General features: G+C 40.8%; 1 protein-coding gene and 1 long non-coding RNA gene across 2 annotated transcripts in view; one reads left to right on the top strand and one right to left on the bottom strand.

Annotated features, from left to right (window-relative positions):
• Nucleotides 1-24,334: 24,334 nt before the first annotated feature.
• Nucleotides 24,335-84,513, bottom strand: CYGB (cytoglobin). The gene is made up of 4 exons (XM_014071881.2): nt 84,241-84,513; nt 59,091-59,322; nt 53,947-54,078; nt 24,335-26,721 (listed from the first exon to the last, which is right to left on the bottom strand). The coding sequence occupies exons 1-4, from the start codon at nt 84,381-84,383 to the stop codon at nt 26,647-26,649; spliced, it is 582 nt and encodes a 193-aa protein (XP_013927356.1). The 5' UTR covers nt 84,384-84,513; the 3' UTR covers nt 24,335-26,646.
• A 41,514-nt stretch (nt 84,514-126,027) lies between these two features.
• Nucleotides 126,028-144,179, top strand: part of LOC148048155 (uncharacterized) — an 18,299-nt gene continuing 147 nt past the window's right edge. The window contains exons 1-4 of the long non-coding RNA XR_015696003.1: nt 126,028-126,312; nt 140,203-140,250; nt 140,610-140,727; nt 144,065-144,179. The exon at nt 144,065-144,179 is cut by the window's right edge and continues 147 nt beyond it. This is a non-coding gene — a long non-coding RNA (uncharacterized LOC148048155). The remainder of the gene's footprint in view (nt 126,313-140,202; nt 140,251-140,609; nt 140,728-144,064) is intronic.

Raw genomic sequence — 144,179 nt, 5'->3', positions numbered from 1 at the left:
TCACAAAACAAAAATGTCAAATTAATGTACCAAAAGTTGAATTCCTAGGGTACATGATCGATGGGTCTGGGATCCACCCAACCTCACAAAAAATTAAAGCCATTAAGGAAGCCCCCACACCTCGCAATCAGATCAAACTGCAGGCGTTCCTAGGGCTCCTTAATTTCTACAGTCTTTCTCAAACAGAAAGCCACCATTGATGAGCCATTACATCGCCTCCTAGCCAAGAATGTGGAATGGTCCTGGGGCAAAACCGAAGCCGCCGCAATCGCCGCTGTAAAAAAACTTTTGTCAGCCGATTTGTTCCTAGTACAATACAGCCAGACCCTGCCTTTGGTGTTGACCTGTGATGCCTCCCCCTTCGGTGTTGGCGCTGTCCTCAGTCATTGCATGCCCAATGGAACTGAAGCCCGCATTGCATTTTTCAGCAGGATATTATCCGCTGCAGAGCGGAATTACAGCCAACTGGACTGTGAGGCTTTGGCTCCAGTAGCCGGAGTAAAGCAATTCCACGAATATCTCTACGGCTGGGATTTCGAACTGATCACAGACCACAAGCCATTGTTGGGGTTGCTGGCTGGGGATCACCCCACCCTGGTATCATTATCCTCCCAAATGACCAGGTGGACAATTTTTCTAGCAGCCTATTCCTACCGACTCATCCACCGACTGGGCACCACTTTAGGGCACGTGGATGCCTTGAGCCGCTGCCCACTGCCCGAAGTCCTTGCCAACCCCACCCCTGAGACATTGGTCCTCCTCATTGACTGCCTGGAAACTGGACCCATCTCATCTAGTGACATTGCACGCCACTCTGCAAAGGACCCCATAATAAAAGAAATTTTGAACTGGGTGTGGAGGGGGTGGCCCAAGAGGCCGAATTCAAAACGTATTTTTCCAAATGGGATGAACTGTTGGTTATGAATGGATATTTGCTGTGGGGGGACTGGGTAATCATTCCCAACCAATTGCGCATTGCAGTCCTTGAAGCATTACATGTAGGGCATCCTGGGATTGTTAGAATGAAGTCTCTAGCAAGGAGTTATGTCTGCTGGCCTAACATGGATAGGGAGATAAATGAATGGGTGGCTACATGGATGCCATGTCAGGAGTCCAGACCGGCTCCCCCGGAAGCACCCGCCAAGGAGTGGGAGCACCCACAAGCACCATAGTCCAGAATACACATTGACTTCGCTGGACCAGTTCATGGCCAAACATTCTTCATAGTTGTGGATGCTTATTCAAAATGGTTAGAAGTAGTCCTGATGAATTCCACTACAGCGGAATCAGTCATCAAGGTACTATGGAGACTATTGACATCCGGTGCTCCACATCACCTTTTATACTTTATTTGGTATTTAGGCTACCCCCCACCCCCTGCGCATACACCCATCACCTCATGATCCAGAGTGAAAACCCGGCAATCAGTCATGGTTTGTTCTCAGTCAGTTCTCCTGTCAGCCTCTGCTTTGCTGCTGCTTCAGCTGTCATTGAAACGGGAAGGGGGGGCATGGTATCTGGGAGGGGAATCATTATGTGCTGGAGGAAGTTTCTAGACACTGTTCTGACCACCTTACTGTGCATGTGGAAGAAGGGAGTTTCCCGCCAAGGCCAACAGTCTAGCATTCCATCCTGATGAGGATTTTTGAAGTTATCTCCCACCTGACAGTTGGGTGCATTATAATTGGACTATGAACAGGGGTGCCAAGGGGAGGGGATTGAATTGTGCTTGATATTATCCACTTTCGCGCCTAATTAACCAGACTCAGCTTTGCTTTGCAACTGTTCATTTATAATTAGTAAAAGTACACTTGATTTCAATTCAAATGGAGTCGAATGATTTCTTTCCTGATTACTGAATGAAGTCAATGCTGACATTAAGCTGAGTCTCCTTTCGCACCCATCCCAGAGCTAAAAACTACCGAGGGGGGGGGTGCCCTCACAAGAAGAAAAGAAATGTTTTTGCATGTAAGTGACCAGGAGGAAGTAGAGGGGGCAGTGGCGGAACCATCTTTAACAGAAAGGCTGGCCGAACTAAGAGTGGAAGAACCAGCTGTACGTCCCAGATGGACTTGGGGTGTGGGACAGAAGAGGAGCCTGAGGAATTGGATGCTGGAGTTACAAGAAGGAGGCCAAAGAAAAAATCAGAAACTGATTGGAGTGGCACTGGAGAAGAAGATTACAAGATTTCCCATGCCATGAGACTCCTCGAAGAGGCATGGACTGAACGCCGAAGCCGAGAGAGAGCAGTGGAAAGGGAGCCCACAGAGGAGTTTGAACAAAGGTACTCAATGCATAGTTTAAGGGAGAGTGAAGGGGCCGAGGGGGGTTGTGCGCAAGAAAACCCAGAACCAGCCTCCCCCCTGCAGCTAGAGTCATTCAAAGAGCAGGGGGGGGGCAGGCGACGCCCTCCCTTAACCATAAAATATGATGGAGATCCCAAGAGTCTTGGGTTGTTTATAATTCAGGTCTGGAATTATATAGAAATCTATGGACCTGATTTAGAGACAGATGAAATGAAAGTGAGAATGGTTTTGATGGCCTTAGAGAAGAAAGCGGCCACATGGATGGTCGGCCTACATAAATGCAATTCCCCTCTCCTGAGGAATTTAGATGAATTTATGGCAGCCATGAGGAGGAGGTTCGATGACCCTTTGACCGAAAGACGAGGCCGCCTGAAATTTACAGGTCTGAAGCAGGGAAAAAAACTGTGCCGGATTATGTCCAGGAGTTTCAAGAGTTGTCTGCTTATATGAGGGGGTGGTCGGAAGAAGCTTTGCTGGATCAGTTTGCTGAGGGATTGAATAAAGAAGTGTACCGACAATGTATAAACAGCCTTCCCCATCGATTAGCAGTTTGGTATGAAAACGCTGCAGATGTAGAGTTGTATTTAGCCAGGCTTCAGTGCACGAAAGAGGGAGATGTCGAGGAATCCCCCCCATAGCAGTCCAAAGACACCCCCCCCTGCCCCAGGAGTGAGCGAAGGGGAGGGTTTGCTGGCAAAACCAAGCCTTTCACTTGCTTCCGCTGTGGGAAGGCTATCGTGCTGTGAATTGCCGCGTCAAATTGGCTCAGCCTGCCCCATCCCCCCTTCCCATTTCACCAATGTCAATGTCAGCATTGACTTCATTCAGTAATCAGGAAAGAAACCACTCGACTCCATTTGAATTGAAATCAAGTGTACTTTTACTAATTATAAATGAACAGTTGCAAAGCAAAGCTGAGTCTGGTTAATTAGGCACGAAAGTGGATAATATCAAGCACAATTCAATCCCCTCCCCTTGGCACCCCTGTTCATAGTCCAATTATAATGCACCCAACTGTCAGGTGGAGATAACTTCAAAAATCCTCATCAGGATGGAATGCTGGACAGTTGGCCTTGGCGGGAAACTCCCTTCTTCCACATGCGCAGTAAGGTGGTCAGAACAGTGTCTAGAAACTTCCTCCAGCACATAATGATTCCCCTCCCAGATACCATGCCCCCCCTTCCCATTTCAATGACAGCCGAAGCAGCAGCAAAGCAGAGGCTGGCATCTCCATTATGGAGAGTTCTCAGCTGGATTGCTTGTGAAGGAGGGAGATCCCCAGCTGGTAAGCACGATTCCTGGCAGCTCCCACAGCTTCCTCTGCCTGAATGGCAGCTCCCAGCCTGTGGGCTCGCTGGAGCTGACATAAGGTTTCCTACCTAAGCAGGGGGTTGGACTAGAAGACCTCCAAGGACCCTTCCAACTCTGCTATTCTATTCTATTCTATTCTATTCTATTCTATTCTATTCTATTCTATTCTATTCTATTCTATTCTATTCTATTCTATATACCACAGGTACACCTACTTTGTAATTGGGGTTTTGTCCTTTAGTGTATGAATGATATAAGCTGCTCTTTTGCTGCTTGAATCTTTGTTTGGGGGGAAAAATACACCAGAATGACAAGCATAAACTGTTTGACTTTCTTAGCTCCACTTGACAAGCAAACCTTGGCTATATGTTCTTCTGGCCCATGGTGACAGCTCTCCAGGGACTTGGGCAGAGAGGCATCTTTTTCATCACTGCTCAGCTGAACATGCTAAGGACTTAACTAGAGACTTTCTGGATGCAAACCAAGTTTTAGGGTCTGTTTTCCCCTTATCTCCAAGTTAAATGTTGTGAAGGCAGCAGGCAGGAGGAAGGCAACCCCTTCTTTGGGCTGAACCACAGAGTTTTCTTTACAATTCCCCCGCCCCTCCACCCCCAGCATTTAACCTTTATATCTTTTTCTCTGCCAACACCAGATGAGTTCAAGGGAAGAGCATCCCTCGGTCATTTGTCTTCCTATAGTATACAGTACATAGTACACAGTAAGGAAGCATTTCTGCTTACAATTGGCTGACCAATGGTATATTTTTGTTTTATTGCTTTCCCAAAGCATAAACACATGCCAGGCATTTTGGGAGTGCAGGATTTCATCAAACGGGGTGGCAGCCCAGCCAGAGTAAGAAGCCCATTTCCCCTGGCACCATTCTTCTGGATTGTGGTTTAGGATTTTTATTCCCACATAAATGTCATCGTGGTGAAACATTACAGCTATAAATAGGGCTCTCTGGTCTGATCCCAGAAAGCAGCCTGAAGCTCCGTAGGGACTGCAAAAGTTAAGAGACCTGTTCTGCAAGATCAGGGCTGCACTGAGAAGTGGAGAAAAAGTTGCCCAGGAGGAGCACAACAGACGGCTGTTTGTTTTTTAAAAAAAAGCTCCACCACTCTTTCTGATAAATGGAAAAAGCACATCCCCCATGGCGTTAAAAGGGGGATGGCATGAAATAGCTTTGAAGCCTTGAGAGTTTTTAGAATTGTTCCAGTGGGATGGACCAGGCAGAGATGACCAAAAGCAGGAAGAGCAATTAGAGAATTCACACTCGTTGATTTTAAACAGAAAAGGAAAAGAGATACCATGTCAAAGAAAGCCTGACAGTTCTCTTGCAGAGGGTGGCTGAGCAGCCTGCCCTCTTCTAAGTCGAAAGCCTCTCTGGATTTTAGAAAGCAGATTGATTTTCCAGACAGACCTTTCGCTCCTGTCACAATATATTACAACATTTGAAAAGGAGATGTCTATCCGGAAACATATGCAGGAAGGCTTGTTTGTTGTCTCTTGATAGCTTGTTCTGCAAAGTCATATTAGAGATTTTGATACTTGGCAGCAAAGAAAGACAAGAACAACAATGTGAATGTTCCTTAAATTGATATCATGGAGACTAATCTACCATATAAATTGTGAAATGGCTCCAGGAATGGATTTTGCATCTCAGGTTATGTGCACGCAGTACATGCTGGCTAGGAATCAAGTATCTTCGAGCTTGGAAGAGTTACTTCTTATAAATAATGTGTCGATTCCTAGTCAGCTCAATGTTATGACCCACAAAGCAGTGGTGAAATTCAATTTTTTTTACTATCGGTTCTGTGAGCGTGGCTTGGTGGGCATGGCAGTGGAAGGATACTGCAAAATCTCCATTCCCACCCCACTCTTGGGCCAGCCTGTGGTGGCGTTTGCCAATTCTCGGAACTCCTCAAAAGTTCTGCTACTGGTTTTCCAGAACCTGTGAGAACCTGCTGGATTTCACCCCTGCCACAAAGTGATGGAGTTTATGGATCAAAGATCAAACTTCTGCTGTGTCTGAATTATACAAAGGAGCATTTGATGATGGAGATGATGATATTGGAGATGCTTGTAGAATTAGAGCAGGGCTGTCAAACTCCCAGGCCGCAGGCTGGATGCGTCGTGCAATGGCCATGCCCATGCTTGGTTTAGCAAAGGGGAAAAAAGTCCCAATACATCACGTGATGCCGCCATGATGATGTGAGTTTGACATCCCATAACTAGATGGTTTGTCTCTTGGGGAAGGGAAGGCCTACTATCTGGTTATTCAGAAGGCCTTTTCAGGAGGTACACAACGTTTCAACACTGCCCCGTCCCCTACTTGCCTCTTTGTAAATGGCTTTTGCATTCAAAAGTTTTGGATTATACATTAATGTTGCCAGAATTTTTTTTAAAGCTCGAGAGGAGGGGAAAAGAAAAGAAAGAGGAATAGAACCAGTATTAAAAGAAGTCTGGTTTCCTGGAAAAAAATTGATGTTTATTGAAATCTTACATGGACAGAAAGGCAATATGTACTACTTTTTAAAAAATAAATGCAGTTGAAAAGCAGGGAACCTGTAAGGTCTACAGAGATGGTATTCAGCAGGTTCTGAACAGTTCTGGAGAACCGGTAGTGGAAATTTTGAATAGTTCAGAGAACCAGTAAATATCACTTTTGACTGGTCCCGCCCCCATCTACTCTCTGCCTCCTGAGTCCCAGCTGATTGGGAGGAAATGGGATTTTGCAGTAACCTTCCCCTAGAGTGGGGAGGGAATGCAGATTTTACATCTTTCCCCTGCCACACCCACCAAGTCATACCACCAAGCCATGCCACATCCACCAAGCCATGCACGCAGAACTGGTAGTAAACATTTTTAAATCCCACTCTGCATACTCTACTCTGAAATTTGAAAGGGTTTTTTATAACCATCTGGTCCACCTTCTCTACTTTTGAGGAAGAAATACTCCAAGGGGAAGACTCAACCTCGGTGACAAGCCTTTCCCTTATCCTAGGGCCCTCAGATGAGCTGGATTACAAACCAGTTATTCCCTACCAGCAGGCCCATGGAGAACATCTGCTTGGACAGACTATGCTTAAGTAACAAAGAGGAGATGACGGCTTTCTTTTATTCACAAGTGAGACTGCTGTGAAAATCACCTTTCAGGATCAAAGAAAAGGGAATCACTTTGAACATGTTCCTCATCTCTGTCTGGAATGTTCAGATGTTAACTCAGCTTTGGTGCACAGCCAAACCCTCAGCTGTGTTTATCATTGTAGATTACAATAGTATTTACAGTCAGCACAGTAGTGAGCTAAGTACTCATCCAATTACCGGAAACTCTTCATAGAGAGAGTAGAACAAAACCAGTGGGCAGAGAAATGGTTACAGGAGCAAGGAGGATGTATAAGGCTTCCTACTCCAGGCAGAGATAGTTTACGATTAATATTAGGGGAGGGGGAGAAACAGCAGGCAAACACCTTGACAAAAATTCAAGTACAACCCAGAAAAAGGCAATGTAGCCAGCAAGGGCCATCTAAAGAAGCATCTCTAGTTATCCGGGATCTAAGGATTCCGGAATGGGACTGTTCTCCTCGTGCCCTTCGCCACCTCTTGTTTGCCCCCAGGGTTCCACCCCCAGCCATTGACCTTTACCATTTTGCCTCCACTGAAAAGATCCTAGCTGTTCGCCCTGGGCAATGGGACCCAGCCTCCTCAGTCCCAGAACCTTCCTCATGGGCCATTAGGTAAAATACTGCTCACCCCGGACTTTTGGGCTCAGGAGACAGTTGGCCGCCAGCCAGTCAGAGGAAGGGAAGGGAGAAAGAGAGAGGAAGGGAGGGAGAAAGTGTTCTGTGTCAAGTTTCCTCTCTGGGGTTTGTTTCCCCACCCAGTCACCTTGGTCCAAGCTAGAAAACCATTTGCATCCCCCCCCCCTGAAATGTGCGTATTATTACCAGCTTCCAGAAGGTTCCAATGTCTGTTAGAAATCTGATGGCTTTGCTTGCAAGATTAAGATCTGGGAAGGGGAAAAATATTGGTTTCCCCCAAAGGATGGCCTTTCTTTGCTCAATGTGTCAGTTCAGGGATCAAATGAAGCCATATCTTAGAAACAAGATATGGCCCCTCATATTCTGAAATTTTGAGATGAGGGTCTGGGGATGAGGTGCTAGTCCCTGGCTAAATAGGGAGGAGTTTGTTGGTAGGAGTGGAGCCTAGTGGCAGTGAACAAAAGAAGGTGTGGTTGAAAATGGAATCTGATCATCTTGTGCCTTCCTAAAGAGGCTGGTTCTACTTTGATTTATATTTGACACATTCCTAAATCATCAATGTATCATTTGTGTGTGATTGCTTTTTTCTTGCCAGCAAAAGCAAGTCAGCCATTGCATTAGAAAGGATGCATCAGTTCTGCACTGGTCCATTTTCATTGCTCTCACTATTTCATAATGTTGTTCTTCTCTACCACATAACATTACAAGACCAGTTGCAAATCCCAGATCTTTCCTGGCTAATCATCACTGAAAAAAGAGAATGGAAGAGGTGATTAGATAGACAGACAGACAGACAGACAGACAGACAGACAGATAGGGTGGGGGATCTGTGCCTCTTCCCATCATTTGTATGAGTGACGAGCTTAACCAGAAAGTGTCCACATGACAGGGTCATTGAGTCACCTCCCCTCTTCTGGCTGTCTTGATTCCTCTGGACCGAGGCTCTTCCTGCCAGAAGCAGGCTGCAAGGCAAAAGAGGCAGGAAGCAGGGAAGATACACAACCATTAGGTAAATGAATTGTACGACAGGCATGAGTTCCTTTGCTAGTTCATTTCCCTTGCTGCCTTTCCTCAAAGGAGAAATCTAATTTCGGTTGACAGATAGTTGTAGATAATCATTGTAATCAAAGGTGGAAATGGAACTAGTCAGGGGCACACAGAGCCCACTCCTTTAGATTCAGAGTGGCATGTAGAAAGAGGGAAGTTTAAAATTGTTTTATTGCTAGAATATACCCCAAAGAAAGAAAAACTACTGTAAAACATCGTATATACATGTACCTGCTCATACATGTGTGTGTGCAGATAAATAAAACCCCAAATTAAAAAATAAAGATACAAAAGAAAATCCCAATGAACCAAAACTTATATACCATAGGTCTGCAAAGTGATTTCAATTTTAGAACCATGAGTTAATCCTTGCCCACCCAAGAATTAATTGATCACCATTTTTACTGTGCCCAAAGAATGCCAACTAAAGGCAAGAGCATGAACACCTTTCTTTACTTCGGAATGTTACGCCTGGCATGGTAATTTCTTTCTCCCAATGCAAAATTATTATTTCATTTCGAAGAGCCAAGGTGGCGCAGTGGTTAAATCAGAGGTGGGTTCCTACCAGTTCGCACCAGTTCGGTAGAACCGGTTCGTCAAATCTACCGAACCGGTTAGAAGGGGTTCCACCAGTGGACCCGGAAAGCAGGCCACACCTACAGAAGAGGTTCCAAAAATTTTTGAAACCCACCACACACACACACACACACACACACACACACACACACACACTGACTCACACAGAGAGAGAAAGAGAAAGGAAGAAAGAAAGAAATAAAAAAAGGAAAAAAGAAAGAAAAAGAGAGAGAGATGAAAGAAAAAAAGGAAAAAGGGACAGAGAAACAAAAGGAAGGAAAGAGAGAGAGAGAGAGAGAGAAAACACATGGCCAGCAAGCCACTCCCACCAGGTCACATGGCTGGCAAGCCACTCCTACAAAGGAGGCCACACCTACAGAGTAGGTTCGAATTTTTTTTTAAACCCACCACTGGGTTAAATGCAGCACTGCAGGCTACTTCAGCTGACTGCAGTTCTGCAGTTTGGCTGTTCAAATCTCACCGGCTCAGGGTTGACTCAGCCTTCCATCCTTCCGTGGGTAAAATGAGGACCTGGATTGTTGTTGGGGGCAATATGCTGACTCTGTAAACCACTTAGAGAGGGCTGAAAGCCCTATGAAGCGGTATATAAGTCTAACTGCTATTGCTATTGCTATTTCCACCCCATGTTTGTGGTTTGAAATGGTTGATATATCCATATAGAGAATCTCCATAGACATTTAGCTATGCATTTTGGGATGACACCCTTTGAATGGTGTGGGAGTATGAATAGATTTCCAGAAAAATTGCAGACTACAGGAACCATTTGTGCTTCAATTTGAAATGCAGACAACACAGACTCAACCTCCACAACCTGCACCTGTTTCAACAGTGAAGGGACACGGGGCATAAAACTTCCTGCAGCAACCATAGCTCCACAACACAGCCCTTTCAGCAGTTCCAAGAAGGCTCCACACCCATTTCCACTACTCAGGAGACACAGATAAACCTTCAAGTGGCCTCAATAATGGATTCAGGAGCTGATATCGCAATGGTATGACGTGTGATCTCGGAGCTCCAAGATCTCAGTCAACTTTTTTTGCCCTGGATGGTCCTTTTGGACCTAAACCATCCTGAAGAGACGGTGGCAGGGAAGAGTACATCTTGTTGATCTCAGGGACATCACAAAGTCCCTGATTGATCCAAGAGAATCTTTTCTTGCTAGCGGCAAAAGCGCAGCCAAAAGCTGCTGAAGTTGGGACAGCTCCGCAATGGGAGGAAAGCGGGAAGAGAAAGTATGTCCATCTGGTGAGGAAATGTTATTGTTATAAAAGAGACTGCCCCCCCAAATCAAAGCTAAATTAAACTTGCAAAGAAAAGAAAATAAGCGGCGAAATTAAGCTATATTGGACAGTGTGTTATCCTTTTTTTTTTAATGGATGGAAGTTTTGCAAATATTTCCTACTTTCTAAAGTGAAAGTATTGATTTTTCTTCTTCTATTCTTTTTTTACCTATGGATTAAATCTTTTTCTTTATTTTTTATAATATTGGTTTGGATGGGTTTTTTCTTTTTATTTTGCTCCATTTAAGAATTTTGTTTCTTTTAAGCCTGAAATAAAAGAAGATATAAAAGAAATATAAAGGGTAGTAATATCAGAGGGAAAAGAAGTTGCACTGCCACTTGGAGGTTGGAGGTTGAGTCCTAGAAATACTGCTTTCTCTTTTTTCTCTTTGATCATTTTGACCTTGCACTCGAAAGGCTTCAGCTTGTTTACAGAAGATATAAGGAGAAGGGCATGGGTTGTTTATGCAGGTGCTCTTCGGATGCTTCCATGGCAGCTGGAGAGAAGTGAAAACAAAACTTTGTTTTGAAACTAGAGTGGCAATGTTTACCAGTAAACATACTAGGAGAATGGCAGAGCACCAAAAAGAAACCATAACATTACAAATTCAAAAATTATGAGAAACAACAGAGAGAATTGAGAAGAGATTGGAAAATATGGATTGTAATGCAGTGAAATTCGATGGAAGAGTTGAAGATATCCAGCAAATGGAAAAAGTGGAGGTCAGAGTCCTAAAAACCCAGGGGAGAAATGAACAAAGAGGCAAGATAATTGTGGATACTGATGGTGAACTGAGTGTGGTTGGAGATGGAAAGAGTGGAACATGGAAAGGGAAGATAGATGGAAAGGAGCTCTACCCCAGATTTCAAGGTATAGAAGAAGAAAAGAGAGAAGAATTGATGGATTCAAGGAGAGAAACTTGGACAAAAGCACTACTGATAACCAAAGATAAGCTGATTAAAGAGGCTGATGGAAGGTCTCGAGATTTTACAAGATATGTAAAAAGCAACAAGCTGTGAAGAGAAGTCCACACAAATTTGATTAAGGAAATAACCAGAAGACTAATTCCACAAATGGCAAAAGACATAAGACTGAACTATTACTGGAAAGACATAGGTTGAGCTATGAAAACTAATAACAAAATATTAGTTACATTTAGTTAAAATTAGACATTATGTTAAAAAATGAAGTGATAATGGATATAGTTAGATAAATAATTGATAATGATAACAATGTACACATATGTATTGGTTTGATAAAAGGAAAGTTGGTATAAATTCTAAATGGTGATCATGAAAGGAAGTTTAGAAACTCTGTTATGTATGAAAGCTTATAATAATTTAAAAAAAGAGTAAGTTAAATGTAGTGAAACTAAGACCAAAAAAAATGAAATGATGATGGATATTGTTAAATAAATGATTGATAGTGATAATAATGTAATATTTGTATTGACATGATAAAAGGGAAATTGGATATAAATTGTAAACAGTGATTAAGAAAGGAGGTTTAGAAACTTTGTTATTAAACATAATTAATTTTTATTTAGAAAGTGTTATAAAGATGTAATGTTGCTGGATGATATTGAAAATAGATAATGGAATGCCATCATGTGTTTCTGCTTTAAATTTTGGAATATCTTATATAAAGGGACGTGAAAACAATTATAGTCATATGAAGATTGCAGTATGATGATAGTAATATTTATAAATATATTTGATTTAAAATATGTACCTTGATATGCATTGTAGGTGATGACTGTGGAAGGGATGCACAATGCTCTTTGTAACCAACTGACACACTTTTTACAATTTGTAATGGACAATATTTTTGTGATGTTTGTTGTGTTTTGTCTGTTTGTTTTTATTCATCTATCTATCTATCTATCTATCTATCTATCTATCTATCTATCTATCTATCTATCTATCTATCTCCTATGAGCGCCGGTGCCGGCAGTGAATTGGAGAGACTCTGCTCTCCAGAGCTGCTGGGCACGAAAGACGCCGACGCCCCGCCGCTTGAAGACTCCGTGGCCCAGCTGTTCGGGAATCTTCATTGAAACTGTCACTGCGAGCTCTGTGGCCACCTGAAGACACTGCGGCCGAATTGAGAACGCCACGGTCTGGACGCTGAGAATGCTGGATGCTGAGAACGCCAGATGCTGAGAACGCCGAGGCCGCCTGTGAGCGCCGGATGCTGAGAACGCTGAATGCTGAGAATGCCGAGGCCACTGAGAACAAGTCTGCCTCAGAGCTCCACGGCTTGAGATCGCCGCGGCCGCCAGGAACTGTATGATCTACCAGTCAGAGAACGTCGAAGCCGCTGTGAACAGGGCCGCTTGAGATGTCTGGAGGAGCCTACGGGGGGGGGGGGGAGCCCCGACCCTACTGTGTCTGCCACCGATAGCCGCGGTCTCAGCTGTTGGAGGTCCATCTTGGGGGGGGCTGACCCCTGTTTTGTTGCCTGACTGTCTCAATCGCTGCTGTGCTGTTGTGGGGTTAGGACTAGGGTCAGGGTTAGGGCTAGGGTTAGGGCTAGTTTAGGGTTAGGTCAGGGTTAGGGTTAGGGTTAGGATTAGGGCCAGGGTTAGGATTGGGATAAGGGTTAGGGTTAGGGTAAGGGTTAGGGCAAGGGTTAGGGTCAAGGTTAGGGCTTGTTAGGGTTAGGGTTAGGTTTAGGGTTAGGGCAAGGGTTAGGGTTACTAGCCCGATGGTCTGCTGGCTTGCTGATGCCGCCTGAGAACGTTGCGGCTCAGTTGCTGAGAGGGGTTCCCCCACCTCTCTCCTCCCCTCTCCTCCCCCCTCCCCCTTCCATCGTGGACGCAGTCCTTTGAATTGATCTGACTGCTAGGGAGAGGTTGCGCTCTGACCATTGTAATCCCGGCTGTTTGTTGACCATGATCGGCCTCTCGGTTTCTGCTCTTATAACTGTTGCCATCTACGGCTTTCTTGCCTCCCGCCCATCCCTGCCCCTGCCTTCGTCCTCCGGACCATCATTGCAGAGTGAGCCAGGACTTCTGTTTCTATCTCCGCCCCCCCTGGGACCCCTGCCTGTGCTCTGGCTTATTTCTGCATGTCCATCCCGGCAGAAAGAGAGGGCAGGGGGCGAAGAGGACGTGTGCAGGGAATTTGCTTCGTACCTCCCTTCAATTGTTATTAACGTACCACCTGTTTCAGACTCTTGGACCTCGTTCCCTCTGTTGGAGAAGATCGGAACATTAGCCTTCCCTTCCAGACTAGGACGATCTTGTACGAACTCAATTTTGCACTATTGCGCAATTTTTAAAATTGGTATGGTGAGTTTATGTGGCATGAGTGTGACTGAATGAATGTGCCCACTTTTATTAACCTATTATTGCTGTACTTTGTGTTTTTAACTGTCACGTGGGGATTGCTTGGGAGTATGGATGTGTATGTCTGAGTGGGCTGGGACTACAACCTGGTGCCTCCTGCACTGAGTGCTATTGCAGAAGTGTTGGGGGGGGCAGGCCCAATCCCAGCCTTAGAATGCTTAAGTTAAATGGCCTACCGAAGAATGCGGTAGCTATGGGGGCGGGTGTGGGGACTACGGACACGGGAGTGGGCCGGAACATTACGGTCATGATGGGGAGGGGCAGGTATGGCGGGAACTTTAGGGCTAGCCATTACCGGGGAAGGAGGGTCCGCTACGTCACAGCGATCCCCCCTTCCGGCCCTATTAGTTCCACTCCAAGGCCAGATGGCGTGAGTAGTCAGGGCCCTGGTCTCAGGCTGCTGTTGCTAAATGCCAGGTCTGTGGTTCACAAGGCTCCCCTCGTCCGGGACCTAATATTAGATGAGGGGGCAGACCTGGCATGTATTACTGAAACCTGGCTGGGCCCAGAGGGAGGAGTCCCCCTCACTGAAATGTGCCCAGAGGGTTTTCAGGTGCTTCATCAGCCACGACCCCAGAGAAAGGGGTGGGGGAGTGACTGTCATCATCCGAGGGTCTCTAGTTCCTCGTAGGATCCCTGCTCCGGAGCTTGTCGGGTGTGAGTCCTTGCTGGTGAAGTTGGACCTTGGGGGTCAAGTGGGCTTGTTGCTAACGTACCTTCCGCCCAACAGCGTTGCAACAGGCCTCCCCTCGCTCCTCGAGTCTGTCGCCGAGCTGGCGGTTGAGTTCCCCAGGCTTATGATACTGGGGGATTTCAACCTGCCTTCGCTCGGTGATCACTCTGATGGGGCACAGGAGTTCATGGCTTCCATGGCAGCCATGGAATTGACCCAAGTAATTCGGGGCTCGACTCACTCAGCGGGTCATACACTTGACCTCGTATTCCTCTCGGAGCAATGGAGATGGGATCTAGATTTGAGGGGTATTGAGATCTTGCCCTTGTCATGGTCTGATCACTTCCTACTGAGGCTCGACTTTCGGAGACCAATTCCCCACTGTAGGGAGGAGGAACGGACTAGGTGGTTCCACCCCAGGCGCCTGATGGACCCTATGGGATTTCAGACGGCGCTTGGTGTAATACCTGACGCTCTTGTCCACAGTCCAGTGGAGACCTTGGTTGCTGCTTGGAATTCAGCGGTGGTGGGGGCTCTAAATCGGATTGCGCCTTTACGGCCTCTCCGAGGTAGCGGATCCCAGAGGGCTCCTTGGTTTACGGAGGAACTCCAGGAGATGAAGCGCCAAAAGAGACGCCGCTGGAGGGCCAGTAACTCTGAGTCAGACTGAGCACTGATGAGAGACTATGTAAGAGCCTATCTTCTGGCAATACCGGCGGCAAAATGTGTGCATTTTGCCGCTCTTATTGCATCCGCTGAATCGCGCCCAGCCGCCTTGTTTAGAATAACCTTCTCCCTCTTGAAGGGGAGGGATGCGGATGACCCTTTACAAGGTAGAGCTGAGGAGTTTGTTCAGTTTCTAGCGGATAAAGTCACTCAGATTCGGACAAACCTGGACTCCAATTGCTCAGAGCCAGCCAAGGTACCGGGGGAAGGTCTTGAGCGAAATTTATGGATTGAGTTTCAACTTGTCACGCCTGAGGAAGTGGACAAGGCCATGGGAGTGGTGAGTGACTCCACTTGTATACTGGACCTGTGCCCCTTCTGGCTGGTCGCGAACAGCAGGGAGGTGACACGCGGCTGGATCCGGACGATAGTTAACACCTCTCTCCGGGAGGGAACCTTCCCACTCCTTCTAAGGCTGCGGTGGTGAGACCCCTCCTGAAGAAGCCATCTTTGGATCCAGCCATCTTGAGCAACTACCGTCCAGTTTCCAACCTCCCCTTTGTTGGGAAGGTTGTTGAGAAAGTGGTGGCCTTTCAACTCTGGCGGTCCTTGGATGAAACCGATTATCTGGATTCCTTTCAGTCTGGATTCAGGCCTGGCTACAGCACAGAAACTGCTTTGATCACGCTGATCGATGATCTCTGGAGAGCCAGGGATAGAGGCCATGCCTTTATCCTGGTGCTCTTTGACCTCTCAGCGGCCTTCGATACTATCGACCATCGTATCCTTCTGCGGCGATTGCGGGAGGTGGGAGTGGGAGGCACTGTTATTTGGTGGTTCTCCTCCTACCTCTTGGACAGGTCGCAGTCGGTGTTGGTTGGAGGGCAGAGATCGTCCCCCAGGTCCCTCAATTATGGGGTGCCGCAGGGTTCGGTCCTGTCCCCCCTCCTATTTAATATCTACATGAAGCCGCTGAGTGAGATCATACTTCGGCACGGGATAAAATACCACCAATACGCGGATGATACTCAGCTGTATCTGTCCACCCCGTGCCAACTCAGTGAAGCGGTTGAAGTGATGTCTTAGTGCCTGGAGGCTGTCAGGGTCTGGATGGGAGTGACCAAGCTTGCACTCAATCCCGACAAGACTGAGTGGCTATTGATGCTCCCTCCCAAAGATTGGCCATGTACTCCATCTCTCAGGCTGGGGGGTGAAATTATACGCCCCTCAGAAAGGGTTCGCAATTTGGGAGTCCTCCTGGACCCACAGCTGACTTTAGAACATCATTTGTCAGCTGTGACCAGGGGGGCATTTGCCCAGGTTCACCTGGTGCACCAATTGCGACCCTACCTGGATAGGGAGGCTCTTCGAATAGTCTCTCACGCCCTTGTGACCTCAAGACTGGACTACTGTAACGCGCTCTACATGGGGCTGCCCTTGAAGAGTATTCAGAGACTTCAGCTTGTCCAGAATGCAGCCACGCGAGCAATTGTGGGTGCACCTCGGTACACCCACGTTACACCTATCCTCCGCGAGGTGCGCTGGCTGCCTATTGGGCTCCGGACATGCTTCAAAGTGCTAGTCGTTACTTTTAAAGCCCTACATGGTATCGGACCTGGGTACTTGAGAGACCGCCTCCTGCCAATTACCTCCCTACGACTGATCAGATCCCACAGATTAGGCCTCCTCCGAATTCCATCTGCCAGCCAGTGCCGACTGGCAAATCCCCAGAGGAGGGCCTTCTCTTTGGCTGCTCCAGCCCTCTGGAACGATCTCCCTGTGGAGATCCGGACCCTCACCACCCTCCAGGCTTTCCGCAAAGCCACGAAGACCTGGTTGTTCCGGCAGGCCTGGGGCTGATGAATTTCCAGCCCCATTTGAAATGTGGTGACTGCTGTTGTTTTTACTTTGTTTGTCTTCCATCCTATTTGTATCCCCTTCCTCTTTGGTTGTTAGCCACCCCAAGTCCCTCGGGAGTTGGGTGGCATACAAATTAAATAAACATTCCAAACATTCCAAAATAATGCAAATGACCAGCTGTCTGGAAGGGATATAAATCCTTCCACTCCCCACTGCCAGTCTGAGCTCAAGAGGCTTCTTGGATGAGAAGTGAAACATCTTCAAAGAAAAAATAATAGGGGGCAGGAGAACTGGACCTTAGCTATTGCTGCCCTAGCACAAAGAGAGACGAATGACTGAAAATAATTCATGATTACCATGTAACTGGCAAACCATACTTAGGAATTTACTATAGAATCAGTAGTTATGAACCAGAGATATGCTAGAACACACGAACACACACACACACACACACACACACACACACACACACACACACACGGGATAGATAGATAGATAGATAGATAGATAGATAGATAGATAGATAGATAGATAGATGATAGATAGATAGATAGATAGATAGACAGACAGACAGACAGACAGACAGACAGACAGATAGTGTTACCTTGATGAAAGGCAACATGATTTTAACAATATGGCTTTCCTACCCCCACCCCACCCTATCCCTAGCTTCCCACCACTTCCTTCAGCATTTTTATCCTTTAGGTCAGTGATGGCTAACCTTTTTGCCATCATGTGCCAAAAGCAGGAGGAGCGTGGGGGTTTGTGCACACATGTGTCCACATCCATAATTCTATGCACTCACTCCTTGCACATGTGCGTGCAACACCCGCCCCACACTCCCCCTGCTTTTGGCACATGATGGCATGGTGGATCCATTTTTCACCCTCCCCAGGCTTTCTAGGAGCCAGAAACTTTCTAGGAGCCTGGGGAGGGCGAAAACAGCCTCCCTCCTCCGGAGGCCGAAAACGGCCCATTTGCCAACTTCCTGTCGGACCAGAAGTCCCATTTTTCGCTCTCCCCAGGCTCCACAGCCTTTTTAGGAGCCTGGGGAGGGTGAAAATGGTCTTCCCCAACCCCCTGGGGGCCAAAAACAACCTGTTTCCTGACTTCTGGTGGGCCCAGAAGTCCCAAAAATCAGCTGAGCTGAGCTCGCATGCCCACCGATATGGCTCTGCATGCCACCTATGGCACTCATGTCACAGGTTCACCATCACGGCTTTAGGTAGTCAATTATAGCTGGCTAACTTTGGGTGGGGGGCGGCAAATAATGTAAATGTTGAAAGGAAAGAGGGATATCTGGGACTTTGCAGAAAGCCTAACAGTGACGTGCGGTGAGGTTTATACCTGGTGAGGCTCAGCTGGGCATCCTTTTGCGAAGCAGCGAAGCAGGGCAGCGGTCAGCCTCGGCGGGGGGGGGGAATTTGCATCGCGGGAGCAGCCAAGCGCCCGGGTCTGCAGCAAAGGCGCTTGATAGCTCCCGCGATGCAAAGTGCCCCGCCACCCCCGATGCCGCCGCCCACCCACTGCCCCGGCCTGCGGCTGCTGCTTCTCCAAGCTCCGCCGCTGGAAGTTCCAGATCGCCTCTGGGGGAAGGCTGGGTGAGAAGCGGAGCAAAGCTTCTCCGCGGCCTCCCGGCACTACGCAGAGGCTCTCACAGGAGCGCGTGCCAGCGGCCGGCGGCCCGGAGTGGCCCCGGCTGCGAGACAAGGCAGCGCTTAAAGTAGCCGCTGCCGCTTGTCTCGCAGCCGGGGCCGCAACGAGCCACCGGCCGCTGGCATGCGCTCCTGCGAGAGCCTCTGCGCAGCGCTGGGAGGCCGCGGAGAAGCTTCGCTCCACTTCTCACCCAGCCTTCCCCCAGAGGCAATCCGGGACTTCCAGTGGCGGAGCCTGGAGAAGCAGGCCGGGGCAGCGGGCAGGTGGGCACTTTGCATCGCGGGAGCCGCCAAGCGCCCAGGTCTGCAGCAAAGAGCGAACCTCCTCCTTCTCCCCCACTCCTCTCTCCTCTGAAGCACACCCTCCGAAATAACCCGCCCAACGTAAGCGTGCTCAAGAAGACATGATTCGCTGCTTCCAGATCAGGAGGCGGGAGAATTAGTGCCTCTTTTGCATCTGAACTTTTTTGCCTTTTAACTCTTTCTTAACTTTTCGAAGGCGAAAAATTCCTTATGGAAAGGAGGCCCCGAGTTCTCTCGCCTCCTGCTTTGGTTAACACTAAGCAGACACCAAGCCACTGTGACCTGGAATCTGGTAGCAACTATCTTGGCTTTATTTATTTTTTTAAAAAAATTAAATTTCTTTCTTTTTCCTGAGGAGACTGGTGAGGCTCTGCCTCCCTTGCCTCTAGTGACTGCACGTCCCTGAAGCCTAATGAGGAAAAGTAACTGTCAAGATATTTCTCTCTTTCTGCTCCTTTAGATTGCTGGGCAGAGTGTATAGGTTATTAGAAAGTGAGGAGTTTCAGACTTCCTTATGTTAAAACAACCATAGTCAGGCAGCTGTGATTGCATTCAGGCAGCTGAACAGCCTAGAGTGAGGACTAGATGTTTGCCATTTTCAACAATCTGCTTCCCAGGGAAAGTATTATGTTTTATGTACAGTATATTACTTCTTTGTAGTCCAGGAAGAAGCAGGGCATTGTGCAGGAGTTCTCTTGCCTCTGTTGTCTTTCGTAGCTTCAGATAGCCTTGTAGTCAAACACCTGATGGCTTTTCCAGTCTGCAAAATGTCTGGGCCAATTCATCTTCTAAAACTTTTGACTCTTTCCAATTTTCAAATGTTTCTCCAGGCTAAGAGCTCATATGTGCAGCTCCCAGTGTAGACATTACTGAGCAGTCAATCACTTAAGCTTCAGCAGATATACTAAAACTTCCAATGGTTCCAGAGCATTTTGTGGATCAGAAAAAGTTTACTTTCTATCTGTAAGCTGCATCTACCCCTCGTGCAACCAGATGCTTGCTTTAATGTGGGAGTCTGTCAGTCAAGTCCCATGTCAATTGTGTGGCCAGGGTTCAACAGTGGTTAAGTTGTGGGACTTGTTATTGAGAAGTTCCTTTCAAATATCCCTGCCCATAAATTTCCCTGGGGACTTTGGGAGTCCCTCTCTCAACCCAGCCTTATGATGGTGATAAAATTAAGGGAGAATCACTACATATAGTTAGTCCTCAACTTACAATCCCAATTGAACCCCAAATTTTTGTTGCTAAGTGAGACTTGTTCAGTGAGTTTTGCTCCATTTTACAACCTTTCTTGCTATACTTGTTAAGTCAATCACTGCAGTTGTTAAGTTCACAGTTGTTAAGTGAATCTGACTTCTGACTTTGCTAGTCAGAAGGTACCAAAGCTGATCACATGATCCAGTGGTGGGCTCCGGATCCCATTCCAACTGGTACGGTTGGAATGGACCCAGTGGTGTCCACATGGACACGCCAGCGAGCGCATGAATCTTAGCACCTCCGCAAGCCTCCACAACGCTTCAGCTGCTCAGCGGAGCATCACCAGGCACTGTATGCACCGTGAGCTGAAGATTTTAAAAAATGATAAGGAGCTCGGGTGGGCGGGTGGGCTCTCTGGAGCACCGGAACAGTATCCGGTGCTCCGGGCAGGCTCTGGTACGCCCATACCGGAGCGTACCGCCTACTATCCACCATTGACATGATCCCAGAATGCTGCAACCATCATAAAATATGAGTCAGTTGCCAAGTGCATGAATTTTGATCGTCAGACCATGGGGATGCTGCGATGGTCATGTGAAAAATTGTCATAAGTCACTTTTTCAGTTTTGTGATAACTTCAAATAGTCACTAAATGAACTGTTGTAAGTCGAGGACTACCTGTACATTGCCTTGAGCATTGAAAGGATGAGTGGAATTTAAATGTATTCTGTGAATGCTTGAATCACTCAGGTGCTTTACACCAATGGTCCATTTCTCCAGATTGTAGGCCCATTGAGCTCAAGGTCTCTATGTCATAGCAATAGCAATAGCACTTAGACTTATATACTGCTTCCCAGTGCTTTACAGCCTTCTTAAGCGGTTTTACAAAGTCAGCATATTTCCCCCCAACAATCTGGGTCCTCATTTTACCCAGCTTGGAAGGATGGAAGGCTGAGTCAGCCTGGAGCCTGGTGAGATTTGAACTGCCAAATTACAGGCAGCCTGCAGTCTGCAGAAGTAGCCTGCAGTACTGCACTCTAAGCATTGCGCTGCCGCTGTTCATCATACCAGTTCTATAGTACATACCAGTTATTTCTTCTGACAGTGTTAATAATGAAAGGTACTGCATATTGGCAATGATGTTTTTGTTTAATTCTTTTGCAACTTTAATAAGAATATTAAACAACAGAGATACTGAACAGCAAAAAGGGAATGGACAGGAAGTGAAACAGATTCCTGTGGGAATATTTTGACTAGCATGTTAGCTTGTCAGCTTTTGACTCATTTAACCAAAGATTACTCTATTTATTTTTGGTAATATAATTACCTCAGAAGAAAGAAATGGCAATCTAGTTTTGCATTATTGTCAAGGAATTAACATAGATGAGTGTCCAGGAATTCACTGGGTGTTGATTTTGATTTTTAAAAAATCTTTTTGGATGGTGACCTCACTGATATTAAAGTATTAAAATAAGATTTCATAGGAAGTGTTGAAGGAACAGGTTTGCGATTCAAGTCTTAATAGTGACTTAAGCGTTACATCCATTTGCAAAGTAGAAAGGAAAGTGGCAAGGATCTATTTAATGCCACATCTATCTTCTTCCCTTGCTTGTTTATCCAGGATAAAAGGAAAGGATAGAAAAAATATCACAATGCAGCTTCTTTAGCAGAGCTAGCACAATTTTAAATTTGTATCTCATTTGGTGACCTTTACTGATTGCAGCTCTGTGGCATCAATATTGTACTTTTTCCCAGTCAGACATCATCTAGAAGTGTTGGACTACAATCAGGGGTCCCCAAACTTGGCAACTTTAAGACTTGTGGACTTCAACTCCCAGAATTCTCCAGCCAGCATAACTTTAAGACTTGTAGACTTCAACTCCCAGAATTCTCCAGTCAGCTATGCTGGCTGGAGAATTCTGGGAGTTGAAGTTCACAAGTCTTAAAGTTGCCAAATTTGAAGACCGCTGGACTACATCATCCCATGGCCCATGAAAGCTGTAATCCAACCTATTTGGAGGGCTTTACATTGGAGAACACAAAATATTGTGTGACTCAAAAACCCATGCTATATAGCTTAATATTATTTCTCTCTATCTTTGTTACTCTTGGAAGAGGCAGTATATTCCTCCTCAGGAACAGAACAATGCTCATCCCTTGCCTTCAGTGAGAATGGAGATACCATTATGACATCAACAGAGAAGGTTTGTGAAAGTGTCATGAGCTAAATAAAAAAGGCAAAACATACTTAAAGGTATTTCTACATGTAGACTTCAATAGCCATGGCTTTTCTTCCCACCAAATAATACTAATTTCTATTAATAATAGTTGAGGAATTCATGATATTTTTTATTTATTTTGCACTTTATGCCAGTCCTCCTGCTCTAAGCCTGGAATCCTGGGAAATGTAGTTTTATAAGGATACTAAGCATTCTAAAACAAACATTGTCCATTCTGTCCAAAACAATACCTCCCAAATTCCTTGTGGTGAGCGAGTCAATTCATCCATATAGATATATTCCAGACTAAAAACATATAATCTTTGGATGGCTGCTGGCAAAACTAATTATTGTTTGAAGATACAAAAATCACAGCAGGCAATTTGCTGATGCAAAGTGGGCCGGGCCTTAGAAAACTGCTTTGCAGGTTTTTATATCGATAAATGGTACCACAAATCTTAGGGCCTTTGTGTTCCAACAAAGTCCAAAGGGCTGCAAAAGCAATTATTTCAGTAGATACACACGACATCTGCAGCCTTAGACTTCCTGTGTTTGCTCCAAATTGCCTGTGCTTTGTTATTTGCATTAGCTGGATGAAATCTGTCATATAGGACTAGGCTGGTGCTTCCCAAATCTGAATAACTTTCCCCACTTCGGGCACATGAAACCATTACCCATCACAGCAGGGTACATTGACTTAAAGATTGCCATGCATAACGTATCTGAAACTCTCCCAAAGTTTTCTTATTAAGATGAAAATCGATGAAATTACCCATGGCAATTTGTTGCTGAAGTGACCTAAAGATCTTTCAGTGACATTTTTATGATAACAAGTAGTCCTCGAATTATGGCCATTTGTTCAATCACTGTTCAAAGTTATGATGGTGCTGAAGGAAGAGGACTTATGTCTGGTTCTCAGAGTTCAATGACACTTTTTAATAAAGGGTTTTGGATTATGAAGGAAATGTTTTGGAGAATGACTTTGAGAGAGGAAGGGAAGAGATGCTGCCTAAGCAATGATTAGATAAAAAGAAGAGCCTGCAACCGCTTAGGGGGAAAGAAAGCAAGTTAAAAAGAATCTGTCCTAATGAATCAGACTGTTAAAAGTGACAGGGAGATTTGTACTTTCAGACTTACAAATTTTTGTTAATGTAGCCTTACAATAAAATAGAATGAGCATGTCTGGTTGTGTTTCCTGTCTGGTTTACTTGGGAGGACTGACCCTGAGCTAGACTAACAGAGTCCATCGCAACCTGCCATCCACGTATCATAAGCTAGAAATGGGCTGACCTTCCCTTTACTCTCCTTTTCTTGGCATAAGAGATTTAAACATGCACTAATGGGTGCATAACCCTTCCTAGGTACAACATGTATTGCTATGGTAAAAGCAGGATGGGCCTGTAGAAAAACACACATGGTGTGTCAACTTGCATTCATTTAACATCTGTTTTTAATGCCCTTAAAGTGGAATATACATTTGCTACCAAAAGCATGTTTGTGGAAATGAAGATACGTTTTGTAGGAGTTTAGCATATAAAGGAAATCAGAGTTCTATGTAAGTACACAAGGGAAAAGTTAGGACAATTTAAAATCTGAATCTATATGTTTATATTGAGGATTAGAATATCTATAAATCTGAGATTGATTTGATGTAGAATTAACAATAGTAACATATTAATGAATCAATCAATCTTGGGCAGGCCAAAGGGAGACAGTGTGTTGCTCTCCGAAAGTATAGGACTTTGATTCTTATGAGCCCCAAGTAGCATAGTCAATGGCAAGGACATGGTGAGATGTAATCTAAAACACTCAGAAGGCTCCATATTGCCAATCTTTGGGTTAACCTGCCCTGCCGTAGATGATTTTCTTTTACATGGAGACAACACAAAATGGTAACACTTATAACAAGGAACCGATGTATAAAGATTAAACAAAATCACAAGACAATATATTGGCAGCATACAGAAGTCATACAAATAATACAGAGGAAAATTACAACAGGATTCAGCCAGTACGTTGGGTAATAAACAAGAGGATTTAGTACGATAAGGAGGAAAACGTTCACAAATCATAGCACCAGAAGCCCATTTTATAAAATACACTATTAAATTATATGTATTAATATTTATTATTTTATACAGTGCCGTATTCTTGTGCATGGCTGTTTAACAGATAATCCCCATAACAAACAGCTTTTTGCTCCCAATGAGCCGACAATTCAAAGTTTGGAAGAATTGGGAATGAACTGAATGAGAGTCAGTAAAGAGCTATAAGTATTGTCACATACAGGTTCCCTCCAGCTGTGCTAAACAACAACTCTGATCACCTCTGCCAGCATAGCCAAGGGGAATTGTAACCCAGCACATTGGTAGGGCCCTGGCTGGCCAAGGCTATTCTACTCTTACTTTGCCTTTGACCTGCACAAGCTCTTGAGTTTTTCAGCTCGTTTTACATTTCCATCACCAGCTTGCTATAGGCAAGGTTATGTCGTGGTTTTTTTGCTTTTCTTTTGCATTCTTGCGCGGCTGTCCCTTTTTCATTTATAATAAAATTACTTTACTCAAAATTGTCTGTGTTTGTGTGTGTGTGTTTGTGTGTGTTTGTGTGTGTGTATATATATATATACACACACACAAACACATAAACACAAAGTTTTGACTAAAGTAATTTAGTGTGTATGCAATATAACAGTAAAGATTTACCCACCATCGTGTGTGTGTGTGTGTGTGTGTGTGTGTGTGTGTGTTTGAGAGAGAATGAGAGAACGAATTAGAGGGGGGGAGAAATTGTTATGGATTGAAACAATATATAGCTGCAAATCTTTAAGGATGGATGTATTGCTTCAAGGATAAATTAATGTATACGTATTTTCCTTTCAAAAATGTCATCCTACTTTGAAAATTAATTTCAAAATACTTTTAGATTGTGACATGGGATCATGGTTTTACTGTAATAACTGTCATAATTTAGGTCATATTTTTTGAAGAATGGTGGTGGTGAAATCTAGTAGTAGTAGTAGTAGTGTCCATGGTGTGACTTTTAGCAGGAAAAAATGTATATATATAAACATTAGAACTGTCAAATTTTGTAACCAGTCTAGATTCGTGCATCTTTAATGGCAGATTGGCTGATTCCTTATTTCCATGTCATGAAGGATTCCCTTCTGATTTTTGCAGATTTGTTCTCTATTGAACAGCCAAGTCAGCCAACAGCTCAGATTTTTCCCTTCTATTTAGGTGGCAGTGCTACTTGCTGGAGTTGATTGGTGGTCATAGGAACACAAAAATCCTAGCAGAAATCCTTTAGAATATAATAATGGGAATTGGAAGGAAAGTGATTAAAAAACGATGGTTACCTCAAACCTATCTGGGCAGTATTACCAACTCCACAGTAGTAACAAAGAATGTACTCCCACATCCACTTATTGTAAGTAGCCCAATAAGACCTCAGAAAGCCAACATATATAGGACTGCATGAACTGATTCAACTCAACTCACACAGAGAATATCTTAAGCATCAGGAAACAGCTAGAAATTAATATATTGATTTGTTCTTTTAATACATCATATTTTTTTTGGTTTCAGGTGCTTTAGGTATTCAAGCTTTGGCTAAATCTTCTACAATCTCAAGACTTCTAAAGTTAGTTTTGTAACAGGGGAAAGAAACATTGTAATGGAATACAAAACTAAGAACAAAACAGTGAGGACTGCAAACACAATTCATATTATTCCAGAGAAACTCCAGTCCAGAGGAATTAGCAGTAGAGAAAAGCGTAAAATGACAAGACAAGACTAAGCCTCGTCCCACGGTGCATATTTTGAAATCTAGACTAAATGTATTGAGATCAAATGTCCTTTTAAGGACATGGTCTGAATGTATCATGCGGATATGAGATCCTGCAAGCACTTATGCACACATCAATAGTGTTTTGTTTTTTGGGGAGTGAGGGAAAGCAAGGACATGGACTTATCAGTGATATACGGGCACAAAAGTACTTGCAGAATTCAAATACTGGAACTTGTACATTCTCACCTTACTACAAAAGATGGAAACGTATCAATTCAGTGCCATTTGATGAAAAGTCCTCTTCAAGACAGACAAAAATGGTAAGTCTCCAGAGTTATCAATGTGGGTGAATCATAACAGTCATGATCTATATAATATATTTTTTCCCTCTGGGGAAATTCAATACATTCCCTCCCCCCCCATCACAGTGTACATGATTTTAATTTGCCTGGCTAACTTCAGGGAGAGTGTTTATGGACACCTGGTTTTTCTATAGCTTAGCCGGCTTTAGCTATAGAAATTATAAAGCATTTCCACTGACTAATATGTACACGGGATAATTAAAGGAGACAGATGTAGTTCTCTTGGGTGCTATCCTATTCCGGTGCCAGTTTAGTCTTCTGAGAGACAGCATTTCAGGTCTGTGGGAGGGGTTCTGCCACTTTGCTGCTGCTCCAGCTGCTGCTGCCACCGTTGTCACCTGGGGGTTCCTAGAAGGGAAAGGGAAAAGGGAGGAAAACAAAACCAAAGGAAGCTTAGGTTAATCACTTCTGGGATTTTGGACAGCTCAGAGGATTGTGCTAAATGTCTGCAATGATTACAATGATCTCATGATGTCCCTCTGAGGGAACTCACATTCTACCATGTTTGATGGGCCCTATTCCTAGCCAGATGTGTATAGCAGAGGGGGGTTCCTACCAGTTCAGACCAGTTCAGCTGAATGGGTTGTAACTTGGCAGCCTGGGGCGCTGGAACTGGTAGCGATCCAGGCCTGCCACCCCCCCGAACCAGTTCTCCTACGGCGGCGCCATCTTGATTTTTGGTTCTGCAAATGCACAGATCAAATTTCATTGCAGAAATGTATTTTCCCCCTTTTTAATGTTTTGCGCATACACAGACAATTTTTGATGCAAATGTGCACGTGAACAGGCAGTAATGCCAGCAGCAACCCACCCCTGATGTAGAGGATTGTAGCTTTTTTTTCTGACATTCACAAATTGCTGTGTGAATCATCTATTCCTGAAAATGAATATCAACAGCACAAAAAGAAGTTTTTACTAGGGTTTCTGCTTTTCTTTTCTTCCAAGAGTTTGAATTCACCTTCCAATTCTGCCAAAAAGAGCTTCATTACTGGAAACATTGATCTCACCCAGATTTTTAAAGACGAATTTCAACATAATATGTTTATCACACTTTTTTAGCCAAGCAGCTCCAGAGGGTATAAAGCCTCTTCCATCGCCCTTTCATCTTCATGGAATTTTCCCCCAAAACCTTTTCTGGTAATAGAACTCGTTACTTCAAATTTTTTGGGGGGAAACTCCTGCTGTCTGGCTCTCAAACACAACAAAGGGAGAAGTCATCATGACCCCAAGTAACTCCTAGGGTTTGGAGCAGTGGTGGGTTCCAGATCCCATTGCAACCGTTATGGTGCAATGGGGCCAGGCGGCCACCACATGAACGCGCACAGTGCATGCACACACATGTGCAGCGTGCACTCACACGTGCAATGCGCACATGTGTACTTATTGCCTGCGACACTCCAGCTGCTCGGCAGAGCATCATGCAGGTGCCGTACTCTCTGTGAGCGTCTGCGGAAGCCCCAAAAACGTCAAATACCAGTAAGGAGTGTGGGTGGGTGGATGGGCCCTCCGGAGCATCATACTGGAACGGTACCTGGTGCTCCCGGCAGGCACCGGTACGCCCATATCGGGGTGTACCGGTCATAATCCACTACTGGTTTGGAGGCTTTTTAATGTTAGCTAACCAGCCCTGCCCCTGTCTATTTTAAAAAATGGCTATGAATTCTCCTGATTGCTGGCTGGAGTTTGAAAAACGAAGTATCTTTTTGGTTGCTGAAAGAAGGATCTGAGAGATAAGAGTTAACGCCATCTATGGTAGCTGGAAGGCAGAGCTTAAGTTTCTCATATCCCAATGAGAAATCCTCTCACTTTCAGATAAGTGCACTGACTTTAGCTCAATGCACTCCAAATTCCTTTTTAATTGAATAATTCATTGCAACATACAAAAAAACCAAAACCAGTGGAAGGAAATGGAAGTGCAATAGATAACATTTAGCAAACACAGTCAGTAGTTAGTATCATGGGATAAACTACAGCAATATTCCCACACTGGAACAGTAGTTGTTACTGTACCTTCTATACCTGTTTATCTTACAATGTTTAATAAATATATGTGGCTCTACCCTACAATTATGGTGGGATTCCTTCTATTAGAGCTGTTGAGATGGGCTGTGCTGCTGGAGAGAAGCTCTTCCTGGCCAAAGCAACGCAGCCTGTGGGTGATAGATGATGTAAACTGCTGTTTTGTAGAATAGGGGTCCCCAAGCCCCAGGTAGCATCCTACTACCGGGCCTTGAGCTGTTTGGAACTGGGCTGCAGAAGTGGCGGGCAAGTGCTCATGTATGCATCTCCACTTGCACGAGCAACGGCAAAGTGTGCGCACGTGCTCTCCATTTGAATGACCGCCAAGTGGAGCTTGCCCACCACTCCCGTGGAACCACCCCCACTATTCCCCTCACCGGAATTTGAAAGTTGGAAAGGTTGGGGAACTTTGTTGTAGGAGACATATAGGCCATTGGCTTTTCACCCTTCTACAGCAAGTTCGAGATATATTCCCAGCACGTCACATATCTAGCTTGTGCCTAGTTTATTCCTCGCTGATGGGAAAGTCAGAATGCTTCCTTCATCCTTAGCTGATTTTCTTTGTATTTGATGTTGGGGAATGGCGGGAAACTTTCTGTTGGTTTTTGTGTGAATTCCAGAACGTATCTTCTTCACCCAACTATCTTTGTAATTCTTCTGCCAAATGCAGGTCATCTGCTGACCTGTGAATGACAGCATAAAATTGAGGAATATTTTTTTTTGGTTCTTTTGTCTTGCCTAGTAGTAGTGTATTGGTTTGGGCAGGCTGGGAACCATTAGTTGTTTCTCTAATGGCTTCCTACCTGAAAAAGTTTGGGCGGCTATAATTGGAATGGGACCTTCAGTCCAAAATGTTTGGATTGCTATCATTGGAATGGGACCTTCAGGCCGCTACCCTTGGCTCCATCTCTTTCTCCTCCAGGCTTCTGGCTCCGCCCATTTACCTCTAGTTTTCCTCCTCAGTTGGCCCTCCCCTAGCCATTCACTATTGTTGGGCTGAAGGAGAAAAGCTGATCTTCTCACGTAGTTACTCTCCTTCAGGAATCCTTCAGGATTCTACGCAATATTGGCCATGTTTTATACTAGGGCTGTGTCAATAGACTCTCCTCTTAGTTCATTTCCTGAAATGGGCTTAATGGTGGACTGCCTCCCAGTGCTGTCCCATCTCTGGAAATCATGGATCTAGCTGCAAATTGTAAGCCGTCCATAGAAATATCTTTCAGGAGCTATTTGCTGATGTTGTCTGAGGCATCTGGTTAATGTGTGAAATTGCCCCGTGTTACATCCAGGACTAGGAAAGAATCTAGGCAGATGATTCCCAGGATATATATCTTTTGGTTCATCCCCAAAGCAGAAGTCCTGCTGCCAGAAAAAAAACAGCCCTAGAAATGGAAGGAGGAAATGGTGTTTATTTGTTTAATGTCAGATTTCCCACCACTGGGGTCTGAGTTCTCCCTCCCTCTGCAGATGAAAACTCAAAATATCCTATATCATCTGAGATTTATAGCTCTAATCAAAATGACACTGAATAATTCAGTTGCCTTCTGTAGCTGTTGATTAAATCTTCTCATACTATACTTATAAAATGGCATGATTAGCTTGGCTGAATGGTAAGGACAACCTTAATAAAACGGTTAAATATCTGAAGGGCAATATCTTATGAAAACAAACAAGAACCCTCCCTTTTGAGTAGGGAAGCATTGTGTGGCCAGGGAAAGAGAAAGGCTGAGGAATTAGCCGAGTCCATTAAAATGGCAGTTTGGCAATTATTTTATACTTAAAGGCTCTGGGGTACCCTGAGGGCTGTTGGCAGGATTTTTGCATGAAGACAGAAACGGAAATTTTCCATATTCTATCCCTCTGTGAAATGTGAAGATTGATGCTGTGTAATTTCTGGTCATTAACCAGCTTCCCATGTGTGGAGAACAGAACAGGAAATAAATGGCAAAAGACGAATTCTCTTTATGCCTCCCTTTTTATCTTGTGTTGGGGTTTTCTTTTTTTGGTTAGGGTTGAAACCTGCCCTGGAAATTCCCCCCGCCAAAAAAAATATTAATATATATCTGGATCCCACATACTCCACCTCAGTCTTTACCACCTAATACTTAATCTTTTTCTTGCCAAACACTGAGGGAATTAATTTTGGTCCTGATAGAATTTATATTAAACACTCCTCAAATAAAGAGCCAAGGTGGCGCAGTGGTTAAATGCAGCACTGCAGGCTACTGCTAGATCAGCAGGTCAGCGGTTCAAATCTCACCGGCTCAGGGTTGACTCAGCCTTCCATCCTTCCGAGGTGGGTAAAATGAGGACCCAGATTGTTGGGGGCAATATGCTGACTCTCTGTAAACTGCTTAGAGAGGCCTGAAAGGCCTATGAAGCGGTATATAAGTCCACTGCTATAAATAAACCAAATTGTTTTGAACAAGTGTTGAAGAAACAATGAAGTCAGTTCTTGCTCCAGAATCACAGCAGGAAATTTCCTTCTTTCCTTCATTCTTTCCTTCCAGAATTTAAAAGAAAATCTAAGTCATTAGATGAAAGTAACTGAGCTTGACTATAGCAATAGCAATAGCAATAGCAGTTAGACTTATATACCGCTTCATAGGGCTTTCAGCCCTCTCTAAGCGGTTTACAAAGTCAGCATATCACCCCCACAATCTGGGTCCTCATTTTACCCACCTCGGAAGGATGGAAGGCTGAGTCAACCCTGAGCCGGTGAGATTTGAACCGCTGAATTGCAGATAGCAGTCAGCTGAAGTGGCCTGCAGTACTGCACTCTACCCACTGCGCCACCTCAGCTCTATTAAAACCAAGACCATTTTAGGGGTGTTCATTGCATTAAACTATCTAATTCTGAATTGGATTGTGTGGGAATCATATTATTTGGAAAGGATTTGGTGCTTTCCAATAAGAGTACAGATAGTCATCCTCACAATATGACAATTTGCTGAGAGACCACTTTAAGTTACAAGTCACTGAACAAATAATATTTATGCCAGTCCCCAAATTTATGACCAGTACAGTGCCTCCAGTGTCCTGTGAGCAAAATTTTGGCTTTTGGCAGCTCACTTGCACTTATGACTATAGGAGCACTTCAACTTCCCCCCTCCATCTCAGCCCTTTTGGCTGTCGTGCACAGCAGCACTTTGGATGATGTTCTGGAGCTGATGTAGATACCTGGGGACTTCAGCAATCTCAGCCAGATGCCACCAGCCCAGGCAGCTATTTCAGCCAAGAAGTGCCACCTGATACTCCATAGTGCAAAGCCCCACCCACTCTGCCATCCTGCGCTCTGCAGAACCTGTTTCACCCAACTAATCTTCACTGTTTTCTTTCCACTGCTAATAAGTAGTATCTGGCCTGACCCTTTGTGAAGCAGTGGGCTGGCTGTGCCAAGCCTTCTTCCCAAGTTCACTTGGACTATTCCCCAAATAACAGCATGTGCTGTTCTCCAAATATCATGCACTGTTCTTGTGATGCTTTGGAAAGCCTCAGAAGTTCTCTGAAGGCTTTCTGAAGCATTATGGGAATGGCATACGCCATTTGTAGAATGATGTGTGTTATTTGGAGAATAGTGTGAGCACCCTCAGGAAGAAATGGCCAGCAGATGTTGCACAGAAAGGCTTGAGGAGTGCAGGACAGCTGAGTTGACTGGGATGGCTGGCCACAGCATGGGGCTTGAGGTGGCACTGCTTGGTGATACTGAGACTAAAATAGAGCTCAGATGATGGTGGTAGCCAGCTGAAACTGCTGTCTGTTCTGGGATAGGAGATGACCAAGCTGAGTCTGAGGGAGGGGTCAAACCCATCATTGACCCACGATGGTGCAGGGGTTAGAATGCAGTACTGCAGGCTACTTCTGCTGACTGCCAGCTGCCTACAATTTGGCAGATCGAATCTCATTCAGCTCAAGGTTGACTCGGCCTTCCATCCTCCCGAGGTGGGTAAAATGAGGACCCAGATTGTTGGGAGCAATATGCTTACTCTGTAAATTGCTTAGATAAGGCAGTAAAAGCACTGTGAAGCAGTATATAAGTCTAAGTGCTATTGCTAATGCTATCAGTCATGAGTACCTTCACACCCACAAGAGATCTAAGCCCAGCTCACCTTTAATTCCTCTGACCTTTAACTACCACCTATTTGCTTGGGCTGTTCAGATTCCTGTAGAGACCTTAAGCTTGCAATAAATCTTTATACCCATTTGGATTGCCCGGATCTCCTGATTTCCCTGGTGCTTGACACCTGGGCCTCTACCCCAGTGCTGCCACCACAAAGGAGTGCCACTGGGCAGAGTGGTCAAAAGAGAAAAGACAAAGGTAGGAGGGTGTGGAAAGATGAAGAAGAGGTAAAGGAGGCAGTCTCTTATTTTACCAAGGATCGGGGCTGAAAGGGACTAAGCCAAGAAGGCATAACATCTGGTGGGATTTGGTTAATGACAGTAACAGGCACTGTCAAGATTGCTGTCACTGAGCAATGCAGTCCCATGACAACATGCTTTATGACTGCATCACTTAGTGGTAGCATTTCTGGTCCTCATTGCTGTTGGAATTTGAGGACTATGTTTTATTGATTAAGACCAGCAGGGCTCTATAGAGGTGCTTTTCTTCAATAATGACTTGAGCAAAGCATTCCTTCATCAAAGTAGAAGGATTTTTTTCTAAAACAGCTGTTCTGCTTCATCTGGCAGCAGGATCTTCTGCATATGGGCCAGCTCTGTACAGTGACTGCTGTTCATGAGGCAGATGAGACCATCAAGGCAAATTTCCCCACCTCAACTCTCTTTTGAAGTACTGTATTTTTAGACTATAAGGCGCACTCCCCCCCCCCACAAAAAAGTGGGTGAAATGTCTGTGCGTCTTATAGACTGAATACGACCCTGTTTTTGGCCTCCTGAACCCCCCGCATGTCCCATTTTTGCCAAAAATGGGACACATGAAGGGTTTGGGAGGCCTGCAGAGTGCTCCTTGGAGGCCATGGAAAAAAGAAAAAAAAAACTAATTTTTTTCTTGTTTTTCTTTTCGAAATCTAGATGTGTCTTATACTCTAGTGCGTCTTATAGTCCAAAAAATATGGTAGTACTCTGAAATAGGCAACAATTAATTTCACAATGGATTTGTCATTTTCTCATTTTCAAAATGAGAAGTGTGAAAGCAGTTAGTAAGTAGGATGTACTGTGTTTAAAAAAGTTATATTAGGTCTGTAAAGATAAAGATCATGGTAAGTCACATCAGCATTGATAAAAGAAGGGGTCTCAAACTCCGTAGGGCCACAACTTCATAAAATTTCACACAGAATTGACCTTTCTCATCAGAATTCAAGAATCTGCTCGAAATAATACAAGCTATCTAAAATTAAATATAGAGTCTTGAGAAATGCAGTGGGTTTGGAATGTGAGACTGACAGCCCTTTAATATAAAGTATATTCCCTCTGAGCTGACAGACATTTCATCATAATAGAAGGTTATATATTCAATCCCGGTTCTCCACTTAATGAGGAGGTTAAGCTTGCAGTTCCTGTTGAACATAGAGGGTGAAAGTACGAATGCTTACAGACATTTTTTTTTCTTATTTAACCTCAAATTTTAGTATTATTGATATGGTGTATAATCAAGCAATCTTAAAGATTTTTTCCACTTGCAGTCCAAAATTCACAGTTCATACTTCTGCTAAGAACTGGGATAATATAGTGCAATTTTCAACCATGTGTCTTACTGAACTAAGCTAGGCACTTCAAGCTCTGTTTTTTTAAAAAAGAAATTAATAAAAGTCAAACTCCAGTATTTGAAATTGTTTGTAGATGAGATGGGTGGCAAATTAATTAATTAATTAAATAAATAATAAAATTTGAGTACAATTAAAGTTGAAGCCAAAATCTCACCTTTTCTTATTGTTCGCAAAAACAAAATAAAACTAAACATGATTAATTTGCATTGCTTTTTGAAAAAATAAAAATTAATAACCAAACCTCCAAATCTGCAAGACTAGTATCAGGAGACAGTCTACAAGAAGGCTGCCTTGGAATCTCATGTGGGAGGCTGTGCCAAAGGACTAGAGCAGCCATTATGCATTAGATGCATTTCCAGGTCCCATCGGGTGACAACATTTAAGGGAGGAGACCTGGATTGTACCCATTCTAATTAATCTGGTAGGATGGGCAAATACCCTCATGGCCCACAAATAGCCATACAAACTGGAGTTTTTGAAGACAATTAGGACTGCAATGCCTGCTTTAAACTTCACCTACACTGAGGGCATTTTTCTTATCTGGCCTGAGATTCAGGTAATAGTCTTTCATTCATTTATTCACCACAGCCATGTATTGGTTAAACTCTTTTACTGCTTCAGCTGGATGGGACGAAGGGTATAATAGAACTGTGATAACAGAACTGTGATTATCATCAATATTCTAACGGCATTGCTTTCTTTCTTTTCCAATTATCTCTTTCAACAATTTCATGCTGACATTAAATAGCAGAGTTAAATAAAGTAGAACTCCTGTGGGTTTTGCATTCAGAGGGAGATAGCTATTCACCCTGGACAGCAGCAAATAAGTAGCCTGTCTTTTTAAAAAGATCATTGGATAAATAAACTAGTCCAAGGCAGGGATTGTGGGAGTTTGTCTGGAGGGACAACAATGCCCACTCCTAATTCAAAGTGATAGTTGTGCAATGTGATTGTCCATGCCTATCCTAACAAGCCTCCCTTGCTGGCATTTCCACAAATTTCCTAAAAATGTTTTCTTTTTCTTTCTGTTGCAGGACATTAAAAAAAAAGTATATCTCAAAGAGGAAGAAAGATACAAGACTTGAGGTACTATACTCTGAACTTGACTAATTCACAATTTGCTGTGAATCAGTAAACGCTAGTGTTGGCCATTGAGAGCAATTCACTGGATATACAGTAGATGGGATCGTCTCTCAGCGCTTCTGTTAGAGAACAATCTTTGCCAACAAAGGGAAGTAACGTTCTGCCTACCCATTGGCACAGACAGAGCCTCCCCAAGGAGAGCAGTTTATAAAATTGGAGTAAACCAATTTAAAAAGCTCCCCAGTATGTTTGAGTCGGAGATTTAAACATAACACTGTATTTTGGGGGGTATAAGATGCACCTTCCCCCCCAAAAAAGCTTGAAAATGTTGCTGCATTTTATACACCGAATGCAGCCATTTTTGGCCTCCCGGAGCCCGCATGCCATTTTTGCGAAAAATGGGATGCCTTTCCTCAGCCCTCAGCAGCCCTTTGCAGGCTTCAGCAGGGCTGAGGCAAGGCAAAAATGCCCCAGTTTTTCACAAAAATGGAAGCTTTTTTGCCTTCCCTCAGCCCCCAGCAGCACTCTGCAGGCTTCAGCAGGGCTGGGGCAAGGCGAAAACGGGGACATTTTTGCCTTGCCACAGCCCTGCTGAAGCCTGCAGAGTGCTGCTGGGGGCTGAGGGAAGGCAAAAACTTTTTTGTTTACTTAGCTCTTTGAAATCTTGGTACATCTTATACACCGGTGTGTCTTATAGTCCAAAAAATACAGTAAGCGTCACACACGGCCTATTCGTACATTAGGTGGGAGAATTTTCATTAGCTGTAAGAGTATCTCATTCATAAAACAACATAGTTGTTAGAAAGGCGGTCCAGTTGCCTTTTGGAAAAGCAGCTTTGGGACAACCATGACCTGGATGGTTGAGAATCTCTTTCAGCAAAGGGAGTTTGCTGAGCAAATAGGAAACGGAGGAAAGTAGCTGCAGCCATTTCTGGGCAGCCTGTCTTTCCCTGAAACCCCCCTACTAAATTCTTTGCCTCCAGATGTTCAGACCAGCTTTGCAAAATCTTTGCAGGACTTCTTGAAGGAAGGGAAGAGCTAGGAGAGTTCCAAAAGGAAATAGATAGTCTTTCTTACAGAAAGAGCCATTTCCTTCTGGCGTATGGTTTGGCTCATAACATCCACTTTATCTCCTCCAGCCTGCCACTTTCTGTCCTTGGCAAAAAGTTTTGGCACCTAAGTAAAGCCAGCTAAATGAATATGCATGCATTGTTACGTGCCTGCTTGTCTAATCACAGAATTTGGGTTTGCGGGTCAGATAGAAACATTTATTTTTAGCATCATATTCTAAGAACAAGCCTGAGGCAGGGAAACACAAAATTCTCAAGGATGCTGAAACCCCTCTCTAAAGGCAATCCATCTTGGCTTTTACTTTTTTGTTTGCCTTTGCTCTTACACAACTGTGTACATTACCAAAATCAAACAAAGTCATGAGGCATGCCTGCAGGCTGGTTAAAAAGCAGGGGAAAGATAATCAAGGAAGGATTTCTGGCATATAAGAAGCCGACTGAAGCATTCAAACATTCCTGCAGCTGTGCTGTGTGTGACTCAAATATCATTAGATCTCATGTCCAACACGCAAGGACAAAGTATATGTAGGAGGTGGTGGATGTATATGTGCCTCAAATCTCCTACAAGTGACTTTGTCTTTAGACCTTCAGAGCAAATGGCAGTTGGGATTTTACCAGATTGAGCTTCTCTGAGAGTTCAACTGAACCAAATTAGAAGCCCTCATCCTGAAACCTGAAAATTCCTTTTAGAATCTGGTAACTGCATAACAATCCATAGAGGATCTGCTTATGGGAGCAAGTTGGCTAAAGATTGCAGTCACATACCTAGGATTGGTTTAGTTCTTGCACATTCAGGTGAATGCTTGAATAGATGTTTGGTCTACCACTCTTTTTCCTGCATTTGCCTGAAAGGAAGCTGGGATTTTTTTTTAAAGGTTACTTAAATTAAGTGACAGCAGGAGGCTTCCTAAAGTAAGTTAAGTTTCTTAGCTTCCTCATTACTGCTGTGTTGGAGTTCCTGACTTCCAGTGACAAATGGGTAATAGATCTCAGAAACGTTGGCTGAGCCACCAGAGCCAGCAGCTGCAGGATTACTGGAAGACAAGTTGTTTACCCTTTGCAAATATACAAAAACTGGAAATGAAGAATTAATGATCTGTTATTACAAATCAGATCTAACTAGAAGAGGATATTTGAAAAGAATACATCAATTCTGAAAAGGACAACAAGCAGAATCAGAAATAACAGAGCAGAGGCTAGAACATTTAACTATGACACGAAATAAAGTATTCGTAGATGTAGAATTGGAAGAACCGTAAAAGTCTATCCAAGGGAATGAAATAGAAGCCTTCCCAGAAGTATTTCAGAGTATATTGGCAAACTACAGGGGAGGGGGTATAGGAAATGACCAGGCTGACCCTGAGACCAGACTCAAATGCGTTGTCAGTTTGGTTTGGTGTCTCTACATCTCAAAAGAGTCCTAAATCCAATCCCCCCTTTGTAGTCTGTTGATTCTTATCTGCCATCAATTTCACTCGACTGTTAGTAGATCAGATTCTTGTGTATAGCATGGAATAAACTCACAGTGCTTTTGAATTCTATCCTGGCTCCTGGTTTCTTGTGCCTGACCGTGTGTGTGTGTGTGTGTGTGTGTGTGTCTGTGTGTGTATGGGTGGTTATGGCATATCAGCAAAGCTACTGAATAATTTTCATTCCCAAACCAAGTACTCTGTCCTCTGCCTTCTCAGAAAGAACAAAACCTTGTAACTAAAGAAAGAGAAGGGAAATTCAAACAGAGAATGACTGGACAACTAGAACAGCCCAAAAACAATGTAACAAGATTGCCTTTATTGAAGCTTGTTCCAAAGAAACAGCTAGCACAAATAATAATACTAATGCTAATACTGTAATATCAAATAAAAGCACCAGCTCACAGCAAGAAACAAACCATCTAACGTGGAACATGAGTTTAACTCTGACTGGATATCTTTGATGCAAAATCAACAAACAAAAGCAAGCAGTGGACCACCAAAAAAGATGATTAGGTTAGAAAATAAGAGCAGCATGCTAAGATAACTTACAACAGTTTATTTAGTGACCATTCAAAGTTACAATGGCACTGAAAAAAGTGACTTATGATCATTTTTCACACTTAACAACCATTGCTACATCCCCATGATCATGGGATCAAAATTCAGATGCTTGGCAACTGATTCATAGTTATGACCGTTGCTATGTCCCAAGGTCATGTGATCACCTTTTGCAACCTTTCAACAAGCAAAATCAATGGGGAAGCCAGAGTCACATAACAACCATGTGACTAGCTTATCAGCTGTGGCAAGAAAGGTTGTAAAATGGGGCAAAACTCACTTAACGAATGTCTTGCTTGCCAACAGAAATTTTGGGCTCAATTGTTGTTGTAAATTGACAACTACCTGTACAGTTGTCAAAAGATCCTGATGTATCAGAGTGTTCATTGTTCTATGAGCGAGGAAGTTTTTGGGATAATATCCCACTTTAATAGAATAACATGCCTCTGAAAACCAATTCCCAAGTTCCATTATGATGCACTATTGGTTGATTTGAAATAGGAAGATTTGGCTTCATTGGTACCTGGGTGGGAATGAGGGATCAAAACAGCTAAGACAGAGGATGCAACATCACAATCCAAGACCTGGCCCTTTTGTGCAAAAGGAACATGGATTGTAATGTCATGTCTGCAGTGTTAAGTGAATCAGTGCAATTGTTAAGTTAGCAACACGATTGTTAAGTGAATTGGGCTTTCCCATTGAGTTTGCTCGGCAGAAGGTCGTAAAAGGTGATCACATGACTCCTGGACACTACAACAATCATAAATACATACCAAATGCCAAGCATCTGAATGCTGGTCACATGCCTATGGGGATGCTGCAATGGTTTTAAGTGTGAAAAATGGTCATGTGACTTTTTCCAGTACTGTTGTAACTTTGAATGGCCACTAAACAAATGGCTGTATGTCAAGGACTAAAGGTAAAGGTTGCCCTTGCACATATGTGCTAGTCATCCCCAACTCTGGGGCAGTGCTCATCTCCATTTCAAAGCTGAAGAGCCAGCGCTGCCCGAAGATGTCTCCATGGTCATGTGGCTGGCATGACTAAACACTGAACACTATTACCTTCCACTAAAGGTGCTTCCTATTTTTCTACTTGTATTTTTTGCATGCTTTTGAACTGCTAGGTTGGCAGAATCTGGGACAAGTAACAGGAGCTCACTCCATTATGTGGGACTAGGGATTCAAACCACCAAACTGGTGACCTTTCTGATCGACAAGCTCAGCATCTTAGCCACTGAGCCACTGCATCCCTTTTACGTCAAGGACTACCTCTATTTAATTTATATTCCACCCATCTCCTGATAAGGCGACTCTGGGCAGCTGATGAGATGATAACCACATTGTAGTATGTGGTATGAATTGACTTTTAGTTACGTACATGTAGCAACAATATTTAAAAATCAAATCCTAGGTTCCCCGGAGTCTTTTAGTCTCATTCAAGCAAAAAATCCTGCCCCGGGCCATTTGTGAAAACATTTGAGGTTAATGTTTTTAAACTGCAGAAGGATGTGGTGAAAATCCACATGATTACTTCTCCAAAAGACATTCACTGTATGGAAATGCTGATTCCTTGCCTTTTACAGATCTGCATAAAGTAAGGTTTAACTGGGCAATTACTAATGCTACATAACACACACACACACACACACGGTTCATTCAAGTTGTTTTTGTTGACTCATTCCCTTGTTTTGACTATAGATTTTGTTAGTGAGTTTGCAGAAGAGACGCTTAGAGACACATGGGACAGGAGAATGAAACAAGGGATCACTTTTGAGTTACTTTTAGCCACTGAATTCCCTCCATTTCTGAAAAAAAAAAGGAAAGAGAATTTGCTGTTGATGAGTTTCATTAAAGAAAAGAAATGGTTTGAAAATTTAGCAAAAATGTTATGTAAGTGGTCTTCATCTTAGTGGTATATTTTGGTATATTAAAAGTGAAAATATGGCAGCAGGTTATTTTTCATCATTTCAGGCTTCTTACGAAGGAAGAGTAGAGTGGGATAATCTGGAATTGTCAAGATGGCATCCAGGAAGCTAAATCTCAGAATGAGTTGAGGTTAGCAATCAATGCTAAAAAAAATAAAAGTGCCTTCCTTAAATACATTCCCTAAATATAGAAAAAAAAGGAAAAGAAAATAATCAGTATATCAGCCAATGGCAAAATGTTAGCAGGCAACAAACAAATAAACAAACAAATAAACAAACAAACAAAACAAGACATTGCTACAACAACTCTTACTTCAGTTTAGACTTTAGTTCAGCACAAAAGTATACATTTGAAGTGGAAATTGTGAGGAGCATGATAAAAAAATAGGATTGAATCTTGGGATAAATAGATTATATGGTCAGTTTAAATTTACAGGACGAGATAAATTGCCTACTAGGGCACTGGAAAAAAAACACCTAGCTGATAGTTTAGATCAAGGGTAGTCAACCCTTTTATACCTACCGCCCACTTTTGTATCTCTGTTAGTAGTAAAATTTTCTAACCACCCACCGGTTCCTCAGTAATGGTGATTTATAAAGTAGGGAAGTAACTTTACTTTATAAAATTTGTAAAGCAGAGTTACAGCAAAGTCCTACCACCCACCATGAAAGCTGGAACGCCCACTAGTGGGCGGTATGGACCAGGTTGACTACCACTGGTTTAGATGACTCTGTATGTATTGTCCTTGACAACTCCTGAAGAACTGATCAAGTATCTGTACTAAATTTCTAGGGGGGGAAAATTATTTTCTCCCCCACCCCACCCCAAGAGCTGAAAAAGGGAAAACATACAAAACCCAGCTTGACACCAGGACCTGGAAAGTTCTATAGTAAACCTTAAACAAATTAATTGCAACCACATAGAAAGCAATGCAATAATAACCACAAATCATAGAACAAACTTCATTGGACTAACAATATCTGGATGGCATACATATTGAGTGCTTGGATTCAAAAGTGCATGAATTAATACTTCCTCGAGTATCAAACCATAATTGATAGACTACAAATAATATATTTGTGGTTGCTAAAGAAGGGAAATTCTTTAGCTTTGAGAAAGGAGACTCAAGTGATAGCGCTCTTTAAGTAACTTCCATGTTACGTAGAAGTTTCAGAACTGTTCTCTTCCATTTGGCAGTGCAGGACATAAAATAATGGATTTAAGCTAAAGGATGGCACATTGTACTAGATTTTTTTTTCTAACAGTATGAGCAGTTTGGTACTGAAACTAATTAACCTGAGAAGTGGTGGGTTTCTTTTCACTGAGATACTTTAATATGGATTTTTGTTCTGATCAGAGTTTTAAGCCGAAATGGCCTCTCACTTTTATGATTCTATGGTTTTCACTTCAAGTTAAGTCTAAGCCTAGGCTTTCATCATTGCAATACTTCATGCATACATAGTACATTAAGCATCTAACTCTCATCTCTGGCTCTCTAATTACAATGCTCTCTCTAATGGTGTTGTCTATCAGTCACTTGCCACTAGATTCTTTGGTCTTAGATGTAGATGTCCATGCCACTGTCACACAAGTGCTTTCCAGATTCCTTCAGTTTAAATTTGCCAAAGCATATCCTGCTATTTGACTTACAGTCTGAGGAGTCACTCATTGGTTCAGCCATATGGATGCTGAGTTTTTGCTGGGAGAAGAAGCCAACAGGAAATCAGTTCCTTTTTCAAGGAGTTTACACATAGCAGTGCTTCAGCAAAGCAAGAAAAAGTGTGTTTGTATAACGAAATAGGGAATATCGTTGGACTGCAAATCAGTTTAACTGTATATGAAACTTTGCCAAATAACCGTATTTCAATCAGCTGCCCTGCTTCTGCTTGGTTGTGGGAGTTTTATTTTAGTTTTGTAGGATCCAGAGATTCTACTATAAAAGAAGAGACATGTTTACTCCAGCAAAAATATCTCTGTTTGACAGTGGGAGAGAATTGAGTTAGAGAATGGAGGCGCAATGGTTAGAGTACAGCATTTCAGGCAAGATGCAAATAATGCTGACATTGTAAACCAACCAAAGAGTGCTGTAATGCGCTATGGGGTGGTGTTTAAGCCTAAATGCTATTGCTATTGTGAACAGCATTAGAACTAAGTTGCATAAATTAGTATGATATAACAAGTAGTCAAAGAGAGGGGGTAGGAACTATGACACCTATGCTTGAAGCAGATGACCTTTGACTGACTGGGATCATGAAATCAATGGTCAGCAAGGGTAGGAATTTCCAGAGTTGTTACTGTCTGCCTCTAAATGCTATAAATTTACTTTTATGTTTATATTTGATATACTTAGCTTTCAAAACAATAATGTGCATACTAATGTTGACCTAGATATTGTTATTGTTGCCATTCAATTTATATAGTTGTCCATTTGATGTACTGTATGTGTCTTTTGATGGTACATCTGCACATAACTAGAAAACCTACTATCTGAATCCATGTCTTTTATTCCAAAGCATTTTGACAATGAATCACAGATGAAAATAACTTTCCCCTCTCTCTCTGTCCCCCCCTCTGTCCCTCCCTCCCTCCTTCCCCCCTTCTCTCTTCTCTCCCCCGTGTTTTCTGTGCTCTCTCAAATTAATATTGAACTTTTTCACTGTTCTCTCCTGAAAATCTTGGATAAACTTCAGGATATGGTATTTAACATGTTATATACTATAAACTGTTTAATAATACTGAAATGATAACGTAGGAGGAAAGGTTTTATCAAGTTCTATTTTTATAATAGTATACCATATCTCTAATTCTGAATCCCTATTTAACAGATAAATCAACTTCCTGTAAGATCTGTTACCCATGGCAGAATGTCAGCAATATATTCCCTAAATAAAAACAGTATAAAATCAAGAGTTTGGGAGATTTTCTTTAAAAATTATTGATTATTTGTAACCCTTTCTTATTTATTCATAACTACAAAATATATTACATTATATACAATAGAATCCCAGTAGTACCAGTACTCTATTGAGAAAATGTCCCAACAGAATAATTTTATTTTTGGCTTAAGAAGGTTTGTACAAACAGAACATTTCAAGGAAAAACAATTTTCAGTGGGTTGCTTAAATACAGCTGTAGCACCTGTTCAGCAATGACAGTACTGACTGAAAATTGATCTGGAAGCAGCTTTGCAATTAGGGAATTCATACTGAGTGATCGATGTATCAGTCAGCTCTGCATATCAACAAGGAAAAACTATCATTAGAACCTGCTTTGTCAATGTCAATGTTCTAGAACAGGGGGGTCAAACTCGATTTCATTGAGGGCCACCTCAGGATTGTGTTTGATCTGAGGGGGCCAGGGTGGAGGGGCCAGGGTGGGCATGGTCAACATCACTCCTGTCGGGGGCACCTGTGGTGGCCCGAGCACTCTGCCAGTGAAAACAGGCTCTTGAGCTCCATTTTCAGCTGCCACAACCTCTTGTAACCCTCTGCCAGTGAAAACAGAGCTTGGGGTTGGTGAGGTGCGTGCAGCCCTTGCAAGCTCCATTTTCCCTGGCAGAGGCAAAAGGGGCCAATCATTTGTTGTTTCCAGGGCAGCCCCGCAGGCCAGATCTAAGTACCCCATGGGCCGGATCTGGCCGCGGGGCCTTGAGTTTGACACCCCTGCTCTAGAACCAAGATCACAAGCTGTTTGGTTTAAGAACTCACATAGAGGCCAGAGCAAATATATTAAAACAATAATACCTGCTAGTGCTCATCAATAATTAAATGTGACGCTTTGTGTATCAGAAAAGTTTTTGAACTATCTTCACACTAAGACTTACATAGAGCACACAACCACCTCATCAGAATATTACTACTAAGTATCTTAAGTTCAAAGCACAGTGAACATACTGATGGAACTTATGAAATGTTTTAGGCCATAGTTCCTTCTTGTAAATCAAAGAGCAAAAGTTGAAAATTATTATTTTGGCAGCTTGTTTTGGAAGTTGAGTATCTCAAATATAAACGTAATAATTTTATAGCATTTAGAGGCATTGTCCCAATGAACAATATACGCCCAAAATCATTATTTTGTTCATTGTCTGTATTGCAACTTGAGAATGAAGACAGAGGCTCGGTAACACTGTAACCACTTTAATGTAACAGTAACTTGTAACAAAGTAACTCTAGTAGACCGGGCTGGACGCACGGCAAAGATAATTGTAACAAGGAGTAGACCGGGTAGTCTGTAATAAGAGGCAGCGAAGCCGTTCCGAGTAGACCGGGTTGTTCGGCTGCTCTGTGGTAGATCGGGTGGCGGTTGGACAGAGTCTGCCTTTTATATTCCTGCAGACTCGTGCCTGACAGCTCGGCAACTGACAGGCGCGTCTGATTGGCTAAGACGCGCCTGGCTGCTACCGAACTGTCATTCGTAAGAGCGAGGACTACCTTTGGCTATACAACAGTCTGGCCCAATGATCAAGGGCGTACTTTAGCCTTACAGCCAACTGTTATCCATTCTTATCTTGAACTTGCATTTATAGATCCTCCCTTAATTCATCATCAGCTACAAATATTTCTTTAGGGAATTCTTTACTAGAAATGGATCAGACCGAAATGGATGAAGAAGCTTGCAGGATGGCTTCTATGGGGAAAGGCCACAATCTGCCACCATCACTTTTACAGTCCTTCCTTCCAATATAGGAGTACAGCTTTTACAAAATAGTATTGTAATAGGAGCTGAGGTGGCGCAGTAGTTAGGGTGCAGTACTGCAGGCCACTTCAGCTGAGTGTTATCTGCAGTTCAGCGGTTCTAATCTCACCGGCTCAAGGTTGACTCAGCCTTCCATCCTTCTGAGGTGGGTAAAATGAGGACCCAGATTGTTGTTGGGGGCAATATGCTGACTCTGTAAACCGCTTAGAGAGGGCTGAAAACCCTATGAAGTGGTATATAAGTCTAACTGCTATTGCTATTGCTATAGTATGTTAATGTAGCAGTTCTTAGGACAGACCAGAAAAAGATCAGTGTGGGTTTGATTGAAAGCCACACTGCCCTTTTTACTTTCCCACCCAGGTGGTGAGTTATGGCACTCAGGCAAGTTCCTCCAAACCAGATTGAATGCCAGGCAAAAATGGATCAAAACAGCCACCTTCAAGGCTCTGCATTGTTCTAAATTTTTAAAGGCTAACACAACAAATGTGAAACTGGCAGAATACAACTAGAATCTAAAATTATTGTTTTGTTCTGTACTGTTTTATTTTATTGAGGAAATTTATATGCTGCTCACATCCTTTACACTTTTTAATATGCACTGGAGCATGTGATGGGAATTTCGCCTACCTGTGCAAGAATGATTTATTTAAGTGATATTCAGGCCTCATGAAAGTATCTTTGGGGACTGGGTCTGCAAATATCCAGAGTAGCTCTATCAGATAATCATATCTATAAACTGACGGGATGAAGGGTGAAGGGATAAATTAAAGCAAAGGTGGTATTCAGCAGGTTCTGACCAGTTCCGAAGAACTGGTAGCGGAAATTTTGAGTAGTTCAGAGAATCAGCAAATACCACCTCTGACTGGCCCCACCCCATCTATTCTCTGCCTCCCGAGTCCCAGCTGATCGGGAGCAAATGTGGATATTGCACTAACCTTCCCTTAGAGTGGGGAGGGAATGGAGATTATACAGTATCTTTCACATGCCATGCTCACCAAGCCATGCCATACCCACCAAGCCACGCCCACAGAACTGGCAGTAAAAAAATTGAATCCCACCACTGAGTTAAAGGCTTCCCCTTCTGATGGACAGCTTTCCTTAATGAACTTCACTGAAATTGGTGTCTTGTAAGACCTTCAGTCATTTCAAGTTGTTGTTTCTAATGCATATCCTAGATATCTCTACATGGAAGCTTGCCCTTTACTTGATAATCACTGGATGAGTTGAACGCCAGTTCTCTGTCCCACCACAAACAAGGGTGTTCCCTGACCTCTAGAGTGCTATAATTTTCTTGAGGAACATCAGCCGATGGGTTCTCAAACAATCCAACTCAGCAGAGTAAACATGGTATGATGCAATCTATGACATATCTACTGGGCACAGAGAAAACAGAATAGATAAATGAACTCTGGTTTCCAAGAATTTTCATTTTGAAATATTTGTTGCTTCTGAGGTCAAGAGAAAGGGAGGAAAGACTTGGAATGTAGATAGGAGATCTGGTGAAACATGCTGCAGCTGACTCAAAATATATTTACAGAATCACCAACCAAAGTTACATTTCAGTCTTACTTCCTTTTTCTCTTCCTTTTTAATTTCCTATTCGGCAGATTTAAATTTGAGTTATATATCTTCTCTATATTAAAAGAAAGACAGATTTTTTAAAAATATAATGAACTATAAACATATTTCTGAACATGCATATCATCTTTCTGGGTGGTAATTTTTCAGGTTGATAATACCAATTGCTGCATGCAACTGAATAATGTTTAGTAAACATTATTTCTGCAAAATAACAGTAGCAATAAACAAGTATACCAAATATTTTAATAATATGCTTTTTGAAGATATGGATTTATTACCGTGTTTCCCCCCAAATAAGACAGGATCTTATTTTCTTTTAACCCCCGAAATATGTACTTGGCTTTATTTTCAGAGAGGTCTTATTATTTTTGAGGAGCAGAGGAAGCAGCGAGCGTGGTCACCTCATGGCTGCTGCTGTCTTGCAATATTTTTGGGGAGGGCTTTTTTTAGGGAAGGGCTTATTTTAGCACATGCGCTGAAAAGCCCGATTGGGCTTATTATCCAGGTAGGTCTTATTTTGGGGGAAACAGGGTATATCTCCCAGCCAGAAACAAAATAGTCCAAAATGTTGATTGTATATTAATTTGATAAGTGTTTTCCTAATGATTTCTTTTAGTTTTGTTGCTAAGGTATCTAAGGCTGATGTCAATCTTGCTAATCTGAAAAGATATTTCTTCCCTGTCACCTTTATAGCCCAAGAAACTAGAGAACAGCCCTTCTTTGCTACACCTAAATTTCTTTTATGAGCTAAGCTGCTTCTTGTCTGACTAGTCCCTTGGTTGTGACTCTTCCTCCTGCCTCCCAAGGTCATTCCCACATATCATTTCACCTTGTCATCTCTGGCTTTGTGAGCATCACACAACATGGGCCAGAAAGCTAGTGATAAAAGCTGTTTTGGTATGGTGGGAGATTCAAGCCACTTCCCGATGTCAACTCAGTTATTTGAGAACTACTTAAACATGATTATCTTTTGTGTGGCTGAGAGCATGTCTGAATGATCCAATTACATGGTCCTACATAAGTGGCATTCTCTTTCTGTGGAAATGCTAATTTCATGGGGAAAACATGAAGAATCAGTTCCCTAGTACATAGCTGGAGGATTTAAATACAATTCCTTCCATGGAATAACTACTTGGGGACAGATGGCTGAGACAACATCAAAAAGTTGCCTGAATGAAATATTCTTGAATTTTGGAACCCTACTGAAATTCCCCAGAGCTCTTTTGAAAACAAATATGAGTCAGTTGCCAAACATCTGAATTTTGATTACATGACTAGGGGGATGCTACAACAATCATAAGTTTGAAAAACGGTCATGTCACTTTCAGTGCAATTGTCACTTCAAACGTTCACTAAATGAAATGTTGGAAGCCAAGGACTACCTGTTTTTAACATCTTGAGACTGTAGAAATGACAACACTAATGTTTGAATGACTCAGCTAAATGACCCCTAAACCGTATAATAAATTGATCTAATACTCTCAGTCTTGAATACATCAATTTCAGTTTTTGCTCCCCTACAAAGATTCTCCCCTATTATCTCATTTATACAACAAACAAGAGGTGAAAATATTTTGTACTTTCTTACTGATCAGCTGGATGATGAGCAATGACAGACCTGTGGGATTCTTTCTGTGATTATTTCACCAAGGGTGTGTTAGGAAAGTGGGTTTTGCTACTAGATCAAACTCCTGGCCGCTAGACTGGATGCGTCACATGCTGGCCACACCCATGCCGGGTTTAGTGAAGGGGGGGGGGAAGTCCTGATATGTCACGTGACATTGCTGTGACATGTGAGTTTGACACTTCTGCACTAGGTAATTTATGATATCCTGTCTAGACCCAGAGATGGAGGTTTTCTTTAACTTGGGAAAACAAGAGTCTCCTTAAAGAGGGTGGTTTTCAGTTATTCTGCATGTTGTATAAAACTGAGATTAGGTAAAAGGTAAAGGTTCCCCTGCACTGGCTCTAGGGCGATGCTCATCTCCATTTCAAAGCTGAAGAGCCAGCACTCTCCGAAGATGTCTCCATGGTCATGTGGTCAGCATGACTAAATACCGAAAGTGCACGGAGCACTGTTACCTTCCCATCAAAGGTGGTCCCTATTTTTCTACTTGCATTTTTTACATGCTTTCGAACTGTTAGGTTGGCAGAAGCTGGGACAAGTAACGGGAGCTCACTTCGTTATGGGGCACTAGGGATTCGAACCGCTGAACTGCCGACCTTCTGATCAACAAGCTCAGCGTCTTAGCCACTGAGCCACGGCATCCCTTAAATTGAGGTTACTGCTCAGGAAAAAGAAGAAAAGGAGGAGAGGAAGAGGAGAATGACAGGCTGCCTATTAACATGCAACTGGGAGTCCAGATCCACTCTCTTAAATAATTTCTTGATAGTATATTCTGAACATGTGCTGAAATCAAAATTTCAGGCAAATCCACATTTTAATGGCTTAATTGTCATGTGGTCGGGTGTCACTTATTTCAGAATGTCTACTGATATGAAATCTCATTACTGCAGCATTTAAAATTGCCAAAGAAACGTGGTCCTATGCATGCAAATTGCATGGTATTAAGGATTCCCAAGTCAAGGTTTTAATACTGACAAGAGGGAAGTTCAAAAGTAATATTAGAATGTATACTCTTTCATAGAAAGAATAGTGGAAGCTTGAAACCAACTTCCAGCTGAGATAGAGGGTTAATCATCAGTCATTGAGTCATGCTTGGGACAAATACATGTTGATTATCTGACAAAAAAATAAAAAAATAATATATAGAAATAATAATTAAAATTAATTAATTAATTAAAAAGAAAACAACCCCTCCCCCCAAACTTAAAGGGCAGACTCAATGGGTCATTAAGTCATTTTCTGCCATCAGTTTTCTATGTTTCTAATTCTAATATAGTTTACTTAGGCTGACTGTATTGACTTGATTCAATTCCATGTGTGTGTTTGCAGCCTTTCCTACTTCTTTTCTATATCACCTTCTTCAAATAAATTCTTTTTTAAAAATATATTTAGAGTTTTGGCTTCATTGGTCTAATAAGAGATAATCTTACCCACATGCAAAGTTGCACAGCTATCAGTTGCATTTCAGAATGGACACAACGGTGTGCCAAGTATTGTAATTCTAGGTTTGGGGTAAGAAAAATTCAAAGGTATTCTCTCTCCGCCCCCACAGTTTCTCTGTAGGTGGGCTGAAGGGAGACATCTGATTTAAAAAAGCTAAGAACTCCCCAGCTGAACACAGTCAAGGAGAATCAGGACGTTCACCCTGACTGCCGTCATCTTGTCAGAAGTATTTTTCACTGGAGAATCCTTGTGACAAAAAGAAAATGTATGTGTGTGTGTGTGAGAACTGCTGGAGGAAGGTTTGCATTATTTTCCATCCTAATCCGTGAGAGCTCCCATCTGAATTCTGAGTCAGGTTTTTTTTTTTTTTTTGCTCATGCTCTTTTCCTGAACATAATCCTCAGCTTCTTCTGATATTTTAAAGCATACGGCCATTCAATTTCCATGCCTTTCTTCACGATCAGTCATTTTAATTTAAAAATAAACAGAGAAATGTAATTTTTTTTTTAATTGGTCTGATGGCACACACAAATACATTGAAGGCAACCTTCTGTCTCTTCTTGCTTGAACTGGGAGAGGCGAAATATAAATTGAAAAACAGTCTTGATAATTACTGTTTGAAATCAGTGTGTGTGAGAGTGTCTGTGTCTGTGTGTGTGTATGTGTGTGTGTGTAAATGCATGTTCAGTGGTGTTAGGAATTTCTGACTGTCTGATTCAAAGGGTAGTATATAGTTCCATTTATTTTAGACATACATTTCATTCTACCCTGAAGTAAACACCCAATTTTAATTGAAAATTCTTCAGCTGGCAAAAATATTTTATGAACTTAGCCTGGACTTTTAATGTGTTTATCATACTAAGAATACAAAGTTCTTCCCCCTGCCAACCTTTATCTCTCAAACTGAGGAATGTTGTATTAACCCACCCTATGTTATATAAATTGCTTCTTTCATTTTCTCATAGCAAAAGCTGCAGCTTGTCCCAACCATCCTAATGTTACCTGGAATATTGGATTTCATTATTAGCATTTTAAGAGTCTAGGCATCTTTTTTAACTTCAAGAAAACATAATTTTTTTTCTCCTTAGCTAAGGCCATTTCTTTTGGTATGGGAGAACTTCTCTTTTCAGCACTAACGAATAGGGAGCATATTCTGAAAATCCCTGAATACACTTGCAAGTCTTAAGAAAGATGCAAACCCAGTTGGGAAAGAGTAAAACAATTATAGTATACATTTGCCAGGTGTAGAATGTTATCTAGAATTGATGTTTTCTATTGTTCAACTCTCACATGTCTTTATTGCTTGATTACTTACTTTCTGATGTATCACATATACCAAATATATGTATCATTTGTTTCTGTACCTTATAAAAAGAATGCCCTTTGCTTTGAATTATTAGGTAATTTATATTTTTGGGTAGACAGAGAAGCCCCTTTGCAAGGGTAAAAAGTGTATCTCTCCAATTCCACATCTGTTAAGTATTAAGCCCCATTTTATGACCTTTCTTACCACAGTTGCTAAGTGAGTCACTGCAGTTGTTAAATTACCGTATTTTTCAGAGTATAAGATGCACTGGAGTATAAGATGCACCGGAGTATAAGATGCACCAAGGTTTTGAAGAAGAGGCAAATTTTTTTTAAAAAGGTTTTGCATTCTGCAAATCTCCCCAAAATGGCCCATTTTTCAGAAAAATGTGCCCCCTTTTTTCAAATATAAAGGGCATGAATAGCCCTTAGGAGGCTTGTAGAGTGCTTCGGGGGGGGGGGCAAAAATAAGCAAAATAATGGCCATTTTTCATGAAAATGGGCCCATTTTGTGCCAAAAAAGGGACATGGATAGCCTTTAGGAGGCTTATAGAGTGCTCCTGGGGGCTGGGGGGGGGGCAAAATTGAGCAAAAAAACCCGGGCCTTTTCTTGCTCATTTCTGCCCTCCCCAGCCCCCAGGAGCTCTCTGAAAGCCTCCTACAAGCTATGCACAGCCATTTTTGTGAAGGGGGTGGGGTTTCGGGAGGCCCAAAATGCTGTATTCAATGTATAAGACACACCCAGATTTTCAGTCACTTTTTTGAGGGGAAAAGGTGTGTCTTATACTCCAAAAAACAGTACTAACACAGTTGTTAAGTGAATCCAGTTTTCCCATGACTTTGCCTGTCAGAAAGTTATAAAAGATGATCGCATAACCCCTGGACACTGCAACAGTCATAAATATGAGTCATTTCCCAGGGGTATGAATTTTGATCATGTGACCATGAGGATGATGGTCATCAGTGTGAAAAACGGGCATAGGTCATTTTTTTCAGTGCTGTTGTAACTTTGAACGGTCACTAAATGAACTGTTGTAAGTCGAAGGCTACCTATATCATTCTCAATAGGGTAAAACTATTACATCTCTTCATTTTTATGTCAGGCTGGAGATGAGTAAAACAGAATCCAAATGGACAAACTATCAATAGTATTGAGTGAAAGAGTCCTTCCTTCCAATTCTTAGTACCCGTGTTTCCCCAAAAATAAGACCAGGTCTTATATTAATTGTTGTTCCTAAAGACACATTTTCCAGTTAGATATTATACTAAATGCATCTGTCTGGCTGACAATCTTAACTGGGTTATTTTTGGGGGAGGGGGTTAGGGCTTATATTATGAGCAGCTTGAAAAATCATACTGGGGCCTATTTTCCAGTTGGGTCTTATTTTTGGAGAAACATGGTAGAATGGAAAAGATGCAGCTGAGCTGAAATCTTGCAGCCAAGTACCCCCATATGTGCTACCTTTTGAAATCCAATCTGAAGCACTAGCCACCTTAGTTAGCAGTGATCCTTCCAAGCAGGGGACAGTCTACCTGTACATATAGATAGCAAATTATATCCAGTTAAACCAGATTTTTCAGGAAGAGTCAAACATCACTCCATCATTATATCTTCCTTGTTTCCCTTCCAGTTACTGCTTTCCATATGTGCCACTTTAAAGACTGAAGTGCCTACCATGTGCTGATTCATTGTGGAGGCAGCACTGCCTTTGGGAGGCCATCCAAAACCTTGGCAGATTCCTTTCTGCAGCAGCCTAGCTGACTAATTCTTTGTTCTGTCTAACCCAGTATGAATCAATACTGGAAGGGGAATCCCAGTGCACTCATCTAATATCTCTGAAAATAGGCCAAAACTGACATGCTTTGCCACCTAAGTAGATCACTGAGGTGAATCACAGCTTTCAAAAACTGTAAACGAATCAGCATCCGTGAAGGAATAAAAATATAACTGAGTTTGGAGAGAGATGAAGTGGGATGATTCAGTGGGCAGAAATCACCTGATTTCTTATTATTTATAATCTGGGGGGATTTAATTTTGAGCTAGGGATTGCTCTAAGAAAGATATTCTTAGATATTGCTCTAAACTATTTTATAATTCCACTAAGTATGAATTGAATTTCCTGGGCTGTAGAAATACTGCAGACGAGTCGTGTGCATGGTAGTGAAAATTGCCAGCCTGATAAGACATCATGCCCATCCATCAGTGGAAGATTTGTAGAATTACACTTTTTTCTTGATGGGTTGAGAATTAAATACCTCTATTAACATCAAGCTGAAATAACTATATCTGAAATAAATTCATTCTGAAAGCTATTACCATAAACTAATAGCTTTTAGAATGGTAACTGGCTTCTGCTGAAGCAAATAAAGACTCTTGCAATACTTTAAAAGAAAATATTTATTGCATCATTTGTGGATCATTGTCCACTCTACCTGATGAAAAGGACTCAGATCCACAAAGGCTTATACAATTACCAATTACTGTTAAAGATGCTACAAGATTCTTAACAAGATCCATATAGCATGTCTTCACACATCCTAGCACCACATTATTAGCAAACCTGGTAATTCTAAAAGTCACCACTGAATGCATTTCATCTTCTTTATGCTGGCTTTCCATTCCAACATGATTACTAATGCTAATACAGTACAGCAGGGGGTCCCCAATGCCCAGGCCATGCTCACAGCGGGCCATGGAAGCAGTGTGCGTGCGAGTGCATGAAGCCCCATTTGTGTGAGCGGCAGGTGCACATTCCTGCTGCTGGCACAAATGGAGCTGCATGTGTTCACCCACCACTCATACGGAGCCATCCCCTCCTCCCCCTGCCCGTCCGCAAAGCCAAAAAGATTGGGGATTGCTGCAGTACAGACAATTGCCTATCGCTCTAAAAGGCCAAGCACTGGACTTCTTCTTAAATACCTACAGAGCTATGTCTATGAGCCTATTGCAAGTAGAGTGAAGGGGTGAAGGGTCATGAGAATCAGGGTGAAATTGTGCAGGAATCCCAAGCCTGCCCTGCCACATTACACTCCCATTATTGAGTTTGGAAAGTGCATCCAGCCCACCTCCTTGTATGCAGCCGTCACATGAGTGTAGATGAGGCTCCTCATCTTGGCCCAGGCTCTCTGAACCTCTGGAACACTGAACTCATTGGTGTATTGCTCTGTAAGCACTTCCAGCAGGACGCCAGTCAGAATCTGGGAGAAGAACGAAGATGAAAAGTTAGGAGAACAGAATTTCTCAGTCTCTTCCGAAGTTTCAAAACAAGGCATGACCATTAGCACCCCCTTTTAAAACTGCTATCACTTCGGCTGTTTGCTGTCATAATGGGACTTTATTCGTAGTTGCTGTACAATACCCAGTAGATGAAGGTGATTAATGATGACATAAAAGCAGCCTTCCTTAATATTGGGCTTCCCTGGGATTATAGACTATAGCTCTTTCATTCCTTGGCAGGATGTTTTGGTCTAAAGGGTGTACCTAAATAATTTTAGGCTTTGGATATAAGGGTCTTAATTTCCTGATCTTTCCTAATCATCTTAGATGACTAGGTTATTTCAATTCAGGGGCATGAAACTAGTCGTTCTCCTTTACTTCATAGCCATTTTATGTTTCACAATTGCTTGTCCTTGATGCTCTGAGCATGTGTAGTAAGACTATGCACCCTTTGAAAATGACACTTCAGACATTCAAGCTTGAGCACAGCACATTTCTGCTATTCAATAAGGCAGACTGATTAAAACACACACACACACACACACACACACACACACACAGATAAATATGATAAAAAAGTTGCAACTCTTTTATGAGTTACTCATTTTAATTATTCCGTGCTTATAATGTGAAAAAATAATCATTTAGGCATATTAAAGTTGGGCTTGTTTATTATTTTCCTCATCATCTGACTGGTCCTTTGTGACCATTTCAGCAGCCTGTGGGACTCTGAATTTCATCCCCAAGGCTGCACCACAGCTAGCATTGAGGGAACTGTAAAGCAGACTACTTGAATGGTAACATAATTCCAAAATCAAATTAACAGAACAAAATCTGGGATAAAATTAGATGATCAAATACTTAATAAAAGCAAGGGAATTAGAAAAGTGTTTACTTGATATTAGAAAAACATCACTCTATGTGCTAAGAGAATTCCGCAAGTAGGAGCCCCAAAAGCTATCCTCAACACATAATGTTATTAAGAAAACAACCCCTTTAGTCATAAAGAGTCATGGGACAACTCATCTAGAAGCAGATTCCCCCCCCCCACCAGTAGCTACCTGAAGATTAAGTATTTGCATTCAAACTGGACAGAGACTGCAAACTGCACAAGTGATGGGTGTTCCAATTACTAGTTCTAATTAGTACTTTAGCAGCTGCATTTTGTGCTAACCCCTTGAACTGAAACATGATTTGGCAAGTGCTTCAGACTTCATGTGAGTGCAGTATTTCATCTTACTTTGCTATCTATGAAAACAGCTTTTCTCGGGCTTCTTCACAAGCTTAAGAAAAAACGCCTTTCTTTAACGAATCAAAAGGAATCTGACTCCTAAGCAATGGGCTCATAAAGAAGCCTGAAAAAAACAACGGGTGTGTTTAAATAAACGGCAGAGAAGTGTTGCATACACACTGTGTCTAAAGCAATTCTGAATTGCTGTCAAAATATGCACAACCTGCCACCTGCTACTTCTGGTTTGTCTTCAGAGATAGTTCACTTGTGGTTCACTACAGCAATCCTGGTTGAAGATTCCTATTGCATGAATAACTCTAACCAAAGTATTTCTATCCAGGAGAGGCTGCAAGTCATTCCCCAGTTTGCTATAGATTACATGTAATAGAACCTCAGCATAAAAGAGATGAAAAAAAAATATTTGAGAACATTCATACCATAGCTTACAGCTGATGCCGCCAGCTTCATGTTTGTGTCTGAAAGTCTAATTAGGAATTTCAAACATCACAGTCATAAAAAGGCATCAATCTTGTCAGAATAGTGGGCAGATCTGATATTTTAAAACTATATTCTTTATTCATTGCAAAAGGTCGAGAACTGTTTCATCTTTTTTCAGTTTACCTTTTAACTTTTTTCTGGATAGGGACACACTTTAGAAAAACAAACAAACCAAAATCTGGACTTTAGCCACCACCTCAGTGCTAAAAAAGTAACCAGTAACAGTTTTAAAATGAAAAGAAAATGCTTTGTGCCATGCCAGCTAAGCTTATTGGTTTGGTTTGGTTTTTTTAAAAAAATCACCACAGGTAATTCCCAGGTTAAGGGAATCGATCAACTATTGTTTCCAAACGAGGCCCAAAACTACAAATCTTGCAGCACCACGGCAGTTCTTTGCTCTTGCCGACCAAAATGGACCCGGGGGCTGGATTCGGAGGCTCCATTTTGGTGTGCAATGGGCTGGGGGATGCCTGCAGAGGGCCAAATGGAGGCTCTGAAAGCTGGATCTGGCCCCTGGAGGCTCCATTTTGGCCTGCAACCAGGCCGAGGGAGGCTCACGGAGGGGCAAACAGAACTGCAGAGGGGTGCATGAGGCTGGAGAGAAGACTGCTTGCTAGATCTTCACAAGGTAATTGACTCAGTGCAGCAGGTTGGGGGAGAAGGTATTTGGGGAGCATGAGGTATTTCAGTGGGTCAGGGAGGCATTGGGTGGTCTTAGGCAGGTGACTTGTTCCATCAGTGGGCCCCTCATGGCCTTCCCCACCCTGAAATACCTCATCTGTACTTAACGAGTCTTGCATTTGATTAGCAAATGCGTGGTTGCAAGGAAGGAGTGATCGGATTCAAGGTACGAGATTCACTCCCATGAATCCTTGGGCTATGAATGGAATGGGCAGGCTGCATTACACTCAAGGACTCAAGGACTACCTGTATAACAGTTTATATACTTTAAATCAACAGGGCAGATCAGAACAGGCTACTTTATATTTGATTGTCATCTGATATTCTGGAATGTGTTCTGCCAATCTTCTTTCTGTCTGTTCTACACTGTGACTGCTGTAATCTTTAGTGTCTAAACTGGGAAACTGTAGATATTTTAGATCAAGCCAAATCCAAAAAAATGCTAGGGGATTCCTGCAAAGTTGGCATTCTGACAAATCAGCCATCAGCAGACACATAGAGATAAGACCTGTTTATACACCGCTTTTAAAAAGATACAACCAAAAGTCAAGGAAAGGAAGAAATAGCCTCAGAGCACCCAATATCTAGGATTAGTAGGAAGCAGCACCAGATGAACATGAATGAAACAATACCAAAATCAAGGCACCATTAAAGAAGAAACCATACCACAACCAAGCTGCTAAACGTATATAAAAAACCAACAACATTGCACTAATGTTAGCGAAATAATAGAATGTCTGAAGAAAAGCAACCAAGCTCAGTGTATGCATGTATTCTTTTGGGGCCAAATTACCATTAGGACAATGCATTTACAAGGGTTTGTGCCCAACATTTAATGTTTTTGGTCATTAGGTACATATCATGCATTTCTCTATGATAAATCAATATCAAACCTTTTCAATACTGAACTTCCTAAAAAAAAGTATGGTATGTGAATCATAATGATTAACAAAATATTACCTGTCCTGCAATATAGTTACAATTTTTAGAATTCTTAGTGGAACTGGAGAACCATTTCAGTCAAGTCAGGTTCTTGGTATGGTTACGTCTGATTCAAGGGGAAATGTTATGTGCAGCGGCTTTTAATGTGTCTTGACAGATTGTAGGACAACATTTTTATTTGAATTACCTCTCTTATCACCAGATCCTACTGCAGTGTAACTTATTACCCATTGTGATTCTCCATCAAGTGTACAGGCAAATTCAAAACACTGAAATAATTTTTGCAATACTAATTAGCCTATTTCAGTTCTTCATAATTATTGAAGGGCATGGGGTTTAAGTAGGAAGCTGTATAAACTATCAACTATCAAAATTATGATGTATCCAAATTTGTGGGTAATTCATTTGGTACTCTTTGCTCTGTAGTGCACCTTCTCTCTGTTTTGAGCACACTTTGAACTACATTCATTTTTATTTATGAGAACTAGTGAGTGACATAAATTTTTTGTCTATACTGAAGGACAATCATGGTATCATCCATCGGTCATCAACTAGAATCAGTCATCAACTAGAACCAATGAGAGATCTAGAGTTCAAAATCAATAGAAACAGAACTGCAGTAAGGTGAAGTTACTCCAAGTGCTCTATTTACAACGAAGTCAATAGCTTAGATCATGGATATCAAACTTGCTGTGTCACATTGCAGTCATGTGACGTTTCACAATGTTTTTCCCATTCGTGGAGCTGGGGTAGGTGTAGCCTGTGCATGCATCTCGCCAGTTTGACACCCCTGTCTTAGATCAAAGAGCACGAACAAATAAGGGCTCATTGGCTTGAGATTCTTTAGCAGAAAGAATATAGTTCCCTAGAACTGACAGAGGAAATCAATCCTGGAAAAAGACACAAAATAATAATCTCTAGAGAGCAGCATATATAACTGCAGTATTTTCCATTAAAGTAAAAGTCCTCTGAAGGATGGAAAGACACTCTAGTCTTCTCAATCTAAAAATGACAATCTGAGTAACCTTTCAAATAGCCCTAACCCACTATTTCTTAAAAAAAAAATGTTTTTGGAAAACAGCAATTAATTCAAGTCTGAATTTGCTGCCTCCCTGAAGAGTGAATAATGGAAAAAATGTATATGTATTTGTTGGTCTTTGCCCTTTCTTTATAAGTACTCTTAGGTTATTGCAAACAAACTCAACTCAATCCTCATGCTAAAATAAATAGGAATGATTGTAATCAGAAGATTTTAATATACACATTTAATTGTTCATTGGGTCTTACAAGTAAACAGAATACTGATGATCACACAACAAAATGATGTGTAAATTCTGTTATAAGAATTAGATCAGGAGTGTCAAACTGGTGGCCCACGGGCTGGATGCGTCGTGCACAGGCCACGCCCACCCCAGCTCCGTGAATGGGAAAAACACCACGTAATGGCAAAGTGGTGCCTCAGGTTTGACACCCATGAGTTAGATGGAGATTCTACATCACTTTAATATTTTGAGATAAAATTTATCTCAATAAATTGGGAATTGCAAGGACCTACTAGCCAGTCAATATTACTGTTTTATGTCAACTTTGTTTGGTTTGGGATTTTCTTATCAATGTTCAAGGACATGATTTTGCCCTTACCTTAAAGTAGACAGGGTCAACTTTGTGCTTGACAGCATGTGCCTTGCCCACCAGAGCTAGCACAGAGGAGACCTTTTCCGAATCGTATATGTTCTCCACCACACTATTAATAGCCCCCATGACCCTCCTGGCATGTTTACGCAGCTGCAGGCTCCTTTCCATCTCTAATGGATCTTCCATGTGCTTGAATTGGCTGAAGTACTGCTTGGCAGATGGGAAGTTGACAAAAAATCTGTACAATACCAAAAAGAGAAGAGTGCCGAATTAGTTTGGAAAACAATATGTCACAATGTGTTTTGGGGTGGGTGGGGAGGAGAGAGTAGTGGATGTGAAATCTTTGAAATAAGGATTTCAAGAGGGAGACCCGGACACCGTTTTTCATGACATCATTAGGGCAGCTTCTACCACAATGTTAGTTTTCAGATGAATTGTAATCATGCCAGCAGAAAAGTCCATTGTTTTAAAAGAATTTTGGGGAAGCTGTTTAGCTTCATTGAGCTATTTAGCTATTTAGCCCTGGTTCGAATCTCAGAATGGTATGGCTAGCTAATGAGAGCTAAATCACTTGAAATAGATCTATATTAGTCTCTATATTATTTCATTGTTGGTAAAACATAAAATTAACACAAATATTGGGGGTTTATGTACTAATTGCATTCATATTCTGCTTCCCCCACCCAAGAAACTCAAACTGTTGGGTGGGAGACATTTTTATCCTTCCCAACAATTCTGGAGAGAGAGGATAAGGACTACAGTTACCTGGAGTACTTCATTGCTGAAATTTTGGGAAAAGATTAGCATGATGTGAATGAATCAGAATTTCAGTCAAGCTCTCCCCTCTTACTCGCAAATGCATCTTGTCCTCAGAAAGGTTCAAAAGCCTTGAACTATGTGGCATAGAATGGCAGCCTGAGGTATATTTGCCATGGCTTTGAGAGTTGCTTCCTGATGCTTGCACAGTTTGCTCTTCAAGCAAATTCCTAGTTGGCCAATTTCACTCCAGAGACAGGTGGGGGGGAAACAAAATGACCTGGCTGTTTTTGATCCTGACTGTTTCCTCCACCCACACACCATCACAGTGCAGTTGACTCTTTTGGTTCCACTTGATTAGGTTGTTCCCACTTGGCCGGTCTCACACAAGAGGTTGTCAGGGAAGCCGTGTGAAGAAGCAAAAGGAATAACCGTATCTCTTGCTGCCTTCCCTTAGACATCTGGGATTCATCAGCCTGCCTAAAATAAGTTCTGAAGTGTGAAGAGTGCGTGGAAAGCAACAGGATGGGAAAGATGAGAGACAGAGGGCGGGGGGGGGGCAGGGAAGGGGAGGATTAAGTGCTTTATTTTGCCTTTTAAATATTCTTCCATTTTCTTTCTGATCCAGTCCAAATGCCTGTCTCTCCAGTCGATTTTGATAGAAGGAAGGTTGCTTCCCTCAAGGAGAAGAAGCAACTTGGAATTAAGGAGAAACTTCCTGACAGTGAGGTCACTTAACCAGTGGAACAGTTTGCCTTCAGAAGTTGTGGGTGCTTCATTACTAGAGGCTTTCAAGAGACTGGACAGTCACTCGTCTGAAATGGTATAGACCTACAGGGTGTCCTGCTTGAGCAGAGAGTTGGACTAGAAGACCTCCAAGGTCACTTCCAGCTCTATTCTGATTGAAATGTATGCCAAGGCTGCTTGGCACACTAAGTCTCACTTAGTTTCTCTGCAAAAGTCTCAGGTACAGGCCTGTCCAATGCTTATTTCTGCCAGCAACAATAGATTCTGCCTAATATTTTTTTTCCCAGGGTCAAAAAGCAGCTATCTGATAGATGGTCCCAAAGCAGCCTGCCCATTTCTGGAAAAAGAGGTAGCCAAGCAAGTGAGACAAAGTGGATGCCAGATTGATATCTTAGTAGAATAACTGTTGTGTTACAAAAGAGGAAAGAAGGCAGATCAGGAGTCAAAGCCAAAGGATTGTTGCTAATATCTTAATTAGGATGAGCCAAAAATGGCAGAAAAAAATATGAAATCTTTGGAAAAGCTTTACAAGCAAGATGTTGTAAAAAGCAAGCTGCTTAGATTAATTTATTTCTCACTAGAGATACAGAATTCAGCTGGGTTAAGAAATTGCAAAAGTAACTTTGCAACCTATCCTTGCATTTCTGACCTTTGCAGATCTGTAAAGCAAAGGAAAGCTGCACAGGGCCATCTTAACAGCATTATGGGCTTCATTTGTTCCTTGTCTGGTGCCTTATTGGCTGGTGTTAATTTTTTTTACAAACAAGGCAGAGGGCACAGTGAAAGAAGCTGAGAACCGAGTCAAATGACCCCTAATTTGACTTAGCATTGTTTTATAGAATGTTGTCCCTCCCTCCCAAAAGTACCCATATTGTTTAGAGTATAAGACGCACCAAGATTTTGAAGAGGTAAATTTAAAAAAAAAAGGTTTTGCACTCTGCAGACCTCCCAAACGCTCTGCACGCCTCATTTTTTGTGAAAAACAGGGCATACATAGCCTTTAGGAGGTCTGCAAAGTGCTCCTGGGGGCTGGCGGGAGTCAAAAATGAGGAAAAAACAGCCCATTTTTCACTCTTTTTTTGCCCTCCCCAGCTCCCAGGAGCACTGAAGGCTACGCTCATCCATTTTTGTGAAGGGGTCATGGTTTTGGGAGGCCAAAAATGCTGTATTCAGTGTATAAGATGCACCCAGATTTTCACTCTCTTTTAGGGGGGGAAAGGTGCATCTTATACGCCATAAAATATGGTAATATAAAACTAAATAAGTTATGTGGAGCTATTGCTATCTGCTTTTTAAATCAGAAAGAAAGGAGCTCAGCACATATTGATTGTGAGGAATGCATACAGATACATAAAAGTGCATAAACTTGGGAGTTGCAACAACATTTTGCAGTTCTGTATTGAACAATTTAGATTCTAATGCTCCATTACGTTTTTCCTGTCCCACCTCCAGCCCATTTCTTCAGTGGCCTTGCCTCCTATCCTGTCCACTAGGGCTACTTTTCACTCTCCATCCTCCTTAAAATATTTTTGAGGTTTTCACTTTTAAGAGGCCTTTCTTCTAATGCATTTATATTTCTGCAAAGAAAGAGGTATGCTTTCTGACATTCCCTCCTAAGTATGAAGTGTGGTATTTTGACTATACAAGCAAGTGCACCCAAAGCCTGGCTGTCTGAATTAAGGTCTGACAAAGCCCCTTCAAAATACATTCTGCAGGTGTGATTTATTAATCTGCTCCATGTTTTGCTTCCCATGGATTTCAGCTATGTTTGCTACAAACCTCCAAGAATCATTACAAATGAGTGGTAACGGAATACATGCAATTGATTAATTAACCCTCAGCCTTTGAATAATAGCTGGGAGTGAGGATCAAACTGTAACTATCTTTCAGCTTGGCTTACACATGGATTTCGCCATGGGGGAAAAAATGATTACATCAAGATGGGAAAAAAACAATTGTGTGAATTCAAAGCTTGGCAATAAAAACAACAAATATTATTGTATGTTACCAGAAAGCTTTGTATACCTAACACATGCTATTGCTCAACATGGACAAATAAAATTGATAAAAGGCAGCTGTCAAAGTATGAATTCTATGGAACTGCTTATCTTATGAATTCCTTTTAAGTATCTTCTGTTGTCTTTTGAGACAGACGGCTGATAAATGTGTACAAGATGTCATTTGAAAAAGGTCTCTTTTCCCTTGGCCTTTTGAGGACACACGTTTTGTTTCTGAGATTATAATCCTATAATTAAAGAGTGCAATTCTATGGTAAATGGATGGGTCTATGACAATTGGCCATGGCCAACTCGCCACAGCAATCTACACACAGCCAACTTGCCACAGTCAACTTGGTGCAGCCAACTCACCATGGGACAACTCACTGTGGCACAAGAGTTACACCAATATCAAAGAAATGTTGGGAAAGGATCATTAGAGAAAGGATGCAAACGGAGGGACAGAATGAATTGTGAATGACAAAAATTAAAATAATTTTCAAATTTATTTTAAATAATAAAATTGAATTGTTAAATTGTCCCTTGGTTAGTTGGCCACAGTGAGTTGGCTGTGGCAAGCTGTCCCAATCCGCTCCTGAAGGATATCTCAGGGCTGATAGAAATTTTGATAGTTGCTTCTCTGACAATGAAGAATTCTGACCCTAGTGACAGAATTCTGGCACAGTTTTAGAGAAATCTATTTTAGTAGCCAATGTGACCTCCTGCAATCTGTTCTTTTGAAGCTCTCTAACATCAAAAAGAGGCAAAAGGAGATGACCGTGGTCAATGATCAGGTCTTCAGACTTATTGCCTAAATATTAAATGCAACTTCTCTCTCATTCCTGGCCAGCTGCTAACAAGATGTTTTTTTTAAAAAAAATATTAACTCGAAATATTTTTATATTCTTTGAAAGATGAACAGTTTTTCCACTGTCTTACAGAATAAAGAATAATAATAACAATAATAAATATTTTTTAAAATGATGTTAGCTAATGATAAAGAGATATTTCATTTGTTCATTACTTATTTACAGTACTCTCTTATTCCTTATCTATTGCTTTTGTACCAATAAGGCATTCAAGGCTGTAAAATAAATGAAACCAATTCTATCGGATTTCTTTGTTAAATGTAGTTCACAGAAAAAATATTCCTTATCTCCTTTTTGGTCCTATTGGCAATGATTAATGTTTCCTTAAAAGTTAAAGGCCTTCCTGAATCAAAAATATGAGTGGGCTCAAAATTGGAGAGTACTTCTAAATCCAATTTGCTTCTTAAGAACTGTGAGTGGGGCAAACAAAATATTATTCTGTTCATGAATTTTGTTAATTTGTTTCAGGATCCAAGTTATTATTATTTGGATGTATCTATTGGGAAATCCAGACTAAAAAAAAAATAGAACCCAAGATAAGAACTGTGCTGTTGGAGCAGGATGTATTGCTAAAGAAAGATATCATAAATTTATGGGTTGTTGTGTCCTCCCTTAACAGCAGAATTTGAGAAATGGTTGTATTCAAAGGAAAGATTTCTAGGAAGGCTGAGAATATGTTTTCAGTTTGTATGTTTTTGAAATATGAAATCTCTTCAGTATGCTGGAAAAGTGATCTATATATTTATTATCCTTGTAATCTTTCCAATATTACTTATGAAATATATTTGCCATGTGAGATTCGTGGTTCTCTCTGAGCTCGGTGGTCTTCATGCAGACATTTCATTATCAAACTAGTTAACATAATCAGGATTAGGAGGGAGTGGGGTTTTGTCTTATTTTTGTATACTGGTAGTTTGCCCTTTCAGTGTTGGTGGGTGTGTTCTTGGTGGTTCATTAATACGTTTGCCAATCTGATAAAATAATTTAGAATGGAACCTAGTAAATCTGGAGTTTGGAGCAAATGGAGCAAATTTTAATCCATGAACACCTTAAAACAAGAATCTTTAACCACAAATAAGAGCCAAAGGCACATCTGTATCAGTGGTGGGATTCATTTTTTTTACTACCGGTTCTGTGGGCGTGGCTTGGTGGGTGTGGCAGGGGTAGGATACTGTAAAATCCCCATTTCCTTCCGATCAGCTGGGACTCAGGAGGCAGATAATAGAAGGGGGTGGGGCCAGTCAGAGGTGGTATTTACCAGTTCTCCGAACTACTCAAAATTTCTGCTACAGGTTCTCCAGAACTGGTCAGAACCTGATGAATAACCACCTCTGGTTTATATGGATATTATACTAAAGCCATTGTGTATAAAATTAAGCCCTTTGTAGTATCCTCATTCTCTCTGTGTACGTGTATGTTGTTGATGGTCCTTCAAGTCAATTATCATTCCTGATGCCTACATGGACAAATCTCCTTTTGACAACATTTTTAGAAATAATTTGCCAATACTTTATTCCGAGGCCAGAGGGAAAAAATAACCACTGGTTCAAAACCCAGGTAGCTTCTTGCCACAGGGAACACTTATTTTGACACAATGACATCAAGATAAATGGGATAATAAGAATCAATAAAATTACATTGTTTTGAAGTAGTTGAGAAAACCTTATTTCAAATGAGGAAAGAGTTGTTTTTCATTTGTTTGTTTGTTTGTTAATAAAGAAGGGTCCCTGTTTCCACAGTTATGTCAATTAAGAGGGAACAGGAGAATTTTCCTATGAGGGCAATATATTATCCACAACTATTCTGCCGTGGTCGAACCTTATGCAATTGTTGGCTTTTATAATGAAAATAAAATAATTTTTCTCATAAATGACTAATGGCCTGAGAACAACACACGGCTCCAACTATTCAGTAACTGTGATGCTTAGTATTTTATTTAAATGTACACAGTGGATACCGTCCAGCATAATAACAAATAAATTTCTCAGAAAATACACATGCCACTTAGTTTGCATTAATGGAACGCTGCTGGATCGTGTCTGTTCTTTAAATAAATAATGTAAAACTCCACAATTACAGAATTGTAGAACAGCTACTATTTTTATTACCAGCAACAGTTCTAACTTCTGATCAGGAAAATAAGTAAAGGAAGCTTCAGGGACGATATAACTTGACAGGAGCTATTTGAAATTTAATCATTTAATCATGCCCTTTTATACATGCGTGTGACATCATGATACATTATAAAAATGTGGAACCTGCATTGCATTGATGTGAAGCTTTATCATCTGCCTCCCCTCCGCACCTGCCCCACAGATGTCACTATACTCCAATGAAGCAGAAATGATGGATGATAATATAAGTTGTAGCACAACATGTGGCTTTTCATTTTGGAGTTCTTTCCCATTTTCCACTGCCTCATTGACTAGTTGGCTGATTTTTAATTCTATCTGTGACAGAAAAGTTTGGTTGGAAGGCAAGTAAAAATTCTCAGTCTCTAGAGTGATATAAAGGAGGAAAACAGTTAATATGTTTAGATCTGATGCTCATTTTCTAAGCCATAGTTTAATTTGATAGTCTGGACTGGATCATACTCCCTAACATGATGCAACAAGTATACCAAAAATGGGGAAATGTTGGTTTTCTAATGTTTGATTATCAGAACTGTAATGATATGGTTTCCAGTAATGAGTAACTGATAAATAAATCACAGTGAAACTTCTTAGTTAGGTGTCTGAACAAACCAAAGATTAACATTGCATTGTAAGTGACAGTAGAAATCCAGCTGACTAGGCAACCGATTGTAAATACTGTGGTTACTATTACTGCCCCAGAAAAAGACATCTTAGGTCCTTTGGGTTAAATCTCTAGCCAATTTTGTGGAGCAATAGACTAATATTGAGAAAACCCATTGATTTTTGGAAGCTAGTGAAAGCTAAACACATAGCATCTCTTGTTTTGCCATGTAATCTGTTGACAAGATCTATAGCTCTGTTATCTTGCTGACAAATGACAATACATATTACTCTTATTTGATCTACTAGACCAGTGTTTTTCAACCACTGTGCCGTGGCACACTAGTGTGCTGTGACATAGTGTAAGGTGTGCCGTGGGAGAATTACTTTATATATAGTCAATATAGGCACAGAGTTAATTTTTTTTAACATTTTCTAATGGTGGTGTGCCTCGTGATTTTTTTCATGAAAAAAGTGTGCCTTTGCACAAAAAAGGTTGAAAAACACTGTACTAGACACACAGAAGAAAATGCTATAAATTCTCTCTTTCCTTTCATTGCTTCCTCCTCCTCCTCCTCCTCCTCCTCCTCCTCCTCCTCCTCCTCCTCCTCCTCCTCCTCCTCCTCCTCCTCCTCTCCTCCTTCTCCTCCCTACATTCTTATGCCAGTCTCCAAATGGTAGAGAAAACATGGACAATCTAGCAACAGAAAGACTGCTGTTCCATTTTTGTCAGAGCACTAAGCCCTTGTTCTTGACCTTATGTAGGCAACCGCTTTTCCTTTCCGTAATTCTGTTATCTTGATTTTAGCAGCCCTGCTTTGATTGATCAAAAGCTTTCAGGGATATTCACCTCAAAGAATAGAAGCACTGCTGTGCTTTGAAGTAATTACCAATCTTACAGAATCTTGTCCTCAATGGTCCTTTAACTATCATAGGCAATCTATTCCATGAAACCCAGGTAATGGCCATCAGATTCACTCTATCTTCATTATTTCTGTGGCTATGGCCAGAAATTGAAATAGCCCTTGTTTCATAAATCTGACTTTTCATTCTGTGGTTCCCTAAACCACCTCTTCAGCTTCCATAGAAGTATTTCAGAGGTGGGTTCCTACCGGTTTGGATGAATAGGTAGTAACATGGCAGCCTGGGTTCCTGAAACCGGCAGCGACCCAGGCTTCCCATGCCCCTGAACCATTTCTTTTGGTGGCACCATAGGCACCGGCATATTGTTTTTGGTTTCTCCGCATGTGCAGAAGCATTTTTTAGTATTGCGCATGCGCTCATGAGCACAGCTTTCCCTGAGCGAACCGGCAGTAGCAGCAACCTGAACCCACCCCTGATGTGTATAGTGTGAGATACATCATACCTTTATTCTAGGCCAGGAAACAATATGGAAATAGTATAATTTGTTTGATTATTGCATCTTTCCTCCAACATCCCTCATTTTATCTTTATCTCAACCATCATGTGATTTCTTCTTCTGTGCCTTCCAGTCATTGTTGATTCCTGGCAATTGCCTGGATAAGTCCCTGCAGTTTTCTTGGCAAGGTTTTTCAGAAGTGGTTTGCCATTGCCTTCTTCCTAAGGCTGAGAGAAAGTTACTGGCCAAGGTCACCCCGCTGGCTTTGTGCCTAAGGCAAGATGTGAATTCATAGTCTCTCAGTTTCTAGCCTGGTGTCTTAACCACTACATCGAAGTTGCTCTTCATGTGAATTTGGTTGAATGAAAATAAAGTGACTTGCCCCAAAGTACTCAGTGAGAACTACTGCCAAGTGAGATCTCTCTATTAGCATATTAATAGCATAACCATTATACAGTACTGCGTTATAGGACTTCCAAGATATTGTAAAGACAATAAAATGAATAAGATAAGATATAGTGCATAGATTTCACCCAAGGATACAAATTAAACATTCAAAAAGAATTTCAGTTTTCCTTCTGCTCTTTGCCCCCTAGCACCAATTCCTTTATGTAAGCATTTGGCTTCTGAACATATCTCTCACCACATGTTTACTGAATACAAATCAGCTTTGATCTGTGAAAAACTGATCTAAAGCCAGTCTGGGATTTGGCAACGTTAGACTGGTTGAGAGGCCATACTGATGGTTAGATATTTGCATCTTTAAAGTATTAGTTCATTCCTTTCCTGATCATTTAACTTGTTTTCTAAAGGCTTTCTGCACAGTTATGGCAAAGAAAAGCCTCATGCTAAATATGAAATTAAGCCAAAGAGACAGAGAGAGAGAGAGAGAGAGAAGAAATAGAAGCTTATCATATTCCAACATTACTGGAACTGCCTGGTATTTAAACACACAGCGCTTACATAATCTAAAACTACTAGGTTCAAAATATTTAACCTTCTATGAAACAATTACTCTATATGTTGCTTCTTAGTTATCAATACATAAAATTATCTGCCACGCTGACTGGATAATAATTCTTCCATCATTACTCATTGAAGAGTTACATTTTAGGCTGTGGTTTATGGTAATCAGAATCTATGCCACATCAATTAACAGAGAAATGAGATCCTTTCTTACAACTAAAAGACTGTAGAGATTCTTAGTCATCCAGGTCATGTTTGCCCCAAAGGTGCTTTTTCAGGAGGCAACTGTACTTTTTTGTTTTCTCTTTGAAGATGTTTCACTTCTCATCCAAGAAGCTTCTTCAGCTCTGACAACTCTGACATTCCCCATTATCCGGTCAGAGCTGAAGAAGCTTCTTGGATGAGAAGCAAAATGTCTTCAAAAAAACTCCAAGAATGTCCAGTTGACTCCTGAAAAAGAATCTTTGGGACTTTCTTACAACTGTTTTTTTAAGAAACTAAAATCAATCCAGAATAATAGAAATGCTAACCCTCATAATCTGCTGAGTAACAGCGTTATGAGCTGGAAGAGAAATTTCTACTAGCAGAGAAAATCTGTTGCACTGGGCCAGGGGTTCCCAAACCTGGCAACTTTAAGACTTGTGGACTTCGACTCCCAGAATCCCATAGCCGGCTAGAGAATTCTGGGAGTTGAAGTCCACAAGTCTCAAAGTTGCCAAGTTTGAAGACCTACTAGGCTAATGTCTTCACTGAAGCACCAGTTGTACATGTGAAAAACTCCACTAGAATTAATTTTGCTACTACTTGCATTCCCACCAGTGGGCTCAAAACTGAGAGGGACTAGCTTTGAATCCACTGGTTTCAAAAGCTTGTCAGTTCCCCCAAGAGGTCATAGGATGTGATCATTGGTGAGTCAGTCTAAACGGAATGGGACAACTTGCCATAGACAATTTGCCACGGAGAACTTGCCATGGGCTGGCATATTGAATTCTTCTGGTTTTCAATATGAGTGCTTTGTTTATTGGTTTGTTTGTTTGTTTCAATCATTAGAAAAATAAGAGAAAATGTGCCTCGTATGCTACCTCATTTGATAAATTGGCAGGATTTTGGAAGTAGCAGACGATCCACTGCTTAATTTCCACATAGTGGGGAATGTTCTTAACACTACTGGAAATTACGGTAAGTTCCATTTATATCAGGGGGAGAACCTAACCATGAGTAATATCCTGATGATTTTAATTCGACTAAAATCTGACTTAGTCTGCCTTCAAGTCAGCTGCATATGCTTGCCTTAAAAATATTTACACTAAGACAATAACAAGGTCAAGAACTGGCTATTCTCCGGGATTGGGCAGCCTATAAATCTAATAAATTGAATTGAAAATTGAATTGAATATTTCTCATTAGGTAAACGAGCACTTCCTAATACTAAATTTCCTGCAATAGTTAAAAGCAAACAGCTTTGTTGCTATTTTTAATGACAAATTCTAATCAAACATCAATTATGGAAGTTAGCAATCCCTTGCTTCCCATATCAGTGAGAACCTTGTCAGTGACAGCAATCTTTGAACACATTGCCAAATATGAGGCTGGCCTGTTTTGTTACTTGATTGTTAAATCAAGCATTTCCCCATGGGAGGAGATATTCTGTTTCTCATGAAGCTTTCTCCTACAAAAGGAAGTTATCATTTATTCAGATCTTGCTCATTTTCCCAGAAATGCTATTTATTCTTTGCTAATATATCTATCCATATATCTATTAAACGAGCCCCTTGCTTTTCTACTGAGCTCAGGCTAATTAATAACACATTTGAAGGCTAGATACCAGAAAAATACCCCCCCCCCCGGCCCTATCTAATGCTCCAGTATAGCAGAAGCTCACCCACACCCAGTTGGATTGCGCAGGATTTGGGTGGCACAGCATATTTGGAATATGAACCTCAGAAGTATTAGGGTATGTTTGGGGGTTTTATTCCCCCCCTCCAGAAAAAACTAGGGAGGATTTATCATTTGTAGTCCAATTTACTTTGAAAGGTTATGTAGGCTATAAGGGAAATGCTGCTTGGTTGCTTTTGGCTTCCAGCCTGAAGTTTTCAAAGTAAAATAAAATTTGAGTGTCTTTCTGGATACCTAGTCAAATCCCACACTAGCACTGCACAAGGATTGTGCTTTCAGATTATCTATATTTTCCATATTATTTCAGGAATATTGTTCAGGAGGTCGTGTAATCAGTAGGGACTTATTAGGGGAAAATAGGCAAATTTTACTTAGTCACAAAGCTGAGAAAATAGAACTGCAGTTCTATTTAATCTGCATACAGGTTGCTTATCAACTCGTTGATGGAAGTCCTCCATGCAAGACAATAATGATTCTGGTTAATGCCTAGACTAGCAGTTTCCACTTAGAGTCTTTGAGTTTAATCTACTCTTTTCTCCAGAGTGTTCTTCATGAAGGAGTAGATTCGATGGCAAAACCTGTCTCTCTTTCCTAGAACAATTAAACACGATGTCTCGGATGCCACCATATTTGAAACATCTCTTACTGGAAGAGACAAAAATGAGGACTATCTAGTTTACTTGGTGGAAGAAAATGCATGAAGAGGTAGATCAAATAGGGCATTTATCTCCTTCACATACCTATAATTATTTCTTTCCCCACTGGTCATTTGGGATATTTAAAAAAATTCAGTAAAAACAACAATAAAATATTAGATTATATTAAAGGGTTAATTATATGTTGTGATAAGAATGCAGAACATTTGCCACAGGCATCCTCTGAGGCAGTTGGGGAGTATAAAGGAATGTAGAACTGATCTCAAGGAAGGAAGAAGCAAGTTTAAAATCTCAATGGAGAGATACAGTCTTTGCAGTCTGAGCATAATAATTAAAGGTTATTAAGACCATCCTTCCTAGAAAGAGAGCTCCATACTTAAGATGCTGTTATTAAAAAAAATAGTTTTTCAAACTATGTTTCTAGATCATGGGAGATGTAAACTATGTTTCTAGATCATGGGAGATGTCATTTGCAAGCTACAAGCCTGTGAATATGGTAAGAGGTATTTTATTTTTCAGATGTCCTGGCCCAGGGGTGTCAAACTCACATTGTCACGGCAGCATCACGTGACATATCAGGACTTTCCCCCTGCCCTTTTGCTAGACTGGGTGTGGGTGTGGCCAGCACATGACGCATCTAGCCCGCAGGGCGTGAGTTTGACAGTCCTGTTGTGATCTATGGGCATCTGCACAGAAGACAAGAGGAGGCAAATGACATTATGCACATATGATATGGATTATGTAATTGAGGCAAACTCTATAACTTAGATTGTGTGATGGCATCACGATGATGTGATGTCATTTTGTTTTGGACATGGACACAAACCATTTGGAGCTCTAAACAGAAGACCCATGATGAATTAGAAAGTTGATCGGAAACTGATTCAATATCAGTACTACCAGTATGTGGCCTATAAAGGATATTGTCAAATAAAAGTTATTTTCTCTATCCAATTTTCCTTATAAATCTTTCACCAAATTGACCTCAGCTATTCTCATTACAAAATCAAGGTCTGAAAGCAGATTGGAAAGGATCCAAATAATCAGCTTCATTCAAGAAATCTGATAGATGCCACTGCCCATTGGAGCACTTTATTTAGAAAAGGAAGCTTGAAAATTGAATAATAATTATCAAGGGTCTTACAGCTGTTCTCTTTAGAAGAGTTATAAAATAAGCATTCTTCGAGGAAGCGTTCATAGTTTCTAACACCCAGTTAGTCAATTCCCCTCTGGCAGTTTTTCAAGACCAGAATGGAAATGGGTTTAAAGATCAGGCGATTGGTCTTCACCCTTCAAACTATTTGTTCCTGTATTTGGACGGAGCAAATTAAAACACACCCATCAAAGCTGTTCAACAGGCTGCCTTGATAGTTTGATTTTCCTACTGAAGTCAAAGTACAAAAGTATTTTGCAAGCTTGTTACAACATGTAAGAAATTCTTCCTCGCTATATTGCAGGATGAAACTGTGCTTATATAACAAAGGCAGGGATGACCCCAATGGCAATATTTCTTAACCATGGCGACTTGAAGAGATGTGGACTTCAACCACCAGAATTACAGCCAGCCATGCTGGTTGGGGAATTCTGGGAGGTAAAGTCCACACCTCTTCAAGTCACCAAGGTTAAGAAATGCTGCCCTATGGAATAGGTCTTATTAAATTTGCTTAGATTCAGCTTTCTGTTTTTCCTGACATTTTGTAGCCATATGCCTGAGCTGTGTACCAAGCAGAGGATTTAAGGAGGGACTGTGAGCTACCTGGGTCACCTCCCACCCCCTCAATCAATAAACAGGATTGCCAGATCTTGTGTGTTGAGAATCGGCTGCAAATTAGTCCCTGAAATTACTCCACTTATACATTCCCCACTTCTGTAAATGTTACTAGATAATATTCTCTCCATGGCAGCGGGATATTTGGATCTTTATCCAGAATAGCAAAAACCTCTTTATCCATATGCCCTGCTCTACATATAAGTCCTAAAATGAACCGAGACAAGCCTATGGTTGCCATGGGAGCCATACATTGCTGAGCTGCTTCTGTTAAGGAATGCTGAAATTCCCTGACATGAGCAAAATCCTTTGATACTCTAAAAAGTTTCTTAAACATGACCAGAATGAGCCATCTTTTTTGTATTTGAGCATCCACAAATAAACGACAGCTTAAGTCTTAGCAGTACAGTTCACATAGCCTTGCAATTGGGTTTTCAGTGAATGGGTGGCACTTATTCAAACTTTTCCATTTCTCATTCTAAGTTTCAAATCTTCTCAAGGAGCTCTTTTCAGCACTGAACTGCTATTGCAGTAATAGGACATAAACCAGGTTTGGAATGAGGGTACCAATGATTTTCCTGCTGCATCAATATAAATCTATCTCCTTTGAAATTTAAACTACTTGCTTGACATGCCTGGTCCAACAAAGGACAAACACTTGTTTCCTCTCTGATTTCAAATAGTAAAAGTTTTCCTGGGGATGACAACATTCAAATTGCACTGAACTAGCCCCAGGATTGTCAGCCCCAGATGGAAGAATTCCTTCCATCCTCATGGGGCTGACGTTCCCTTAAATGGATTAAGATGATTCTCATCAATTCTCCCACATACTTTGAAGACAGTCTTCTGTTCTCTCTTAATTACTCAAGAGCTCTGTAGTAACATGGGGGGGGGGGAAATAATGCAAGTGTCTGCAAAGAGAAAAGGAGAGGGGGGGAGGGAGAGAGGGAGAGGGAGGGAGGGAGAGAAATTGGCAAAGATCTCCCCTCCTTTTCCACCAACAGGAATGTGGAGTGTGAAGTTGTTTTTCAGGGGGAAGGGATGGAAGCAGGATCTAATTCATTACCACTTTGTTCAACATAGTTGTATTTTCTCTGCGGCATGGTAACATCTAATAATCATTCCTGAGAGCTGCATCCTTACTGGGTTAATGTATTTGCAACCAGGTATAGAGCAGCAAATTAAAAAATGGGGCGAGAATGGGGAATACTGGACTCCAACCATGAAGCATGTGGGAGAATTGCAGCTGATCAAATATCTTAGCTAGTATAGTCTATTCGCCAGAGGGATAGTTTCTATTTTTGAATGCTTGTCCCTATTCTGCCCTTATATTTTGATAGGTTGAGACATTGTTATTGTGATTTGCCAGCATTGCCATTTTTCCTATTTCCATTCCTTCCCCAGATGCATCCCCAGAAATAAAATCTCTTAGTAGATGCATATGTAGATAAAACTATCTGCTTGAAGACCAAGTTGTTGTGCAGTAGACAGCCTGCTTTTCTACAAACCTACACCTACTGAGAATATTTTGAACTAGAAGTAACAACTATTTTTAGTATATCTTTCCCAAAGAAATTGTGATGGTTTTTTTTTCAATAAAGGAGAATAATCAGGAGTTTGCAATAATTGCATATAACATCTGACTGGGAAGAACTTTCAAAGATATGTAAAAAATAGGAGTGCTGAAATCCAGGTTGGACTTCAAGCTGGATAGATGTCTAAGGCTTCTTTCAACAGAATGAACCAGAGGATCTCTAAGAGTTCAAGGTTGCCTTTTCATCTTCAAAAACATACATATGCTTCTCTGAATAAGAGGGTTCATGGAACAGAAGTCAATTGAAACAGATCCTAAATAACTATTGAATAATACTATTCAAAAGTGAAGCATTTGACTGAGAGAAGGTTCCTTATAAATCTCCAATTCATTATCTCCATTGATTTTTATTCATATTATATTATCATGCTATTCTATCTATTCTCATCAAAGCTGCCCCATCTCTCTTTTAAACTAGTGGGAGTCTAAATGTGAAATAGTGTAGCTTTCCATGTGATTTTGTGAGTGTGGCATAGAAAAGTCCAAAATCTTGATTTCAGAAATGCCTGCTATCTGAATCATAATTTTTCAACAATCTGAGATTGGAATGCTGTTTTAGATTCTTCTAAAAGGCACCCAATGTTTCTTTTGACATTCACCCAAGAGGTGTCTTTTTCTTCCTAGTTTCTGTTACAAGAACTGGACTGTTATGTTCAGGCTCCATTTTCTGGAAAAGGAAGTGGGCCTGACAAACAGAATCTTGATCGGCTGTACCCAATGTAGGATTTGGACAGTGAGCTTCTTGTCAGGTCATTTTTGGTTCTCAGAAATATGAAGTGATTTAGTAATAGAGACAAAAATATTCCCAAAAATTGTAGGAATGAGGTTTCTTGATCATTTAGAGAAGCAAATTCTGCAAAGGCAGGCTAGATGCAATTTGGAGTGCTTTCCTCTCACTATGCCTCCCAATAGTTTCTTCAAATGACCTAGTTCTCCAGGATGGAGTGATGATCTATTATCCAGCTGTGAAATACAGGGAGCGGGCCAGCTGCGTAAGAGCTGTGATCACAGGTACTGTTAGTTTTAAACCACAACTGCTGTAAGATGAGGGTGTGGAGACATTTGCTAGAGTAGCTTCAAAGTGCTACTCGGCAAAGGGAGTGATAAAAGGGTCTTTCTAATTAAAATGCCTTTGTGTGCTTTTCTCTTTCCTCCTAATGTTTCTCTATCATCATCCCACAAGGCTGTTCTTATCAAATTGTAATACTGTTATATTATTTCATATTAATGTGCAAAGTAGCTATTTATGCTAATTCAGCTCACTGGAAAGAGGGTGAGATAGATAAATACATGGTGCATGTAGTTAATGGTAGGTTATGAGTATAATGGTAGATTATGAGAGTATCATGAACAGCCAAGCAAACCAACACATTATTGAACAAATCAACTCAGAGTTCTCACTTGAAGCACAAATGACCAAGCTCAATTTATCCTACTTCAGACACATTATGTAAGGACCTAGCTCTCTGGAGAAGGCTATAATGCACGGGTGTCAAATTCATGGTGTCATGTTGCCGTCAAGTGACATATCATGACATTTTTCCCCTTCATGTAGCTGGAGTGGGCATGGCCTGTGTGTGATGCATCCAGCCCACAGGATGGGTTGGGATGGGTTGAGTTGGCCCCATTTTGACACCCCGGCTACAATGCTATGAAAGATAGAAGGAGAGCGAAGAAGACAATCAGTAGCAAGGTAGATGAAGTCATAGTAGTAATGGGTACACCATTGGAAGAGCTAATATGTCTATGTAGTTGCTTTGACACTGATACAGAAAAAGTGACATTGGCTTGATGGCACATAATTAATCAAATGAACAAAAAAGAGCCCAAACTGTTCAGACCCAAAGGTCAATCTGCTCTGCCATTTTTTTCCAATAGGGGACAGCCAACTGCTTGTAGAAAGAGAAAGGAAAGAGAAGGAGAAGTAACAAAGAACAGGTTACCAGGTTTACAGCCATCTCCCAATATCTGATGTTTAAAAATATCCTATACATGAATGCAGGCCTTCCATTTAACTCTATGCTTTGTTAATTTACCTCATGATTCATATATTACATTAAGTCATATTGAGTTTGGTTCTGATGTGTAAATTTAAATTATTCTGGTTCAAATAAATAACAGGCAAACAAACTATGACTTAGTGTGTTGTATGAACTCTTTCATAGGTATGTAGTTTAAGTCTGGGAGTGAATGTAAAATTAAGGTATGGTTAGGCTGAAATCCAAAACTAAAGCAAAAGAAAATTAGAGAAGGTACACTCAAGATTTTAAAGGTCACTAAGAGAAACTATACTTTTTCTTCTTCTGCAAAGTGTGTTCTTTCATACATTTAATATTTCCATATGTTTCATCATGCTTTCTACCAATTTAGCTGGGAACAGAGATTTGTTTGATAGATCTATAGTGTCCTGGATATAATCCTAATTTACTTCTTTTTGCAATTATTAATGTAATATTGTCCTTCCTTCTAATTCTTTACCATATGGTTATACCTTAACAGTATGGAAACCATCCAGTTTAATTTTCAGAAGATAATGTGGAGCTATAACTCTTTTATTTGGCCAGAACAACTCTCTCTCTCTCTCTCTCTCTCTCTCTCTCTCTCTCTCTCTCTCTCTCTCTCTCTCTCTCTCTCTCTCTCCTCCCTCCCTCCCTCTCTCCCCCCTCCCTCTCTCTCTTTCATACACACACAGTGTGCTAATGTTTTACTTCTGTTAATAAAATCCTTATTAGGAAAGTCTCTGAATCCAAAGGAGGTTCAAAGTCTACTACTATTCATGAAGACGACAGCAAAAGTCCATTTGTACAACAACAGCAGCAGGAATGAAACACCTGGCAAGATTTTTAGAATCAATACAACTCAAGGCCTCTTTCTGTGATGTCATCATGGTGCCAGATCCTATAATCTACATTATGGGTGTCAAACTCGATCGCGTCACATGACGTATTGTGATGTATCGTGATGTTTTGTGCCTTTGCGGAGCCGCAGCAGGCATGGCCTGCACATGACACATCTGTATAAGGTCTCCTGCTTGAGCAGGGGATTGGACTAGAAGGCCTCCAAGCAACCTTTACCAGCTTGCCTTTCTTGTAGAAAATTCACTGGTACTCTGTCGCTATGCTGAAGTTTCTATCTGTATCTCAGTTCTTATTGCAAGATGTTTGTACACCCAATTAAAACACTAACATCTCACTAATGCTGTCTTTTATATAGCATGAAGCAGTCTTCCACATCCAGCTATCTGTATTAGACTTCAGTAACAAGAATTCTTATGACTGATAGAAGTCCAACTTCAGCATATCTTGAAGGCACCAGCTTAGGAGAAGCTCATAGATAAATCACTGGGTTCAAGCACTGCAATATTCATTTGAAAGCAATTTGAATACAAAGATAAGGTGATTTATACTTGGGATATACTGATCAACAGCTCAGTGCATTTTTGGAAACTATGGTAATCTCTCTGCTGAGCTGGCTCCTATCCTTGGTGTTCTTCCTGCTTTGATGTAATTGCTTCTATATTCACTGTAGCCCAAAGACATTATTACAATATTTGTAACAGAAGATAATCACTGAATTTTCAGTTTGAGAAATATCATTCTTATTTTTTTAAAAATGTTTTTAACGTTATATGTAAAAACAAGGATACATAACATCCAATTCTTTGGAAAAGTTCAACAAAAACTGGCTCTCTCTGATTTTCAAAAGAAAGATTGGCAGGCAAATTCTTGTTACTGAATTTATTCCAAAGTATTTATACTGCTGAAGAAAACCAAGAGCCAAAACCCATTCTTTGAAATTAGTTTTCATTCCCCATCTCTCCTGACTGCTAGAACTACAAGATAAACAAACTGCATTGAATTTAATTAAACAAGCAATTCCTAAGCTAGTTTAGCCATCTAAAGCCCATTAGAAAGGTAGTTAGATATATCTAGTCTAGAGCTCCCATGAACACAAGTAGAAAAATTACAGTTAAAGTTTTTCAGTTTTTTTATTCATTACATCTTCTCTCAAGCTATTAGTAATATGTTCTGGAGATGATTGTTTAAAGACAGATATTTTTTTCTTTAACTATCCAACAATTATTTAAAAGTTACTTGAAAGAGCAACAATTTTTCACATATTTTCATTATCTGACTGCAGAGTTTTAAACAAATAATTGCAAGCTACATAGTCACTGAAGTATGGAATAAAGTTTGGAGTTTACCTCAGAACAATTAACCTTATATCTTCTTTCAAAACATTACTTTATTAAGATGATCTGGTCTGAAATATACTTAATATTCTTGTGAAAGAGACATGAAGAAAGGAAAACATGAAGATTGCTAAACAGCTAAATACAGTGTTACCTCGGTACTCATTAATTGGTTCAGGGAGCCATGATGAGTACCAAAATTGATGAGTACCAAACAAAATTTCCCCATACGGAATAATGTGGTGAGTCACAAGGCAGTTGACACCAACAAGTTATAGCTTGTGTGTCAAGTACCAAACAAACGATGAGTACTGGGACAAAAGTTTCATGTCAAAATGCATTGAGTACCAAATTCTATTAGTTTCAAAGCAGTTGAATACCAAGGTACCACTTAGTTGCCATGTCCAGTACCACCTCAACATATTGGATGAACACATTCTTTGGTAAAGACAATCTTTAAAAAAAACCTCTTATAAGTATTAATGCAGAAGCAATTAATACTGTGTCTGCCCTCCTTCCCTCAAGGTTTCTTCTCTGTTCAGCATAGCAAAACTATCTATTTGCCCACATGATGTCGCTTTCTCTTCCCCCACCCTCTTCATTACATAGATGAACTTGGATTGTTAACTATCCACTATATATTGCTTTTTTCATACTTTATTTTCAGTTATTATTGTGTATATTTCCACATAATATATATTCATTGTGGACCATTATATTATTCTGAAAAGGCCAACTGCAAAAACCTCTTATTATTGATGAAATGGTTGTTGTGAGAAGCATACATTTTAATTCCTTGGGATTTTATTCTTCAGCTATTGTTGACTCTTATTTCGAACAAACGTATTTGGAATTGGGATTAGCTAAACTTCTGTTTGAATAAAGATAAGGTTTTTTATTCACAGTAGCATTTCTGTAGCAGCCTTCAGACCATTGCAAAACCTTGTCCTGTTTTCTTTTCACAACAAGCCTGTGAGGTAAACCTAATGATAAAACAAATTGTGGTTCAAATTGTGGCTGAGCAGGAAATTGAATGAAAGGCCAAAATATTGATCTTATTTTGTCATGTTTCTCCTACACCCCCCCTCCCCCCCAAAAAAACCCCGGTAGCAGAATATTCTTCTGAATACTTTATACTTCCTTCAATACTGAAGTCTGGTTAGCAACTGTTTTCTTGTTGGCACAAAGAGCCAGCGATAGCGTGGCTAACTTTCAAAATTATTTTTAGTATGTTTGCATGTGTGCGTTTGTGTGTGAGGTAAAGGTAAAGATACCATTGAGCTGCTTGACGTGTGTGTGTGTGTGTGTGTGTGTGTGTGTGTGTGAAGATTTATTTTAAAAAATGTCAAATTTGTATTTCAGAAATCTAAACGAAGGGCAGCTTATTCAGATTCAGTGTTTCTTCTTTCCCTCCCACCTTTGCCTGCTTATCTGTCATGCTTAGATCTGGTGGGCAAAATCCAAACAGCATTTATCTTTCCAGGCTACTCTGGAGCCCTGCTTAGAAATTAATTTCAGCATGGCTTGCAGGCTGTAAGAAACAGGGTAATCTCTGGTGTTTTTCTATGTACTGGCTTCTTTGCTACTCCTGGAGTGATTCTATCATTTTCCCTCCTGCCCGCCCTTGACATCCTTCACTGAGTAATGACTTTGCAGTCACTGTGTACATGCACAGAATGAATTCAGGGCCAGTTCTTCATAACTGTGCACTGTAATCTATCCCTATATTCTATTGTGATGGCTTGGATTGGCAGACAAATCATGTCACTGATGCCACAGAAATTTGCCAGTTTCTTTTTAAACAAGATATTTTTTAGCTGCTGGAATGGATACTTATTCCAATCCAAATATTCTTTATATCAGTTTTCAGGTGGAAGTAAGTGCAGAGGGGAGATAAGTAGAAGCCAGATTGAGGTATAAAGTCTTGTTCAAGAGAAGTCAAAAGAGAAGGAATAAAAACTAAAGGCAATCGGGGATTTGAATACAAATGCTCATTTCTGCATTAGTCCCAGTGAGGTTTTGTTTTACTGGTGCACAAATAGCTCAGTTTGTCTAATGTATCTACACATGGTCAGAATTGAATTGGGATATATATGGGCAAAGCTTAATAGACATTGCAAACAAATAAAAAAATTTCTTCTGAGCTATAATTGGCACTTTCCAGAACAAATGAGGTACATGTACTTGATGAAATAACTTTGCTCTTCTTCCCCTTCTCTAAATGAGTTTATGTTTCACACCAAGGTAGTACAATTGAATGGCAATAGTGGTACAGGCAGAATATTGGCATGCATATTTGCATATTTAAAGGATTGACACACATGTACTATGCCAGTCATTTGCAGAAAATGTGTGTGTGTGTTTGTGTGAATGCAAAAGACTTCTGTGAGGGCAAAAATAATTCAGAAAAGCAAAGAGATTTCTGGTCCCCTGCGGACATTCTTCTTGACATCTGCTCTCCCATACAAAGGGAAAACAGAAAAGTCTGAAAACAGAAAGACAGCTTTTCTACTTCTCTTGTGTTCTTTCCACTATTCATTTAGAATATAAATGTCTGTCTGCCTGGCTAATGAATTCTGGGAGTTGAAGTCCAGAAGTTTTAAAGTTGCTCAGGTTTGACACCTGTGATTTAGAACCTTAAAAGTGAATTGATGGCCATGTTAACAGGACAGCAAAGTTCATTCTCTCTTATTGTCCAAGACACATAGCAAAGACGTAATCTGAATAAATTTTATACCATCTCCAGAGAGCATTTTGTTTAGTTTTGTTTTATTCATTCTCCTTTCTTTTTAACTTCAGCCTGTCGTTCCATAGAGTGACGCTGACCTGCCAGTTCCATTTTGTACAATCTGTCTTGATCTTTGGTTCGGTGGAAACCAAATGTTTGACAGAAATATAGAAATCAGAATTCTGGTACTTTATGGATCAAAAGATAATCATGGGAGATTGTCATGTTCTATGAAATAGAAAAAATAGATAACTGTACAAGTTATCTTTGAAATTTTTCCATTATTATGAGGTATATCTCTGTGTAAGAAGTTTAATTTTGTTCCAGCTTCCTAAAGTTCATATTTTATGAAGAATGGTATCACATAACACTGTGGCTCTTTATACTATAACAAGTTTTGCTTTTTTGACCCAGTTGAATGGGTACTTCTACCTGGTAAATACAATGTCAGCTTCTCTCTGTGTATATATACACAGATATGTTTATGCAGCTATGTATATCAGCTAAGTACATCTCCAAATAACAATAAAGTGATTCTTATGAAAAGAATAATTTAATCAGAGATTATTAAGGAACATAGAAGATATATGGAAAAATGTACAGTTTCGTACATTCAAGTCAAGAAAAACAAATGGAACCGTGATCTGAAATTCAGGGCCAAGGTTATTCCCTTGCACGATCTTCATCATTCAGCATGCGGGAATTAAAATTAAAATCACCACAAAATTACCCTGATAGATTATTTACCCCGATTTCCTACTCAAGAATAAAATAAGAAAAGTTCCATTCAATTGGGGGGGGGAAGTCATTTGGTGGGAAATCAAGAGGTTCATTTGTGGGCTGTTGATTCCTTTTCTGAGTATTCTGATCATCTGATTAAAGTTTGAGGGATACCCTGGAATACATGTTGCCTTACCTCACCTTAGTTAAGATTGCAAATCTTAGCATTCTCACAAGGGATGTTCAATATGTTTTGTAGAATGAATAGAAGAAGCATTTTTAAAAAAGGAATAGGTCTCCCCTCCCCACTCAAAAGAACATATTTTAATATAATCATGAATGAAACATCTTGGGTTCAAGTTAAATTCCTCAGATTTTTTCCCCCAGAAAGCAGAAGATCTGTAAGAAAATGAATTCTTCCAATTCCCCCCACCCCACCCCAGAAAGAATCTACTTGAAAGCATATCTAATGATGCAACTGACAATCCTGCTTTTGTCCCCCTGGGACAATGGAATTTGCATTAAACAGCTTTCAAACAATTAGTTATTGGGAAATTTCTGAAAAACAAAACCAGTATAATTTTTCACAGAAAAACTGATGGGAAACTTTAAGAAAAACTGGGAAGATACCACCATAGTACATTTGTGAATGTCCTCATTGCTGCAAAATCCAAAATCTTCTCTACTCTTTAGTCCAACTGGATGTTCTTGGATTGCAGGATATTTTCCCCCCTCAGAACTCTGAGAAGTTGCTATAAACTGACATAACAGTTTGTTGGAGAATATGCTTGTTAAATAAATGAAAGAATCTTACTTCTTTTTGAATGCCAGTTTACATAGTCTCTATGTCAAACTTTGTATAATAGTGGAAAGCTACGACTGGAGTTCCTAAGGTTTATTTAAACTTTAAAAAATGGGAATTGTTGGAGGCCTTGGATTAAATAGGAGCAATAACATTGGAAATGTGTTTTTCCTGTCCAAATCCCACTCTACCGAACCAAACCTAATTTATAGTTGGAAATAGTTTCAAATCCAGATCAGTTCAGTGACTATTTCTTTCAAGCCTGGTCTTTTTCTCTTTGCATAGTTCTTTTTACCTTGATTTAGAGAGAGAGAAAAACTCCTTTTACCCATGTAAAAAGAATGCCTTCACACATCTCCAAAAGAGTCTGCAGGAGTTAACATGAAACAAGGTCAGATTTTGAAATAATTCTCAAGGTAATTTTGACAGGGACATGGCCATTGCACACAGGGTATTTCAAAGGATTATTTGTAGTGCGTGGAGCCCAGTAAAGTACCTAGGATCCGGTAGGCTATAGAAAAATAAATTAGTCTGGAGAATTGTCCTATTCATAGGGCACCTTAGTTTAAAGCAGCTTTCTATTTCACTTATCTAGTGACATATAAATACACAGGCTACATTCACACATCGCAGTAATCCACGGTTTGAATCATGATTGTTTTTTAAGCAAGCCATGCAACATGCAAAGTCAGAAATCATGGTTTTCGAGCCACAAAGGCTGGGTTTGTACTCTGAACTATGCCAAAGCGAAACAAGCCACATTATTGCTCAGTGCCATGTGTAAACTTAGCCACGGGCTTCCTTAAGATTCCCTATAACCCTCCCTACCCACGGCCCTCTGGCAATTTTGCCAAGAGCTTTCCAGCAGAGTGAAGCATCCAATTATCCTTTACCTGTCACCAGTTTGCCTCCCTTACACCAACCCCCTGGCTATTAACCTTCACGGCAGACTCAAGAGACAACTTCAGCCTCATATTTTACATTGATACAGCCACCCAACTGAGGAGCAGATGGTGCCGACAAGCTTCAGCAGCCCTGCTTGGATTTATCTTGGCTCGTAAGTTGCAGTGTTTCACCCAGAAGTATGATGTATATCTTTTTCTATCAGCAAAGAGCTAAGCCAAAACCATCCCTTCCTGCTAAATCCCCCAGTTGTACACAAAGATTGAGATGACCTTCCTAGCTGAAATATTGATTGCCACCAACTAAGCTACACAGAACATATCCCTCCCTCTGCTACTCAAACTGTTGAAAATCGAAATGCAATGCAATTATTCCCAATCACAGCTAATCCGCCAAGGGAAACAGTTACTAGCTTCCCACCCTGTCCCTGGAACCAGAATTTGGCTTCTTGTGGTCATTGTAAATACCTGATCAGAATGGAGACCCCAACATCTTCGCAGTTCACATAGACTCTGTTCCAGGTCTCTTGGATCATCTTCCTTTCAGCATCTGACAGTTCTTCGTTTCTTTCCCATCTCTCAATCTCCATTTCTCCTTGGACTTTCTCCATGAAAAACAGCCAGCAAAAATCTTCCAAGGAAGCCAAGAGATTAAAAAGACGTGTGAGTCTGTTGCTCTGTGGATTTTGTCTTGTTTGTTTGTTCCTGTGTGTGTGTGTGTGTGTGTGTTCCTGTGTGTGTGTGTGTGTGTCCAGCAAGAAGAGATAAGGTGCTCTGTTGGGTTGTGATGGAGTGGCTGACACTGCCCTTGCCTTCTTCCCTGGGTCTGAGTGGCTTCCTATATAGACAGACCGAGGTATGTAATAGAGGTAATTAGGGAGGGAGATGGTGTGTGATCAGATTTCAGATCTTCTAGAGGAGTCCATTGCTGTGGTTTCCTTCAGCTCAGCATGTGTGTGTCTGCATGACTCGGAAGAGAAACTGGCAAAAAGTAGAATATTCAAAGGCACTGCAAGACCAGCCTCTTTACCAATGTGAGAATGTGAGCTCACTTTTCGCTCTCCTCCCCTCCATCCTCCTCCTTCTCCTGTGTGTGCATTTGTGGGTGAGTGAGTGAGAGGGAGGGAGGGGGGAAATGAGTGTCAAAAGCTCCTACTTTGACTATTTTATGCCTTGTGTGTTTTCTCTGTTTTCTGCATCTGCAAATGGCTTGGAGAAAATGCAGCATCTGAAGTGAGCAGTTAAACTTATCCCAACAGCTGGTTTAGCTGAGATGATCTTTTTTATGGCTTCCCACCCCCCAACATCTGCTTAGATTGTTTTTATCAACAGCAGCAAAAAGAATCCTTATCTCTCAGGATGCCCTCCCCCCCTTTATTTTTGAGGGAAGGAGAGCTGGGAGGAAAAATCCACTCTTGAATCAATGTTTATCTTCTGCACCATCTGAATTATATCTTTCCTCTGAAGGAATGTTTCTAATTATACAAGACTTGGGGTTTTTTTTTACTTCCTTCTTATCTGTGAATCAGATATTAGAGGAATAATCTGATTGAAAGCACTTGTGAAAGAATCGTATTAGCTATAAACTCTCCTTTGGGTTTTTAGATTGGATATAAGATATCTTTTTTCAGTCAAGAATGAAGGAATGGATTAGAAGCAAATATTGCTGCTTTGTGGGAATACTAGTAGATTTTTGGCTGACTCAATGTGTTTGTTTGTTATTTCAACTTGGATTAAAAATACTGCCATTTAATTCTCTCTCCCTCACTCCTTCTCTTTCTCTCCTTTTGTGTAAGCACATGCAGACCTAATTTAGCCTTCCAAGAATTGATGCTTTCTAAGTTTTGGGATTATAACTCTCAGAACTCCATGCCAGCATTACCAAAACTTGTTTTTGGTTAGGACCAAGAAATAACTTCTGTATTTATAAATGCTTGGCTATAGTAGTTTGTTACTGACCTGGCCAAATCCAGAGGTGGGTTGCTCCCGGTTCGGCCTGGATTGAATGAACTGGTAGTAGCGGTGACGGGAGACTCTGCCCACCCACCTGGATGCTTCTGCGCATGTGCAGAAGTGTCACACGTATGAGTGCACGTGCAAGCACACCTGAACCGGTAGTTAAAAAAATGGCAACCCACCACTGGCCAAATCATCTGGGAATGGTGGCTACCTTGGAGGAGGAACCCTAAACTAGATCAAAAGGAGTTGGAAAATGTTGATCCTGTCCAAGAATTCCACCACTTCAGCAGATACTACCTTTGAAACTTACTTTCAAAAGAAAGAATGTTCTGGATCAGAGCCATTGTGTCAAGCTGGGAAGGAACGGCATTTGCTCTGTTGGAATCAAGCCCTTATAAAATTGATTTTCCCAATTAGCTTCCTGCTGGACAGCTCCCCTTCTAACCTGAAAGTAATTATTTTTGACTTCAAGGGCTGCTCCTGGCTAAGTGTCTACTCTAGGCAGCAAGAATGGCAGGAATGACATATGTTGCTCTTCAAAGAGGAAAGCATGGGTGAACCATCTTCTTCCAAGTTGCAGACATGATTATTCCAAAGAGCATCAATATTAAGAGCCTTTATTAGGACTTATCTAGTGGCAATACGGATGGCAAAATGTGCTCATTTTTCCGCTCTTATTGCATCTGCAGACTCTCGCCCAGCCGTCCTGTTTAGGATAACCCACTCCCTCCTGAAAGGGAGGGATGCGGGCGAGCCCTTACATGGTAGAGCTGAGGAATTTGTTCGGGTTCTGTCAGATAAAGTCGCTCGGATTTGGACGGACCTGGACTCCACTTGGACAGTACCAGCCGAGATGCCGGGGCAGGGTCTTGATCGAATTTCGTGGAGTGAGTTTCAACTTGCCGCCATGGGAGCGGTGAGTGCCTCCACCTGTTTACTGGACCCGTGTCCCTCCTGGCTGGTCTCGACCAGAAGGGAGGTGACATGTGGCTGGCTCCAGAGGATTGTTAACACCTCTCTCCAGGAGGATCCCTCCCCCACCCCCTAAAGGATGCGGTGGTGAGACCCCTCCTTAAGAAGCCTTCCCTGGATCCAGCCATCTTAAACAACTATCGTCCAGTCTCCAACCTCCCATTTGTAGGGAAGGTTGTTGAGAAGGTGGTGGCCTTTCAACTCCGACGGACCTTGGAAGAAGCAGATTATCTGGATCCCTTTCAGTCAGGTTTCAGGCCTGGTTACGGCACCGAAACTGCTTTGGTCACACTGATCGATGATCTCTGGTGGGCCAGGGATAGAGGACATTCCTCTATCCTAGTCTGGATGGGAGCGAACAAGCTTGCACTCAATCCAGACAAGACCGAGTGGCGATTGATGTTGCCTCCCAAGGATAGTCCAGACATTCCACCTCTTAGCCTGGGGGGTGAAATCATACACCCCTCAGAGAGGGTCTGCAATTTGGGTGTCCTCCTGGACCCACAGCTGATGTTAGAACACCATCTGTCAGCTGAGACCAGGGAGGCTTTTGCCCAGGTTCTCCTGGTGCACCAGTTGCATCCCTACCTGGCACTTCGAATGGTCACTCATTCCCTCGTCACCTCAAGACTGGATTACTGTAACATGCTCTACATGGGGCTGCCCCTGAAGAGTGTTCAAAGACTACAGTTGGTCCAGAATGCAGCCATGCGAGCAATACTGGGTGTACCTAGATACACCCATGTTACACCCATCCTCCACGAGCTGCACTGGCTCCCTATTGGTCTCTGAACGCGCTTCAAGTTGCTAGTCGTTACTTTTAAAGCCCTACATGGTTTAGGACCTGGCTACCTGAGAGACTGCCTCCTGCCACATACCTCCCAACGACCAACAAGATCTCACAGGTTGGGCCTCGTTCGGGTGCCGTTGACCAGACAATGCCGGCTGGAGCCCCCCCCCCAGGGGAGGGCCTTCTCTGTAGCTGCATCAGCCCTGTGGAATGATCTACCCGTAGAGATCCGGACCCTTATCACTCTCCCGGCCTTCCGAAAAGCCACCAAGACCTGGCTGTTCCAGCAGGCCTGGGGCTGTTGATCAATGTCCAGCCCCACTTAGACAAAATGGATGGTGTGCAATTTTAACAACTGTATTTTTACCTTTAATTTTTAAATGCTTTTTATCTTGTCTGTAAGCTGCCCAGAGTCCCATGGGATTGGGCGGCATACAAATTTTATTAAATTTCAAAATAAATTTCAAAATATTTCTCATCAATACTCTGTCAAGTTCTGTTTGTTCTTATCCTCCTTGGAAGTCATTGAAATGTCTGCCCATCCCAAAGCAAAAATCCTACTGTATTACTGTGAAAACTATAAGAGACTTTATCTCAATGGACATTATATGCTGCTGCATTTAAATGAGGTACCCTACTTTTTCAAAAGAGGCAACCCTTTGGTTATATTGTGGATTACATGTAAAAATTCTGATTAAGATTTTGTTGTAGTTTCTTCTCTCAAAACACTGACAGCACTTTGCTCCCCCCTCCCCCACATTTTAGAAGGAAGAGCTTGTGGCTTAACATGGATTTTGGCTCCTACGAAAATTCTTACTCATTTACCAATCTTCTGGGAGAAACAGGCTAGTAGACTAGGAGGGCCACTTAATGCAACCTTAATAAAGAACTGCATCACTAGAATTCAGCTAAGGATTTAAATAGTGAACCATTTTTTAAAAAGTCAGCCCAAACTAGCACAAAAGAGGATACAGATCTGTATCATAAATATAATTCAACTGTTTCAATGTTCTTTAATAACACAGCATGTTTTACAGGAAATTGGGAAAATAAGGGTGGTTGAAGGGACAAGCTTGAAGCTTAAAGCTGAAAAGAAACATGACAAAGTAATAACTATTCACTCAATGAGTTTGAACCTCCAGTGCTAGATGAATAGCATCCCAGGGTATTGGAAGAACAAAGTGATAGGATGAGGAATTATGAGAATAACAATGATGGTAATCACAAATAATCACAAATTTAAAGGGGGAAAAGAAGGATCTGATGAATTAGGGACAGTTAATCTGATACCAATATTTGGAAAGATTCTAGATGCACAGTAGAGATTCATCTGTGGGGACTTGAAAATACATTAATTATTAGGTCAGCATAGATTTGTTACCAGACTAATTTCACCTCATATTTTGACTGGGTAAAGCTTTAATTAAAAAAAAATATTCAAATGAATCCCCCCACCCCACCAAATCAGCTGTCTTTAAGAAACAACTGTAATGTGGAGAAGGAATAACCTCGAGGAACAGAAGGAAGACTCACTACCAAGATAAGTCAGGTGAAAGAAAACCGAGTCATGACTAGAACTTTAACCTGCATAAACATATCAGGCAACACTCTCCCTATTTCTCATGAAATAGGGAGGGAATATTTCCCCTTCCCTCCCATGAGAAAAGAGAGGGAAGGGGAAGTACATTCAGACTTGCAAGAGTCAGTTGCTAAAACAGAGGTAATAAAAGTAGTATTAGCATTCATACCATCTTGAAAAGCTGCCAATAACAGAGAGGTTTTGAACTCATGTGATATTTTGCTCTTCACATTAAGCAGGGAATATCGCATGTGGTGCAGATACAGGTAAGGCTGATAATGTAGTCTATATCCCCTCAGCATTACTGAAAAATATTACCTGAAAGTTTGATTGACCAAAGCTACGGTGGAAGGTGAGAGATCTCCAAAATCTATAGGGCTGTCTCTGGAAATAACCATGGAATGTGGAGGAGTGTGACTTCTTCCTCTTTACTCCTTGTAAAGAAGTGAGGAAAGAAGAAGTAGTGAGGAAAAAAATCAGAGTGTTGTATGAAAAAGTATTAATAGCAATAGCACTTAGACTTATATATTGCTTTACAGTGCTTTACATCCCTCTCTAGGCAATTTTACAGAGTCAGCATATTGCCCCCAACAATTTGGGTCTCCATTTCACTCACCTCAGAAAGATGGAAGGCTGAGTCAACCTTGAGCCTGGTGGGATTTGAATTGCCAAATTGCAGGCAGGTGGAAATCAGCAGAAATACCTACAGTACTGCACTCTAACCACTGTGCCACCGAGGCTCTCAAGTTAATCTCTCAATGGAATGAATAGAAAATAGAGGTAGTGTCAGGTGCTGCTTCATTTAATAATCAGGAAAGAAACCACTCAACTCCATTTGTTTGAAATTAAGTGTACTTTTACTAATTACAAACGAATAGTAGCAAAGCTAAGCTGAATCTGGTTAATTAGGCACGAAAGCAAAGAATATCATGTATAGGTCAATCCCCTCCCCCTGGCACCCCAGTCCATAGTCCAATTATAATTCATCCAACTGTCAGGTGGGAGACATCTTCAAAAAACATCATCAGGGTGGAATGCTGGACAGTTAACCTTGGCGGGAAACTCCCTTCCTCCACATGTGCAATGAGATGGTCAGGACAGCGTCTAGAATATTCCTCCAGCACATAATGATTTCCCTCCCAAATACCATGCCCCCCTCCCCATTTCAATGGTAGCCGAAGCAGTAGCAAAGCAGAGGCTGACAGGTAGGGAAAGAAAATGTGGGAGCTGCATAGAACATTTATGGGACACAATGTCACCAAGTAATATGAAAATATGAGAAAGAATATTTGGTAGAATAGTAAGCCATTATATAGAAACAATCCATTATTTGGATGCCAAAAATAACAGAGTTGCAAGGGATGTTGGTGGTCTTCTAGTCCAACCCCCTGCTCAGGTAGGAAACCCTATACCATTTCAAATGGTTGTCCAATCTCTTCTTAAAATCTTCCTGCATTGGAACACCCACAATTTCTGGAGGCAAGATGTTCCACTGATTAATTGTTCTAACTATAAGGAATTTTCTCCTTATTTCTAGGTAGTTTTTTCCCTTGGTTAGTTTCCATCAAGTGCTTCTTCTCCTGTCTTTAGGTGCTTAGGAGAATAGGTTGATCCCCTCTTCTTTGTGGCAGACCCTTAAATATTGGAACACTGCTATTATGTCCCTAGTCCTTTGTTTCACTTCACTAGACATACCCAATTCCAGCAACTGTTCTTTATATGTTTTAGCCTCCAGCCCCTAATCATCTTTGTTGCTCTTCTCTGCACTCTTTCTAAAATCTCAACATCTTTTTATATTGTGGCAACCATATAAAAAGATACATATAAAATGCATATAAAAGAGACACTGTTGTGAAATATTAGGATGAGAAAGATTGTGTAATTATCCATAGAGGAAAGGATATATGCAAATAATGTAGTCAACACAGAACTATTAAAAGAGGAGAAAAATGTTTTTGCATTAGATGAAATGGGAATGAGTAGAATTAAGAATAAAGGTATGGAAATGATTTGGGATGAAAAGTGAGAGAAGGCTGGAGGGGCATGTCAAAGAGTGGAACTGGAAGTATTCATGAAAAAGTGATATAAAGGAAGTCAAACATGTTTTCAGAACGTTGAAAAATTGTCAGATGTAAATCGTATAATTGGTAAAAGGTTAAAATATTAATGTTGTTTGCTTATGACCTGCCTATGTGATTCATTCAACACAGAGAGAGAGACTGATTCTGTCCCTGACAACTGGAAAATGCAGTTTCTCCAAAGAGACAAGTGCCTGTGGTAAGAATAAATGCCAAAACTACAGGGAGATTAGTTTGCAAGGGGAAGGCATTTGGCAGAATTGTGTCTGAAAGGCTATGAAATGGGGCAACAAAATTTAGGAAACACTACACATTTATGCCAGGCAGACAACTGCAAACCAGATTTTTATTTCATTAGCAAATCATTGAGAAACGTATGAATGTGATAAAGGAACTTCATCTTTAGCCTTAGAATCACCTAACCAGCAGCTCATTCCAGAATGTTCTGGACCCTCTGAAGCAGGGGTCACCAACCTTTCAAACCTCAGGGACCACTAAATTCATAATTTTAAATCCCGTGGACCACTAATATGATCTGCCTAATGAATGGTTGTGGCCAAGTGGGCATGTGACTGGGTGGGCATGGCCAACTCGATGTCACTCCATGTCGAGGGGTGCCTCACTGGCCTCTACTCACCCCTCCCCTCCCAGCCACTTCTCGCCTCTCCACCTGGGCTCGTAGGGCCACAACAGGAAGCAGTTGGAGCTAAGCAGCCACCATAAGAAAGAGTTGGCAAAACAGCTGGCTCAGTTCAAATTGGATCTGATCAAGAAGGAAGCTCAGAAGAAGCATCTCACTGAGGATTAAGAGCATAGGCTTTCCAAGCAGAGGGAAGACCTGCAGGAGTGCAAGACCAGGTACCGGCGCTTAGAGGCTCAGCGGGCTGAGATGGTCAGCCAGTTCCAGGCCATGATGCAATCCCACTGGGACAAGGCCTTCCGGCTCTTCACCACCAGCAGCACTTTCCTCCAGCCTTTGCCCAAAACCCAGCACCAGGAGGCTGAAGCAGGCCCCAAGTCAGAATTTCTGCCCCCCTCTTCCCCCCACAAAAAGACCCTGAAGTGGGAGACTCTGCAGCAACACAAACATTCATTGCACGTATCTGGCCCAGGGACCATAGTTTGAGGTCCCCTGATTTAATGCAATATACAAAATGCAAATAATTTTTCTGTGGACTACCAAAATTTTCTCATGGACCACCTGTTGGTGACCGCTGCTCTGAAGGATCACCTCCAGATTTGAAGTCTTAAAGACAAAATAAACTCAAGCCAGAAAGCAGAGCAGGTATAGGCCCAACCTCTAAGAGACACACAATTCACAAACAGGTCTCTCTGTGAGCAAATCCTTACCCAAAAAGAGAGTCTCACCAGTGAAAAGGAATTCTGGGTAGATGATCTGGTGCCCAATGATGAAGGCTCAAGAATGGCTTCAACTGTTTTCAACTTATAGCAGCTACTGGTAGAATATTATTTGTCCATTGGGTTCAGTGCTTGCTTTTTGACTAGTCTGATCACTCTTGTATCTGGTGGTTTTTTAAAGAAATTGCCTTGAATTCCACTTTTGTTTTATGTTTTGCCTTTGTTGTTAAACCCAAATCACAGGCTGCTTTCTGACCTGGCTTATAATTGACTGGATGCTTGGCTGATCTGTGACCCCTACCTATCTTGGTTTATTTCTGATTGAGAGCTCTTTTGTTCTGCAGCATAGACAGTCCTGAAGTAGGGTACCGAGGCTCTATTTTTTGCTTAGAGTATCCTCCTTTGCATAGCAAGATGATTTGAAGAAGACATAAACAGCTTCCTTCAGACCGAGAAGGGCTGCCCTTAGCTTTTGAGTGATGTGCTAAGGTTGCATTCCAAAGTCAACAAGTAAATAAGATAAGGCCATGATTAAAAAACTGCAGGATAAAAGCTGGGTCTGATTAAATATAATTAAAATTAAATATGGTTGATATGATTACTTCCTATGTATTTAATCATCTAACCCTTCAAGATTACTATTTGCTTTTTGGCTTTTCGGCTCAAGACTTGTGGGGATGGGAGAACAGTTGTGCATTCTTAAGTCAAGCTTATGAACAGTTTCCAAGTGGGATGTAATCCAGGATTCTCATACTTGTAAGATTTTAACAATTCCATGAGTGTCCAGAAAAAAATCCAAATGGTCTGGATGATTTCCAAACTGGAACTGATCCAGTCCAAGCATTTCTAGGAAAAATAGTTTTATGTTAAGTATTATTTTTAATCCTTAAATAATACTGAAATCAAAATAAAGGTTGACAGGGTGGTTTAGCATTGCATCTCTCTCTGACATTCATATCTGAGAGTCTATACAGAAGGAAGGGCTGCATTTCCAGATACCAAATAAGTTATCAAGAGGTATGTTGCTTGAGTTACAAAGGATCCATTTTAAAAGAGTAAATAGGAGGCTGGTTGAAACCAATGGAATAGAAAACAGATAGGAATGTATTGAGCAAAATCTGAAAACTTGCTCATGTTTAGAACAATTGCTACCAATAAATATTCAATGCACCAAAATTGCTGGGTGAATAAAGTATCTTCATATTACTGTTGAGTCTAAAGCCTGTTTGTTTCATTGTACACCCCACTTTTCAGAGTCATTCTGTGGATAAAGTGCGGTAATCACACTTAAATCAAGCTGTATTTAAAGTCAAATCTTTTACATATCCAACTTTCATTGTGAGTCAGAATTGCTTTATTACAGCCTTGATACTTCAAGAGATCCAATCAAATGGGTTTTCCCACGAGGACTTAGAAGCGGGAATGTGAATTATAGTTTCGGAATGAATTGAACAAGTGATAGCGTGCATTAGCTCAATGGTTCTCATTGTTATGAGCAAAAAAACGGACTCAGATGTTTGTGGAACAAGTTGCCTCACTCTTCAAGTATCAAGTGGCAACAGAGCTCATTTTAATTCAAGCATAATATTTGCATATTGTGTTCCTTCTGATGCTCATTTCTAGTACCTGTTTATGAATAGAGCTTATACCTATGTGGCAGGTTATAAATGTTGCTTCTTAATGAACATTTTCAAAATAAAAACAAATGGAATGGTATGGAAAAAAATTACAAGGAATGTATGTTTACTTCAGGCTTTGGACGCTGACCTGTTTTCATACTTTTTCTTTGGGTGCTCCTGTGGAATGTATTTGTTAAGAAGCTGAATATGGGCTGTCAGTTTCTAGTTTCAATCACATCTGTACAAAACAAAAGAGGAGGCTTCCCCCCCCAAAGGAGAAATCTGATTCTGAAATGACACCCAAGATACAACAGATTGGAACACTAAGAGGGCAAGAGAAAAAAAAATCTGGCTTTGACCATAGAACAAGCATCCAATACTAGAAGCCAAGTTCCACGTTCCTCTGATTTCTTTTGCAAGACAGCAGAAGCAGCAAAAAAGAATCAGATTGGCAATGCCTCTTTGGAACTATAATTATAGGTAATCCTTGACTTATGACCACAACTGATCCCCAAAAGTCTGTTGCTAAATGAGGCATTTGTTAAGGGAGTTTTGCCCCATTTTGACTTTTCTTTGCTAAGTGAATCCCTGCGGTTGTTAAGTTAGTAACATGGTGGTAAAGTGAATCTGGCTTCCCCATTGGCTTTGCTTGTCAGAAGATCGCAAAAAGGGATCACATGACCCCAGGACAATGCAATCTTCGTAAATATGAGTCAGTTGCCAAGGGTCTGAATTTTTATCATGTGATCGCAAGGATGCTGCAACAGTTGTAAGTGGGGAAATTGGTCATGTATCACTTTTTTTAAGTGATGTTGTAACTTTGAATGGTCACTAAATGAACTGTTGTAAGTCGAGGACTATGCACTGAACAATTATAATAGATCAGGGCTCTCCGACCTTGGCAACTTTAAGCCTGGCGGATTTCAACTCCCAGAATTCCCCAGCCAGCAAAGCTTTGGCGGCCTGGAGCTTTTGGCGTCTTGGAGACCCCTGTAATAGAGGACACATTAAAAAAAAAACAAGGTAAAAGGTCACATGATGGGTGACATGTTGTTACTTATTGTGAGATAAAAAGATTCCCCCGACCCTGGTTTAATATTTAAGGAAGTGGATAGAATTTTTCTGATTTTTTAGAGCTTTCTCCCTCAAATTAGCAGAGTTATATTTTTCCTTCAAAGGAATGCCAAGATAGGATATAATAGCCAGATTGCAAAACTCTGGACCACCATTAAGATAAAGGTTCCCCTCGCACATATGTGCTAGTCATTCCAGACTCTAGGGGACAGTGCTCATCTCTGTTTCAAAGCCGAAGAGCCAGCACTGTCCGAAGACATCTCCGTGGTCATGTGGCCAGCAGGATTAAATGCCGAAGGCACACAGAACACTGTTACCTTCCCACCAAAGATGGCCCCTATTTTTTCTACTTTCATTTTTACATGCTTTCGAACTAATGGACCACCGTTAACCATTAAATGCCATCCCACCTCTTTGCTGTTGCTTCATGATTATCCTGGATTTTGTTGTCCAAATTTGGTACCTCTAGAACTCAGCTGAAGGCATCTTTGAAGAAATCTCTTCATTGTCCTTTCCCTCTACATCATTATGGCTTCTCCATCTGAGCCCTGTACTGGTTCAAGGAAATGAGGAAAGGAGAGCCTGCCCAACTCCATAGTTACTTAGTAGTCTCTGGGTGCATCCAAAGAAAACTCCCATTATTTCCATTCTGAGTGATGGGATAATAGTTTCAAACATCTGCACAACATGAGGAAATTGGTGCTCTTTTATTAGATTCTTGTCTTGTTTTCTTTGGTACAAATGCTCTCAAAGCTATTTCTGAGCAAGCTTCCTAGGTCTTCGCCAGCAAACTTTCAGAGACATGAGTGCAAAGGAAACTGAATGTTGCCATGTCACCCACTCCGTACATATGTTTATTTTAAAAGGAAACTGTTTTATTTCCCACATACACACCTATATATGGTGCAACAGCATTAGCTTGATTCTCATACACTCAGGATGACATGAAATGGAGAAGCAACAACTCAAGAAACAGAGCGGGGGGGGGGGGAGGCTTCTTCAGTTGCCCATAGATAGCACATGCTAGGCATGCTAATTATAAATAACCCAAGAAAGATTGGAGAGAATGACAGATGCCAAATTTGGCTGGGCAGGTAGCTCTAAAAAAACCAACAGTTTGATACTTTGTTCAATACCAAGGAAAACACACTGCAAATGTAAAATGAAAGAATATAAATGGGTAAAACTAAATATTTTCAAAGAAAGTGAACAAAAATAACATACACTTACCTGTCTTAGAGAAGATGAATTGCAAAAGAACTTAAACTTCCCAGTTAAACTTCCTTGTTGGGCAAGTAGAATCTTGAATTTAGACTCAAATCTTACGCAAGGCCAAACACTCTGTTAAAAATAGAGCTGCAATTATCCAGTTGTTACATTTAACTTGAGATTCACTCTAAACTCTTCCGTATTAATGTTTCCTTCCCCTTAGGTACTTTAGACCTTAGACCTGCATTAGATCTGTCTTTGAGACTAAATGGTCCTTCTTCAGGGAAAAACAATGGAAAATACTTTATATCTTGCAGTAGAAAAGCAACCAAGAGTGCCAAAGAGACAAGAACTCTGGATCTTCAAACATAAGGGAAGTGCTAAAAAGAAAAAGAAAAAAGAGAGAGAGAGAGTGCTAAGTAGGAATCTCAAGAATCAAAATAAATCAGTTGTACAGTTCTTAGGAAACAGCATGCTAGTCTAGAAATGAACAATGATCCTGGAGGCTGAAGAGTTAGTTATAACCTCCTGGACAAAGGAGAACCAAGGTGAAAGGCTTGATTAGATTAACCTTTGTAAACAGCAGAAGGTACTCAAATGGTAAACATTTGGTCAACAAGACCAAGTGATTCATCGAAGGATCACTGACTCCTACAATGAATGAAAATGGTTCCCTCTCCCTGCCATCCCCACCCCCATTTCCAAAGATGATTTATAGTCATCACTCTACCTAGGTAACCTTTTGGGTGTTGCTAGGTTGCAGAGGATATGTGCTTATCTTTTCAGAAGGCAGGTGCCTTTGAGCACAAATCTCCTTCTGAATTCCCCGGGGAGGGGATTTTATCATCAATATAACTGGTGGCTATGTTGCTATTCTTTGTGTGAGGGAGTTGCAGAACAGAGATAGATTTACACATTCCTGATCTCTTTAAACGTCCGCATAATGACCTTTCAATGAAAAACAGATCCTCTAAAAAAGCTTGCCCAGATGAAACATACCAAATATACGGTATATAGGAGCCCCTAGCTGAATTTGTCTAAATTCAGGCTGTCCATTAATCAAATATACTTTCTTCTGCAATCTGGGGATCTCATTCTGGAAGACCTGAATAGACAGAATTCAGCTTTTGTCATTCCCCCATCCAAAAAACCCCTCTGGTTAAAAAAAAAAAACACCTTAGGAGGGCTTCACCACTGGATAATTTCTGATTTGCTAACTAGATTCTGGAATCAGAAATGGAACACTTTGCTTGGCAGGAGAAAGCAACAGCTGGTCTCCCCAAAGAGGCTGCTTTCTAGTTATCCTCCACTTTCTATAAAAACTGAGATTAGTGCAAAGAAAATAAAAGATGCAACACATTCTGAATCCCAGTTGCAATCTATGGCTGTGAAAATTGGACCATAAGGAAGGCTAAGTGCCAAAGAATTGAGGCCTTTGAACTATGGTGCTGGAGAAGACTACTGTGAAGTCCTTGGACTGCAAGGGGATCAAACTGGTCAGTCCAGGGGTGGGTCCTGCCAGTTCTAACCTCTTCTATAGAAGAGGTTCCACAAATCTACAATGCCATTTAGAACCGGTTCCAGCTCCCTCCCCCCACCCATATGCACATTATCAAGATGAAGAGTGAGAGGAGGAATTCTGGGAGTTGAAGTCCACAAGTCTTGAAGCTGTCAAGTTTGAACACCCCTGGGGTTTTTTTTTCTAAAGGGCTAGGGGTGCAAGGGTCTTGTAACTTGACAGCTGTAAGACTTGTGCTTCAAATGCCAGACTTTCTGAGCCAACATTTTGGTTGCTAAGTGCCAAGCCACTCCCGCTCGGTCACATGGCTGGCAAGCCACTCCCACAAAGCAGGCCACACCTACAGAAGAGGTTCTAAAAAAATTTGAAACACACCACTGGGTCAGTCCTAGAGGAGATCAACCCTGACTGCTCTTTAGAAAGCCAGATCCTGAAGATGAAAATCAAATACTTTGGCCACCTAATGACAAGGAAGGACTCACTGGAGAAGAGCCTAATGCTGGGAAAGACTGAAAGCAAAAGAAGAAAGGGATGACAGAGAATGAGGTGGCTGTATGGAGTCACCAATGCAGTCCGTGTGAGCTTAAATGGACTCCAGAGGATGGTAGAAGAGAGGAAGGCCTGGAGGAATGTTGTACATGGGGCCGTGATGGGTTGGACACAACTTCACAACTAACAACAACACATTCTGAACATGTCCTGAAAGCAGTTAGTAAATTAGCTATTAGATAATTAGTGATTTGGCTATTTAGATGTCTCTGCTATTGTTGAGTTCTCTCCTTTATTTACATTTTTCAAATAATTTTTACTTCTGAGATTTGACTTCAGTAGGGGACTTTCCCAAGAGTGCAGGGTTGCACTGGCCTTTCTTGTGTTTCAGGACCTGGGCAAGATTTCTTAAGTTCTGTATTTCTGAGGTCTGAGAAGGAAGTAAACACGTAAGCATTTTACTTTTACTTTTCCCAGGGCTGAAGGGAGGCAGCTGGGATGGAAGTTCCCAAAACTTGCCAGCTGAAAATGAGAATTAATTCAGGGCGGTCTATCGCACATGATACCTGGACTGCAAAATCAGGAAGGTCACTAAATGGCAGCAAAGAGATACAGAAAAATTAAATTCTTCCTTGTCATCCAGTTATGGCATGCCTAATCATAATGATCTTTTATTCAACAGATTAAATCTGGAAGGGGGCAGAGGTTCACTCATTAACACATCATCTTTCATAGCAAAAGTTCCAGATGCTATTCTTCCATATCTATCCAGCGTGCACAAATACACACAACCAGTAGAGGGCCACAAAAATGTAGCACCTTCTGCAAAACTTTCTGCATTTCATGAATGTCCATATTTTTAGCAATAGCAATAGCAATAGCAATAGCAGTAGACTTATATACCGCTTCATAGGCCTTTCAGGCCTCTCTAAGCGGTTTACAGAGAGTCAGCATATTGCCCCCAACAATCTGGGTCCTCATTTTACCCACCTCGGAAGGATGGAAGGCTGAGTCAACCCTGAGCCGGTGAGATTTGAACCGCTGACCTGCTGATCTAGCAGTAGCCTGCAGTGCTGCATTTAACCACTGCGCCACCTTGGCTCTTTAGCCCAGGTGTGGTAGCCCTGAGTAAGCAATCTTGCCTCAAACCAAGAACAACCATTGCCATGAGATATCATGGGGCATGAATCAAGCAAAAGAAGAAAAAAACCAGAGGTGACAAGAGTTGAATTGATGAACCAAATTGATGAATTAAACCTCAATATTTGATTTCCTTCTTACAATACCTAAACGATATTGTGGGAAGGAAATCAAACCCTTCCTATCTCCCCCAGGTCTTCCTTCCACCCTAGTGTCCCCCAAAATCAGGACATTAAAATTTACAATTAGAAAAGGCTTAACACAAAGAAACAAAAATATTGGGAACATTCCTTCCAGGAAGATGATTAAAATAGCAAAGCCCTGATTAAATAGCAAAAGATCATTTCCCCAAAGAGATTCTCACTTCCATCAATGCAAAATAAGTGGAAACCACAACTCAACAAGCTGCCTGATTCCAGAGGACTCTCCTTAGAAAGCTCCTAAAGAATTTCCAAACACTTAAATATAAAATGCTGATTTTAAAATATTTTAAAATCTTTTAGATTTGCATCTGATTCAAAACCTGAAAAAATAATGTAACTACATTTTGAAGAGGGATTAAGGAGAGAAATAAAATAATAAGTCATCTAGCTTAGTGTGTCTACATCTGCACAGGTGTACATACACAGAAACACACACACACAAGCATACATACTCATAGATACAATAGAGTGTGCATACATACTCATAGATACAATAGTTTGTCAAGAGTTCAAAAGATATTGAACATTTGGCCTTTCAAAGAACCTTTGGCAAAATTCTCTTTGGCAGAAAGGGATTTAAATGGCAAATGCAATTTAAGGTAAATAAACACAAGGTAATGCAAAAAGATTTTCAAGTGATTGTTCCATGAAATTTTATAGGGGAAAAAATGTGAGGCTGCTGCAAGAAGGCAAATTCCATACTTGAAATGGTTGAGGAGGGCACTAAAAATAAATGCTATTATAATACTTCTCTTATTTTATATATGCTGAGACTATAACTCGAGTGGAGAATACTGCATAGCTGGGAACAAAGCAGAAAGGATCACACAACATCATTTTTTAAATAATTTTTTAAAATTAAAAATTACAATTAGAAAGATAATACTAATGTAATATTAATACAAGGTTAAAAAAACAAAAGGATAAAAAATAGAAGGTGCAGAAAAAATAGAAATAAAACAGAAAAGAAAAATTAGAATATAGTAAAGAAAAAATTATTTTTATTAATTTATTTGAGAAAATGTATAAGGCCACACCGATTCACTCTCAATGACTCTGGCAGCTTACAAAAGGTTAAAAATGAAATGTATAAAGAAATGACCCCCTTTCATCACAAGAAGCTTAAACAATTTTAGTAACTTATCATCTTCTCTTAAAATACAACAAATGATCTTTTCTTTCTATATTTCATCCTTTACCTCTAAACAAATCCTTAAAAAACTCATCATTTCAATTCTGATCAGCAAAAGTTTAAGAGTTATCAAAAATATTTATGTTAAAATAAAATAAAACACAGCAACTTTATATTCCTTCTTTTTATTTTTAGCAATATTATTTAATCTCTTTAAATAATGACCTGGAATTTGCTTTCTTTTCATTGTTTAAAAATCCCTTCTCACAACATTTTTCAAAGGTTTTACAAGACCATTATCAACTCTCCTAAGTAAATCAGACAGGAAACAGGACTAAATGAGCTAAATCTACAATACTTTATTGTAAGACTACATTAACAGAATCTTGCAAGTCTGAAGTTACAAACTTTCTGCTGCCACTTTTCATTGTTTGATCCATTAGGGGAGGGTCTTCCCAAGCTTCTTCTTTTGACTGCTAAGCTATTGGATACCTCTGCCTATTTTGTCTGTTTGTTTCTTCTGGTAAACATAAACATTTATTTACAAAATGTGTAGCTAAACTATAGAACTGGCTATTATCAAATCTGTGATTTCCACCAGATAAGATGATTTTTCACAAGGTATTAGACAAGTTAATGGAACAACAGTTGATGGGAAAAGATGGTGATAGAGTTCTCACCCTCCTTTCCAGATTTCGTTAGGATCTTGGTTAAATCAGCAGGCCTAGTTAGAGGTCTGATCCAGACCCGTTATTTTTTTCATTTGTTTTTACCCTTTATTTTCTCATCTGTTTTTGCTGAGCTAGATGGATATGGCTTAACTCCATATATGGTAGCTTTCTATATTTCTAAGTTTTCTTTTCTTTTTTGTATTATTTCATTTTTAAATATGATGTCCAAGGATGTCCCAAAGGTTCTTTTCCAAGGTAACTGGGTTTTCTTGTTTTTTTTCCTTGAAAATGTTTTGCTTCTCATCCAAGAAGCATCTTCAATTCTGAAGTGCTTGGATGAGAAGTGAAACATCTTCAGAGAAAAATCAAGAAAGTCCAGTTGCTTTTTGGAAAAGCCCCTTTGGGACAGCCATGATCTGGATGATTGAGAATCTCCATAGACATGTCCAAGGATGATTTCTTAAAGCATCATAACAGTCTAAAGCTGTTTAAATCACTGGGTGAAGCTAAAAACCCAGATTTAACGCTCCTCATTTGATAGAGTGGAGGATCCCAGGCAGCACCATGTAGGAAGTTAGCACCCACCCCTCTACTAGAAAAATGAAATATCCTGGGAAATATTGAAAAGGCAGAATATTATATTTCCCAGAATCAGAAATGGAGAAACATGTTTTTAGGCAGGAAACAGACTCACTCTTAATAGCCCCCACTTTTCTTAATGGGCCATTAAAATGTCTAATCCAGTGTATTCTACATAACAAAGAGTCCCCCCTTCAGCTCCAGGGTGATGGGATTAAGGCACGATAGTATTAGTCCTTTATTCGACCCACCACATGGTATCTAGGAATTCAACCAAACTTGGACTCAAAATACAGCCTAGAGAGTTGCCCGTGCATGGCCCCATGATAACCAATCAGAATACATTTCTTACACAGGAACAGGAAACAGAGAGGTGGAGCCGGAACAGAGTATAAGAAAACTCAGCATGCCCCTTTTTTCTCTCTCTTTTTCTTCTTCACCCAACATCTGGAAGTATGTGATCCCCCTTTTCTGTCAGGACCTCATACCATGTGGTCCTGTCCACAATTAAACCATCTTTCCAAGCAGCCTCCATGTTTCCAGTGTCTTTCCCCCCACTTGGAATTGAACCCAGAAGGACATTTCTTCCAACAACCACTTAACTAACAACACCCTGCAAGATTATGAAGTCTCCCTCTGACTCAGTCCTTCTGACCCTCCTTTACTAAGGTGACCAGACGTCCCGATTTTGGCGGGACAGTCACGATTTCTAATAATTTGTCCCGTGTCCAGGGGTGTTTTTAAAAAGTCCCAATTTTCTGGCTTCATGTTGAAAGCCCAGTGGATTTGCTTAAGAAATCCTAACTGGAGCAAGGCAAAAGACACCCTGTCTAATCCCTCTCTATGTCTCAGTACTTTCATTGCAGATATTAAAACGTTAAAGCAAGAAAATGGACTCCCCCTGCACCCCCTTTCCCTCATTTTATAAGAAAAGATCACCCAGTACCATAGAGCTGCAGGAAATACTGCAGGCTAGAGAAGTAAGGACTGTTTCTTCCTGGATTTCCCGGAGGGGTGGGGCACGGAGGTTGGAGGTCGGCTCGTGTGGAAAAAATGGTGGCAAAGTTTCTTTGAAAAATATTTCCCTAACTAATTTCACCATTTTAATTTGCTCAGTTCTTTGTATTAATATCTACATCATTCTGGATTGACTTGGAATGCCTGCCTGCTGGTAAGTGAGCCGGGTTTTTTTCTTTTATCTTTTTAATGTATTTTAAAATAATATTTTATTTATTGTGCATAGGATTTTTTAAAATAGTTTTATTCTGTGTGGATTCTTTTCTTAAATTGTCTTAGACTATTTAAAAAAAGATTCTATCCAAAATAAATTGAAGTGAAACCATTTTTAAAAATTCTATGCACAATACTTTGAAATATATTGTGCATAGAATTTTTAAAAATAGTTTTGCTTCAATTTATTCTGTGTGGAATAGTTTGAAATGTTTTAATTCAATTTATTCTGTGTGGATTCTTTTTTTAAATTGTCTTAGACTATTTAAAAAAAGATTCTATCCAAAATACAAAATACCAGCTGCAGTTATTCACTTAAGAACTGTGGCAAGAAAGGTGATATAGGTGACCAAAGTTACAATGGCATTGAAAAAAGTGACCGATGACCATTTTTCTCACTTAGCGACCATTTTCACACTTAGTGACCTCATGGTCATGTGATCAAAATTTTGATGTTTGGCAACAGTTACAATTTATATTTGTAAATTGTAGTTATGTTGAAATTTAAAAAAATATTACAATACTATTTTTGCGTTACATGAAAATTTTTGTTACTCCGTATAAAATTTTTAATCACCCCCCCCCCCCCGGTCAAAGGTGTCCCTCTTTACCAATTTGGTAAAATTGGTAAAATTTGGAATTTGGAAAATCTGGTCACCTTATCCTTTACAGGTACACCAGTCTCAGCAGATATCAAAATAAACCTTTTTTTAAAGAGGAAAATATGAAAATTATGAAATGTAAAATATTTAAGAGGCAAGAATTCAGTGTAGGAAAAAAAATAATAGCTGTCCACAACATGAGGAAGCAGTGGCTAAAAAGAAATTTGGGGGAAAATTTGCAATGCTCCAGGTAAACCACAAGATGGTAGTGGTCTGCCACAAATCTCTCGGATTCTCTTGCAAGAAATTAATGAGTCCAAATATTGTCCATTCCACATTACACTAAATTTAAAAGAAAGAAAATATATTCATGTACAATCTAAAGTTTGAATGTTTGAATGAGAACTGATAGTACATTCAATTTACTATCTTGTACAAAGTAATAAGAACATTAGAATTAAACAGAACATTAAAAAACACCAAAGCTCCTGGTTAGACTTTTGGCTCATTCTTTGCAATAAGAGCACATCAGTTTCAATTTCCCTGGACGTACCACTTCTTGAACTATTGAGAGGTCTTGGGGACATGGTAAGTCCCACTTTATTCTAGCATTCAACCACAGCTTCTCTGAAGTTTTCTCTTCTAATTTTTAAAGGATCATTCATTTTCCTTTCCTAGCAGATGAATTGACTTAATATATGACCCAAACAGGCACCTCTCCCTTATGGAAATATGGGTCCATAGTCTAGCATCAAGGGTCAACAGATATGCTACTTTTAGAATAATTGGAATATACTTTGCATGTCAAATCATCTATTCTAGTTTACTTAATCTTTTAGAACAAATGTCAGTAAAATGGGAGTTATTTTAGGCTAAATATACTATAGACTTAGCAACACAGACAGATGTCAGAGACTAATAGAATGGCTCAGAATTGATCAACAAGGTGCAATAAATGGATCAACAAACAGTTGTGAACAGATGCAATGATATGTCGAATTATCTTGAAAAACCAGGTGAAACACAATTGTATAATTGTTACTGTTGTTATAGTAATAAAATAGTATTGGCAAAAATGAAAAAACCCAAAAAGCTTCTTTAGAAGGATTTTTTCTCATGCTGAAGAAGCTTTTGTTACTTCTGGACCCAGCTAAAGAAGATTTTGTTCTTAGAAGACTTGGCATGGTGAAAAATTCAAACAAGAAGCTTATCTAGTTACCATTGAACAGATTAACTCAGTGTTTCTCAACCTTGGCAACTTTAAGATGTGTGGAGTTTGCAAGGATGACTGGGGAATTCTCAGAGTTCAAGTCCACACATCTTAAAGTTGCCAAAATTGAGAAACACTGGTCTAACTCATATCATAGAGTTGTTATGAAGATGAAAAGGAAGGAAGAGGTAATTGTTTGCCTTATACTTTTTGGAAATAAAATTGGATGTAAATATAATGGAATAAATAAGAAAGGAATAAATGGGAAAAACCCCACAGAAAATTTTCTGAATTCCTTTCCAGATATGCCATATATAATTAGATTAATGTAAATAACTATTAAAGGTAGATGAACTATGAATGAAATTGATAAATACATGAAAGATTACTCTCTCTCTCTCTCTCTCTCTCTCTCTCTCTCTCTCTCTCACACACACACACACACACACACACACACACACACACACACACCCCAATATCTCTCTCTCTCAATTATAGATTTGAAGAAATAAATGACTTCTTAGAAACACAGAGTTTAACAATGAGTCTGATTATTCCCATCCAACAAACTTTATTCAACAGAGGAGGAAATATTATTCCTCCTGGGCTGGGATTCTTTGTAACAACATACATTGGGCCGTCTATCCTCAGAAAGCTCAGAGTAATTGGAAATAATAGAGGAAATCCTTGCTATCAATCACCATAGCAATATAACATATTTTAGAAGCTCTTGAGGTCTGTGGCAAAATAATTATTTTTCAAAGTATGTTGGATATCTTGCCTGAAGAAAGAAGAAGTGTACTGCAATCAAAGCAGGGCAATGTCTGAAAAAGAGAAAGAATAATATGAAAAACTCAGTATTATCCTGATCAGTAATGGATCAAGTGTAACAATAGAACAGATGAGAAGCTTAGTTTTAATTGGTTTTGATTCTCCCCCATCCAATCCAGTAAGCAAATTCATTCATACCAACAGAAAAGACTGTCTTCTCTTGAAGGAAATAGGAATTGATCTCTCTGACAAAAATTACCAGCTATATTTTGTTTCACAAATGAAGGCGAATATATGTTTCCCAGGGTCATATTGCAAGTTCCAATCTGAGTCAGTCACCGGGACCAGAGATTTTGTCTTCCTAGCTTTCGTTTATATTTTGTTTCTTCAAATGTGCCATTAACCATTGTTGAGCTTGCCTATTTTACATAGAATGGGAGAGGCCGTGATCTCTCAGAGATGTTCCAGGCATGTGATTTTGAAGAAAGAATGATTCTTCCTTTTAGGTTTCAACTCGTTTGCCCTCTGCCCTTGCTCCTATTCTCAATTATCTCTATTATGAAAATAACCATGTCTTGGAGACAGAACCCAGCTTTTGCATAATAATCTCCATGATTTGGAATTCAGGTGGTGGAAATTGATATATCAAAGAAGAAGAACTCTTGTAGATTGTTATCTTATCTATCCAGACTGACCTCCTAAGCAAAACCTTTATTGCTCAAAGGCTTGACCTCTAGTCAACCAAGTTATGCTATTGAGATCATGTTTCAGTGATTGGAGGTCATTCATATCTGTACAAAGAGGAATAGGCTCAACCTTGACAAGAATGAACAGATATGGGTGCATTGTATTGTATTGTATTGTATTGTATTGTATTGTATTGTATTGTATTGTATTGTATTGTATTGTATTGTATTGTATTGTATTGTATTGTATTGTATTATTTGTATGCCGCCCTTCTCCGGGAGGACTCAGGGTGGCGAACAATTCAAGGGGGGGGGAAAGGGGGGAACATAAAAGACAAAATACAAATTAATCTGATCCTAGTGATTTTCCATCTTTAGTTCTCAATAAGTGATACATTCCCAAACAGAACCAGTGTATCATTTGGGGAGCATAGCTACCAGAAAGGCTTTGCACAGATTCATCTGGTTTGACAATAGCACCCTTTCCCAAGATTACGAGTTCTTTCTCATGGTCATTTATGCTCTGATCATCTTAAATGTGAATTATTGCTATGTGGTCTATATGGGGCTGCCTTGAAGGCCACTTGAAACTTCGCTCGGTCCAGGATGAAGCAATACAAGCAGTTTTTGTGTGCATCTTGGTATGCTCATGCGAGATCTCCGCTATGTCAACTGCACTGGTCAACAGTGAGCTTCTGTGTGCAATTCAAGGTGCGGGTTATCTATAAAGCTTTTCATGGCATAGCACCTGTGAATCTGAGGAGCCAAATCTCTTTCTTCATTACTGCCTGTCCCTTTAAATCCAACAGAGAAGGTGTGTCTTGGGCCCCCTTCACTAACTAATATCATCTGATAGGGGGTGCTGTGGTTCCTCGCCTATGGAATCCTCTTTTCCCTGGAGGCCCAGACTGCCATGACTCTGTAGACCTAGAAATTATCTTTCAAAACCAGTCTCTTCCCCTCAGGCTGTGGTATAAGTTGGTGATGTGTCCATGTTTTAGGCATTATGCAGGAATGCAGCCCCAGTTTTATTAGTGCAGTGTTTCCCACAATTCTTAAATTTGCCAAATCTGAGAAATATTGGTCTAGGCTAGGGTATGTTAGACTAGACTAGACTAGACTAGACTAGACTAGACTAGACTAGAATAGAATAGAATAGAATAGCAGAGTTGGTAGGGACCTTGGAAATCTTCTAGTCCAACTCCCTGCCTAGGCAGGAAACCCTACAGCACTTCAGACAAATGGCTATACAACATCTTCTTAAAGACTTCCAGTGTTGGGGCTTTCACAACTTCTGGAGGCAAGCTGTTCCACTGGTTAATTGTTCTAACTGTCAGGAAATTTCTTTTTAGTTCTAAGTTGATTCTCTCTCTTTGATCAATTTCCATCCATTGTTTCTTGTCCTGCCTTCAGATGCTTTGGAGAATAGCTTGACTCCCTCTTTTTTTGTAGCAGCCCCTGAGATATTGGAACACGGCTATCATGTTTCCCCTAGTCCTTCTTTTCATTAAACTAGACATACCCAGTTCCTGCAACTGTTTCCTATGCTTTAGCCTCCAGTCCCCTAATCATCTTTGTTGCTCTTCCCTGCACTCTTTCTAGAGTCTAAACATCTTTTCTTTCTCTCTCTTTTGGATAAAGTAAATTGACATATTTAGTTAATTCATTTTAGGCATAGTATTTATTCTGAATTTGCATGCCATTTAGAGTCAGTGTTGATAAACAGAAAGATATAGTGCCAGAAGTTTTTAACAACCTTTTTTTCCTGTCTCTCTCTCTCCCATGGCCATATTGGTTCTCAATGAGCAGAAACTGTCATATAGTAACAGGAGTGTTTTGATACTTAGAAGACTTCCTTTCAGGATTGCAAGCTGAGAATACCTTGTGGAATTGGTAGCTGTCTTGGAAATAGCATATTATTTGCACAGAGCCAAAGAAATATCTGGAGTCTGTAAACAGATGCACAGTTAGAGTCCTTTTCTTCTATCTTGCCCTGCTTCTTGAGGAAATGCTGTGTTAATCATATGTTTTGACAGCTATGAGCCATTACGGGAAAGAGACACTAAAAAGAGGGGAATGATATCAACCAATTGGGTATAGAACTACAGTACATGGGCTTTCCCTTGTTTTCTTTTGACTGGGATTATTTTGAGGGTGTTTTTTTTTCCAGACCCCCAAGGTTGGCATAATTGTTTTATTGTGCTTTTTTCTAACATGTCTGGAAACATAGCTGCTGATTTATGGCAACTAAATCAATGAAGGTTAGTAGTGAGATAAGAGAAGGCATTAGGGATTGCAAAAATGGTTGGTTTTTTTGCAACTTCAGAAACAGATGCATTTTTGGAAGGGATAAAAAAAAATCAAAGTGGCATCTACCACAACACACCTGAATCTCTGTCCCTTTTTTGTAACCATGCATATATCTTAAAGTAGAGTAGAGTAGAGTAGAGTAGAGTAGAGTAGAGTAGAGTAGAGTAGAATAGAATAGAATTCAATTCTTTATTGGCCAAGTGTGATTTGTCGTTGGTCAGTGTACATAAGGAGAATAAAATACATTCATCAAGAATAAAAAGATACAACACTTAGTGATAGTCAAAGTTACTAATAAGCTATTGAATTGTATTAGGAAACAATAAAAACAATATAATTGAAAGATAGAAGCAACATGTTTATAGTAATAAGTTGGATAGATACTAGGAAGAAAGAGAAGAAGTATAGTAATACAGCCTTAGTAAATTATTTGACAGTGTTGTGGGAATTAGTTGTTAAGCAGAGTGATGGCATTCGGGGAAAAATGTTCTTGTGTCTAGTTGTTCAGGTGTGCAGTGCTCTATAGCGTGGTTTTGAGGGCAGAAGTTGAAACAATTTATGTCCAAAATGTGAGGGATCTGTAGGTATTTTCACAGCCCTCTTTTTGACTTGTGCAGCGTACGGGTCCCCAATGAAAGGCAGATTGGTAGCAATTGTTTTTTCTGCAAATCTAATTATCCATTGAAGTCTGTATTTGTCTTGTTATAAAAAAAAGAGGCAGGGTTTCAACTGCATGGCTGTAGTCACCTTCTTGGCTACCTCCCCACAATGGATGCCTTTGCTCAGACCTCCAGATTATCCAGCTGAAATCCTGAACCAGATTGTTGATCCTCAGTACTGCAGATAAAAACCTGTACGTCAAGAAGTGAAAGACAGGGATCCTTGTGTTGATTGCAATTAGGCTGATTTACAGGAAGGCTCCAGCTGCTGTTGAAGTCCTAGTACCCACAGCCTACGGGCCAATGGTAAGGATAACAGGAGTTGTTAGTCTGTGTTTGAAAGGATACAGGAACTCCCAATCCTACTTAAACAATTGCTTCCCAATTCATTTCCAGAGCCTTTTGGATCCCTTTCCACTCACTGTTAAGCCTCAGCTTAAAGTTATGCACAGTTCTCAAGAGCGGAAGCTTTCTACTTACCAAATCAGGATTCTTAGAAGCTCAGGAAGGCCTCCTTCAATCTATGGACATCTAGAATAAAGCCAATAGTTGCTAATCTTATCCTCTGCCTCTTTTTCTCCCAGGCATTTTCCTTTCCCTTGCCACTGCCTGTTTCCCCTTAGTTTTGTTCCATTCCCTTTCCTGCATAATTTATCTTCCTTCTCTGTTTGACTGACTTGCTCCCTGCTGTAGATTTTTAATTAAGGACCTTGTCCATATCTGTCACCCTCCATTCCTCTCGCCTCTCATCTCCGTTCCTGTCTATTCCCCCGCTCTGCCTGCCTACCCGCCTGTTTTCTGTCTGTGGCTTCCTCAGTTTTTTTTATCCCCTTTAGAAGCAGCCTGAGTGTGTACCCTGTGCAGCGGCTGCCCCTGGAGAAGATGGAAAATGACAGGAGCCTGACCTTGTGCTTGTCAGAGAGCAAAGGGATCACAGTGTTGTCAGCTTCAGACAGCTTTGGAGGCAGAAGGAGCTCCTTCTACGTTCCTACAGCTTTTGAAAAGATCAAGTGCACGGAGGGGCAGCCTCCATTTTTATTCGCAATGCTCAGGAGGTGCTGAAATGATCTGTGGGCAGGAGTGACTGAGCTTCTAATTACAAGAATCTCTTGGTCCCTGATTTCTGAAGTGTCCTTTTGATTCATCCCTTTTCCACAGGAGTGAAATCTTTAGTTTTTCCTATTCCTCCCTCCCTCCCCTCTGCTTTTTCCCCTTCTTTCTCTTGGGATGTTTTGAAGGCTGCCAGTTGTTTTGGGCCTGCCACAGTGGTGCAAAAAATTCAAGAAATGCTACAGATGAGGAAAAGCTGTACTGGCTGACCCCTTCAGAAATCTCTTTCACTGGCAAAGATGGATGACTTTAGGAGCTGGGAGTGGCCATTTAATATCTGTTTGGCAGACTTTCTTTTCCAAATTCTCTCGGTAAAAGATTATTCCATTCAGGATGACTTCTCTAATCTCCCCATCACTGAGTTTGTACAGCTGGAGAAACTTAGCCCTTTGGCTCACCTTGAGAGAGCTTTGCCTCTATCTGTCACAAACAGAAGTGAGCAAGCTTGTGCCAATCCAGAATCCCAAAGTGTGGCTTCTGAAGCCATGCAGTTTCACTTGTAGGGAAAGTTTTAATGAGACCTTTCCTGATGAAAACAAGAAGGCCAAACCTTTACATATTAAAAGGTGTTTATCAGGAAACATCAGTATTCCCATCAAAAGAAATATACTAATTTAGGTCTGATTATGTTGATTAGGATGCAGTGGCTCAGTGGCTAAGACACTGAACTTGTCGATCAGAAAGGTTGGCAGTTCAGCATTTCGAATCCCTAGTGCCGCGTAACAGTGTGAGCTCCCGTTTCTTGTCCCAGCTTCTGCCAACCTAGCAGTTTGAAAGCACGTAAAAATGCAAGTAGAAAAATAGGAACCACCTTTGGTAAGAAGGTAACAGTGTTCTGTGCGCCTTTGGCATTTAGTCATGCCAGCCACAGAGATGTCTTCGGACAGTGCTGGCTCTTCGGCTTTGAAACAGAGATGTAGCACATATGTGCGAGGGGAACCTTTACCTTATGTTGCTTTATTCTTATTTTCCAAATTGGTCAGAAATCCAGTGCACTTTTAAAATTTGTTTTCAACCATTTCTCTCTTTCCAGTAGATAACAGGCATACCTCCCCATTTTTTCCCCTTTAGTTCCAGTTTCACAGAATGCCTCCTCGATTATGATAAAGAACAAACCTCACTAGATGAAAGGAAGAAAAGAGAGAAGAGGAAGGCAGGAGGGCAACTGCGGGGAGTTAGCTATTTTCTTATCTCCTCCACCACAATGTATCAGATCACTTGATAGCTGGATCCTGTCCTTATTCCAGCCCGGCTGCTTGAAATTGATAAAAAAATTTTTTTTTAAAACTTTGGGGATAAAGGATAGGCCACAAGCTGATACTTTTTACAGAGCTGTGTATGCTTGTTTCCCTCCTACTGAAACTGAATGCAATCTCAAGGTGGCAGGTGGCTAATAACCATATTCATATCATTCTGCATTTCATCGTGGCACTTGACGTGCTTGCTGTCAAAGATCCTAGCTGAGGTTCAAAGCAGACCCCCATTTTAAATGCAGATCGTGCACCTGATGTGCCCATAAAGATTCATTGATTCATATCTTAAAAGCCAAACAAATCTGTAGAAGAATTTTAAGCTTGGCTTTTCATATATTTTTTGGTTTTCCAAAGTTTAGGACAGGCAGCTCGGGCAAGACTCATGTTGCATGCCTTTGAACCTGGGGTGTCGCTGTGTCAATCAAACCTGCTTTTAATTGATCTCTTCTGTCCAAGCTCCAAATGTTGAAAAGTGAAGGTTATTAGCAATCAACAAGACAGAATTTCAGCTATTCATCTCCTTATCCCTTTCCCTCTTTCTCTCAGATGTTTTTCCTCAGGCAAACTGAACCCATTCTAATGATGTGAACACTCATGAGCTTCTGCCCTAGTAAAGTTGCCGAATCTTGAAGATGTTATCAAGGCTCCTGTTCACTATAATGCAATCATGTTGATATATTGACCCAAGATTGAGGTTGTGGGAGAGAACAGAATAAAAAAATGGAAATGAAATTCAGATGATAGTTACCTATTGATAATGATTAGAGCCAAGGTGGCGCAGTGGTTAAATGCAGCACTGCAAGCTACTGCTAGATCAGCAGTTCAGCGGTTCAAATCCCACCGGCTCAGGGTTGACTCAGCCTTCCATCCTTCCGAGGTGGGTAAAATGAGGACCCAGATTGTTGGGGGCAATATGCTGACTCTCTGTAAACCGCTTAGAGAGGGCTGAAAGCCCTATGAAGCGGTATATAAGTCTACTGCTATTGCTATTGCTATTATGCTTAAAACAGTTGGGAATGACATAGGCCAGGGCCTAGGCATTTTAGCATTGGTATTGTGGGCAGGAAATCAGCCCCCTCCTCACTCAGTCTTCCACTGTAATCTTCTCCAAAATCAGAACATTAAAAATTACAATGGACTCAACAAAGTTGAGAAACAAAGTTTTGGGAATATACCTTCCAGGCTGATAATAGCCAGGCTTAAAAAAACAAAAGATACTTTCTTCAAAGCGCTTGCCACTTCCAGCTACAATGCTAAATAAGGGGAAACCACAACTCAACAAGATGAATGACTCCAGTGCGCTCTCTATAGGTAACCTGGCTAAGTGCCCTTTTTTAGAATCAGAATTTCTGAGAATTAGAATTATGTTTCATCTGTGTAATAACACAAGCAAGCTGCTGGATGAACTAAAGATCAAGTCTTTTATGATTAAAGTGATCTTTGTACTTTTTTTTTTACATAAAAACATGGAATTGAATGTTCCAATTCCCACACCCCATCCTCCAGGTTTTGGATATTGTCACCACTAGAATCAGATTTGTATCTGTTGGAAGAAATGTCCTTCTGGGTTCGGCTCCAAGTGGGGAAAAAACACTGGAGACATGGAGACTGGTTTGAAAGATGGTTTAATGGTGGACAGGCCCACATGGGTTGAGTCCTGAACAGAAAAGGTGATCACATGCTTCAATGTTGGGTGGAGAAGAAGAGAGGGAAGGACTGAAAGTTCTGGGCTTTATACTCTCTGTTCCGCCCCACCTCTCTGTTTCCTGTTCCTGTGTAAGAAATGTACTCTGATTGGTTGTCAGACTCCCATGGGGCCAAGTTTAAGTTTCCAGATGCCATGTGGTGAGTTTCTCTGGAAGGCTAATCCTTCCTTTATTATGTAAAGTACACTAGCTTAGGCTTTAATGGCTCATTGACAAGGGGGAGCAGGAAGCTGCAGGGAGCTACTCTGTCTTTAAAAACATGTTTATCCCTTGTCTCATCCAGGTGTGGGAAGTTATCATCCAGCCCTCTCCCAGAAAAATGAAATATCCTATATATTTCTCTGGATGTGAAAAGAAAGAAACATGCTTTAAAAGACAGAATAGTTGCCTGTAGCTTCCTGCCCCTCCACACTTTGTTAATAGGCCATTGAGAAGGCCAGGCTAGCCTACTTTACATAATAAAGACTTCTCCACTGCAGCTGCAGTGGGAAGGGATATTACTCAACTCTCCACATGGCATCTGAGAACTTATCTATACCTGAATTCAAAACAGCCTAGAGAGTAGCCCCCTGCATGGCACCATGGGAGTCTGACAACCAATCAGAATACATTTCTTACACAGGAACAGGAAACAGAGAGGTGGGACTAAACAGGGTATAAAAAGCCTAGCAAGCCCCTTCCTCAGCCCTTCTCTCTTCTTCTCCACCAACATTGAAGCATGTGATCACCTTTTCTGTTCAGGGCTCAAGCCATGTGGCCCTGTCCAACAATAAACTATCTTTCCAAACAGCCTCCATGTCTCCAGTGTCTTCTTCCCCACTTGGAGCTGAACCCAGAAGGACATTTCTTTCAACAATTGGCGACCCAGATGGGACTCCAAGCTAGCCTAACAAATGGATATGGCCCAGGTAAGCCGCTCATGCCGGCTTGTGAAAAAGCTTCCTGAAATCGTTATAATGATTGGTTGGCATGAGCAAGCATGAGCTCTGTTTGCAGTATGAATGTATGTGTCCCCAATGCCCCAGGGAGTACTAAGTGAAGAGATCCAGAGACCTGTGATTGCCTGCGCGAATCCCCCCCCTTCTTCCTTCTGGGTCATTCTTTGGAGTAAAGCAGGAAAGGTAGGGAGAGTGCATGTCTGCTCATTTTACAATGAGTGTGTGTATGAAATGCCCGCAGAGATACCTGTGAATGCCTCTGTGCATTCCCCCCCTTCTTTCCCTCCTTCCTTTTGGGCCATTGAAGGGGCCTGAAGTTTTCTGCTCATTTTAACTACTTTTTTTCTCTCTTCTGAGAAATTTGGAGTAAATGGGTGACCTGCTCCTGCACCTTTACCTTTCACTGTTGTGGTCTTTTCATCTATAAAAGTTATGCAATTACATTTCCTTTTCTGCTCTGAATACAATTTTGATTTTTTTTTCTTCTGGAAATTTTTGAGGTTTAAAATGCTTAATTAAACCTATAAAAAGAAATGATTTTGAGATATTTTGCTTACATTTGTAAATGTTTTAACATACTTAATGAGAATTTGCTTCCATCTGAATGGAATCTAATATTTTGGAGTGTTGATTCAAAGTACCTCTTTTTTTAATTGTATTTTTTAAAAAAAGCTGTTTTTCTTCCCTTTCTCTTTCACACCTGAATGCATTTTTAAAAGCATTCAAAGAGTCAAGGTGCTCTACCCTATGATATTTTGTTTGTTTGTTTGTTTGCAACACAAGTTGTTGTCCCTTTTGAAAATTTAGTCATCTTACTGCAAAAGTGTTTCAATCATAGAAGCAGTGGGAATGTCATGTTCCATGAAATTTACATCGTCTGCCTTCTGGAATAATGTTTGGATTTCCTCTTGGACAGAATGGGTGAGATTCCAAACATGAGACTAAAGATATGTCTGTAAAGAACTGTATACTTGGCCTCTCTTTTTCTTCACCTCAGAAACAAAGGACTGCTAGCTCAAACCATAACTCTTGAATTGGCTGCTGGTGATTGCATCCTGATAAAACCTGACTATGAAGGAAAAAACGTAGCCAAGTCTGGGACAGCCTCTACCAAGCCTGACTGACCACTCTTACCAGCAAGCTAAGCCTAATGCCATCCAACCGATATGAAAGAATGGACCCTGAGATGGAGAAGTAAAGACCAAAAGACTCTCTTCTATCCCCAGAAGACAGCTGTAAAGACTATGGGGGAGGGTGAAAATTGATCCTAAAGTTTTCTTTCTTTGCTTCCTTCACAGAAATTCATTGTAAGGTTTATTTCTTGTCTCATTTATATTGTAATCAGTTTAATGTATTCATGTAAGAATTGTATTTGAGAATGGCTAGCACAGCAATTCTGAACACCTTAGATTTCTGTCTACTGGGAGTGAAATTTTGTCCCAAATGTCTGTATTTTCTGTATTATAGAAGCAGCTACACAGACACAGACACACACACACACACACACACACACACACACACACAAAGAAAAAGAGAGAGAGAGAGAGAGAGAGAGAGAGAGAGAGAGAGAGAGAGAGAGAGAGAGAGAGAGAGAGAGAGAGCCTATTCAGAATTAGATTGAAACTATCTCCTCCACACACAGTTTTTCCTAGGTTGATTTTTGCCCTGGCACAAAAGCCTAAACAGTTTTTTCTCCCTTTTTAATCCCATTGGGGGAGAGTCAATTCCCCTCAGGCAATTCCCCCAGTTGAAGAGCTAGCAGAAAGGATTTCCCCCAAAAAACCAAGCCCTCACTGTGACCCCCCCCCCAAAAAAAACCCCACGCTGCCCAGTAAAGCAGGATATGTTGCACTGGTGGTCTCATGAGTAGGAGTCCCCAGGCACATTCTGCGTAATTTTACAAATACTAAATAGCCTGGCTTGCACACCAGCTAAACTCAATTTGGCCTTACTAAAATAAGAGCCAGGGCAGGTTCAAGAACCATCTCTTTTAAAATGGGCAGCCTGTAACTTAAAGGGAAAGCATGGCTGTGAATCATTTTGGGATTTCTGCTTGTTTAAAACCTGTCTGGAAGCTCACAGAAAGTGATATCTGATACTAATTGGCATGGAAAATTGGATACTGTAAATTTCTTTCCCTGGTTGCTAGACCTTCATGGTTGAAAGCTATCTGGGAGCCACTGAAGAGATCCTTCTGCTGTCTCTCTCAATGCTTTTTCATCAGAAGAATTAAGTCTCCCTGATCTGACCAATTTTAATCTTTTGTCAAAACATGTGCGTTCCACTCACATGTTTTGAAAAAAAAAAGGAGGGATTGTGGGAAGTTATCATCCAGCCCTCTCCCAGAAAAATAAAATATCCTAGGAAATATTGAAAAGACAGAATATTTCTCTGGATGTGAAAAGAAAGAAACATGCTTTAAAAAACAGAATAGTTGCCTGTAGCTTCCTGCCCATCCACACTTTGTCAATAAGCCATTGAGAAGGCCAGGCTAGCCCACTTTACATAATAAAGACTTCTCCACTGCAGCTGCAGGGGGGAGGGATATTATTCAATTCTCCACATGGCATCTGAGAACTCATCTATACCTGGATTCAAAACAGCCTAGAGAGTAGCCCCCTGCATGGCACCATGGGAGTCTGACAACCAATCAGAATACATTTCTTACACAGGAACAGGAAACAGAGAGGTGGGACTAAACAGGGTATAAAAAGCCTAGCAAGCCCCTTCCTCAGCCCTTCTCTCTTCTTCTCCACCAACATTGAAACATGTGATCACCTTTTCTGTTCAGGGCTCAAGCCATGTGGCCCTGTCCAACAATAAACCATCTTTCCAAGCAGCCTCCATGTCTCCAGTGTCTTTTTCCCCACTTGGAGCTGAAACCAGAAGGACATTTCTTTCAACACAGGGAAATATAATATTCTGCCTCTTCAATATTTCCTAGGATATTTCATTTTTCAAGAAGAGGGGGATTGCTAACTTCCTACATATCTTTTGGTTTTTAATTTTTTTAATTTTTGCATTCAGATTGTCAAATTCGTTTTATACTGACTGCAGCTAAATGTTTCTAACAAATGATATGCTTTAGAAGAAAAGTTGCCTATGAAGTCAATCAGAATAGAGCTGGAAGGGACCTTGGAGGTCTTGTAGTCCAGCCCCTTGCTCAAGCAGGGGACCCTAAACCATTTCAGACAGGTGACTGTTTAGTCTCTTCTTAAAAATCTCCAGTGAAGAAGCATCTCCAACTTCTATACAGGTTTGCTAATAGTCAGAGAAGATACTGGAGCAATGCTGATAAATTGCATTCAAGAAGGCCTTCAAAATAATTTTCATTTGAGCAAGATTTTTTACCATAGAGTGGTTCTCGGCACTTTTTAAAAAACCTGTAATTGTTTTGTCTTATCATTATGCTGAGTGTGGAATGTCATTATTGAATTGTTCATGAACACTGTCCATTCAGATTGGGGTAATGTATAGGGTGACCAGACATCCCGCATTTGGCGGGACAGGCACGCCTTTTCATAAATTTTCCCGCGTCCCGCACCGTTCTTAAAAAAAACACACTTTCTTTGGCACTCGCAGCTCCCTCGCTCCCCCGCCCATCAGCTGCTAGCTCGCTGGGCTGGCTCATCATTCCGTTCTATCGTACAAATTTAAGCCAGCCCAGCCTGCCGCTCACTGATTGGATTGGCCTGGACTCCAGCCAATCAGTGAGCTGGCTGGGATGGAAAATTTTCAGCATGCCGCGTGCTGAAAATTTTCTATCCCAACCAGTTCACTGATTGGCTGGACTCCGCTTAGCTTAGCACGCCTGCGCGAGTCTCCATTTCATTTCGTCTTTTGGTTGCAGCTGCGCTTACCCACTGGTGAGTAATCATGTTATGGATTGGTACCGGTGGGAATCGGGAGGCGCTGGGGGGAGGAGACAGACTCTCCTCCTTCTCCCCCTTTGCGGAGTTCATTTCACCTCCTCGCGTCACAGCCAGCCCCTGTGCTGCGCCACCATGGGCGGCAGAAGCTCTGGAACCGAGTGGAAGTTCTCTGCACGAGTGAAACAGCCGCCGCCGCTCGTGCAGAGAACTTCCACTCGGTCATGGACTCACGGAGCTTCTGCTGGCATGGCGGCGCCTGTGCTGCATGGTTCCCAGTGACCACGCCGTGAATCCGCGAGGCGTGGTTGCGTCCTGCCGCCCTCCCGTGCGGCGGCGGCTGTTCACCTCACGCAGAGAACTTCCACTCAGTCACGGAGCTTCTGCTGCAGCAGAGGGGCCGCCACAGGCAGCAGATGCTCCGGGACTGAGTGGAAGTTCTCTGCGCAAGGTGAGAAACAGCCACCGCCACCGCCTCCCTCGCCCATCAGCTGCTAGCTCACTGGGCTGGGTACTGTAGCATGTGAGCGGGCGGATGGGCGGGGAACAAGTGAGCCGCTCATTCCTTCCCCTGCCCATCAGCTGCTAGCTCGCTGGGCTGGGTACTGTAGCGTGTGAGCGGGCGGATGGGCAGGGAACAAGTGAGCCGCTCATTTGTTCCCCTGCCCATCAGCTGCTAGCTCGCTGGGCTGGGTACTGTAGCGTGTGAGTAGGCGGATGGGCGGGGAACAAGTGAGCCGCTCATTCGTTCCCCTGCCCATCAGCTGCTAGCTCACTGGGCTGGGTACTGTAGCGTGTGAGCAGGCGGATGGGTGGGGAACGAGTGAGCCGCTCATTCGTTCCCCCGCCCATCAGCTGCTAGCTCGCTGGGCTGGGTAACCTAGTTAGAACTTATTTGGAGTCTGGCAACGTGTGGCTGTATCGTAAAAGGTCTGAGGGAGAGCTCATTGTCCGCGGGAAAAACTTCGGGGCAAATTCTGTTTACGCGGTGGTCTCGAGATGCGCAGAAGTAGGGAAGGGATGGAGGGCAGTGCTAATGGATGCTCTTTCTCCGTCGCGATCTCCTTTTTTTATCTGTGACCACGAGCCATTCCTATTAGCCGTTTCCCTTGTGACGTCTGTATCAGGCACCGGGCTTAGTTTCCGTATCTAAGTTAAGAGAGACCGGAGATCGCGGGGTTTCTTGTATGCTGCTAGGAGAGGCAGAAAATGGTTTTGTGTGTATTCGCTAAGGGAACTGTGCCTATTTAGAAAAGGTAAATTATTGCAAATATGATCAGTCGAAGATAAGTATGGGGACAGGTCAGGGGTGGGTTTCTCGCCCCGTTCCAACCGGTTCGGTTGGAACGAGGCCGGCGGCGTCCTCGTGCACACGTGCGGTGTCCTCACGCACACGGCGCGCGCATGCGTACTGGAGGATCCTGGAGGATCGCGCAGGCGCTGTATGCGTTCTGCGCATGCGTGGAAGCGCAGAATTCGTAAAAACCGGGTAAGGAGCGGGCACGGGTGTGCGGGCGTGCGCGGGCGCAGGGGGGGGGGCTTTGCCGTTCCCGGAAGTTACTTACTTCCGGGTTCGGCGACCAACCGGATCGCAGGGACCGGTGCGAACCGGTTGAAACCCACCCCTGGGACAGGTTGGGTGGTAGAGAGAAAGTGATAAAAGAGTGGGAGAGAGGAAGAAAAAGGAGGGGGGAGACAGAAAGAGACAGAGAAGGAGAGAGAAAGTGACAGAAGAATGGGAAAGAAGGAGAGAGAAAGAAAAAAAGAAAAAGGGTAAGAGAGAGAGAGAAAGAGACAAAGAGGAGAGAGAAGGGAGAAGGAGAGAGAAAGTGATAGAAGAATGGAAAAGGAGGAGAAAGAGAAGAGAGACAAAGAGAAAGAGGATGAGAGACAGAAAGAGACAAAGAGGAGAGAGAAGGGAGAAAGAAAGAATAAGTGAAGGAAGAATGGAAAAGAAGGAGAAAGAGAAGAGAGACAAAGAGAAAGAGGATGAGAGGGGCAGAGAGAGAAGAGAGGAAGAGGAAAGAGTAGGAGAGAACATCTCATTTCAACCCTGAGGTGCAAATATTCTCTTTGATTGGTAATTTTATTTGTCCATTTACTATCCAATACTCTCATTTCTCCTTAAGTTCATCAAGAATTCCCTTCTTTTTATTGAATTTATCACAATACCTTGAGAACAACTTTTTCAGCATAGCTTTACAGCTATTTAAAATATATAGTAATTTAGGTCAGGTTTTCAGAACATTAGTCTATTTATAAGTCAACGGTTGCGGTCATTTTTCACACTTAGCGACCATTGTAGCATCCTCATGGTCAGCGTTTCAGATTGGTAAAGAGGAACACCTTTGACTGGGGGGGTGGGGGTGGCTTGATTAAAAATTTTATATGGAGCAACAAAAATTTTCATACAATGCAAAAATAGTATTGTAATTTTTTTTATTTCAACATAACTACAATTTACAAATATAAATTGTAACTGTTGCCAAACATCAAAATTTTGATCACGTGACCATGAGGATGCTGCAACGGTCGCTAAGTGTGAAACTGGTTGCTAAGTGTGAAAAATGGTCATCAATCACTTTTTTCAATGCCATTGTAACTTTGGTCACTATATCACCTTCTTGCCACAGTTCTTAAGTGAATAACTGCAGCTGGTATTTTGTATTTTGGATAGAATCTTTTTTTAAATAGTCTAAGACAATTTAAAAAAAGAATCCACACAGAATAAATTGAAGTAAAACATTTCAAACTATTCCACACAGAATACATTGAAGCAAAACTATTTTTAAAAATTCTATGCACAATATATTTCAAAGTATTGTGCATAGAATTTTTAAATATGGTTTCACTTCAATTTATTTTGGATAGAATCTTTTTTTAAATAGTCTAAGGCAATTTAAAAAAAGAATCCACACATAATAAAACTATTTTAAAAAATCCTATGCACAATAAATAAAATATTATTTTAAAATACATTAAAAAAAATAAAAGAAAAAACCCAGCTCACTTACCAGCAGGCAGACACTCCAAGTCAATCCAGAATGATGTAGATGTTAATACAAAGAACTGAGCAAATTAAAATGGTGAAATTAGTTAGGGAAATGTTTTTCAAAGAAACTTTGCCACCATTTTTTCCACACCAGCTGACCTCCAACCTCCGTGTCTTTTGTCTTGCCCCAGTTAGGATTTCTTAAGCAAATCCACTGGGCTTTCAACATGAAGCCAGAAAATCGGGACTTTTTTAAAGGTGCCCCGGGACACAGGACAAATTGTTATAAATCATGACTGTCCTGCCAAAATCGGGACGTCTGGTCACCTTAGGTATATAAATGTTTGATTTCTGACTTCCATTCTTTGTTCTCCCACCATTTTGCAGTATATTTTGATATAAACTTTGGCAAGCATGCCTTACATATATTTATTTTTGCCTTGCTGCATAACGTGTAATATGTATGGAAGCCACTCTTGCTTGAAGCTGTAATATATTTTAAATTGCTGGGAACTTGAGCTTTGAAGCTTATGAGCAGCTCCTGTTCCTTTGGAGAACTGTTCCCCATCTCCCAAACCTTTGCTGGCTTTTCAAGGGAAAAGATGGCTTGAGAGCTGCCTAGAAGAAAGCCTGCTTAAGTTTGTTTGCTTTGTCTTTGTCCAGGCAGAAGCATACAGCAGGATGATGGACAGGAGGCAGTCATCTAAGACATTTCCCTGTGTCTGTATGTCTATGTGTAATGGGTGTCTGTTACTGTGCAGGATGTCTGGCAGCCTGGAATGGAGCAATAACTAAATGGCTTTCTTTTCTCCTTATTCTCAATGTCTTATTATTGGCAGATAAAAATCCTACTGCAAACCACTGTATTTTCAAAGTTGATTTAAGGAATTGAAAAATAGGAGAGGCTTCTTTCTTGGGCTTTTTTGGGCCATTTTATTAGGTGGGTATTTGGTTCAGCAAACATCTGATTTAAATGTTGAGCTATGAGCTTTGGTTTGATGTTCTAAAGATATAAAATTGCATTGTAAGGGACCAGCTATGGAAAATTGATTTTATAATGTGTTTGTGTAGAATGTGGTAATATGTCAGCATAAACAATTGCCAATCATTTTCTATTATATAAAAGGTAAATTTTCCCCTCGCACATGGATGCTAGTCGTTCCCAACTCTAGGGGTGGTGCTCATCTTCATTTCAAAGCCAAAGAGTCGGCGCTGTCCAAAGACATCTCTGTGGTCATGTGGCCGGCATGACTAAAAACCAAAGGCGCATAGAACCCTGTTACCTTCCCACCAAAGGTGGTTCCTATTTTTCTACTTGCATTTTTACATGCTTTCGACCTGCTAGGTTGGCAGAAGTTGAGTTGAGTTGAGTTTGAGTTTATTGGTTTTGTATGCCACCCACTCCTGAAGGACTCTGGGTGGCTTACAATAAAAGAGGAAGGGGAATAAATAAGACAATACAAAATTTAAAATACAACAACATTCACAATTAAAGTGGGGCTGGATACTTCAACAGCCCCAGGCCTGCCGGAACAGCCAGAACTTAGTAGCTTTATGGAAGGCCGGGAGGGTAGTAAGGGTCCGGATCTCAATGGGGAGGTCGTTCCAGAGGGCCGGAGCTGCAACAGAGAAGGCCCTCCCCCAGGGGGTCACCATCCGGCATTGGCTGGCAGATGGAATCTGGAGGAGGCCAAGTCTATGCGATAAAATCGGTCTTTGGGAGGTAATTGGCAGGAGGCGGTCTCTCAGGTACCCAGGTCCGATGCCATGCAGGGCTTTAAAAGTAACGACTAGCACCTTGAAGCGTGTCCGGAGACCAATGGGCAGCCAGTGCAGCTGGCGGAGGATAGGTGTAACGTGGGTGTACCTAGGTGCACCCACAATTGCTCGTGAGGCTGCATTCTGGAGTAACTGAAGTCTTCGAACGCTCTTCAAGGGCAGCCCCATGTAGAGCGCGTTACAGTAATCCAGTCTTGAGGTGACGAGGGCATGGGTGACTATCCAAAGGGCCTCCCGGTCCAGATAGGGTCGCAATTGGTGCACCAGGTGAACCTGAGCAAAGGTCTCCCTGGTCACAGCCGACAAATGATGTTCTAACATCAGCTGTGGATCCAGGAGGACTCCCAAATTGCGGACCCTCTCGTATAATTTCAGCCCCCAGGCTAAGGGATGGAATAGCTGGACCATTTTTGGGAGGGAGCATCAATAGCCACTCGGTCTTGTCAGGATTGAGTGCAAGCTTGTTCGTTCCCATCCAGACCCTAACAGCCTCCAGGCACTGGCACTTCTACCGCTTCACTGAGTTGGCACGGGGCGGACAGATACAGTTGTATGTCGTCCGCATATTGGTGATATTTAATCCCGTGCCGTCGTATGATCTCACCCAGTGGCTTCATGTAGATGTTAAATAGGAGGGGGGACAGGACCGAACCCTGTGGCACACCATAGTTGAGGGGCCTAGGGATCGACCTCTGCCCTCTGACCAACACCGACTGTGACCTGTCCGAGAGGTAGGAGGAGAACCACCATAGGACGGTGCCTCCCACTCCCACCTCACGTAACCGTCGCAGAAGGATACCATGGTCGATGATATCGAAGGCCGCTGAGAGGTCAAGGAGTGCTAGGATAGAGGAGTGACCCCTATCCCTGGCTCGCCAGAGATCATCGATCAGTGCGACCAAAGCAGTTTCCATGCTGTAACCAGGCCTGAAACCGGACTGAAAGGAATCCAGATAATCGGTTTCATCCAAGGACCGCCGGAGTTGAAAGGCTAACATTTTCTCAACAACCTTCCCTACGAAGGGGTGGTTGGAGACTGGATGATAGTTACTTAAAATGGCTGGGTCCAGAGAGGGCTTCTTCAGGAGGGGTCTCACCACCGCATCCTTTAAGAGGAGTGGGAAGGATCCCTCCTGGAGAGAAGTATTAACTATCCTCTGGATCCAGCCACGTGTCACCTCCCTGCTGGTCGAGACCAGCCAGGAGGGGCACAGGTCCAGTATACAAGTGGAGGCACTCACCGCTCCCATGACCTTGTCCTCTTCCTCAGGAGTGACAAGTTGAAACTCGCTCCATAAAATCCGCTCAAGATCTTCCCTTGGTACCTCGGCTGGTACTGTGCAATTGGAGTCCAGATGTGTCCAAATCCGAGCGACTTTATCCATTAGAAACTGAACAAATTCCTCAGCTCTACCTTGTAAAGGGTCGTCCGCCTCCCTCCCTTTCTTGTCCCAGAAGCTGGGACAAGAAACAGGAGCTCACTCTGTTACGCGACGCTAGGAAGTCGAACCACGAAACTGTTGACCTTTCTGATCAACAAGCTCCGCCTGTTAGCCACTGAGCCACCATGTCCTTTTTCCTATTATATACAACCATTTTATTATTTCACACACATGTTCAGCTTGTGAGAACAAGCTGTTGTTAGGGGGAAGACTATTAATATTCTGAAGAACTTATCTAGTGTTTCTCTTTTTTGATTCTAGATAGACACCACCAGTGAAGCTTACAGAAAAAAGATGGAATTGGGCAGCATTTTGAGAGGGGGGGGGAATCTAAATCTGCTCTAAGTGATGTTTACTTCAGCTTAATCAAGAAAGCTGAGTTTGTGCTCACACTGGCCTTTTTGTCATCTGCAAAGAAGTAGGCAGCGCTCTGCTACAACAGATTGACTTAGTGCATAGCGTTACTAACATTAGTTGGCATTAACATTTCCATTAGAGGATTCTCTATTTACAGTGCTCAAAACCAGCTAATTATCTAGCATTTTATCTTTCGTGTGACAACAAATTGAAGGGCTTCCTTCAGGAGGGATTGTTGAAGAAATACTTACTGTACAAAATAACAGATTTCGGAGAAATTGTAGAAGAGGTTATCAGCAAGAAGGCAAAGCATGGAAAGCAATACAATAGTCTCTAAAAGAACAGGTGGCTGGCCAGAACCTAAAGGATTTTCAGATTATCAGGGAGGGGGGGAGGGGGCAGATGGTGGTATTAGAGGAAATAAAGGAATGCATTGAGTGGAGAGGAAAATAACTCTGAAGATCATGTGCCAAGAAAAAAAAAGCAGGGAAGAAATGCTGCAGCCCAGAGGAGGGGTAGACATTGTGAAGGAGTTGGAAGACAGCATGAAAACAGAAGTACTTGAAAAGTCTGTCATTTGTTGAGCAAGATAGTATTCTAGATATTGATGGAGAAATGATTTCCAGGTGATTTACGATACATTTTATGCCCTGTTTTCTTCTTTCACCCCATTATTTTACACAATTCCTTATGCCAGCAAATCACACAAGTGAGGAAAGATTATGACTTTCCAAGACTTCAGAATATGATGCATGCGTAGTGGCTGATGTTGTGCAAAAACAGCATTCACTCCAGTGGGGTCTTAGAATAGAACCTGAATCCTGTGCAAATGAGAAGAGGGGGGATTTTCCCAGAAGAAAAAAGCTTTCAGCTTTCTCAGCTTGTGACTCGGAGCCATTGCACGACTTGGTCCGTCTTGAGCCGTACTCTCTGAAAGACTAGAGGCTTGTGCCCTCATTTTCCTCCCCATTAATTCCATCTTATCCTCCTCTAATCTTCTCTGAAAGGGTCAGGAGAGCCCACAGGTGACCAGGAACAAAACAGCCCCCCCCCTCCTTTCTTCTGCCTAGCCTCCTTCCCACGCTACCAGGGCGTTTGTTCCAAGGGCAGCAATGCCACTCTGCCTGTTGCTTTCTGAGTAGCTCAAGAATGCCCCTGGTTTGGTAATGGAGGAAGAACCATGTGCACCACCTTCTTGGCCATCACAACTCTAATACTGCTGCTACGTCGACACTTCTTCAACAAAGTTGAACCGTAGGTCTCGTCACCCTCCTCTTACTATAGAGAAGCAGTTTTAGCAGCTTTTATGGCAATGAGCCTATGGGTGGGCAGTGTCTGCTTCTCAGTCATAAAGAGCTGTCGTTTGTATGTGTGTGTTGTTGTTGTTGATGTTGTTTTGTTGTTGACTTTTGGAAAGTGGATCTTGAGATATCAAAATGCCTGTTTTTGCTCAGGTTTTCAATCTAATTCCTGAGATAGGGTTGTTGTGGGTTTTTCTTTTATCTCTGGTGCTCAGTGCATATTCTACCCAAACAATTTTATTTCAGTGAGTAGGTCTTAGGGATTACATAGAAATGATTCTCCATAAGAGAATGTCAGTATGGCTGTCTAGTAAGCTATATGAAACAGAGTCCTGGTATATTTGGGATGGCACTGCTCAGGGTAGGACATGACAAGGCTTCCAAGATAGGGTTTTCTTTTTGAATTTGTATAATGTTCTTACATTTTCTAACTAGTCTTTGAAGTGATATTTAGCCTGTTGATCTGGGACTGAATTATCAGTCACCATGAATATTTACACACACACACACACACACACACACACACACACACACACACAAATTCAGGTTTTGTTAGGAACATCCACCATCCCAAGGTGAGTTAGGATATTGTTTAAGATGAATTATGGAACAATAAGATGCATTAATGCTTGCATGATGCTTAATCAAGCCATGTTTTTGCCTTCCTTTCCTTAGTAATTCCCTAAAGTTAGATTGAGCAAGGAAGGTGGGATTGTGTGGCAGAGCCTGTATGTGAAAGTTTGAGATGAAATGGAGTGCAGGGTTTCCCTTCTGTGCCAAAACATCAAGCAGAATCTTTTAGATCCCAGTAAAGATACTGAGATTTAGAGTTCCTTGTCATACCATAGAAACACATCCTAAAATGGGCTTCCACATTCAGCTTCTAAAATGCCTTGGTTGTTGACAGTGGTTAGCTCTGCTGTAGGAAATGTGGTTTATTTATTTCCTTTATTTCACTGCATTCATTTAGTTGTAATGTACTGTATAATATTTCAGTCCTGTTGAAACCCAAATCTTCAATCTCTAATAGTTGGGAGAAAAGATAACACCCGTTAGCAATTGGGAAAAAGGAAAATGAGATAAAAAAATATAGGAACAGTAGTGACTTTAAGATAAGACTCTTCTTTTTGAGATTAACTTGTTTTATATTACTCTGATATATGATTTCAGACACCAAGATTTTTACATTTAATTATCTATTACTTACATGGCATTAATTGTAGAAACTGAAAATAACTTCCCAATCAACTATTGTTTTATAATATGCAAATATTTTAATGCGTCTACATGATCTATAATTACTTAAATATTTTCTTTTTTTAAAAAAAAGTAGGAGAAAATACTATACAATTGTGAGATTATGATATGAGAAAACTAGATTTTGGGGAAATAATACTTTTTTTACTGCAAGCTCTTTTAGTGCCAAATTAATACACATAATGGACAATCCAAGCGACATTTGCAGTGGGCTGTATGCAAATGAAAACCAATCCTGCTTTCCAAGTAGGTTGTGTGGCATTTGGATTTTGCAGGGTCAGATTCCGGTTACGGTTTAAGTATCTCTTTGAAACAACTTAGATGTGTGTGGAGTATGCCTATTACTTGTGCCAAATCCCTATAGAGAATAAGGAAGATGTCCTTGACAGAGAGATGCAGGATCGATTGCCTGGGTAAAAGAACTCAAGCACATTTTAACCACAGAATGTCCTGCTAATGTTTGGAAGCAACTCATGCAGGCACCTTGCTGATTCACTATCCTATTAAGAAGAGAGATTGCAGTACAATCAGGATTGTACAATTCTGTTATTAGAGTCAGTCTAAATAAAATTAATTTAGGAATGCAGTGGCTCAGTGGCTGAGACGCTGAGTTTGTTGATCTGAAAAATCGGCAGTTCAGCGGTTCAAATCCCTAGCACCGTGTAACGGAGTGAGCTCCCGTTACTGGTCCCAGCTTCTGCCAACCTAGCAGTTTGAAAACATGTAAAAATGCAAGTAGAAAAATTGGAACCTCCTTTGGTGGGAAAGTAACAGCATTCCGTGCGCCTTTGGCATTTAGTCATGCTGGCCACATGACCATGGAGACATCTTTGCATAGCACTGGCTCTTTGGCTTTGAAACAGAGAGAAGCACCACTCCCTAGAGTCAGGAACGACTAGCACATATGTGCTATGGGAACCTTTACCTTTAATTAAATTAGTTTTAGCTTTCTTGGAGCTGAAGTTTTGGTCTGGTTCACCTAGTGGAGCTGATAATGACTGTTTAATAGAATCAAACCTAGCTGAATTTTCTAAATTAAATTGGAGAAAGTTAAAAAACAAACCCAAGATAATTATCTAAAAGATTAGGCCTCTTTTTCTTCCTGGGGTCCTACTGAATTCAACAGTAGTTACTCGAATGCTTGTACATATTTTCTTTTTCTTCTCTTCTTCCTCATCTACAAAATATCTTGTAATTTCAATGCATCTCAACAATCCAGAACGTAGCTCTGGCCACAAGGCATCTCTATAAGGAGAACTGATCTCTGCGAACAGAAGCCTTCCTTCTGGGATAGGTTTGCGTTACAAAGGCACAAAGCTATTTTTCAACTGAAAAATGGTTGACGCTTAAAAGATTCACATTGTTTCAGCCAATCAGAATTCAAAATTGGATATAGTTATCCTTGGTTATATAGATGAGGTGATCGCAAGTCTTTTTCAAAGCAAACTGACAAATGCTGTTTGTAGATTAACTAGCAAGTATCTGGAGTTTTCATTCTGCATATACTGTATCTGCAACATTGCTCAAGCAAGCAATTATCAGTATTCCTTTCTGTGGGTAATTAGGTAGCAATGGTTTTTGCTCTATTAAAGAATGGGGTGTCAGTTGTTAGCAATTCACTTTTTAAAAATGAAACCAGAGAAGAACAGTGTATTCCCTTAAGAATTTGGAAGTCCCATAAAATGCACAGTGGAGGATCTCATTTGAGGTTGCCACCCATCTTCCTTCATTATAAGGATGCATCCAGCATAGTTTATATCTATTCTATTCTTTTAACAGCCCAGGCTATAGCATGTATGAGAGAAACTGTGTCTGTGTGAGAGAAAGACAGCAGTAGACTTCAAGTCTAAGGAATGAGAAGGTAATGGAGTTGGAACTGGACATTGCTTGTGTCCCAAACCTGGAAATCAGGTAGTCATGATAGTCTTTGAACAAATTCCTTACATTAATCCAAATCTTTATTGTGGTTAGTTCATAGTCATAGTAAAGAAAATGTGTGTTGCATATGTGGGAAATCTCGTCTGCTTCCTTCCGGTGTTTTGATGCATGTGTTTGATACAAGTGAATATAAAATCCTATATTACTGGATAGCAATAAATAGTAAATCTCATAAATGATATGATATGGTCAGCAAGCCTGATCATATATGATTCTATGGGGTGCTCATCTAAACTTGGTTGTTTGCTTGTGGACATTTCATTACCTAATTAAGTAAAATTATCAGTGCTAGCACCGATAGTGGCTAGCATTATTAATGTTACCTAGTCAGGTAATGAAATATCTGCAAGCAAACAGCCAAGCTTAGAGGGCACCAAAGACTCCCCAATTAAACACTGATTGGCATATATTCTCTTCCATTGGATACATCTGGTTAGGAAACTATGAGGAAATGCCAAGCTACCTACTCCTGGGAGTTATAAAAGCACCCCAGGTTGCATATAGAGTTTGTTTGCCAAGACGTATTAACTTTATTTGATCTGTCTGTATAAATCTCAAGGAATCAAGCTTAAGTCAAGGAATTTTTTTTTTTAGTCACACAACAGTAAGCCAATCCCATATTTTTCTAGTGTAATGTTTAGATTCAACTTGGGTAATTAATTTATAATGTAGTGTTTGATGCAAAGCTACCCAGTTGAATTAATTTAATAAACAATGGTTATCTTAATCATCCATGAGCAATGATTGTCCAACCTCTTCTTAAAAGCTGATGACTGAGATGGCAGTCTGGCCCATTGTTTTAAAGTTCTTTGCGTCAAGAAGTTTTTCCTTATATTTAAATGAGACATATTAGTAAATATGTGTTGTATTAACAAGCGGTTGTTACTAGAATGCAACCCAAATCAGCTCTTCACCTTTAAAATACTAAATAGTCTGAGCTCTAGTGACTTTCTGCAGCAGCCCTATAGGAAACACAACATGTGATCAGCACAAGAGATGTGCTTAGTCAGGACTTCCTCCTTCCTTCTCCTACTAGTTTTCATTTTGCTGTTTGGGAAATGTTTGTCAAAACATTAAATTATTTAATCCCCTCTTCCTTTCCTTCTCCTTTCACTATCTTTTTCAAATACACAAGTGTGGGGGGAGAGGAAGAGATGTGTGCTATCCATGTTGGTTAACACTTCTGATTAAGCAGCACAGTAAAACAATAGGCAATCAACAGAAATTATGTGACTGAACCCATCTTTCCTATGTTATGTTGTCCGTCTCATTTCCTTTTGCTGTTTTAAGAGCTTTTTTCTCTCTTTGATCTTGTAATTATGGAGTTGAACAACCCCTCTCTCTGGGCAGAGATCTGAATTAATGCACCTCAACAGACGGCTATCTAACATCTCTTTCAGCATATCCAGCGAAGGGAAGCCTACAACTTCTCTGGCTAATTGGTTCCATTCTTAAACTGTTCTTAATATTAGAAAGCTTTTGTCAAACATTCAGTTGGAATTGAAACTTCAACCCATTATGTAATTTCCTGTAATCTAGAATGAAAAAGAACCTTCTGTGTGGAGAAAATCATTTTCTTACCTATAGAAATCCTGAAAAGAAGATAATGAAAGTTTTTGCTTGTTATCAGTCAGATGAATAGGGCACTTTCATTGATGGAAGATTTTAAAAATTATTTTGGATTTCAATCTAGACATTGATAATATTTTTAAAGAACAGGTCAAGAATATGTCTTATACAACTATAACTGTGAATACGCATGTCATGCAGTCAGTCATTTGCACTAAGATGTCTAGAGTTTTCTATATCTGCGCATTATTCACAAATGATTTACAGATTGTATACATTGACTGAATTTTATATATTTAGTGCAGTTATTTTCCAGCTGCAGAAAGAGAACATTATGAAGGACTATGTACATGGTGGAAATTTGCCCTTAATCATCAAGAGTATAGCTTCTTGAAAGAAAAGACTGAAGGAATGTTTCTATTTCTAATGAATTACAGTGCAACTTTGGACGTATCCTGTATCAAATTTGGAAATGCCCACTGTTACACAAGTTGTTATTTAAAATTTCTTTTAAATTTCAGGATTATGTACACAGTTTGCTCTGCTCTGAACAGATTTTCTTTCTAGATGAACAGCTAAGAACATAACAGGAAAGAAAACAGCTGCTAGCATTAATGATAATGCTTAAAATCAAGGAAGCTGATGGACTGACCCACCAAATAGTGCTACCTATTGCCATACATAATGATTTAATACCTGCTTTTCTTCTTTTTCTGTGAGGATAAAATGCCTATTTTTAGAATATAATTATTATTTTTCATTTGAAACCAGATATTAGCTATCTCCAGTAGTAACTCATGCATTGACTGCTTATCTGTCACTTTCCTTCCTTAGGTTGATAAACGTGTTCTAAATCCATCTCTAGTTTCTGACAAGAAAGCTATTTTATTCATTTTCACTTCCTAGTGAGGTTTTTAATGTGCCATCTGCTTGCCTCATTCACAGAATTTTATAGGGAATCCAGACATTGCCACATTCCACTGGTAATTCTCCAATGTATTCTCACCTGTTTTCTATCCATAGAGCAATGTATCCTAAATTGAACATTTGAACATGTTCTTTTGTTTCTGCCAGAACATCTGTACATCTTGTTCAATATAAAGAAAGTAGTTACATGTTATGTTTATGGGAAAACAGTCAAGCCCATGTTAGAATGGTTTGAAAATTCATCCTTGTTCAAGTGGCTATGGAGATAGGAATGAAGGACATGCTGAATGGGTTCTTCTCCTTCCTAAATGGGCAGTTTTAATTGGTAGGAAAAGCAGGGGTGAAATTCAGCAGGTTCTGGAGAACTGGTAGCGGAAATTTTGAGTACTTCAGAGAACCGGCAAATACCACCTCTGCATGGCCACAGAGTGTTGTGGAAATGACGACTTTGCAGTATCCTTCCCCTGGAGTGGGTGGGAATGGGGATTTTACAGTATCCTTCCCCTGCCATGCCCAACAAGCACACCCACATAACTGGCAGTAAAAAAAAATTGAATTTCACCACTGGGGAAAAAGGACCGGTTGAGCTGTCTTCCATTCTGATTTGGGATACCAGCAAGTTTGACTCTTTCTCCCTTGTTGTTTAATGTAGATGACTGGATAGTCACTGAGACAGGTGGTCAAAAAATAAGTATTAATATATGGCTGATATTCAATTATACAGCTGTTACCTTTGGTTGCAGTTACTATTCTATTCTGGCGCCTAGAAACTGTTAGGATCTGGATGTGGAGAAACAGGTTGATACTTAATCCCAGCAAGGCAATTGTAGGGTATAGGGAAGGTGATTACTCCAAAGGAAGCCCATCTGGTGAAGCAAGTTAAAAAACAAGGACTGCCCTTAGACTCAGCAACATCTGCTGGAAGAGAAGTAGGAGGTCATGGCCAGGAGAGTCTTTGCACTAGTTCATCTATCTAGTACCACTTTCAGCCATTCCTGGAATGGGAGCTTTGCTGATGGTGGGTCATATCCTTATCACTTCCAATCTGCACTGGGCTGTTGCAGTTCACTCAGTATGGAGCTATCCTTACAGTTGGTTCTAAATACAGCAGCCCAGATAGATACCAGCTTGATTCGACTTATCCAGGTGCCATATTGGCTGATATAAATTCAAGATCCTGGTTATTACTATTAAAGGTCTCTACTATTTTAGTCCTGGGTAGCTCTAAGACCACCTGCTCTAGGTGAAAACTACCCATCCTGTGAGATCTATGAGGGAAAGCATCTTTCAGATCCTATCTCTGGAGAAATGTTGTCATCAGGGATCTCAAGATAAGGCTTCTTGTTCCCCTCTCACTTTCCTATGGAATAATATTCCCCTAAAATAAGAGTAGTGCCTCCTTACATTTCTGAAGATTTCGGTTCACCCGGCTCTTCCATAGGATTTGGGGATGGAAAGGAATTGTGAAGAGTACGATGCCAGTTATTGGTCAGGGGTAGTTTAATATTTTAGATTTTTTTGGTATTTATATCATTTTAATTACTATATGTAGGGATAATAAATTGCTCAGAGCCTTGCTTGATTGGAGCTAATTTTCCAATTCTAAAAAATAAATAACTAAAGTTGAATTAGCATAGAAACATTTTAAAAGAATACAATTATTTCAAAACAACTTATTACAATGATTTAATAAACATATGTCCATATATACACATATCACACCATTCCTGTTGAGGATAAGCAGCATTATCAAAGCACAGAAAAAGAATAAGAGACACCCAAATGAATTGAAGTTGTAAGATAAGGAAAATAAATAGATGCAATTCATTTACACTCGATCTCTCCATAATTTATAACTTTGCTTCCATAAATCCACACATGCTTTATACGCTATCTTTGTCCTTTAAATCAAAATCCTCATTCATTTTCTCTATATGACTAAGCCACAGCATACTACTTCTTTTTTTAAAGTGTCATGCTTGGGCATATGCAAACTTACTTTCCTTTAGTGAAAATAAAGTTTTAATAAATGAATTCAAGCATTTTCTGCTCAATCTTAAAACTTCTCCGGAAGAACTAAGAAATTCACCTTCTTCTTGCCATAACCATCCATTTCTTCTGTCTCAATACCAGCAGTCTTTGAGGCTCTTAAAAGAGGTGCTGCTTAGCCAGATGCACTCCCAGGCAAAGACTTTGTTTCTTTTATGTGATAGTCTATGGGGAAATTAAATGCCATAAGCAGGTGGGGGGAGGGGAGAATATACTCAGGGAAAACAGTTTTAGAAAACAGATAGGACAGCATGGCGTAAGAATCGAGGGTGAGATTAATTTCAGGGTGTTGGGATAAAATGCCTGTCAAGAACCACTTACATTGTCTAAGGGGCAGTCTGTACAAACAATTCTGTACTGTCTGTACTATCTTTTGGGGGGGGTGTTGAATAACATTTGAAACATTTTTATTCAATACAGAATAATGTAAACAGTGTTAATTCTAAGAAAGATCTTGACATCTTTGGTCAGGCAATACCTATCTTCAGCCCCACCAATATTCTAAGCATGTTTTTTAAGTCCTGTCGGTCTCTTAATCAAGCACAATGTTACATTACACCATCTCTGGATACTACAGAATAAATGTAATAAGCAACATTTTATCTGTTAATTATTTTTATCTGCTGTTACAATGGAAGATTTTAATGTTTTCCAATGTTTTCATTTTGTAAGCTGCCCAGACTCATTTGATACAAAATGTGTAGCAAATAAATTTAACAAACAAACAAACAGAATTCTCTTACTATTCTGGTGGAATATTATGCCAAGTCCAAAACATTTTGGTTATCAACTAACATGACAGAAGTGCAGAAAGAAAGAATATTAACTGCTCTCTACCTCTAGATTTAGGATTGGCCTAAAAACATTTCAAGTATTTGAGGCATGGCAGTGTGTTGGGGATTCTTTAAATCATGAGTCCACTCCATCTTGCTATGTCTAATAATATTAAACGTCAGGGGATGTTTAATTCATATGAAAAAGAGTCCCTCATAAAGACTGACAAGGAGGAGACGAGACCTGAATAGTAGATTTCCTCTCCACCATTCGGTGGAGAAGAATTTTCTAACTTCAGTTACAGAAATACTACATATCCTAAAGTTACTAAAACTCTTTTCTATCAAAATGTACCTTAAACAGATAAATTACTCAGACAAAAGAGGTTTGGGTTATAAAATCATACCATAATGATGTGAAGAAATTCCATTGGCAATGTTCCAGTTTATTAGAAAAAATCTCTTTGGAATATGTATTTGGGATGTTGTGGTTGATAATGCTGCAGCAAGCAACCCCCATTGAAAAAGCCTTCAAAGGTCTTTTAATTGAATTCATTCATTAGATCAAACTGGATTTGTTCCAAAGAAACTCGTGTTGGATAAGCTAAATTTTGAATATATTGATAATATAAGTAAATTGATAATAAAAATTGATAATAAAATTTTAAATAATAAAAAAATATTTTTAATCATAAAAAGGAAGAAGGTAGCTATGATTTCTCTTAATACAGAGAAAGCATTTGACAATTTAGAGTGGCCTTTCAGTGATTCCAGAGAAGATGAACTGTGCTTTGAATATAAAGCATAAAGAATAAGAAACCAAGACCCAGGAAAATGGAGTCTTGTCAGAAAAATATAGTATAACAAAGAGTGAAGAACATGTCTGCCCCTCTTCTTTTTTATTTCTACTGGTATTGGAACTATTTCCAAGGAAGGCATACTAAGAAAATTAAAAATAATAATAATTAAATTGGCGAATGAAGAACACAAACTAAAATCACAGGCAAATAATATTGCACTTAAAGTTACTCATACAAAGAATTGCCTAGAATTAATGATGGAACATATATAGGAGTACAATTCAATCTTAGGATATTAGATTAATAAGATTCAAATCATATGAAATTTATCTGAAGAAAAAATGCAGTATCTTCAGCAAATCACAGGTTCTAATATCATTGCTAAAAAGACAAGCACAGGGAAATCCTGTACAGTCCTGAAGTGTGAGCTAATAAAACAAACAAACAAACAAATATTTGCTTTACCAAAACAATAATTACTTTTTTCAGAATAATTATTCACACACTTGGAAAAGCCTGATGGTGGCTATTTTAAGATGGAGAAATCCAATATAATTATTTATAGGAAGATCTGCAATGGTAAAAACAAATATTTTATTAAGAATTGAAGACAAGGTATTAAATGAATTAAATGGCAGAAAAAATATTTTATATAAAGCAATACAAGACTGAAGAACAAGGAGAATTGTATATATTATACACAGCAAATATTAAGGCATTTCATGAAGCAGATATTTCATCAAATATCACAAGAATGTAAACAGATAAGGAAGAGAAAAGCAGAACTTAACAGATCTGGCCAGCATTACTTTTTCAAAATGCAATTACTATTTTACAGGAGAATTTGTCAAGGAAAAACAGACTTACTTCTTGTCTTTTACTTGTTACATCACATGTTAAATTATAATTCCTACCTTAAATTATTCAAACTGGGGGAGAAAAAGCAGGTTAACAGATGTGAATTGCAGCTTATCTTAAATATTCCCCGTGGATTTTAGGAAATTGATATATTTTTGTAAGTAGGATGATATTTTGGATTGAGATAACATCAAGAATGGAGAAGCTAAAAGGCAAGAGAACATTTTTACTCACAAAGGACAAAGCAATGCCAACCAAAATATCAGCAGGAATTTATTCTGGTTAGAGATGTAAAAAAATTTCTTCCATTCAGTTGTGTCCAATTCTCAAAGACTGCCTGGACTCATCTTTGCAGTTTTCTTGGCAAGGTTTTTCAGAAGTTGTTTGACATTGCCTCCTTCCTAGGACTGAGAGAAAGTGACTGACCCAAGATCACCAGCTGGCTTTGTACCTAAGGTGGGACTAGAACTCCCACTTTTTAGCCATAATACCATAACCACTACACCAAACTAGCTCTCTAGAGAACAATACAATTGGACATCAAAATAACCTTTTCAACAAATGTCAGATTTGTCCTTGACCTCTACCTAAACAATTACAGTAATTGCTAAAGTTGCAATGGCTATGGAGTGAGCTAAGCAATTTTCATAATATACATTTGTGATGGACTCAGAGTGGGCAATTAGTGATTCTTTACTACTGGTATATTGCAATTGAATTGATCTGGAGAAAAGAATAAGTTATGAGAAAAATTTGCATGAAGGAAAGTCTTATTCCAATGAATTTAGTAAGAGTTTATACAATTAGTTTTTATATTGTATTTTGTTCTCAGCACATTCTATCTCTTCCCTGCAATTTGGAGAACTGGCAAATACCACCTCTGGTTGGCCCCACCCTCCTGCCCCCCACCGTTCCCTGTTCTATATTCCCTTGGTTTTTAGCTCAGCTGATTCGTGTGGCCGTGTCTCACCAGCGCTGAAACCAAGGGCGGTTTTTGAGTGTTGCGCATGCGCACGAAGTGCTCTCTCATAGAACCGGTAGGAAAAGATTTGGAATCCCACTGCTGAACATCCCCAAACAACTTCATCCAGTTCTCCAAAACATAGCTACATTTATAGCCTATTGCTGCTAGTTCCTGCTCTGCCTGTTGAACTTGACTCTCAGCAAATTTTCTATTAAGTTTCCCAGTGACAATTAATTATTTGGAATATGGGTGTTTGCAATCGGCTGTCAAAGTTCTCAAAGTTTGCTCAAAGCTCTTTTTATAACTCAGTCAATGTTATCAAACCAAACGAGAGCCTGAGCATGAGAAAATGGATTGGGCCCACAGTACAACTTTTTAAGCACTCCCCCACTGTGCTTCTGATCCTGATTCCTATTTAATTCCATTCTAATTGGTCAGAACTAAAAAAAAAATCTTACCTACCATACTATTTGATCACTCCAACAGTTTGTTTAATGATTATTCAAAGTTACAATGACAGTGAAATAAGTGACTTTCGATCATTTTTTACATGACAATTGCAGCATCCCCATGGTCACGTGATCAAAATTCAGACGCTTGGCATAAGTATGACGGTTGCAGTGTCCTGGGATTATATGATCATGTTTTGCGACCTTCTGACAATCAAAATCAATGGGAAGCTAGATTCACTTAACAACCTTGGCACTAACTTAACAACTCCAGTGATTCACTTAACAACTGTGGGTAAGAAAGGTTGTAAAATGGGGTAAAACTCACTTAACAAACATCTCACTTAGCAACAGAAATTTGGGGCTCAATTGTGGTTGTAAGTCAAGGACTGTCTGTATGCCCAACTGTGATGACTCTCCTGGACGATTCCACAGATACCTCGCTAGATGTCAGCTCAGGGGAGGATGAACCGGTTTGTGGCATGTCAGGGACCTGAGTTAATTGATGGCTCCGAGCAGCTGTCTGGAAGGGATTTGGCAGAGGCTACAGCTGGGGAAAGCATGCACTTGCAGCTGGTCAGTAAGGAGGAGGAGGAAGAAGTGCCTTCTACTCCTGATCAAAGAACACGTAGGGCAGAGAAAAGGCAGAAGCAGACTACTCGAGAGGAGAAAGTCTCTTGAAAGTCTCTTGAAAGTCTCTTGTAATGGCTTTAATTATTTTGCACTGATCCATATAAAATAATATTCTGTACTCAGTCCCTAGAACAATTTCCATTTGTTTGATGTATTCAGAATTCCCACTTTTTCCTTTGAATTGCAATGAACAATAAGGAAAATTCATTTTCCATAGTGCTGTTCTTGAGAATAATGATACAAGTAGTCCTTGACTTACAACCAGAAAATTTAGTGACTGTTTGAGATTACAATGGCACTGAAAAAAAGTGACTTAGGACTGTTTTTCACCTTTACAACCATTGTAGCATCTCCATGGTCACATGATCAAAATTCAGACGCTTGGCAACTGACTCATATTTATGACAGTTGCAGTGTCCCGGGGTCATGTAATCACCTTTTGTGATCTTCTGACAAGCAAAGTCAATAGGGAAGCCAGATTCACTTAACTGTATTACTAATTTAACCTCTGCAGTGTTTCATGTAACAACTATGGCAAGAAAGGTTGTAAAATGGGGCAAAACTCACTTAACAACTGTCTCGCTTAGCAACAGTAATTTTAGGTTCAATTGTGGTTGTAAGTTGAGGACTACCTGTATAGTTAAAGGTGATATCAAGACTCCTTCTGTGTTGCTGCTGAAACTGGAAGCCTAGGGCCATCACAGACTCCCTGAAAGTAAGTCCTTCCATCAGTGTTCTCAATATTAGTGGGACTTAACAAGATTAGCTATTGTTAGTTTGCTCTTTTGTTGTATTGTTTTCCTCTTTTAATCTTCTTAGTGAAAGAATGCAATGTAAGCTGCTCAGAGTCCTTCTGGATGGAGCACACAAACCAAAATAATAAATGGTGATGCTTGCCATCTCTTTAATCTGTACCAGTGAGAAGTCAAGGAGTGTTCTCCTTCATATATTGATAATCTAATGAGGCCCCTTTGACACAGGAAGGCAAATGTGACTTCCAGAGATTTTGATTTTCAATTCCTATCAGTTCCATATAAGCATCATTACTGGTAAAGGATTGTGAAAGCTGCTAGTCCCAAAATCTAGAAGGTAGTAAATCTTTCCCTGACCTACAAAAATCTGAAATTAACCAAAGTTCTCAAATGCAAAGTGTCAACTCGCAAAGCATTTCCATGTCTGTTATCGAGGGTATCTTTATATTATATTATATATATATATATATATAATTATATATAATTATATAATCTATAATTAGGGCATCTTTCTGAAACCTGACACAAAGTATATTGTAAATCCAACTTTATCTTTCAGTCCTATCTGGCAAAAGCTGATTTACACTCCCATCTTGTATGCAATAATATACAGAAATTGTATCAGTCAATGAGCTAGGATCCTGATTATAAACACAGATATTTTAGCACAGGATATGGCAGATAGGGTTGTAGGCACTGCCAGCAGTGTAGAGTGGTGGTAGCATCTGATGTCATTGGAAGCTGCCCAGAGTTGTTTGAAAGATGGGTAGCTATACGAATGTTTTAAATGAATAAATAAATGCCATCATAATGAAAAGCTGTTTCTTATTGCTGTCCAAAATAAATAGATTCTCTTTTCCCCCCAAAACTTCAGAGAAACAACGGAAGAACCCAAGGAGACTAAACCAGATTCTTCTAAAAGGTAACACGGTCCATTTATATAAATGTCATTCATTTTGATAATGTTTTCATAGCAGAAACTCCTGACCAGTAAATATATTACTGTGACCATTCCTATTTAGACCCATTAATAGAATTAAACACAAAGCTTGCTGCAATTTTCCATCCTCAAAGCAAGCACTGTTTGGTTTAATAGGACCTATTTCTGAGAAGATTCTAACAGAATTAAGCAGTTAATTATACAGAATTAGAATGATTTACCAGCATTAAGCTGTGCGTAGTCTAGTTTTAAACATCCTGAAAGGCAGAAAGGCCCCATCTTAAATATTTAGTTGCAGTGAATATACAGTAACCTGTATTATGTTTTGTATTTCTCTACAGAGATACAGGAAATTGACTCTGGTCCTGCACTAAGTATAGAAATGGAAGAGAAACATGCTTCCCTGTATTATAGTATCACCTGGTGGAAAATTCATAACCTGTTATTGACTATATCATGGTAAGTGCATGGTAAGAGAATAGGTGGCACTTCTGGAATAATAGTTTTTAGGCGTATTGCTCAAAGGACAATGACTTCATTCACATATGTCCTAAGTCATAATGTGATTCATTTGGCTTTGGATTAAGATGTTGAATGAATCCTACTATTGAAGTGTGGCTTGTTTGTGGTTTGCCATGTTGTCTGAACCCAACTAACTGTGATTTAACAATAAATGATTATTAAGAAATTTGGGTAAGGTGTGAACTCAGTACGTAGTAATTGCATTTTTTCTCACACAGCGCAGATAAAAGCAAAGTGTATAAAAATTACCAAAGACAGATAATATTGTTTGGTCTTCCTGAAAAATTATGTGAATAATTTATTATGTTAATAAATCAATGAAAGTGTCCAAGAGCCTCCATCCTTATCCATGAAGGATATGCTGTAATGGGACATGCAAATGACACAATGTACAATTATATTACACATTTGCATGGTGACATCATGTTACCAGGATGTGCAAGATGAAATCAAAGCTAAAGGAATCCAGATAACTAGAACATTTTCTGTTCCCTGTTTGTTAAATTTATATGTTGCCCATCTGATAAAGTGACTCTTAGTCTCTTTAACCCACATTTCCCCACCAAATCAGGCTAAATAATGTACACTAATCTTATTTCTATATTTTCCAAATTGTAGCCACCCATCTCACAAAACAAGTATTGATTACTAATCAGTAGCAATACCCTATTTTATTAATAAGCATCACAATTCCACAACGAGACACAGCAAATTCTTAACCAACTTTGGAAGAGAAAGGACAATTTTCTTTCCACAGTTTTTCAAAGGCAGAGATCACAGTCCAATTAAGTAGGGAAGGCCAGCAGTGGTCCCATTTGGGTCATTGTCCTGCTGGCCAGAAGGCCAGCAGGACAATGACCCAAATGGGACTACTGAGGAACGTGAACCCCAAAGTCTGCATTGGTAGAATACATTTTTTTTAAACCAAGAACAGCACATGTGCTTACAAGCATGGGGATTCTAACAAATAAGTATATACATTCTGAACAACTTAATGCTGTTTTCAGAGTTAAAGCATTAAAAAACACATATGCAGAAATAGGAGCCAGCTTTAAAATAAAGTGATTTTTGGCATTTTTCCAGTTCTCATTTTCAGTTATTTGCTCTTGCTACAGCTTTGATGATGCTCCAGTAATCTGTGTTGATCCAGGTTGTATCATCTACAAAAGGTTCTACCTTTGAAAACGGACAGAATTTTAAAAAAACTTGTGGCCCCAGTTGAGCCCAACATTTCTGTGGTTAAGCGAAACATTTGTTAAATGATTTTTGCCCCATTTTATGAACTTTTTTTGCCACCACAGTTTTTAAGTGAATCATTGCAGTTCGGTTAGTAACACAGTTGTTAAGTGAACCTGGCCTCCCCATTGACTTTGCTTGTCAGAAGGTCACAAAAGGGGATCATGCGAGCCCAAACACTGCAACAGTTATAAATATGAACCAATTGCCAAGCATCCAAAATATGATCACGTGGCCATGAGGATGCTGTAATGGTTGTAAGTGTGAAAAAACGGACATAAGTCACTTTTTTCAGCGCTGTTCTAATTTCAAATGGTCACTAAGGGAACTGTTGTAAGTCGAGGACTACCTGTACTATTTCTCTTTCTTTGAGCCATCCATTTAACAAACAAGCAGCTCACCAGTGGATGGTTCACTCATTCCCTTCAGGTAGAATAGTTTCACTCCAGCTTTGAAATAGCTCAGATGAGTAAGGACTACCACTCCATTTACCTGGGTCCAATTGTAGGGGGGGGGAGGCAAAGAAAGCCCCAGCATTTCAACAGTTTACAGGTTGAAAAACATACCCCAAAAGAGAAAAAAAAGCCCAGTAGGAAAGGGGGTTTATTTTTTTAAAAAAATGTTTTGATCAGTTGCGGACTAGGAACTGTTTATATATGAGGCAAGTGTGGTACTCACCACACTTTTGAACCACAATTGGGGTAACAGATCAGTGGTGGGTTCCGGATCCCAGCATACATGCATCCTTATCTCTTGTAACGCCTCTGCAAACCTCTGCGACACTCCAGCTGCTTGGCGGAGCGTTGTGCAGGCGCTGTGTACTCTGTGCATGTGCGCGGAAGCGCCAAAGAGCTCAAATACAGGTAAGGAGCTCAGGTGGGCCAGTAGGCCCTCAGGAGCACTGGAACAGAATGGTACCTGGTGCTCCAGGCAGGCACCAGTACCACTTGCAACCCACCACTGTAACAGATTCATCAGAAATTAGGCAGCTACTTTTGACCAAAGGCAATGTAGGGACTTTTATTTTAAAGCTGATTGCTCTGCTTTCATCGATGTGCCTTTGGAACACTTCACCTCTGTAAATAGCAATATTTCCAGATATATTATGATAAACCAAGGCAGATAACTATTTTTACAATGCTAACCACCAGCATCAATAAGAGGCTGGTTGCGCAAATAACCAGATCAATTAAAATTTGAGTAGGTTATATAATCTTGCTTCCTTAGGTTCAGCTTATCACTCTTGGAACGTGGCCTCTGAATGGGATGGAATTCAGCAGCCCAAGAAAAATGGCAGAAATAAGGCGGGGCCCAGAGGGGAAGCAGCATTTTTGCAGCACTGCACAGTAGCCAATCACAGTCAAGACAGTTGTGGACAATCCAGCGAGGCACAACTAGACAAACCACTTGGTTATCTCAACTTTTTTGGAAAGTGGAAAACCCTGGTTTTGAGACAGTGACGGAAAACAGGATGGAGGTTGCATTTGCTGCAGCCTGGTGTGGGATGAGGTTGAGAACTACAGCAGAGGTGGTATTCAGCAAGTTCCGACCAGTTCTGGAGAACCGGTAGTGGAAATTTTGAGTAGTCCGGAGAACTGGCAAATACCACCTCTGACTGGCCCCTCCCCCATCTATTCTCTGCCTCCCGAGTCCCAGCTGATCAGAAGGAAATGGGGATTTTGCAGTAAGCTTCCCCTGCCATGCCCACCAAGCCATGCCCACCAAGCCATGCCACACCCACCAAGCCATGCCACACCCACCAAGCCATGCCACGCCCACCAACCAGTGGTGGGGACTAGTAGTAAAAAATTTTTGAATCCCACCACTGAACTACAGCATATATTCTGGTCTCTAAAAAAAGCAGGTGGGGATTAAGCTCATGCTGGGGCATGCAGGAAGTGTCACACCTACTGTTGCAAAACCTGAGCTTGTCTCAATGAGCATTATGCTTTATACCAGGCAGAGGTTCTAACCAGGAAAAAAAAATCTCAAGAAGGTATTTTAAAAACTATTTGTAACCATGGCCATTGTTTTCCAGTAGAGTTCGGGGAAGAAGAAATGAAGTCACTGCGCCTTTAAGTTGCAAGACAGAAAAAGGAAGCCACAAGTGGCAAGGAAACGCAGCATTAAGATCTCCTGCAGAAACATGCTGT

This window comes from Thamnophis sirtalis, unplaced genomic scaffold, assembly GCF_051295495.1.
Source record: "Thamnophis sirtalis isolate CommonGarterSnake01/CBP01778 unplaced genomic scaffold, rThaSir2_p1.2 scaffold_3, whole genome shotgun sequence".
Lineage (NCBI taxonomy): Eukaryota > Metazoa > Chordata > Lepidosauria > Squamata > Natricidae > Thamnophis > Thamnophis sirtalis.
This window is presented reverse-complemented; position numbering and strand designations above follow the sequence as displayed.

Excerpts from the sequence above, each read along its gene's own strand:
- CYGB (XM_014071881.2), bottom strand. The coding sequence starts at position 84,383 with ATGGAGAAAGTCCAAGGAGAAATGGAGATTGAGAGATGGGAAAGAAAC. Across the intron at positions 59,323-84,240 it reads GGGGTCTCCATTCTGATCAG|ATTTTTTGTCAACTTCCCAT; the intron begins GTATTTACAATG and ends GGTATTGTACAG. Across the intron at positions 26,722-53,946 it reads TGACGGCTGCATACAAGGAG|GAACCCCCAGGTGACAACGG; the intron begins GTGGGCTGGATG and ends TTTCCCTTCTAG.